The sequence below is a fragment of the Lithobates pipiens genome, unplaced genomic scaffold (assembly GCF_037356315.1).
Source record: "Lithobates pipiens isolate NorthernLeopardFrog02 unplaced genomic scaffold, aLitPip1_a1.2 Scaffold_18, whole genome shotgun sequence".
Classification (NCBI taxonomy): domain Eukaryota; kingdom Metazoa; phylum Chordata; class Amphibia; order Anura; family Ranidae; genus Lithobates; species Lithobates pipiens.
This window is the reverse complement of record NW_027507758.1, coordinates 15,527,244-15,671,422: the sequence shown is the minus strand read 5'-3', so window position 1 is coordinate 15,671,422 and position 144,179 is coordinate 15,527,244.

The window sequence follows — 144,179 nt, the reverse complement described above, 5'->3', positions numbered from 1 at the left end:
TGTCTGACTGGCCCCCTCCCCTCCACAGCCCCCCGTGGAGAACTATATAGACCATCTAGGGATCTTATTTTGTTTTCCTTTATCTTCATTTCCAATGAGGAGACTGTTGAATTCTCATTTTTTACGGTATTAATATCGATATTTCAATAATTCATATTGATGAGAAAAGTTCCAAGAAACTGTTCAGTTCTTGTATAAAAAAAATAAAAAAAAATAATTGATTTAATAATAAAAATAGCAAAATAGTGCAAGAACAATATCAACATTTAGAATGTAAAAATAACAATATGTATATTATATTCATTTAAAACCCAATGTTAATAAAAATATCCTAATCAAGAAATATTCTATTATAAAGAAATTATGATCTCAACTAAAACTTTGAAACTTTTTCATCTTAAGTAATGTAAAACCTTCCTTCTCATCTGTGATGGGGGTAGGTGAGAACTCAGCTCACTCTTAATTACTAACACATGTTGACGCTATGTAGAACTGCTTATGAAGTTTATAACAATGTATATTTTCACAAATATAAAAGTCTATATATAATATATTCACCTTATCCATACATAGAGGAGATATAAATATATATATCCAACTCAGTTATTCTGAAAAGATCTCATCCATTCATTAATTTGTTAATATTTGTTAATTGATGAATATTAGATTCTAAGAGAGACTTATGGGAACCAATAATCCACTTGACTGTTCACCCTGATTTGGAAGTTTGTTAGGACTATTATACACAAAGTTTTGGTCTTTCCTCTCCCTTCTTTTCCTGTCGCCCCGCCAATCCCAGATTTCCCCCCCTCCCCTATACTCCCCCCCTTTCTCTTCCCTTCTCTTTATGCTATGGTTCTTAACAACCCTGTCTCTAATTTCAGATGTTTATATATGTATCTCCTGAGGAAGCAGGCACTGTCTCACGAAACGCGTAGAGAAATTTATCATATGTACATTTACATCTTGGACTGTCAGTTATACCTTGATTTATGTAACTATGGAAACCCATGCATACATGTATGTACAGTAGTACCTTGGATTACGAGCATAATCTGTTCCAGAAGCATGCTTTTAATCCAAAGCACTCGTATATCAAAGCGAGTTTCCCCATAGGAATCAATGGAAATTCAGATAATTGGTTCCACAGTCACTGCTGGTGTTTGCAGTACTGCCTGAGGTGCAGGGGCACTCAGAGATGTATGGAGACACTCGGGAACGGAGTGTTTCCGAGTGTCTCAGAGTGTTTCCGAGTGTCCCTGAGTGTCTCTGAGCATCTCTGAGTGTCTCAGAGCATCACTGGCGCCTCCTGAACCTCTGGACAAATGCGGTACTGCACACCCCAGAGGCTTCAATCCTGCTCCTCTTGCGAGACAATGTTTACAAACTGAGTCAGATTTTTTTGAAAAATATAGCTCATATTGCGAAACGCTCGTATACCGCGTTACTCACAATCTGAGGTTTCACTGTACTTATGTACTTAAAAATCGCAGATCGCTGCTATTACTAGTAAAAAATAAAAATGAATCTTAAAAATTCCATAAATCTATCCCCTATTTTGTAGATGCTATAACATTTGCACAAACCAATCAATATACACTTATTGTGATTTTTTTTTTTTACCAAAAATATGTAGAAGAATACATATCGGTGTAAACTGATGAAAAATTTTTTTTTTTGTAATTTTTATTGGGGATATTTATTGTAGCAAACAGTAAAAAATATTGTTTCTTTTTTCTAAATTGTCTGTTTATTTTTTGCTTTATAGCACAAGAAATAAAAATCACAGAGGTGATAAAATACCACCAAAAGAAAGCTCTATTTGTGGGGAAAAAAATACATCAATTTTGTTTCGGTACAACGTCGCACTACCGCGCAATTGTCAGTTAGAGCAACGCAGTGTTGTATCGCAAAAATTGAGCACACCACCCCAGGGATTGGCTAGGCCCTGCTCAATATTCAGGCTGTTCATTGGAATTCTCCCTCCCTAAGCTCTAGAACATTCTTCTAGAGGCAGGGGGAAGCAATCAAACTCACAGCCTGTGAAAGCCTGGAACAGACTAGACTAAACAATCACCGCTTCTTGTGATTACAGAGCAAGCCAAAAACGAAATTTACAGCTTAACTAGGAGGGTGCACTAAACTGTGTGGGAGGAGCTTTTATTAGGGGAAGGCATGGATCTTAGTCCCTGCTTTGCAGGATCCATGCCCTCACTCCTGTCAGAATGGTGATCTGCCTTGTCGCTCTGGCTGATGATTGTGGGGTGCCGGCAGACATCGAGTCCACGGTACCCGAAGATCGGCTCCTGCTGTTGGTAATCACAGCGGGAGTGACCTGCCAGCAGCGCACATTTGCGTCCCCTACCCGGAAGTGCAGTATAACATATCAGTATCTCACAAAAATAAGTACACCCCTCACATTTTTGTAAATCTTTTCTTCTACCCTTTCATGTGACGACACTGAAGAAATGACACTTTGCTACAATGTAAAGTAGTGAGTGTACAGCTTGTATAACAGTGTACATTTGCTGCCCCCTCCAAATAACTCAACACACAGCCATTAATGTCTAAACCGCTAAGTGAAAATGTCCAAATTGGGCCCAAAGTGTCCATATTTTGTGTGGCCACCATTATTTTCCAGCACTGCCTTAACCCTTTTGGGCATGGAGTTCACCAGAGCTTCACAGGTTGCCACTGGAGTCCTCTTCCACTCCGCCATGATGACATCACGGAGCTGGTGGATGTTAGAGACCTTGCGCTCCTCCACCTTCCATTTGATGATGCCCCACAGATGCTCAATAGGGTTTAGGTCTGGAGACATGCTTGGCCAGTCCATCACCTTTTCCCTCAGCTTCTTTAGCAAGGCAGTGGTCATCTTTGAGGTGTGTTTGGGGTGGTTATCATGTTGGAATACTGCCCTGCAGCCCAGTCTCTGAAGGGAGGGGATCATGCTCAGCTTCAGTATGCCACATTACACGTTGGCATTCATGGTTTCCTCAATGATCTGTAGCTCCTCAGTGCCGGCAGCACTCATGCAGCCCCAGACCATGACACTCCCACCACCATGCTTGACTGTAGGCAAGACACACTTGTCTTTGTCCTCCTCACCTGGTTGCCCCCACACACGCTTGTCACCATCTGACACCAAATACGTTTATCTTGGTCTCATCAGACCACAGGACATGGTTTCAGTAATCCATGTCCTTAGTCTGCTTGTCTTCAGCAAACAGTTTGCGGGTTCTTGTAAATCATCAGAAGAGGCTTCCTTCTGGGATGACAGCCATGCAGATCAATTTGATGCAGTGTGCGGTGTATGGTCTGAACACTGACAGGCTGACCCCCACCCCTACAACCTCTGCAGAAATGCTGGCAGCACTCACACGTCTATTTCCCAAAGATAACCTCTTGATATGACACTGAGCACGTGACCTCAACTTCTTTGGTGGACCATGGCGAGGCCTGTTCCGAGTGGAACCTGTCCTGTTATAACGCTGTATGGTCTTGGCCACCGTACTGCAGCTCAGTTGAATGGTCTTGGCAATCTTCTTATAGCCTAGGCCAGTGATGGCGTACTTTGGCTCCCCAGAGGTTTTGGAACTACATTTCCCATGATGCTCAGCAACACTGCAGAGTGCATGAGCATCATGGGAAATGTAGTTTCAAAACATCTGGGGTGCCAAAGTTCACCATCATTGGCCTAGGCCATCTTTATGTAGAGCAACAATTCTTTTTTTTTTTTCAGATCCTCAGAGAGTTCTTTGCCATGAGGTGCCATGTTGAACTTCCAGTGACCAGTATGAGAGAGTGAGAGCAATAACACCAAATGTAACACACCTGCTCCCCATTCACACCCGAGACCTTGTAGCACTAACGAGTCACATGATACCGGGGGAGGGAAAACGACTAATTGGGCCCAATCTGGACATTTTCACTTAGGGGGTGTACTCACTTTTGTTGCCAGCGGTTTAGACAATAATGGCTGTGTGTTGAGTTATTTTGAGAGGACAGCAAATGGACACTGTTATACAAGCTGTACACTCACTACTTTACATTGTAGACAAGTGTCATTTCTTCAGTGTTGTCACATGAAAAGATAGAAGAAAAGTTTTACAAAAATGTGAGGGGTGTACTTACTTTTGTCAGGCACTGTATATAACGTGATCCTGCGCACAGCTGCCACCCTGCAGCCATAAAACGTTTGTAGGGTGGTAGTGAAGTGGTTAAACATCATTGGGGCGGAGCATGTTGTCTCTCCAATTAAAACAACTTTTTTTTTGGATTCATCTTAGAATTGATATGTAGACGTGTTTAGGTTTAGCTAAAATAGCGCACTGCGGCGAATGTCTCCTGAAAATGGTTTAGAAATAACTCAGCTGGGGAACAAAATAAAAGGAAACTTTGCGTGTGAAATGATATAATTACATACGTTTCTTTAGGTAGAAACTTCCATGAGAACACCTGGCTTGAGAAACGTGTCATTATCCTCCATCGGGAGGAAAGACGAGGCGGATGTTTTCGGGTCTATGTGCTCTATAATTAGGTAGATCAAGTAGAACATTCCCAACCGCACGCTTCCCTGGAGGTGGTTTGAAGCTGGTGGGTGCTGCAGCCATACCTCCCAACTGTCCCTGATTCCGAGGGACTGTCCCGGGATTTGGAGCAATATCCCTCTGTCCCTCATTCCTCCTCATTTGTCCCTTATTTTGGGTCTCATCCATATATTTGTATATAAAATGCACTTTTTATCTTTAAAAAAGTGTTTCCCCAGCGCTAAACCTTTCATCCAAAATCTAAATTGCTACATTTGTAAATTTCAAAAGCCAAAGGAAATAGTAAAGGAATAGTAGTGGTAAAAAAAAAAAAACGTTGTGGGTTTAACAAATTTTTTTTTATAAGTTAATTCTCCTTTAAGGGGGCATAGCAATGAGGGGCGTGTCTTATGCCTACATGCTTTTGCTAGTAGGTGTCCATCCTTCCCATCTCAAAAAGTTGAGAGGTTTGGCTGCAGGAACTTCCGGCTGGGAACCGAAGTCAGCAGGGCAGTTAATTCTCCTTTAAGGGGGTGTGGCAATGGGGGCGTGTCCTATGCCTACATGCTTTTGCTAGTAGGTGTCCATCATTCCCATCTCAAAAAGTTGAGAGGTGTGGCTGCTGGAACTTCCGGCTGGGAACTGGTGTCAGCAGGGCAGTTAATTCTCCTTTAAGGGGGTGTGGCAATGGGGGCGTGTCCTATGCCTACATGCTTTTGCTAGTAGGTGTCCATCATTCCCATCTCAAAAAGTTGGGAGGTGTGGCTGCAGGAACTTCCGGCTGGGAAGTGGTGTCAGCAGGGCAGTTAATTCTCCTTTAAGGGGGTGTGGCAATGGGGGCATGTCCTATGCCTACATGCTTTTGCTAGTAGGTGTCCATCATTCCCATCTCAAAAAGTTGAGAGGTGTGGCTGCAGGAACTTCCGGCTGGGAACTGGTGTCAGCAGGGCAGTTAATTCTCCTTTAAGGGGGCGTGGCAATGGGGGTGTGTCCTATGCCTACATGCTTTTGCTAGTAGGTGTCCATCATTCCCATCTCAAAAAGTTGGGAGGTGTGGCTGCAGGAACTTCCGGCTGGGAACTGGTGTCAGCAGGGCAGTTAATTCTCCTTTAAGGGGGTGTGGCAATGGGGGCATGTCCTATGCCTACATGCTTTTGCTAGTAGGTGTCCATCATTCCTATCTCAAAAAGTTGAGAGGTGTGGCTGCAGGAACTTCCGGCTGGGAATCCGGTGTCAGCAGGGCAGTTAATTCTCCTTTAAGGGGGCGTGGCAATGGGGGGGTGTCCTATGCCTACATGCTTTTGCTAGTAGGTGTCCATCATTCCCATCTCAAAAAGTTGAGAGGTGTGGCTGCAGGAACTTCCGTCTGGGAACTGGTCTCAGCAGGGCAGTTAATTCTCCTTTAAGGGGGCGTGGCAATGGGGGCGTGTCCTATGCCTACATGCTTTTGCTAGTAGGTGTCCATCATTCCCATCTCAAAAAGTTGGGAGGTGTGGCTGCAGGAACTTCCGGCTGGGAACCTGTGTTAGCAGGGCAGTTAATTCTCCTTTAAGGGGGTGTGGCAATGGGGGCATGTCCTATGCCTACATGCTTTTGCTAGTAGGTGTCCATCATTCCCATCTCAAAAAGTTGAGAGGTGTGGCTGCAGGAACTTCCGGCTGGGAATCCGGTGTCAGCAGGGCAGTTAATTCTCCTTTAAGGGGGCGTGGCAATGGGGGTGTGTCCTATGCCTACATGCTTTTGCTAGTAGGTGTCCATCATTCCCATCTCAAAAAGTTGGGAGGTGTGGCTGCAGGAACTTCCGGCTGGGAACCTGTGTCAGCAGGGCAGTTAATTCTCCTTTAAGGGGGTGTGGCAATGGGGGCATGTCCTATGCCTACATGCTTTTGCTAGTAGGTGTCCATCATTCCCATCTCAAAAAGTTGAGAGGTGTGGCTGCAGGAACTTCCGGCTGGGAACCAGTGTCAGCAGGGCGGTTAATTCTCCTTTAAGGGGGCGTGGCAATGGGGGCGTGTCCTATGCCTACATGCTTTTGCTAGTAGGTGTCCCTCATTCCCATCTCAAAATGTTGGGAGGTGTGGCTACAGGAAATTCCGGTTTGGACCCGGTGTCAGCAGGGCCGCTGATAAGGGGGGCAGCCCCGCCCCGCCTCCCCCCCATACAGAGGCCCAGGCTCTATATGCTCAAAAAGGGGCTCACATGGCTCTATGGTAGTACCCTAGATGAGCAGGGTGGTTTGTTTTACAAGGTTAGAGTTCACATATAGTTTAAATGAAAAACTAAAAAAAGTTTTAAATAAACAACATCAAAATTATTTAAAACATTTTTAAATCACCCCGGTTGCAAATGCAAACGCATGTGTGGGTCATGCTTTTTTTTTCGCCTTCCTCTGGATCCACTGTGGGTATAGGATTGGGTATATGGGATTGTGTGATATTTTTTATTTTATTTATTTTAAGACATGTGCAATTAGCTCTGTAATTCGTTCATTCGGATATATCCGAATTAAAGAGGGAGTCCACCCGAAAAATTTTTATTAAAAGCCAGCAGTTATAAATACTACAGCTGCTGACTTTTAATAAATGGACACTCACCTGTCCCAGGGTCCAGCGATGTCGGCAGCCGAGACCGATCGTTCGTTCGGCTCTCGGCTGCGGCCACCCCCATTCTCGGTGAAGGAATCAGGAAGTGAAGCGCTGCGGCTTCACTTCCTGGTTCCCTACTGCGCATGCGCGAGTCACGCAGCGCAATGGGAATGGTCCGCGCTGTCTCTGGGACCCGTGTGTGTCCCAGCAGACAGCGCGCCGGGACAGGAAGAGGCATAGACAGGTATCTGCACCCCCTCCCCCCTGAAAGGTGCCAAATGTGACACCGGAGGGGGGGAGGGTTCCGATGAGTAGAAGTTCCACTTTAGGGTGGAACTCCGCTTTAACAGAAACCCGTTTACATTTTTTTTTATGAATATTTGAAAATTCGTACATTCATACATTCGTAAATTTGCACATTCATACATTCAAAAATTTATAAATTCGTACATTCGTTCATTTGCACATTCGTAATATATTCGCACATTCATAAATTCGTACATTCATATATTTGCACATTCGTAAATTTGCACATTTGTAAATTCGTACATTCGTAAATTTGTAAATTCGGAAATCTGAAATAATAATTAACTAATAATAACTTAACTATTACTAACTATTAAATTATAGGTATTGGAATTTCCTTTCAAATTTGGCTGTTAGTGAACATAATAAATACAAATTTATCTGAAGTAACGAATTATCCGAAATAACGAATGGCGGAACCAAACAAATAATACGCAATGAATTAATAACAATAAATAACAATAATAATAAGAAAAACGTTTTATTATTATTGAGAAAAGAATGGCGTCAATTCAATTGCTTCTTCTTAATTCTTTATTGAGCACAAACATCAGTGCGACATCAAAACGCCTATTATTATTTGTTGTTAATTTGTTTCCGTTATATTTGTTTAGTTGCGCCATTCGTTATCTTGGATAAATTCGTATTCCTTCCGTTCACAAACAGCCAAATTTGAAAGGAAGTTACAATACTTATAAATTAATAGTTACTATTTCAGATTTTCAAATTTTCGGGTTTTCGGTTTTTTCAAATTATGGATTTCCAAATTTCCGAATTTTCTAATTTACGAATGTACGATTTTACAAATTTACGAATTACGAATGTACGAATTTACGAATGTATGTATAGCGGCCATAACCCGTTGCAGGGCGGCCTTGACTTTATGGGCTTACCGGTTACCTTCTCTCGGCCTGCTCTTCCGCATCTAGGGGTTCCCAGTGTTGATACCCAACAACTTGAACACTGACATAGATGACGTCCTCTTTAACCACTTGCTTACTGGGCACTTAAACCCCCCTCAGTCCCAGACCAATTTTCAGCTTTCAGCGCTGATGCACTTTGAATGACAATTGCGCGGTCATACAACACTGTACCCAGATGAAATTTTTATCATTTTTTTCCCACAAATAGAGCTTTCTTTTGGTGGTATTTAGTTACAGCTCGGAGTTTTATTTTTTGCTAAACAAACAAAAAAAGATGCAAAAAAAAAAAAAAAAAAAAAAATCATGTTTTAATAGTTTGTTATAAAATTTTTCTCCTTCATTGAAGTGCGCTGATTAGGCGGCACTGTTGGCTGCATTGGTGGGCACTGATGGGCTGCATTGGTGGGCACTGATGGGCTGCATTGGTGGGCACTGATGGGCTGCACCGGTGGGCACTGATAGGCATAGTTAAGGCGGCACTAATAGGCACAGATAAGGCGGCACCAATGGGCACAGATAAGGCGGCACTGATGGGCAAAGATGGGCACAGATAAGATGGCACGGATGGGTGGCACAGATAAGTGGCACGGATGGGTGGCACGGATGGGCACTGATAGGTACCACAGATAGATGGGACTGATGGGCACTGATAGGTGGCACTGATAGGTGGCTCTGATAGGTGGCACTGCTGGGCACTGATGGGCGGCACTGCTGGGCACAGATGGGCGGCACTGCTGGGCACTGATGGGCGGCACTGGGGTGCAGCACCTTTGAGGCAGATTGGGTGGCACTGTGGGTGGCACTGTGGGTGGCACTGTGGGGTGGCACTGTGGGTGGCACTGTGGGTGGCACTGTGGGTGGCACTGTGGGCACTATGGGCACTGACGGGGGGCACTGACGGGGGGCACTTACTTTTGCTTTTATTTTATTTCAGGATGGCACTGCGGGAGGCAGGTGGGCACAGGCAGGTGGCAGGTGGTCCCTTGTATTGATGGCCGTGATCGGGACTGATGTCCCGATCACGGCCGCCGGCGATCGGCTTTTTTTTTCTCTCCTCGCGCTGTCAGCGCGAGGAGGAATAATAGCCGATTACCGGCTCCGTTCTATCACATGATCAGCTGTATTGGCTCACCAATAGCACCTTGAACTGCAGGTCTAGCAAAGTCTCTATGTCCACCCAGAGAGTAGCCACTCGCAGCTGGGCACTTCAAGGCTGAACAGATCTCTAGCCAGAGATCATGGCAGTCAGCACGTTGACTCAAAACTTGAACAATCAACTGAGGGTGAACAGGAACCTTTTTCCAACCGTACCTGGAACGTTTCCGGTCTCCTCAATGGTATTGGAAAAGTGTGAATTCATCAATGTCCTTCCCAACTCAGTAACCAGGCACTTCTCAGGATGCCACTTGCCGGCCCTCCTCCGAAGAGTCCTCCCCCGGTCACTTCCACCAGCTGTGGTGTCCCTCCAAGACGAGAGCACACACGGACACCTTGAATCCTCCCTCAGTTACTGCGCCTCGGACCAGCCGGTTCCGAGACTCGGGAATGGATGGATCCCTACCCCAGACCAGGCGGGTCTATCAGGGGCCACTGACAGGAACATGTTTCGGTCCAGATCACGGGGCTACCCCGGTCCTGGAACCAGACCAGACCATACGGGTCTCATGAACAACTCCGGAACCCCGAACACGTGACCCACACCCCCTCAAGTACCCCTTCCCAGTGGGCCCCCGGCACTCCCGCTGATTGGTTCCGAGAAGGCCGATACCAAAACATCCAACCAGACTTGGTTCTAACCTGTCATGTGCACCTCACCGTCCACATGACCAGGCAGAACTTCCAAACACAGCCCGGCCAGACTGATGTTAAGGCCAACCTACATAATCAACCCTCAGAACCCCACTACTGTTCTGAGGCCAAAAACTAAATTTACATGCGTATGACATTTGATCCCAAATGTCCTCCGCTACATACGAATTTACAAATTTACGAATTTACGAATGTATGAACTGCGATCATAACGAATGACCTTGAAAAAAAAACAAAAAAAAAACGAATGAAACGAAAACTAACACATTTTTTGGCAGTGCATATGTCTACATTTTTTTTAATCTACTTATTACATTTTTTTTGGGATGGACAAAAAATTTGGGATGAACTTGTGTCTTTTGGGATGGACAAAATTTTTTTTGGGGGGATGGACTTGTGTCTTTTAGGATGGACAAAAAATTTGGGATGGACTTGTGTCTTTTGGGATGGACAAAAATTTTTTTTTTTAGGATGGACAAAAAATTTGGGATGGACTTATGTCTTTTGGGATGGACAAAAAATTTGGGATGGACTTGTGTCTTTTGGGATGGACAAAAAAAATAGTTTTTTTGGATGGACTTGTGTCTTTCGGGATGGACAAAAAATTTGGGATGGACTTGTGTCTTTTGGGACGGACAAAAAATTTGGGATGGACTTGTGTCTTTTAGGATGGACAAAAAATTTGGGATGGACTTGTGTCTTTTGGGATGGACAAAAAATTTGGGATGGACTTGTGTCTTTTGGGATGGACAAAAAAAATAGTTTTTTTGGATGGACTTGTGTCTTTCGGGATGGACAAAAAATTTGGGATGGACTTGTGTCTTTTGGGACGGACAAAAAATTTGGGATGGACTTGTGTCTTTTAGGATGGACAAAAAATTTGGGATGGACTTGTGTCTTTTGGGATGGACAAAAAATTTGGGATGGACTTGTGTCTTTTGGGATGGACAAAATTTTTTTTTTTGGGATGGACTTGTGTCTTTTAGGATGGACAAAAAATTTGGGATGGACTTGTGTCTTTTGGGATGGACAACAAATTTGGGATGGACTTGTGTCTTTTGGGATGGACAAAAAAAATTGTTTTTTTGGATGGACTTGTGTCTTTCGGGATGGACAAAAAATTTGGGATGGACTTGTGTCTTTTGGGATGGACAAAAAATTTGGGATGGACTTGTGTCTTTTGGGATGGACAAAAAAAATTGTTTTTTTGGATGGACTTGTGTCTTTTGGGATGGAAAAAAAATTTGGGATGGACTTGTGTCTTTTGGGATGGACAAAAAATTTGGGATGGACTTGTGTCTTTTGGGATGGACAAAAAAAATTGTTTTTTGGATGGACTTGTGTCTTTTGGGATGGACAAAAAATTTGGGATGGACTTGTGTCTTTTAGGATGGACAAAAAATTTGGGATAGACTTGTGTCTTTTGGGATGGCCAAACATTTTTTTTTTTGGGATGGACTTGTGTCTTTTAGGATGGACAAAAAATTTGGGATGGACTTGTGTCTTTTGGGATGGACAAAAAAATTTGGGATGGACTTGTGTCTTTTGGGGTTGACAAAAATTATTTTTTTTAGGATGGACTTGTGTCATTTGGGATGGACAAAAAATTTGGGATGGACTTGTGTCTTTTGGGATGGACAAAAAATTTGGGATGGACTTGTGTCTTTTGGGATGGACAAAAAAAATTGTTTTTTTGGATGGACTTGTGTCTTTTGGGATGGACAAAAAATTTGGGATGGACTTGTGTCTTTTGGGATGGACAAAAAAATTGGGATGGACTTGTGTCTTTTGGGATGGCCAAAAAAATTTTTTTTTGGGATGGACTTGTGTCTTTTAGGATGGACAAAAAATTTGGGATGGACTTGTGTCTTTTGGGATGGACAAAAAAATTGGGATGGACTTGTGTCTTTTGGGATGGCCAAAAAAATTTTTTTTTGGGATGGACTTGTGTCTTTTAGGATGGACAAAAAATTTGGGATGGACTTGTGTCTTTTGGGATGGCCAAAAATTTTTTTTTTGGGATGGACTTGTGTCTTTTAGGATGGACAAAAAATTTGGGATGGACTTGTGTCTTTTGGGATGGACAAAAAATTTGGGATGGACTTGTGTCTTTTGGGATTCACAAAAATTTTTTTTTTTGGGATGGACTTGTGTCTTTTGGGATGGACTTGTGTCTTTTGGGATGGACTTGTGTCTTTTTTCAACCAGACTAACTATGTAACCCCAGATATCTCCGCATGTATTAATAATAATAATAATAATTTATTAAAATTGTAGCACCAATTTTTTTGCAATTCATTCTAAACTGAAAATCTGTAAAAGGCTTTTAACACATCGCGCAATTTTGGGTATCGTAGTTTGCTGTCACTTCACAGGTGTGCGCAATTTTCAAATCTTGACATGTTTGGTATCGATCTACTCAATGCAATGTAAATGTTTATATTTTACCAAAAAAATGAGGTGCTATTTTATGTTTGTGTGCACTAAAATTCATTATCCACTTTCCGCCCATATAACTTACTTCTACGGTGGCAAGGTGGCACCGCTGCGCCAGATCACCTACCTAGTACGCGATCTGACACTTCTGGGTCTGGGGGGTGCCCATGCGTGCCGCCGGAGGCCCGCTTCCACCGCGTGATGATACACAGCGGGAGCTGATCTGTGGGTACCGTGGACTTGATGTCGGCCGGTGACCCTTTGCCCGATCGCCCAGCACAGAAGCAGAACGGCGTTCTGTCAGTAGGGAAGGCGTGCATCCCCAGTTCCTACAAAGCAGAGACATGGATCCATGCCTTCCCCTAGTAACCCCCCCCCCCCCCCACTACACTAAAACACTGGCTAGGCACACAGTTGACCTCTTTGATTGCCCCCTGATGTTAATTCCTTCCCAGCCAGTGTCATTCGTACAGTGACAGTGCATATTTTTAGCACTAATCACTGTATTAGTCCCCAAAAAAGTGTCAAAAGCGTCAGGTAGTGTCACACTGTCCACTACAATATCGCAGTCCCGTAATAAGTCGCTGATCACAACATTACTAGTAAAAAAAAAAAAACATCATTTATAGATGCTATAAATTTGGCAATCAATATACGATTATTGGGATTTTTTTTTTACCAAAAATAGAAGAATTGATGAAGAAATTCGATTTTTTTCAATTTATTCGATGTGTTTTATAGCAGAAAGTAAAAAAATATTGTTTTTTTTTTTTTTATTCAAGATCGCAAAAAAAAAAAAAAAAAAAAAAAAAAAAAAAATGCAGAGGTGATCAAATAGGAATTGATAAAGAAATTCCATTTTTTTTCTATTTTTTTTATTGGATGTGTTTTATAGCAGAAAGTTAAAAATGTTTTTTTTTATTCAAAGTCGTCTGGGCTTTTTTTTGTTTATAGCGCAAAAAAAAAAAAAACATAAAAAAAAAAAAAAAAACACAGAGGTGATCAAATACCACCCAAAGAAAGCACTATTTGTGGGGAAAAAATTACATATGTGTTATTTGGGTACAGCGTCGCACGATCGCGCAATTGCCGCTACCCGGCAATTGCGCGGTCGTGCGACGCTGTACCCAAATAACATTGCCGTATCACAAATAAATGGCCTGGCCATTGGGGGGTTTTTTCCCCAATATTTTTATTGAAATATATGAGAAAATGGTGAACAATTCACAAAGAGAAGACATATTGTCACCTAACACTAAACACTGGCTAGGCACACGGTTAACCTCTTTGATCGCCCCCCTGATGTTAACCCCTTCCCAGCCGGTGTCATTCGTACAGTGACAGTGCATACTTTTAGCACTGATCACTGTATTAGTATCACTGGTCCTCAAAAAGTGTCAGAAGCGTCAGGTAGTATCCAACTGTCCACTGCAATATCACAATCCCGTTATAAGTCGCTAATCGCGCCATTACTAGTACAAAAAAAATAAATAAAATCACATCATTTATAGATGCTATAAATTTTGCAATCAATTTACGATCATTGGGATTTTTTTTTACCAAAATAATGTAGCAAAATTAATGAAGAAATTAGATTTTTTTTCAATTGTTTTATTTGATGTGTTTTTATAGCAGAAAGTAAAAAATATTGTTTATTTTATTCAAAATTGTCCGTCTTTTTTTGTTTATAGCGCAAAAAAAAGCCCCAAAAAGACGCAGAGGTGATCAAATACCACCCAAAGAAAGCTCTATTTATGGGAGAAAAAAATTAGCAAGTGGTTATTTTGTGTGCACTAAAATTCATTTTGGTGTATTTTTTTCAAAAAATTTGCATTTTGTTTTGTTTTGTATTTGTTGTTTTTTTTTTTTGTTATGTAAGCTTGTATAATGTATTTGTAAATTGACTGATGGTATGACTATGCCATTAATGTATGCCTATTTGTCTATTAGTATAATAATTTTCTAATAAAATTAAGATTGAGAATAAAAATTTGCATTCGATGTACAGCAGCACATATATCATGTGACATAACAAACATTGCCATAGCCACAATTTTATTCTCTAGGTCCTCTGCTTTCAGAAAATATATAATGCTCGGGGGAAAAAAAATTGAAGTAATTTTCTAGTAAAAAAAAAAAAATAAATAATAAAAAAAAAAAGCTGATTTTAATATGTGTGAACAATTTATAAATGACCCCGGACAGCATGTGGTTAAAGCGATCGCATTACTACAGTAAATAATGATGTTTTGGGGCCCCCACAGGACCCTTTCATACGCCTGATCTTTTGGACGCTATTTTGAAGATCCATGGTGTGCTGGCGATATGTGCTTTGACCTATGACCTATGTTTAGATAGATGAAAGTCCACTGAGGAGCCACCTTTTTTTCTTTTTTTTTACAAATCTTTTTATTAAATTTCTTAATAACAAACAAAACAAACAACACAACAAAACATCTTAGACGTCGAACCAAAAATATAATAATACAATAATATAATAAAAAAAATATAAATAAGGAGCCACCTTTTTTTTTTCTTTTTTTTTTTTATCCAAAGGGGAAGGGAAAAAATAAAATTAAATAAATAAATTCTTTTTTTTATTAAATTTCCTAATAATAAACAAAACAAACAAAAAAAACCCATCATACACGTTGAACCAAAAATATAATAATACGATTTTAAAATCCAATATAACAATTATTAATCTAAAGGGGAAGGGGAAACAAAAAAAAAAAAATAATAAATAAGAAATAAGGAGCCACCTTTTTTTTTTTACAAATCCTTTTAGTAAATTTCTTAATAACAAACAAACAAAAAAAAAAAAAAAAACACAACAAAACATCGTACACATTAAACCAAAAATATAATAATACAATTTCAAAATCCAATATAACAATTATTATTCCAAAGGGGAAGGGAAAAAAAAATAAGGAGCCACCTTTTTTTTCTTCTTTTTTTTTTTTTTTTTTACAAATCTTTCTAGTAGATTTCTTGATAACAAACAAAACAAAAAACACAACAAAATATCATACACATTGAACCAAAAATATAATAATGCGATTTCAAAATCTAATATAACAATTATTAATCCAAAGGGGAAGGGAAAAAAATAATAAATAAATAAATTTTCTTTTTTTTTATAAAATTTCTTAATAAAAAAAAAAAAAAACACAGCAAAACATCATACACATTGAACCAAAAATATAATAATATGATTTCAAAATCCAATATAACAATTATTAATCTAAAGGGGAAGGGAAAAAATAAATAAAAATAAATAAATACATAAGAAATAAGGAGCCACCTTTTTTTTTTACAAAACTTTTTAGTAAATTTCTTAATAACAAACAAAAAAAACACAACAAAACATCGTACACATTGAACCAAAAATATAATAATACAATTTCAAAATCCAATATAACAATTATTATTCCAAAGGGGAAGGGAAAAAAAATAAAAAATAAGGAGCCATCTTTTTTTTTCTTATTTTTTTTTACAAATCTTTGTAGTAGATTTCTTAATAACAAACAAAACAAAAAACACAACAAAATATCATACACGTTGAACCAAAAATATAATAATACAATTTCAAAATCCAATATAACAATTATTATTCCAAAGGGGAAGGGAAAAAAAAATAAGGAGCCACCTTTTTTTTCTTCTTTTTTTTTTTTTTTTTTTACAAATCTTTCTAGTAGATTTCTTGATAACAAACAAAACAAAAAACACAACAAAATATCATAGACATTGAACCAAAAATATAATAATGCGATTTCAAAATCTAATATAACAATTATTAATCCAAAGGGGAAGGGAAAAAAATAATAAATAAATAAATTTTCTTTTTTTTAATAAAATTTCTTAATAAAAAAAAAAAAAAACACAGCAAAACATCATACACATTGAACCAAAAATATAATAATATGATTTCAAAATCCAATATAACAATTATTAATCTAAAGGGGAAGGGAAAAAATAAATAAAAATAAATAAATACATAAGAAATAAGGAGCCACCTTTTTTTTTTACAAAAATTTCAAAATCCAATATAACAATTATTATTCCAAAGGGGAAGGGAAAAAAAATAAAAAATAAGGAGCCACCTTTTTTTTTTCTTATTTTTGTTTTACAAATCTTTGTAGTAGATTTCTTAATAACAAACAAAACAAAAAACACAACAAAATATCATACACATTGAACCAAAAATATAATAATACCATTTCAAAATCTAATATAACAATTATTAATCCAAAGGGGAAGGAAAAAAACATAAAAATAAGGAGCCACCTTTTTTTTCTTTATTTTTTATCCAAAGGGGAAGGGAAAAAATAAAATTTAATAAATACATTTTCTTTTTTTTAATTAAATTTCCTAATAATAAACAAAACAAAAAAACAACAAAAAATCATACAAAATGAACCAAAAATATAATAATATGATTACAAAATCCAATATAACTATTATTAATCCAAAGGGGAATGAGAAAAAATAATAACTAAATAAACAAATAAATAAATACAAAAAATAAATAAAAAATAAGGAGCCACCCAAAAGGCCCATTACTGGGATGATGGAAGATGAAGCCGATTCCATTGTGTCCCACTTCCAATAAATATGAGGAGGCAGCACAATATACACTGTAACAAGCCGGTCCCGGTCAATATTTGTTTAACCGTCACATCCTTTTATCAGTTTAAATTGAAGACATACAATAGCCAGATACTCAGATATTGATTATCGCTGTGAATTATTTAGTATCTCTTTCTCTGGCCATATTAATGTTCATCTATATGCAGATAGTCCCGGTGTTTATTAAAAGGAAAATCCATTTGTTGTTCAAACCTTACCCCCCCCCCCCCCCCCCCCCACCCGAGCATATTGACTACACGGCCTCATTAACAAGCCCAGCGCCTGCCGGGAATGACGCCCTGGGTAGGATATTGGCCGGGCTTTGCTATTATCCATCGACTGGGAAGAATAACTAAACATAAAAACTCATAAATACACCAACAACCTGACTCAATAAAAAAAAAAAAAAAAAAAAAGGAAGAGTGTAACGATGTCTTGGGGGCAGATGTAAAACGTGGTAAATGGCCGATCGGCAGGCCACTCTTAAATTCCCACCGGAAGAGTTAACACATTTGCTGTCTGCCCTCGTCCAATCAAGAACCTTTGCCGGTTTTGGAGGATCTTTGATGCCCACCCCCAATTAATTTATTTTTTACAGATCACAAATCTCCAGCGGGAGTGAGAAACATTGACACTTTTCATTTCCAAAAAATGTCCACGAAAATCTAAATTTCTGTTTCTCCAACCGTTAAGAGATGGAGGAAACCAGTGTTTTTTGGGGGGTTTTTTTTGGTGGCTTTTACGGGTGCAATGAGATTTAAATGGCCTCTGAGGGCTATGGAAACCCCTTCCAACTAACCAGGACCAGCGCGTGTCCTGGTAAAACCAAAAAAATTAAGGGACGGTACAAAAATGATACAGAAATTAAGTGCAGCGCGAGTAAGCCAATCAAATTCTAAAATAAAAAATAAAAAAAGAGTCCAAATGCTTCATAAAGAGAACCACAAAGTCCAGAGAGTAGTAACGTCATCCACACGTGGAAGAAGAGAGATCCAAAAAAACAAAGTACGCCTGACAGTCCCTCCACCACCGAGTGTCCTGAGTCTTCGTCGGCGAAGTCCTATTGGACATACAATACTTCATATTCCCATCTCACACGTTTGGGTGCTGTTGAAACAACCAGCTGGATACCGGTTCAAGTCACAACGTAGATATTTGCCACCACACCAAGGATCGGCACAAAGTGGCGTCCAAGCGGTTTAATTTATTGCATGATCACAACACAAGAAGGTGCAACGTTTTCGGAGTCACGCAGGACCCCTTATCAGGCATGTGATGACGTTTGGACACCACTTTGTGCTGATCCTTGGTGTGCTGGCAAATATCTAGGTGGCGACGTCCTATTGGACATAACGCGTACAGGGAGGAGCTATGCTCGGATGATGTCACCCGTTGCCACCCTGTTAGACAGAAGTAACACCCAGCTCCGCCCTGTGTTTATGAGCTTTCTTTTATCGGTTCACACATGAGTAGGAATACTGAAGAAGAGGTTTAACCGCTACAAACCTTGAAATGCGTCGGGAATCGTCTGACCCAGTTCACTACTTGTAAGAGTCCACGGCTTACTACGCATGCACCAGTGGCTCGCTGCCGCAATAGGAAGTCTGCGCCAACTGAGCATGCGCCAAAGGCACCTCAGGGCACCAACCCGCACCTGCGCAGAAGACTTGATGGAAAAAGGCAGGAAAATACCCAGGAGGTGCACAGGAAGTGACATCAACCTGATGGAAAAAGGCAGGAAAATACCCAGGAGGTGCACCGGAAGTGACCTCAACCTGATGGAAAAAGGCGGGAAAATGCTCAGGAGGTCCGCAGGAAGTGACCTCAACCTGATGGAAAAAGGCGGGGAAAATACCCACGAGGCGCACGGGAAGTGACATCAACCTGATGGGAAGAGGCAGGAAAATACCCAGGAGGCGCACAGGAAGTGACACCAACCTGATGGAAAAAGGAGGGAAAATGCCCAGGAAGTGCACAGGAAGTGACCTCAACCTGATGGAAAAAGGCGGGAAAATGCCCAGGAGGTCTGCAGGAAGAGACCTCAACCTGATGGAAAAAGGCGGGGAAAATACCCATGAGGCGCACAAGAAGTGACATCAACCTGATGAAAAAAGTCAGGAGAATACCCAGGAGGCGCACAGGAAGTGACATAAACCTGATGGGAAAAGGCAGGAAAATGCCCAGGAGGTATACAGGAAGTGACCTCAACCTGATGGAAAAAGGCAGGAAAATAGCCAGGAGGTGCACAGGAAGTGACATCAACCTGATGGGAAAAGGCAGGACAATGCCCAGGAGTTGCACAGGAAGTGACATCAACCTGATGGAAAAAGGGGGGAAAATTCCCAGGAGGCGCACAGGAAGTGACCTCAAACTTCCCTATCTAAGCCCAACCCAGACAATGCTAAATTGTTGGATTATCTTCAGTCCCCCCTTGTTCCTGTGCTAGTGTGTGATCTGTCTGAACTTGTTGTGACCTGGAAACCTGTTTGACTACTCTTGATTGCTGCTTGCCATTGACCTCGGATTTGTACCTTAACCATTCTACTTCTTGGAACTGACCCCGGCTTGGATCTCGACCAGTCTTCTTCTGATTAACCCTTTTATGCTTTGTTGCCCAACTGGACTTGACCTCGGCTCGGATCCCGGACTAAGGCTTGCACAGTGCTCCGCACCCCTGGCACCCGTGCCACTCGGTGTCCCACCAAGTCTCTGTCTCCATCTCCAGAGGCTTTAAGGACCCGAGTTGCACGGGAGGCCTCCCCACTACTTCGGTCTCACCTCAGCTAGGTGGCCCTTGTGACATTACTGGCCAGTCTCAAGTGGTTGTCTCTATACATACACATACGTGTTTCTTCTTGATATTGTACTTTGTATTTTTGTATGACAGATATATGCATCCTATTGTGACTTCCCATAAGTCACCAATTAATTTTTAAACGTTTCTAATAAAATATATTTTCATTACATTTATTTGTCAAGGAATTTCTGCCTTTAAAAGTCCCACAGAGGAACCTGCTTGTTTTTATATTTAAGAGCGATGGGGGGGGGGGGGCACGTGAGCGATGCCAGAGCTGATGTACGTGGCCGGCGGTCGTGATGTCCGTTGGTGACCCCCGATCGCTCCTCAGAGAGCCAGGACAGGGATCTGTCAATGTAAACAGACAGATACCTCCCTAGTGAACACTTAAAGCGGAGTTCCACCCAAAAGTGGAGCTTCTGCTTTAAGCACTCCTCGCCCCCTTACATGCCACATTTGGCTTGTAATTTTTTTTGGGGGGGGTTACATGTCATGTTACAACCAAAAACATGAACGTATTTAATTTGGATTTTATATGATAGACCAACACAAAGTGTCACATAATTGTGAAGTGGAAGGAAAATGATAAATGGTTTTCAACATTTTTTTACAAATAAATATGTGAAAAGTGTGGAGTACATTTGTATGGCGCCCCCCGGAGTCAATACTTTGTAGATCCCCCCTTTCTCTGCAATTACAGCTGCAAGTCTTTTTGGGGGTGTCTCTACCAACTTTGCACATCTAGAGAGGACATTTCTGCCCATTCTTCTTTGCAAAATATCTCAAGCTCTGTCAGATTGGATGGAGAGCGTCTGTGATCAGCAATTTTCAAGTCTTGCCACAGATTCTCAATGTGATTTAGGTCTGGACTGTGACTGGGCCATTCTAACACATGAATATGCTTTGACCTAAACCATTCCATTGTAGCTCTGGCTGGATGTTTCGGGTCGTTGTCCTGCTGGAAGGTGAACCTCCCCCCCGGTCTCAAGTCTTTTGCAGACTCTAATGCCTCGTACACACGACCCCAAGCTTTTTGACAGCAAAGGTCTGACGGAACGAGTCCGTCGGACAATTTGATCGTTTGTGGGCTCCATCGGACCTTTGCTTGCCAAAAATCCCGCGGACTTTAGAAATAGAACATGTTTTAAATTTTTCCACCGGAACTCCGCCGGACCAAGAAATCCGTTCGTGTGTATGCTGGTCCGACGGACAAAAACCGACGCTAGGGCAGCTATTGGCTACTGGCTATGAACCTCCTTATTCTAGTCCGGTCGTACGTCATCACGTTCGAATCCGTCGGACTTTGGTGTGATTGTGTGTGGCCAAGTCCGTTCATTCGGAACTCCGCTGAAAGTCAGTCGGAAAGACCATCGGACCTAGTCCTTCGAAAAGTCCGCTAGTGTGTACGCGCCATAACAGGTCTAAGATTGTCCTGTATTTGTCTCCATCCATCTTCCCATCAGCTCTGACCAGCTACCTTGTCCCTGCTGAAGAAAAAACATCCCCACCACATTGATGCTGCCACCACCATGTTTCACAGTGGGGATGGTGTGTTCAGGGTGATGTGCAGTGTTAGTTTTCCACCGCACATAGCGATTTGCTTTTAGGCTGAAAAGTTAAATTTTGGTCTCATCTGACCAGATCACCTTCTTCCACATGTTTGCTGTGTCCCCCACATGGCTTCTCACAAACTGCAAACAGGACTTCTTATGACTTTCCCTCACCAATGTCTTTCTTCTTGTCACTCTTCCATAAAGGGCAGATTTGTGGAGAGACGACTAATAGTTGTCCTGTGGACAGATTTTCCCCCCTGAGCTGTGGAACTTTGCAGCTCCTCCAGAGTTACCATGGACCTCTGTTGTTTGTTCACTAAGGTTCTCTAACAAACCTCTGAGGGCTTCACAGAACAGCTGTATTGATACTGAGATTACATTACACACAGATGGACTCTATTTTTTTTTTTACTTCTGAAGGCAATTGGTTCCACTAGATTTTAGTAAAGGGGGCTGAATACAAATGCACTCCTCCAGATATTTATTTATAAAAAATGTTGAAAACCATTTATCATTTTCCTTCCACTTCACAATTACGTGTAACCTTTGTGTCTATCACATAATATCCCAATAAAATACATTTACGTTTCTTGGTCGTAGCATGACAAAATGTGGAAACTATCAAGGGGTATGAATACTTATTCAAGGCACTGTATGAGTATGGAGCCTTATAAACATTGTCCAGGAGATAGAGAGATTACAAAGCAACGTTCTTTATAAACATTGTTCAGATAGGAGATAGAGAGATACAAAGTAACATTGTTTATAAACATTGATCAGACGGGAGATAGAGAGATACAAAGTAACATTGTTTATAAACATTGATCAGACGGGAGATAGAGAGATACAAAGTAATGTTGTTTATAAACATCGATCAGACGGGAGATAGAGAGATACAAAGTAACATTGTTTATAAACATCGATCAGACGGGAGATAGAGAGATACAAAGTAACATTGTTTATAAACATCGATCAGACGGGAGATAGAGAGATACAAAGTAACGTTGTTTATAAACATTGATCAGATGGGAGATAGCGAGATACAAAGTAACGTTCTTTATAAACATTGTTCAGATAGGAGATAGAGAGATACAAAGTAACGTTGTTTATAAACATCGACCAGACGGGAGATAGAGAGACACAAAGTAACATTGTTTATAAACATCGATCAGACGGGAGATAGAGAGATACAAAGTAACGTTGTTTATAAACATCGATCAGACGGGAGATAGAGAGATACAAAGTAACATTGTTTATAAACATTGATCAGACGGGAGATGGAGAGATACAAAGTAACATTGTTTATAAACATTGATCAGATGGGAGATAGAGAGATACAAAGTAACATTGTTTATAAACATTGATCAGACGGGAGATAGAGAGATGCAAAGTAACATTGTTTGTAAACATTGATCAGACGGGAGATAGAGAGATACAAAGTAACATTGTTTATAAACATTGATCAGACGGGAGATAGAGAGATACAAAGTAACATTGTTTATAAACATCGATCAGACGGGAGATAGAGAGATACAAAGTAACATTGTTTATAAACATTGATCAGACGGGAGATAGAGAGATACAAAGTAACATTGTTTATAAACATCGATCAGACGGGAGATAGAGAGATACAAAGTAACATTGTTTATAAACATTGATCAGATGGGAAATAGAGAGATACAGAATAACATTGTTACTTTTGTATCCACTCTGTTTCGTTCATTGGCAGGTCAAATAGATGAGCTTCAATCTGCATACATTGTAATTTAGCAACTTGACAAGAATAAAAAAAATAATAATAATAAAAATATTTGTTCCTTTCCTTTCCCCTTAAACAATATTATTCCAACTTTTTTTTTTTATTATTATTTTTTTTTTTTTCATTTTGTTCATAATTTTTGTCATATAAAAAAAAAAATATATATATATATATATATTTTGTTTATTTGTAAATAACTTTGCAACGCTTTGCACCACAATCATAATTTTAGTGTCATTTTAAACGGGACAGTTGATACAATGTATATGTTGTATCTACAGCACCAGTATTGTTATAAAATAATACTCAAGTCATCACAGTACAAAAAAAAATATATATATTTTTTTGTCCAAGGATTGCAGAAAAAAAAATGTAATATCTTTTGCAAAACAATACCACAACAAAAGAATGAATACATTTAATTGTATCATCACACAGAGTGGTAACTGTGGATACAAGTTAATAAAGACTGTGCCACATCCTGGATAATCGTTAGAGAAAGAAGAATAGGGAACTTTAGACTTTTTAGGCACCGTTAAAAGGAATCTATGGTTTAATCAAAAAGGTTTTTATTACAAAAAAAAAACACAAAAACTATTTATTACAAATAATTAAAATTCACCACAAATATTAATAAAAATATAATTTATTAAATTTATTAATATTTGTGGTGAATTTTAATTATTTGTAATAAATTGTTTTTGTGTTTTTTTTTTTTTGTAATAAAAACATTTTTGCTAAAAATTTGTTTTGACTGTGCCTAAAAAGTCCAAAGTCCCCTATTCTTCTTTCTCTAAATACCATTAAAAGAAAGCATTGATTAAGCTCCTTGAGGGCAGGGACCAATGTGAATGTACAATGTATATGTAAAGCGCTGCGTAAATTGACAGCGCTATATAAGTACCTGAAATAAATAAAATAAATAAATTGCTTGCACACAAAGACAGAGGTACTTATTTTTATTTTTTTTAATTTAACCGCTCGCCGTCCGCCGCACACAGATGTACGTCGGCAGAATGTCACAGGCCGGCAAACGGGTGTACCTGTATGTCCCTTTGAATTTTCCCCCGCGGGTCCAGGGAACTCGATGTTCGCCGGCGGCCTGCGATTGCGTGGCGGAGGCATTTCCTAAATTCTGCCTAGTGTCATGACAGCTCCCTGTCATCGGGAGCAGTGATCTCTGTCATGTGACTGGAAGCCCACCCCCCCCCCCCCACAGTTAGAATCACTCCCTAGAACACACTTAACTCCTTGATCACCCCCTAGTGTTTAATTCCTTCCCTGCCAGTGGCATTTACACAGTAATCAGTGCATTTTTATAGCACCGATCGCTGTATAAATGACAATGGTTACAAAATAGTGTCAAAACTGTCCTTAATCGCCCCCTAGTGTTTAATCCCTTCCCTGCCAGTGACATTTGCACAGTAATCAGTACATTTTTATAACACCGATCGCTGTATAAATGACAATGGTTACAAAATAGTGTCAAAACTGTCCTTGATCACCCCCTAGTGTTTAATCCCTTCCCTGCCAGTGGCATTTACACAGTAATCAGTGCATTTTTATAGCACCGATCGCTGTATAAATGACAATGGTTACAAAATAGTGTCAAAACTGTCCTTAATCGCCCCCTAGTGTTTAATTCCTTCCCTGCCAGTGACATTTACACAGTAATCAGTGCATTTTTATAGCACCGATCGCTGTATAAATGACAATGGTTACAAAATAGTGTCAAAACTGTCCTTGATCGCCCCCCTAGTGTTTAATTCCTTCCCTGCCAGTGACATTTACACAGTAATCAGTGCATTTTTATAGCACCGATCGCTGTATAAATGACAATGGTTACAAAATAGTGTCAAAACTGTCCTTGATCGCCCCCCTAGTGTTTAATCCCTTCCCTGCCAGTGGCACTTACACAGTAATCAGTGCATTTTTATAGCACTGATCGCTGTATAAATGACAATGGTTACAAAATAGTGTCAAAACTGTCCTTGATCGCCCCCTAGTGTTTAATCCCTTCCCTGCCAGTGACATTTGCACAGTAATCAGTGCATTTTTATAGCACTGATCGCTGTATGAATGACAATGGTTACAAAATAGTGTCAAAACTGTCCTTGATCGCCCCCTAGTGTTTAATCCCTTCCCTGCCAGTGACATTTACACAGTAATCAGTGCATTTTTATAGCACTGATCGCTGTATAAATGACAATGGTTACAAAATAGTGTCAAAACTGTCCTTGATCGCTCCCTAGTGTTTAATCCCTTCCCTGCCAGTGACATTTACACGGTAATCAGTGCATTTTTATAGCACTGATCGCTGTATAAATGACAATGGTTACAAAATAGTGTCAAAACTGTCCTTGATCGCCCCCTAGTGTTTAATCCCTTCCCTGCCAGTGACATTTACACAGTAATCAGTGCATTTTTATAGCACTGATCGCTGTATAAATGACAATGGTTACAAAATAGTGTCAAAACTGTCCTTGATCGCCCCCCTAGTGTTTAATCCCTTCCCTGCCAGTGACATTTACACGGTAATCAGTGCATTTTTATAGCACTGATCGCTGTATAAATGACAATGGTTACAAAATAGTGTCAAAACTGTCCTTGATCGCCCCCTAGTGTTTAATCCCTTCCCTGCCAGTGACATTTACACGGTAATCAGTGCATTTTTATAGCACTGATCGCTGTATAAATGACAATGGTTACAAAATAGTGTCAAAACTGTCCTTGATCGCCCCCTAGTGTTTAATCCCTTCCCTGCCAATTACATTTACACAGTAATCAGTGCATTTTTATAGCACTGATCGCTGTATAAATGACAATGGTTACAAAATAGTGTCAAAACTGTCCTTGATCGCCCCCTAGTGTTTAATCCCTTCCCTGCCAGTGACATTTACACAGTAATCAGTGCATTTTTATAGCACTGATCGCTGTATAAATGACAATGGTTACAAAATAGTGTCAAAACTGTCCTTGATCGCCCCCCTAGTGTTTAATCCCTTCCCTGCCAGTGACATTTACATGGTAATCAGTGCATTTTTATAGCACTGATCGCTGTTATAAATGACAATGGTTACAAAATAGTGTCAAAACTGTCCTTGATCGCCCCCTAGTGTTTAATCCCTTCCCTGCCAGTGACATTTACACGGTAATCAGTGCATTTTTATAGCACTGATCGCTGTATAAATGACAATGGTTACAAAATAGTGTCAAAACTGTCCTTGATCGCCCCCCTAGTGTTTAATCCCTTCCCTGCCAGTGACAATTACACAGTAATCAGTGCATTTTTATAGCACTGATCGCTGTATAAATGACAATGGTTACAAAATAGTGTCAAAACTGTCCTTGATCGCTCCCCTAGTGTTTAATCCCTTCCCTGCCAGTGACACTTACACAGTAATCAGTGCATTTTTATAGCACTGATCGCTGTATAAATGACAATGGTTACAAAATAGTGTCAAAACTGTCCTTGATCACCCCCTAGTGTTTAATTCCTTCCCTGCCAGTGACATTTACACAGTAATCAGTGCATTTTTATAGCACCGATCGCTGTATAAATGACAATGGTTACAAAATAGTGTCAAAACTGTCCTTGATCGCCCCCCTAGTGTTTAATCCCTTCCCTGCCAGTGGCACTTACACAGTAATCAGTGCATTTTTATAGCACTGATCGCTGTATAAATGACAATGGTTACAAAATAGTGTCAAAACTGTCCTTGATCGCCCCCTAGTGTTTAATCCCTTCCCTGCCAGTGACATTTGCACAGTAATCAGTGCATTTTTATAGCACTGATCGCTGTATGAATGACAATGGTTACAAAATAGTGTCAAAACTGTCCTTGATCGCCCCCTAGTGTTTAATCCCTTCCCTGCCAGTGACATTTACACAGTAATCAGTGCATTTTTATAGCACTGATCGCTGTATGAATGACAATGGTTACAAAATAGTGTCAAAACTGTCCTTGATCGCCCCCTAGTGTTTAATCCCTTCCCTGCCAGTGACATTTACACAGTAATCAGTGCATTTTTATAGCACTGATCGCTGTATAAATGACAATGGTTACAAAATAGTGTCAAAACTGTCCTTGATCGCCCCCTAGTGTTTAATCCCTTCCCTGCCAGTGACATTTACACAGTAATCAGTGCATTTTTATAGCACTGATCGCTGTATAAATGACAATGGTTACAAAATAGTGTCAAAACTGTCCTTGATCGCCCCCCTAGTGTTTAATCCCTTCCCTGCCAGTGACATTTACACGGTAATCAGTGCATTTTTATAGCACTGATCGCTGTATAAATGACAATGGTTACAAAATAGTGTCAAAACTGTCCTTGATCGCCCCCTAGTGTTTAATCCCTTCCCTGCCAGTGACATTTACACGGTAATCAGTGCATTTTTATAGCACTGATCGCTGTATAAATGACAATGGTTACAAAATAGTGTCAAAACTGTCCTTGATCGCCCCCTAGTGTTTAATCCCTTCCCTGCCAATTACATTTACACAGTAATCAGTGCATTTTTATAGCACTGATCGCTGTATAAATGACAATGGTTACAAAATAGTGTCAAAACTGTCCTTGATCGCCCCCTAGTGTTTAATCCCTTCCCTGCCAGTGACATTTACACAGTAATCAGTGCATTTTTATAGCACTGATCGCTGTATAAATGACAATGGTTACAAAATAGTGTCAAAACTGTCCTTGATCGCCCCCCTAGTGTTTAATCCCTTCCCTGCCAGTGACATTTACATGGTAATCAGTGCATTTTTATAGCACTGATCGCTGTTATAAATGACAATGGTTACAAAATAGTGTCAAAACTGTCCTTGATCGCCCCCTAGTGTTTAATCCCTTCCCTGCCAGTGACATTTACACGGTAATCAGTGCATTTTTATAGCACTGATCGCTGTATAAATGACAATGGTTACAAAATAGTGTCAAAACTGTCCTTGATCGCCCCCCTAGTGTTTAATCCCTTCCCTGCCAGTGACAATTACACAGTAATCAGTGCATTTTTATAGCACTGATCGCTGTATAAATGACAATGGTTACAAAATAGTGTCAAAACTGTCCTTGATCGCTCCCCTAGTGTTTAATCCCTTCCCTGCCAGTGACACTTACACAGTAATCAGTGCATTTTTATAGCACTGATCGCTGTATAAATGACAATGGTTACAAAATAGTGTCAAAACTGTCCTTGATCGCCCCCTAGTGTTTAATCCCTTCCCTGCCAGTGGACATTTACACAGTAATCAGTGCATTTTTATAGCACTGATCGCTGTATAAATGACAATGGTTACAAAATAGTGTCAAAACTGTCCTTGATCGCCACCCTAGTGTTTAATCCCTTCCCTGCCAGTGACATTTACATGGTAATCAGTGCATTTTTATAGCACTGATCGCTGTATAAATGACAATGGTTACAAAATAGTGTCAAAACTGTCCTTGATCGCTCCCCTAGTGTTTAATCCCTTCCCTGCCAGTGACACTTACACAGTAATCAGTGCATTTTTATAGCACTGATCGCTGTATAAATGACAATGGTTACAAAATAGTGTCAAAACTGTCCTTGATCGCCCCCTAGTGTTTAATCCCTTCCCTGCCAGTGGACATTTACACAGTAATCAGTGCATTTTTATAGCACTGATCGCTGTATAAATGACAATGGTTACAAAATAGTGTCAAAACTGTCCTTGATCGCCACCCTAGTGTTTAATCCCTTCCCTGCCAGTGACATTTACACGGCAATCAGTGCATTTTTATAGCACTGATCGCTGTATAAATGACAATGGTTACAAAATAGTGTCAAAACTGTCCGATGTGTCCGCCATAAAAATCGCAGATCGCCGCCATTACTAAAAAGATTTATAATAAAAATGCCAGAAATCTATCCCCTGTTTTGTAGACGCTATAACTTTTTTGCGCAAACCAATCAATATACGCTTATTGCGATTTTTTTTTTTTTTTACCAAAAATATGTAGAAGAATACGTATCGGCCTAAACTGAGAAATAATTTAGTTTTTTCTATATATTTTTGTGGGATATTTATTATAGCAAAAAAAGTTTAAAAAAATTGCTTTTTTTTTTGAGAATTGCTTTCTCTTGTTTTTGTTTATAGCGCAAAAAATTAAAAATCAGCAGAGGTGATCAGATACCGCCAAAAGAAAACTCTATTTGTGGGGGGGGGAAAAAAGACGTCGATTTTGTACAGTGTCGCGTGACCGCGCAAATTGTCAGCTAAAGCGACGCAGTGCCGTATCGCAAAAAATGGCCTGGTAAGGAAAGGGGGGGGTAAATCCTTCCGGGGCTGAAGTGGTTAAGTAATTACATAATTATTACTGAAAAAAAAACAGGTCCATAAAAATTGTGGGGGGGGGGGGTCATGAATATTCAGTTGCGTTCCTGAAGCCGCTCAGATGCTCGGCGCTGTACATGCATATTGTGTTTGGCATTAGGCCTTTTTTCTTTTTAAACAGTCAGTACGGTAATGCTCGTTAAGCTAACGATTCTTAGAAGGCTTCCGTGAATCAAGCAGGTGGCTTATTAGCCCGGGCACGGCGCTCTGCCCGTCCTCTCCTGTACTTCGCCACCGCCATCTCCTCATCCATCAGCGGCCTATGAGCGGGGTCAGTCCCATTACCACGGAGCAATAAATAAGATTATAATTGGCAGGATAGGATGTTACATTGTAACAAGCTGATGATATCTCCAGCGATGACTTTAATTTGAGATTTTTATGGGGTACGGCTAAGGTCATGTTAATAGGAATCGGCTGTATAGAAGCGATAAATCACCGGGGGGGGGGGGGGGGGGGCTGACAGAGCCAATGGATCCTCGCCTTGGGGGGAGGGGCGGCTGCTCAGGGGGAGAAATTCTTATTCCGAGCTACCGAAATATTCGCCACTGCTGAGCTCTCCCTGTGAAAATGCTGGTTGTCTGGCAGTCATGATTATCCAATGGCTTCCGCGCCTTCTGAGTCACTGGATCAGGAGCGTAGCAAGTCAGAAATTCAAAAAATACTGAAGGGATGGGGGGGGGGGTGTAGACTGCTAAGAGTGGTGATTTAGGGGGAGGGATTTGGGGAGAATTTGTGCTGGGGGGGGGGGGAGTAGCGGCCACTCCCCCCCATCCACGTGAGCCAGCCCCCTAATCTACATGTAGGGCGCCAGACACATGGATTCCAATGGGTTTTTTTTCTTTTTCGAGGCTCTAATAGGCTTCAAAAAAGGGTGGGCTTGGAGTGCAGAGCACTGATCGCTGCTGTCCGTCTCCCGTGTGTGTGTGTGGGGGGGGGGGGCTGTTTTGCTGCCCCAAAATTATGAGCACCAGCTGCCACTGGAGGTGGAAGTCATTTAGGTGGTAGAGGATTTGTCTTAGGAAAGGGAGAATTTTTTTTTGGGAGGGGGGTGGTATCATTTGAGCTATAGGGGGGTATATAGGGGGGAGGGGGGGATTTGAGCAGGGGGCTGATTTGTACTGGGAGGAGGGAGAATTTATGCTTAGGGGGGTAAGCATGCAGATTAATGCTCAGTGTTTTTGTTGGGGGATGCTCATACTTGGGGGGGGGGAGGGGGGGCAGTTTGGCATGTGTGCCTCTGGCTCTAGATGACCTTGCCCCTGCACTGCCAAGCAGCCAGATTCAGCAGTGCATCTGGGGTAACCGCAGCCTCTTGTCACATGACCTGGCGTTGGGGGTCCTCCTAGTATTTATAATGAGAGCAAATTCAGAGAGTGAAGTTACTGATACTCATAGAAATGTGGCAGCCAGGAAAGGCGTGTACAGAATATGGATGCCGAGATGGAAATCAAAGCCTTCTGTGTCCCACTATGAAACATTTTTCTTATTGGAGCGGAGTTTTCCTTTAATGTCTTGTAGATGCCTGAAGACGAGTCCGCGATTCTGAGAAAACAAAGATGCATTAAATGCGTCGCACATACTTCTTGCCATGTCTAGCCTAATAACGTGGGATGGAGAGCCTCCCCTACTGCCCGGTGAAGCGTCCTCCTTTTGTCTCTCTACAAGGTCACGGCTCTTCTTCCACACTCTCTGCTGCCATCGCGGCTTCATTTAATATAATGGAGAACAATGGGGGGGTCTCCAGGGTGCTGGCAGGTGCCGTGTAAAAATGTGGACATGGAGCTCTGAGGACGGGGCAGTACCGGGTCAGGGCAGGAGATGGATGGCCTTGTGAGTTCTGTCTACGAGGCGGCCTGCAGCAGATGACACCAAGACAATGACGCCATTTTATTTATAGCTTAATATAGAGACGCCAAACTTCGCTCTAGTTCTCCAAAAGACTTACAAGCCCACAATGTATATATATATATATATATATATATATACATACATATTACTGTGCAAAAGTTTTAGGCAGGTGTGAAGAAATGCTGTAAAGTAAGAATGCTTTCAAAAATATATACACTATATTGCCAAAAGTATTGAGACGCCTGCCTTTACACGCACATGAACTTTAATGGCATCCCAGTCTTAGCACGTAGGGTTCAATATTGAGTTGGCCCCGCCCTTTGCAGCTATAACAGCTTCACCTCTTCTGGGAATGGCCGTCCACAAGGTTTAGGAGATGTGACTATGGGAATGTTTGACCATTCTTCCAGAAGAGCATTTGTGAGGTCAGGCACTGACCTTTTGGATGAGAAGCCCTGGCTCGCAGTCTCTGCTCTAATTCTTCCCAAAAGTGTTCTACCGGGTTGAGGTCAGGCCAGTCAAGTCCCTACACCCCAAACTCACTCATCTATGTCTTTATGGACCTTGCTTTGTGCACTGGTCAAAATCATTTGGTGGAGGGGGGATTATGGTGTGGGGGGTTGCTTTACGTGGGTTGGGCTTGGCCCCTTAGTTCCAGTGAAGGGAACTCTTAAGGCGTCAGCATACCAAGACATTTTGGACAATTTCATGCTCCCAACTTTGTGGGCACAGTTTGGGATTGGCCCCTTCCTGTTCCAACTTGACTGCCCACCAGTGCACAAAGCAAGGTCCATTAAAGAGGAAGTAAACCCTGATGAGTTTACTTCCTCTTTTTTTCCCTGCAAAGGTAAAGCATAATGGACTACTATGCATCGCATACTACCCCATTATGTGTCACTTACCTCACACAGGAGCCAGCGAAGTCACCACTGTCCCCTGTAGTCCGCCGCATCCATCTTGCTGGTGGCGTCTCGCAGCTCCGCCGCTGTCGTTCGGCGAAGCCGCGATGACGTCACTCCCGCGCATGCGCACGGGAGTCGACAAATGCGGCAGCTCCATTCTTGGAACTGCCGCGCTCAGTGCGCCTGCGCACCGCTGTCTACGGCGCATACGCCGTAGACAGCGGTGCCCGTTTTCGGGCAAATATCTCCTAAACCATATAGGTTTAGGAGATATTGCTTGGACCTACAGGTAAGCCTTAATCTAGGCTTACCTGTAGGTCAAAGTGGTTTGTAAGGGTTTACAACCACTTTAAGACATGGATGAGCCTTCTCCTCCAACATCAATGCCTGACCTCACAAATGAGCTTCTGAAAGAATGGTCAAACATTCCCATAGACACATCTCCTAAACCTTGTGGACGGCCTTCCCAGAAGACTTGAAGCTGTTATAGCTGCAAAGGGTGAGAAAACTCAACTTGACTGGCCTGCACCTCAACCCAATAGAACACCTTTGGGATGAATTAGAGTGGAGAATGCGAGCCAGGCCTTCTCGTCCAACATCAGCGCCTGACCTCACCAAACGCACTTTTGGAAGATTGGTCAAACATTCCCATAGACACACTCCTAAACCTTGTGGACAGCCTTCCCAGAAGAGTTGAAGCTGTTATCCAGGTACACCCTTCTACTGTCTGGAGAGGTCTGGCAGAAACCAGTGGGTCCCAGGTACACCCTTCTACTGTCAGAAGAAGTCTGGCCAGAAGTGGTCTTAATGGAGGAATTGCGGCCAAAAAGCCGTACCTTGGACTTGGAAACAAGGCTAAGCAAATCAACTATACAAGAAAACATTGGAACGGGGATGCAAAGAAATGGCAACAGGTGCTCTGGAATGATGAGTCAAAATGTGAAATATTTAGTTGTAGCAGGAAGCAGTTTGTTGGTAAAGGGCTGCAGAGCGATAAAATAATGAGTGTCTGCAGCCAACTGTAAAGCATGGTGGAGGTTCCATGCAAGTTTGGGGCTGCATTTCTGCAAATGGAGTTGGAGAATTGTTCAGGATCAATGGTGTTCTCTATGCTGAGAAATACAGGCAGATATATTTCCATCATGCCATATCGTCAGGGAGGCGTGTGATTGGCCCCAAATTTATTCTGCAGCAGGACAATCACCCCGAACATACATCCAATGTTATTAAAGTGGCATTAAAGGTTCATTTAAAAAAACAAGCATGTCATATGTACCGACTGTGTGCAGTGGTTTTGCACAGGGCTGCCCCAATCCTCCTCTTTTCGGGTCCTCCCACCGGCGTTCCTGGCTCCTCCTCTTCAGCCAGTGCCCCTTAAAACAATCTACTTGCTATAGGGACACTGCTGCTGGCTTGCTCCTAAACCCCACTCTATGCATCCATAAGATACACAGAGCAGCAGCTTGGACCTGCCCCCTGCTCTCCTCATTGGCTCACTGGCGGTAATTGACAGTAGCAGGAGCAAATTGCTCTCCCTGTTGTCTCAGCCAATAAGGAATGAGAGGACCAGGAGATGCTCAGCTCCTGTGCACATCGCTGGATCGAGAGGGAGCTCGGGTGAGTAAATGGAGGGGATGGGGCACTTCACACAGAAGGTTTATCTTCATGCATAGAATGCATAGAATGGGGGATTATAGGCGGGGGGTTTGTTTGCCGCCCCCCCCCCCAAATATTTAGCACCAGCCACCACTGACACAGAGTGGTAAAAGTGCCTGACAACTCTTACGCTGGAAGATGCTAAGGAGTTGACCGTGCGTCAGGGAACGCAGGGATGGCTGGCTGGATGCACGCTTGCAGATGATGGGAGCAGGAGTCCGGCACAGATCAGCAGGCTCAGGTACAAGAAGGAAGTCCATAAGCAGGGTCAGCAACTAGCAGGCAGATCAGGTACAGACATCAGGCAGAAGAGTAGTCAGAAGTCAGGCCAGGGTTGGTAACAGCAAGTCAGATGAGCCGAAGGATCAGAAGCAAGCCAGGGGTCGGTGCAGACAACATTCAGGCAGAGTCAGGAGCAGATCAGGTTGGCAGTAAAGGGTCAATACAGGAATGGGTAGTAGAGGCACATGAAATGTAGTAGGCCAAACCCATGTAACCAGTGCAGCTTAAATAGCGCATGTGCACCCGCTCGTGCACGTACACCCACTCGTGCATATTGGCCACAAATAGAATTCTTCAGAGTAATGAGCCTGTGCACATGTATACGCACATGTATACGCCTTTCCTGAAAGTTATGCAAATATCAAAATGCCTTAATGGGTGGGTGTCAGTCTGGAGGAGTGGGCGCTCCTTGACAGGCTGTATAAAGACCGCCCTATGCAATGTCCACATGTGATAATGAGCCTCCATGACTACAAGAATTTAAATCCCTCACCACTGGTTTAGCAGTGGGCTGGCTCTTGGGAGGAGTCATGCAAATATTAAAAATCCTTGATGGTAGGTGTCAGTCTGGAGAAGGTGGGTGTTCCTAAGCAGGCTGTATGTGCATGCAGACCATTCTAGGTACAGTGCATCTGCATATGATTAATAGAACTGAAATCCAGGGACAGTCAGACTGGGGAAGCAAGGCCTAGATCAGAGGTCTCTAAATCTTCTAAACAAAGGGCCAGTTTACTGCCCTTCAGGCTTCATGGGGGCCGGGCTGTGGGAGTAGAAAATGCCCTGGTGTCAATGGGAGTAAACAATGCCTCATACTTGGCATCAGTGGGAAGGATAGTGCCCCACCAATGGTGTCAGTGGGAGGAATGGTGCCCCGTTGATAGTGTCAGTGGGAGGAATGGTGCCCCATCCATGATGTCAGTGGGAGGATTGGTGCCCCATCAATGGTGTCAGTGGGAGGAATAGTGCCCCATCAATGGTGTCAGTGGGAGGAATAGTGCCTCATCAATGGTGTCAGTGGGAGGAATGGTGTCCCATGGATGGTGTCAGTGGGAGAAATGGTGTCCCATGGATGGTGTCAGTGGGAGGAATGGTGCCTTATTGATGGTGTCACTCGGAGGAATAGAGCCCTATGGATGGTGTCAGTGGGAGGAATGGCACTTCAACAATGATGTCAGTGAGAGGAATAGTCCCTCATCCATGGTGTCAGTGGGAGGAATAGTGCCTCGTCAATGGTGTAAGTGGGAGGAATGGTGCCTCATCCATGGTGTTAGTGGGAAAAATAGTGCTCCGTCGTTGGTGTCCGATGAAGGAATAATGCCCCAAGGGTAGGATAAAGGCAAGCAAAAGCCACATCTGGCCCTCAGGTCACAGTTTGAAGATCACTGGACTAAATGATGAGGCTGCAGCTTCTAATACCACCTGGTAGACATGGTGCACTTTCCCTGATATTCAGGGAAATCCATCCATCACATAGGAATCTTCCATTGCTGATTGATGATGTGATCTCTGCCGGCATTTGATAAATGTCTCATACAAATGGAAATTTGCTTTGTAAGGCGTATGCCAGGACTTAAATGTATGCAACCAGCCTTGGCACCGAACACTTCACTGAGTGATATTAAACTTCAGTCAGAGAGCTCCTTATGTCCTAAATTCAGGATGACGTCCAGTTTATATTCGAGTCAAGCAAATTTTGAGAGTGTATTGAGAGCCACACGGACACTGATGTAATGAGTTGTGATGGGAAAGGCCGGGAGATTGGCGAGATAATGGATTCTTGTTACATTGTAACAACACAGGACAGTTCTGGGTGGAGAGGAGGGACACAAGCACAAAGCTTATTCTGAATACACATGATTTTCTATGTAAAACAGACTTATTCTGCATACCAGGGATATTATTTTCTTTACATGGGAAGATATATTTCCATTAGGATACAAATCAGAGATATTGAGTCACACTGTTTAATGTTTTAGGGGTTGAAAATGTATTCACCAAGATCTGAGCCACATAAAATAAATGGTTACTTGAAGGAACCCTTAAAATAATATTCTGATTTTATGGTACCTCAGCAAAAAAAAAAAAAATATATATATATATATATATATATAAAACAGAAAACCGATGTGATTAGTAAATTGTAGGTATAATAAAACATAAAATAATAAAGAATGTGGGAGAAATGAATGGCCAATGTAAGAATTCCCTAATCACATTGGTGAATAGTGCTATTGGAGCCCCATACTTTGGCAGTTAGTGGGAGAAGGGCTCCCATGTATTCGTGGTCAGTGGGACAAGGGCCTCCAAATATTAGTGGTCAGTGAAATAAAGGCCCCCATATATTGGTGGTCAGTGGGATAAGGACCCCCATATATTGTCCGTCAATGAAATAAGGCTCTCGTGCATTGGTGCTCTCTGGGATAGGAGCCCCAATATATTGGTGACCAGAGGGAGAAGGTCTCCCATATATTGGTGGTCAGTGAGATAAGGGTCCCAAAATATTGATGGTCAGTGAGAGAAGAGCCCCCAAATATTGGTTGGTCAGTGAAAGAAGGGCACTCATACATTGGTGGTCAGTGAGAGACGAGTCCCCATTCATTAGTGCAAAGTGGGAGAAGGTCTTACATATATTGGTGGTCAGTGAGATAAAGGCCTCTATACATTGGTGGTCAGTGAGATAAAGGCCTCCATACATTGGTGCTCACTGCGAGAAGGTCTCGCATATATTTATGGTCAGTGAGATAAGGGCCCCAAAATATTGGTGGTCAGTGAGATAAGGTCACCAGAATATTGGTGGTCAATTAAAGAAGAGCCCCCAAATATCGGTTGGTTATTGAAAGAGAAGCTTTCATATGTTGATGGTCAGAGAGAGAAGGGCCCCCATATATTCGTGGTCAGTTAGAGAAAGGCTCTCATACATTGGTGGTCAGCAAGAGAAGGGCCCCCAGATATTGGTTAGTCAGTGAGAGAAGGGCTCCCATATGTTGGTGATCAGTGAGAGAAGGGTCCCATGCACTAGTGCTCAGTGGGAGATGGTCTTCCATATATTGGTGGTCAGTGAGATAAGGGCTCCCATATTCTGGTGGTGAGTTGGATAAGGACCCCATATATTGTTGGTCAGAGAAATAAGGGCTCTCATTCATTGGTGCTTACTGGAATAAGAGCCGCCATATATTGGTGACCAGAGGGAGAAGGGCTCCCATATATTGGTGGCCAGTGAAATAAGGGCCCTCTAACATTAGTGGCCAGTTGGATAAGGGCCTCCATATATTGCTGCTCACTGGGAGAGGAACTCTAATATATTGGGGGTCAGTGAAATAAGTGCCTCCATACCTTGGTGCTCACTGGAAGAAGGGCTTGCATATATTGGTGGTCAGTGGGATAAGGGCTCCCATTTATTGGTGATCAGTGAGATAAGGGCCCTTTAACATTGGTGAAGAGTGGGAAATAGGCAACCATACATAGGATGTTGGTAAAAGTGCCCCTTTAATTTGGTGGTCAGTGAGAGATGAGCTTCCATATGTTGGTTGTCACTGGGATAAGGACCCCCAAATATTAGTGGTCAGTGAGATAAGGGCCCCACATTTTGGTGGTCAGTGGGATAAGGACACCCATATATATGGGGAGTTGGCGAGATAAGGGACCCCAAATATTGGTGATCAGTGAGAAAATGGCCCACATATATCGGTGATCAGTGAGAGAAGGGCCCCCCATATATTGGTGGTCAGTGAGAGAAGGGCCCCCATATATTCGTGGATAGTGAGAGAAGGGCCCCCATATATTAGTGGATAGTGAGAGAGGCCCTCAAACATAAGTGCTTAGTGGGGGAAGGTCTTCCATATATTGGTGATCAAGTGGGATGAGGATCCCAATACATTGGTAGTCAGTAAGACAAGGGCTCTCATAAATTGGTGTTCAGTGGGAGAAGGGCTGCCATATATTGGTGCTCAGGTTGATAAAGCCTCCCATATATTTGTGGTCAATGAGATAAGGGGCTACCATACACTGGTTGTCTGTAGAAGTGCCTCTTAGTGGTCAATGATAAAAGGGCTCTCATACGTTGGTGCTCAGTGGAAGAAGGGCCATAGAGTATATTGATGGTTTGTGGGATTAAAATCTTTCTACAAAGCTATTTTATAAACCAATGCAATGTGGATTTTGATGGTTTTATGGAGAGTAAATTGGATGTATTGTCTTAAAGGTGTCATTAAATTCTGCAGGAAAAAAATGAAAGATTATGAACGTTTCCTGGCCTCTTCTTCGGCCGACGGTCACAATAGAAAGCAGCGGCTGAAATGTTGATTTCTTCCTGTCTGGGGAAAACTCTTCTGCCCTCCGAACGAAAGCTCTTGATTTTCGCACAAGTTCTCCAAATGACTCAATCACATGGCTGTGTTTCACCTGCGCTCTGAGCAATCAGCGGATGCTCTGTCCTGAACCCGTTAATTAAGGCGCTCGGTGAGTCACGCTCGTCACAAGTGTCACCTCGGTACATCTTCATGAAGCTGCTCGCCAACAAAGTCTAAACTTGCTGGTAATTGTCACAGAATGAGGTGGTGAGGCTGTAATTGCAGCTGCCGCCTTTTAGAAGGAAAGAAAGAGAAACAATGTAAATAGCACAACTTCTGGAAATTCTACAGCTTGATTGGGGTAGAATAGATGTACTCAGTCTACCTCCAATTCCATGTTAAATGGAGCCTTTTATTACAAAATTTTAAAGGGTGCAAAAAAAAAATTTCCATTACAAAACAATACAGCTATAAACAGGCCCGGACTGGCCATAGAGCACACTGGGCATTTGCCCCGTGCGGCCCGGGGCTGCCCTGCCCCATGTCCTTGCAGAAGCAGCCCATTGATGACCGGGCCGTATGGCAGAAGGTGGGCCGCGGCCGTGGTCCGGACGGGTCCGATGCGGGCCGCAGCCCCCTTCCGCTGTGCAACCACGCCTGTGTCTCCTCTCCCGGTGCCTTGGATTCAGGCAAAACAAGCCGATTGCCGTGCTGCACCCGAAGAGCTAACTAAACTCAGTTAACTCCTTACATGCCGAATGGTCAGCCGGGACACAAGCGTGACACAAGCAGGAGCTTGGGCACCTTGACAGCAGAGCGAGGACACAGTCACGACTCATGTGATGAGTTATCATAAACAGTGGGAATACATGGGGGATACAGGATTTTTACAGCGGCTATGACATGAAGATCAGGTGAGGGAGGTGCGAGGGGGTTGAGGATCTGTCAGTTGGGGTTGGGGGTCAGCAGTTGGGTGGTAAAGGTCTGTGAGCACGGGGGTGGGGGGAGGGGGACTGTTAGTGGTGAGAGGGGGCAGTAGTTGGGGTGGGGAGGAAAGTGCAGCAGGTGGGGAGTCTGTCAGTGGGGAGTGGGGATCTTTTTGGGGGGTGGAAGTTGATGGTGTTTGCATTGCAGTGCGGGGAACAGGTTTCGTGGGGGTTCCATCTCTGCCCCCAACCCCCCCCCCCCCTCCCAGTCCCCGGAGGAATTTGCTGCTCAGTCTAGAATGTCCAAGCTTGTTTTTTTGTCCCAGTCCAGGCCTGGCTATAAACCAGATTTAGGTTGCAGGCCTTTGAAGGCACTAGGAACAATCCCAATCTCTGTGAAACCAATTACATATTGTCAGGACAGCGACTATGTAGACCCTCCAACTACACTATAAGAGGTAACCATAGCTCCAGGACAGATCCCTCTTGGAACATGTAGAGCTGGGAGCTTGACATGTGAAGTAGGAACCACGCAGAATCACACTAGAACAGACTGAGAAAAATAACTGGATCAGGACTCACCAAATGTGAGGATGGTCCTAAAAGAGAGCAAGTGACCTTGGATCCCCCAGGGTGCAGAGTCTAAGAGCCAACTGGTATTCCCTAGGGACATTGTCATGGGAGTTTTGAGTTTTGCTGCATGTAACCCCCAGGTTCACCCTACTCAACATTACGAAGCACAAGCCATGAAGTAGGTCTGGAGCAGATAGGTGTACTGTGTGAACAGTTCCGATGTGAGAGCAGTAGACAGGATACAGGCCAGAGAAGGCTGTGAAAATGGATACTTAAAAAACAAACTCGAAAGATCAGGGCAAGATGCAGACACGGATAATCAGGGATTAAGACCAGTGGTCAGGGCAGTCTTGCGAACAGATAACCAAGAAACAAAGCCAAAGGTTTGGTCAGGCTGCAGGGATAAATGACCAGGAAACAGGAAACAAAGCCAGGGCCAGGTCAGGCTGTGGACACAGATAACCAAGAAACAAGGCCAAAGGTCAGGGCAGGCTGCGGACACAGATAACTAGGAAACAACCCAGAAGTCATGACAGGCCCCAAACTGCTCACTGGCTGCTGGGACTTTCATAAAACCAGACTGCATACGAGCATAAAGTGTCCTGTGGACACAGCGGAATAGAGTGATTATTACTGGGCAGCTGGGATTTGCACAGGTACCATGTGATCGTTGTGACCAATTACAGTGATCACATGTTCACAATTAGACAATTGTCATGAATGGCTTTCATTCATGATTCATTATTTACTATTGTGATGCTGTGATTGGTCACAGTGATTACATGGTGTACAGGGCCAATCACAGCAGCTCTGTACCATGTGATAGCTGTGGCCAATCACAGCAGCTCTGTACCATGTGATAGCTGTGGCCAATCACAGCAGCTCTGTACCATGTGATAGCTGTGGCCAATCACAGCATCGCAATAGTAAACACGAGTCATGAATGAAAGCCATTTGTGACAGTTCAAATGCACCAGTCATAGTGTCCCTGATCCCCGTCACACCAGTTACAGTATCTCTGATCACCATCATGCCAGTTACAGTGTCCCTGATAATCACCACAGTCACAGTGTCACTATAAGGTCTTGTTCACATAAGCAATGCACTTTGAAGAACCATCCATGTTCAGATCCCTTTTCAGAGAGGATTTGATAGGCAGTTAAAAGGCATTGCCTTCTCACCATCTGCTTTAACCCCTTGGACTCTGTACAAGCAACTCCATTCACTTGAATGGGTCACAATTAGCTGGAAGAATATGGGTATAATTCCTGGCACAGCTGTAAAGCAAAGCATTGCAGCCACGGCATGTGCGCACCCCCGGCCTCCATGTCAGGAACTGAAACAGATGAAGACAGAAAATGCAGTAAAAATCACACCTTTTAATAAAATCGTAGAAATGGTACAACTGGTAAACGTAGTCAAGATATAGCCAGGGTTCAGTAGCCAAATCGAATTGTCAGAACAAGCCAAAAATCAAGAAGCCAGAGATCAGTGTAGTCAGAGGCAGCAGACAGGATCAGGAACCAGAAGGGACATGAGTCAAGCTAGTTTTCGACAGGAACACAGCAGAGAGTCTCTAGATATGTTGACCAAGGCAATTGATTAAATGAACCAGGCAGTTTAAATAGTCAGAAGGGGCTGACTGTGGGCTTGACTGACGAGCAGGAGATGAACAACAGGTGAGCCACTGTGGAACGATGAGTTCTGGCAAATAACCGACAGCTGAGCAACCTGAGCGCAGAGAAGGAAGGGCTGAGAGCCCAGCCCTGACACTCTGCAGCTAAAGGAGATAGTGGTTGAGGGGTGGTAAAAACAAAGTTTAACCATGGGGTTTTACCACTTCCAATCTCACATGTGCATAAGCCCTAATAGTGCAACCAGTCACAATTCTCCAATAATCGCCACACCAGCCACAGTGTTGTTAGACCAGTGTGACTAGAATCAATGTTCCTGACTGCCACTGCACCAGACCAGTGCCACTAATAGCAGTTTCTCTGACCTGTCCCAGTGTCACCGGACCAGTGTATGTCGGTAATAATGTTCCTTTTAACTGCCACACCAGTGCAGTGTTGCCTCTGCCTGTTTTGGGTTGTATTTCTAGGTATGACCATGCCGTGTTAGAGAAATATCTTATTACATTTTGTGTATAAAAAATCAATTTTCATTTTCATTCTGCGTTTTCCAAAAACGTGTGACAAAACAATGAAGTCTTTAAAAGACTCATCGTACCTCTTAGAAAATACCTTAGGGTGTTTGGTTTCCAAAATGTGGTAATTTTGAGGGTGTTTCCACTGTTCTGGTGCCTCAGGTCCTGCAAACATGTGATAGGTAGTCAAGAAATTAGATGCACAATTTTTGCCCCTAGAAAGCCTGAAGGCGCTCCTTGGATTTTGTGCCCCTCTGTGCAGCTAGGCTGTGAAAAAGTCTCACACGTGTGGTATTCTCATCCTCATAGGAAGAGTAGCAAAATGTGTTTTGGGGCGTAATTATAAGTATGCCTATGCTTTGTGTTGGAAATATCCTATTAATTGACAACTTTGCGTAAAAAAAAAAAAAAAAAAATGTTTTATTTGCTGCATTATCCAAAAACTTGTGGCAAAAAAAAGACATTTTCAAAAGACTCATTATGCCTCTTAGAATATACCTTGGAGTGTTTGCTTTCCAAAATTTTGTTATTTGTGGATTTTTCCACTGTCCTGGTGATCCAGGATAGTGTGATAGTAGTAGTCAGGAAGTTAGATGTGTAATTTATGCTCCTTGAAAGACAAAAGGTGCTCCTTGGATTTTGGGCCCCTCTATGCATCTAGACCAGCCTTTCTCAACCTTTTCAACACAGAGGAACCCTTGAAATATCTTTCCAGTCACAGGGAACCCCTGTTAAAAATGACTATATCTACAACTCATGATATACAGTATTAGTATGATGGTCAGTGGGAAGAATGCTCCTTACACTTGTTGTCATTGGAAATAATTACCCCCTTACAGATAGCTAAAAAGATTAGAGGTGTCAGTGGGTACATATCTGTGAGGCAGAAGTTGCTCATTGCTCAAGGAACCCCTAGCAACCTCTGGAGGAACCCTGGTTGAGAAACCCTGATCTAGACTGTGAAAAAGACTCACACATGAGACTCAGAAGTCATAGCAGAATATGTTCTGGGGGGTAATTATAAGTATGCCTACATCACGTGTGAGAATTAACTTGTTAAAATGACAAAAAAAAACACATTATATTACATTTCTTCATTTGCAAATATTTGTGACAAAAAATTGCAAAAAACTCGCCATGCCCCTTACTAAATACCTTGGATTGTCTACGTTCCAAAAAATGGGTTATCTTGGGGGATATTTGTACTGTCCTGGAATTTTTGGGCCCCAATAATGAGACTGGCCGTCAGTAAATCTGGATTGATCAGTTTTCATATACTATATATATATATATATACCATGGCTTGTAGACTCTATAAAGCCACGTACACACGTAGCCGTCTGTCCGACGTACTTAGTCTGGCTCTGTCTCATCAACCGAAGACCCCGCCCCTTGTCCCTATATAAGTCGCCGCGTGCCCGGTCCCCGTCATTGTGAGCGGAGGACTCGGCGAGGCAACATCTGAAGAAGAAGAAGAAGAAGAGAAGGACAGAAGAACGGAAGGCGGCGGCGGCGGCAGCGGCGGCGGCGGCAGAAGAACCGAAGAGGGGGACAAGACCCCCGAAGTCGGAAGAAGAGGCCGGCGGCGAGGAAGAAAGCCGGGCTCCTCCGCTAGTAAAAGAGCTACAAGAAGATAGCGGAGGAGTCCGGCGAGAAGACCCCCGAAGACGGAAGACCCCCGGAGCTGTGCAATAAACTATTTTAACCCTTGTGTGTTGTGTTTTTTTTGTACTTTATTTTACAGGTGAAAGGGTAGGGGTACATTGTACCCCATACTCATTCACATAGAGTGGGGGGCCGGTATCCGGGGGCCCCCTTATTAAAGGGGGCCCCCGGATTCCGATAAGCCCCCCGCCCGCAGACCCCGACAACCAACGGCCAGGGTTGTCGGGAAGAGGCCCTTGTCCTCATCAACATGGGGACAAGGTGCTTTGGGGTGGGGGGGCCGCGCCGCCCCCCCCTTCCCCAAGGCACCCCCCATGTTGAGGGCACGCGGCCTGGTATGGCTCAGGAGGGGGGGGGGCGCTCACTCGCCCCCCCTTTCCTGGCCGGCCGGGTAGCGTGCTCGGACAAGGGTCTGATGTGGACCTGGGGGGACCCCCACGCCGATTTTTTTCGGCGTTGGGGTTCCCCTTTAAGTCCATACCAGGCGGCGGGGCCAGCGACGTATCCTTCGCGGGCCCCGCCTACCTGGAGACCCGCTCGAAATGAGCAGACTTTTCTCCGGGCGGGAAAAGTCCGTTCATTTCAAAAGTACGGCGGACTGGCATAAACACGGCCGGATTGTCCGCCGAAATGCGAGTCCGGCGGGAAGATTGGAGTGTAAAACTACTTTCTAAGTCCGCCGTACTTTCGGGTCAAAAAAGTATGCCGGAGGCTACACACGGGGGGATTGTCCGGCGGACTTGAGTTTGCCGGACTTTTCCACCCGCTTGTTTGATCGTGTGTACGCGGCATAACCGTCACACAGACTAAATAATGGATTTTTTTTGTTTTGTTTTTTACCAAAAAAACACAGCAGAATACATTTTGGCCTAAATGTATTTAGAAATCATATTTATTTGCAAAATTTTATAACATAAACAAAGATTCGGAACTTTACTCAAATATATATAGTAAACATTTTTTAAAACTCAGTAAATTAATTACCACCAAAAGAAAGCTTTAAATGGTAAAATATCATTTTGGTACAGTGTTACATTAAGGAATAATTGTTTTTCAAAGTGTGGGAGCGCTGAAAGCTGAAAATTGGCCTGGGCAGGAAGGGGGGGGGGGGAGTGTTCGGTATTGAGGAGGTAAAAAAAATGCTAAAAATGTTCATATATATATATATATATATATATATATATATATATATATATATATATATCAATTTATTTCTCACATTGCATCAAGAATGAAAAATTCAAAACAAATTAAATGATATCATTATGTAGTATAATTATGTGGGAGGAAGGGGAGTGAGTAACATGTTCCCCATACCTGGAACAGCCGTATATTTTTATTTACAGACTAGTGGAGGAGTGAAGGAAAGATAATTATGTGCTGCTGATAGGGCCATTATAATGAAGCCGCTTTAACCACTTCAGCCCCCGGAAGAATTTACCCCCTTCCTGACCACAGCACTTTTTGCGATTCGGCACTGCGTGGCTTTAACTGACAATATCGCGGTTGTGCGACGTGGCTCCCAAACAAAATTGACGTCCTTTTTCTTTTGGTGGTATTTGATCACCTCTGTGATTTTTCGTTTTGGCGCTATAAACAAAAAAAGACCGACAATTTTGAAAAAAAAAATATATTTTTTACCTTTTGCTCTAATGAATATCCCCAAAAAATATAAAAAAAAAAACAAATTTCTTTCTCAGTTTAGGCGGATACGTATTCTTCTATATATTTTTGGTAAAAAAGAATCGCAATAAGCGTATATTGATTGGTTTGCACAAAAGTTATAGCGTCTACAAAATAGGGGATAGATTTATGGCATTTTTTTTATTTTTTATTTTTATTAGTAATGGCGGCGATCTGCGATTTTTATTGTGACTGCGACTTTGCGATGGACACTTTTGACACTATTTTGGGACCAGTGACATTTATACAGCGATCAGTGCTATAAAAATGCACTGATTACTTTGTAAATGTCACTAGCAGGGAACAAGTTAAACACTAGGGTGGCGATCAAGGGGTTAAGTGTGTCCTAGGGAGTGATTCTAACTGTAGGGGGGATGGGCTCACTAGAGCATAACAGAGATCACTCCTCCCGATGCCAGGGAGCAGTGATCCCTGTCATGTCACTAAGCAGAACAGGGAAATGCCTTGTTTACATAGTCATCTCCCCGTTCTGCCACTCCGTGTCACGATCGAGGGCCCCTGGCGGACATCGAGTCTGCGGGACCTGAGGGCACGCTCATGGAGTACACGGCGGCACACGCCCACAATGCCGCGTCCTAAAGGGGACGTACATGTACGCCCATGGTGCCGACGTACATCATCATGCACTGGTCAGCAAGCGGTTAAAGAGGAAGTAAACCCTGATGGGTTTACTTCCTCTTTTTTTCCCTGCAAAGGTAAAGCATAATGGACTACTATGCATCGCATCGCATCGCATAGTACAACATAGTGCATCGCATAGTAGCTCATTATGTGTCACTTACCTGACACAGGAGCCAGCGAAGTCACCGCTGATCCCTGTAGTCCGCCGCATCCATCTTGCTGGTGGCGTCTCGCAGCTCCGACCAATGACATGCGCACAGGAGTCGCGTCTCGCAGCTCCGCCGCTGCCATTCGGCGAAGCCGCGATGACGTCACTCCCGCGCATGCGCACGGGAGTCGACAAATTAGGCAAATCCATTCTTGGACTTGCCGCATTTAGTGCGCCTGCGCGCCGCTGTCTACGGCGCATGCGCCGTAGACAGCGGTGCCCATTTTCGGGCAAATATCTCCTAAACCATATAGGTTTAGGAGATATTGCTTGGACCTACAGGTAAGCCTTAATCTAGGCTTACCTGTAGGTCAAAGTGGTTTGAAGGGGTTTACTTCCTCTTTAAAGCGGAGGTTCACACAAAAATTTTACCTCCGCTTTTCGTAACCCTCCCCCCCTCCGGTCTCACATTTGGCACCTTTCAGGGGGTACAGATACCTGTCTAAGACAGGTATTTGCACCCACTTCCGGGCATAGACTCCCACAGGAGTCTACGCCTCTTCCCCCCGCCCCCCCCCCCCCCGCGCTGTCTGCAGGGTCCCAGGAGATAGCGGGGACCAGTTAAGATGTGCAGTGCGACTCGCGCATGCGCAGTAGGGAACCGGGAAGTGAAGCTGCAACGCTTCACTTCCTGATTCCCTCACCGAGAATGGCGGCGGCAGCTGCCGAGAGCCGAGCGATTGATCGGCTTTGGCTGCCAACATCGCTGGACCCTGGGACAGGTAAGTGTCCATTTATTAAAAGTCAGCAGCTGCAGTATTTTTTTTTTTAGGTGGCCCCCCTCTTTAAGCTGTGTGTTATGTAGATCCTTCTATACCCATTCTTTATTCCTCTGCACCAGTGGTGGCTGTCCATACGGGGCGCAGGGGTGCCGCTCCCCTAATCTACATGCAGGGCGCCGGATGCATGGATTCAAACGTTTTTTTTTGTTTTGTTTTTTTAGAAGCATATGATTAGAGCCAGAGGCTTCAAAAAAGGGTGTGCTTGGGGCGCAGAGCACTGTGCCCCAAGCCCTCCTAGCTGTGTGACAACAGCAAATTCATATTCGCTATTGTCTTCCTGATTCTCCTCCCGGCCATTCAGGGAGCGGGTCCTGAGACCCGTCACCCGATTTGCCGAGCTGAGAAGCAATCATATTGGCCACCGAGGAGGAGGAGGGAGGAGATGTAGAGGAAGCCACCGTGAAGCCCAGAAGGAGGACATGCAGGGTGAAGCTGCCAGGGGCGGACTGACCATTCGGGCACTGCCCGAGGGCCCCATGCCACTAGGGGGCCCCATCAGGGTTGCCAGCCTCAATAAAACCAGGGACAGTGGCGATGGGTGGATTGTTGGCCCTCCCCTTAAAGTATACCGCCAGCGGCCACTGCTCTGCACACCAGATTAAATATCTCCTCATTGAGGACATCTGCCTTGAGATTTTTCCTACCTGAGCACCTCACCCATTTTCACAGCACTCATTCTGCAAGTCTGATTTTAACCTTCAGGTGATTAATTTGTCTACCCTAAAAAAAAATGTCTTGATGACTTGAAGGAATGCAAAAAAACAAAACTAAAAGGGGGTTTTCATCACTTTCCCCTAGAGCCGCACTTTGAATTGCATTTCTAAGTTCTGGATCGGAATATATTATTATAAGGGGACGATGAAGACCCATGACCGCGACAGTGATTAATTGAGTTTATTTCTCCTTTTTTCCTGACTTATGCTAAATTGGCCTGGCAAACATTTTCCGTTAAGTGCAGCAATTTCGGCGGATCGGGTGTTGTGCTCTTGAAGGGGACGGCTCGGGAGGGATCGGCTTTCTGCTGGCACGGAATAAGATGACCACAAAATGTGCTATTAATCAATGTAGAGTACTCTCCGAGCGTGACCTGATCTCAAAGTCCTTGCCCCAGGCAAACTCTATACTCCCTCCGGCGCCCCAATAAATATTGTCTTACCTGATATGCTTGTGTCTGCAGGAGCAACGGACAAAAAAAAAAGGATCTTCTGGGAAGGAGAAAGCAAGGGTGTGGGCTGAAAGGCGATCGCAGGGTCCTTCGACGGGGAGAGGTTATTAGGACTGCGGTGAGGTTGGAGAAAGACAATACATACCCAGAGAGAACATGGCGGCCCTCCTGGGAATCTGGAAGAAGCTTCTGAATCACCGAAATGATCTCGTGTTTTTTCTCTCGCTCGTCCTTGGCCTGCCTTATCATGTCCTCTGTTGCATCATCAGTGTTTGCTATGGAGAGATTTTCTAAAGGACTTTTGCTATGTTGTTGGCAGGGCAGGACTTACCATTGGGCTTGACTGGGCTCAAGCCCATGGGCCCCGCCCAATAGGGGGCCCCGCCGAGATACATAGACGAGTGTACTCGGCTCAGCTCCGCTCACAGTCATGCCCAGTCCCACCTATGATGGACATAACACAGGGACTGGGTGTGACTGTGAGCCGAGTACACTACTCTCGGCTCCGCTCGGGACTGCGAGAGGACCCGAGAGCCTCCGAGAGGACCCGAGAGCCGCCGAGAGGACCCGAGAGCCGCCGAGATGACCCAAGAGCCGCCGAGATACACAGGACTCTGTATCTCGGCGGCACAATTTTTAAACTTCAAGACTGCAATGACAAGGCTGCAAATGGCACTGGGGCAAGGCTGTAAATGACAAGGCTACACTGACAAAGCTGTAAATGACACTGCCAGGCTGCATTGATGGGCATTTAAATGTAAGTTCTTTTTCCTTAAAGTTCCCTCCTAAACTTGGGGCGCGTGTTATACGCCGATAAATACGGTAATGTATAGAAGGTAGGGCCCGAAAGTGACTCAAGCCCAGGGGCCCCCACCACCCTAAGTCCTGCCCTGGTTGTTGGTGATCGACAGTTGTGTCTTACTAGAGGCGATTCAGTTCGCATTGTGCGCTATATAAGTATTTCATTCATTCATTCATTCATACTAGGGGTCTCCACCATAGGGGGAACAGGTGAGTCCAATCTAGAGGTACACTGTATTACCAAAAGTTTTGGGACGCCTGCCTTTACACGCACACGAACTGCTATCCATCCCAGTCTTAGTCCGTAGGGTTCAATATTGACTTGATGCACCCATTGCAGCTATACCAGTTTCACCTCTTCTGGGAAGGCCGTCCACAAGGCTTAGGAGATGTGTCTATGGGAATGTTTGACCATTCTTCCAGAAGAGCGTTTGTGAGGTCAGGCACTGATATTGGATGAGAAGGTCTGGCTCGCAGTCTCCGCTCTAAATGATCCCAAAGGTGTTCTATGGGGTTGAGGTCAGGACTCTGTACTTTTCTTTGTGCACTGGTCCAAATCAGTTGGTGGAGGGGGGATTATGGTGTGGGGGTTGGTTGTTTTTCAGGGATTGAGATTGAGATTGGTCCCTTAGTTCTAGTGAATGGAACTCTTAAGGAATCAGCATGTCAAGACATTTTGGACAATTTCAAGCTCCCATCTTTGTGGGAACTGTTTGGGGATGGCCCTTTCTGTTCCAAGGTACATAAAGAAATGGATGGGTGAGTTTGGGGTGGCCGACCTTGACTGGCCTGCACAGAGTGCTGACCTCAACCGGATAGAACACCTTTGGGATTATTTAGAGTGCAGACTGCAAGCCAGACCTTCTCATCCAACATCAGTGCCTGACCTCACAAATGCGCTTCTGGAAGAATGATGAAACATTTCCATAGACACATCTCCTAAACCTTGTAGACGGCCTTCCCAGAAGAGTTGAAGCTGTTATAGCTGTAAAGGGTGGGCCAACTCAATATTGAACCCTAAAGACTAAAACTGGGATGCCATTAAAGTTCATGTGTGAGTAAAGGAAGGAGTCCCAATACTTTTGTTAATATAGTGTATATCATTTTAAATCCATAGACGTTGTGCAAATCTGCATCAAGCAATATAAAATTCCATAAACACAGCCCCACCAAACAAATGGAAGGTATTAGGGAATTTTGGTGTTGGCCGTGCAGCAGGGCCGTCTTTTCGCAAGGGCATAACAAACAAAGATGTCACCGCTCCAAGTCAAAACCACTGACAGGCTGCTAGCTCTCCAAATGGGGTTCCAGGTGCAGGCTGATTGCATAAGCCAAATGTGTAGAAACAGAACAAAACTCTGGATAGCCGCACTCCGGATTGTGTAAAAATTAGATGCCTTTATTTCTTCAAAATGCAAGTGCAAAACTTCATTGAACAAAACGTCACAGCAAAAAGGGAACAAAAAAGGATTTTTGAATAAAATAGCTAACGCGTTTCACGCTACAAACAGCGCTTACTCATAGCTAGCTTATGTTCTGAATAACAAACAAATATATACTGTTCATGAATAAGCACACCACAGTGAAATCAGAGGTAAAACCATGACAGCTGATAAGGCTATCATCATAGATTCTCCACACATGGATTCCACACCCAGTTGTTGGTTGGTGAAAATAACTGGGAAAGGAAAAAAGGGGAAAGAAAGGTGAACATGTCTGTGTGTTGAAACGTGATTAGATGAAAAGTATAAATATGTAAAAAATATATATATATACATATAGAGGTGAAAATAACAAAGTGTGAAAATAAAAAGAAAAATGTATATATGTATATAGGCGTGTATAAATGTGTGTATATAAATATATTGGTGTAAAGGTGATAATAATACATATAATTGTGCACTAGTGCAGAGTAGCCTTTTAATGCATAGATAAAGAATATGAATAAATGTCATAAGATTCAAAGTAAAACAGTATTGAATGTTTATATGTATGTAAATAAACTCAAATATTTAGAGAATGAACTGAATTAAACCAATTTAAACAATAGTCAAGGACAACACAAGTAAACACAAAATGCAATTTGTAAATGAAGGTGTTTATTATTAAAGGTGAAAAAAAATCCAAACCATCATGGCCCTGTGTGAAAAAGTGATTGCCCCCTAAACCTAATAACTGGTTGGGCCACCCTTAGCAGCAACAACTGCAACCATGCGTTTGCGATAACGTGCAATGAGGCTTTTACAGCGTCCTGGAGGAATTTTGGCCCACTCATCTTTGCAGAATTGTCCTAATTCAGTTACATTAGAGGGTTTTCGAGCATGAACGGCCTTTTTAAGGTCATACCACAACATCTCAATAGGATTCAGGTCAGGACTTTGGCTAGGCCACTCCAAAGTCTTCATTTTGTTTTTCTTCAGCCATTCGGTGGTGGACTTGCTGGTGTGTTTAGGATCATTGTCCTGCTGCAGAACCCAAGTTGGTTTCAGCTTGAGTACACGAACAGATGGTCGGACATTCTCCTTCAGGATCTCTTGGTAGACAGCAGAATTCATAGTTCCTTTTATCACGGCAAGTCTTCCATGTCCTGAAGCAGCAAAACAGCCCCAGACCATCACACTACCACCACCATATTTTACTGTTGGTATAATGTTCTTTTTATGAAATGCAGTGTTCCTTCTACGCCAGATATACTTGGACACACACCTTCCAAAGAGTTCCACTTTTGTCTCATCGGTCCACAGAATGTTGTCCCAAAAGTCTTGGGGATCATCAAGATGTGTTGTGGAGAAATTGAGACGAGCTTTGATGTTCTTTTTGCTCAGCAGTGGTTTTCTCCTTGGAACTCTGCCATGCAGGCCATTTTTGCCCAGTCTTTTCCTGATGGTGGAGGCATGAACGCTGACCTTAACTGAGGCAAGTGAGGCCTGCAGTTCCTTGGACGTTGTTGTGGGGTCTTTTGTGACCTCTTGGATGAGTCGTCGCTGCGCTCTTGGGGTAATTTTGGGCGGCCGGCCACTCCTGGGAAGGTTCACCACTGTTCCATGTCTTCGCCATTTGTGGATAATGGCTCTCACTGTGGTTCGCTGGATTCCCAAAGCTTTGGAAATGGCTTTATAACCCTTTCCAGACTGATAGATCTCAATTACTTTCTTTCTCAATTGTTCCTGAATTTCTTTGGGTCTTGGCATGATGTGTAGCTTTTACGGATCTTCTGGTGGACCTTACTGTGTCAAGCAGCTCCTATTTAAGTGATGCCTTGATTGTGAACAGGTGTGGCAATAATCAGGCCTGGGTGTGGCTAGAGAAATTGAACTCAGGTGTGGACAACCACAGTTATAGTATGTTTTAACAAGGGGGGCAATCACTTTTTCACACAGGGCCATGATGGTTTGGATTTTTTTTCACCTTTAATAATAAACACCTTCATTTACAAATTGCATTTTGTGTTTACTTGTGTTGTCCTTGACTATTGTTTAAATTGGTTTGATGTTCTGAAACACTTAAGTGTGACAAACATGCAAAGGAACAGGAAATGAGGAAGGGGGCAAACACTTTTTCACACCACTGTAGGTGACCTCAATCTATTTGGTCCTGCAATGAAAAGTTGTTGACCATGATAGAAACTTTAGAAAGCTGAAAAGTGGATGTAGCGTTACATGTTGGTGTTGAGTTATTCACTTTACAGTCAACAAAGAGGACAAGGGGGCACTCTTTACGTCTAGATGAAAAGAGATTTCATCTCCAAATACGGCAAGGTTTCTTCACAGTAAGCCCTTGTACACACGGTCAGAGAATCCGTCGGAATGTGTCCTATCGGACCGTGTTGTCGGATAATCTGACTGTGTGTGGTATGCATCGGACTGTTTCCGTCGGAATATCCGTCGGACCAAATTTTTAAACTTGCTGGAAATATTTTCCGACAAACTGGTCCGATAGGACATACTCCGATCATGTGTAGAGAATTTCGATCGGACAAAGTGCCACACATGCTCAGATCAAATTCCTACATCAAAGCTATTGGCTACTAGCCTGAATGTAGTCCCGTCGTAACCAAATTACGTCATCACGTTCTGAAAGATCGGATTTTTTGACAACTTTGTCCGACCGTGTGTATGCAACAGTTTCGGACAAGATCCGACGGACAAAATCCGACGGACAAAATCCGACGGATTTGGTTGTCGAAATGTCCGACCGTGTGTACAGGGGCTAAGAGCTGTGAAAATGTAGAATAGACTCCCTGCAGAGGTGGTTCTGGCCAGCTCAGTGGATTGCTTTAAGAAAGTCCTGGATTATTTCCTAAGTGTACATAATATAACTGGCTACTAAGATTTATTGGTAAAGTTGATCCGGGGAAAATCCGATTGCCTCTCGGGGGGATCAGGAAGGAGTTTTTTCCCCTGCTTTAGCAAATTGGATCATGCTCTGCTGGGGTTTTTCTCTGGATCAACTGTGGGTATAGAATTGGGTATATGGGCTGGTATGATATTTATTATATATATATATTTTTTTGTGGTTGAACTGGATGGACTTGTGTCTTTTTTCAACCTGACTAAGTATGTAACTATGTTACATGGTCACATAGTTACACAGTCAGTCAGGTTGAAAAAAGACACATCTAGTTTAATCAGTATGTTGGCAGTTGGTGAGCTGCCACGCATGTGGCCATAGCGAGCAGCTGAGCCAACCCCCAATGTAAACTGAACATCAGGGCAATAAAATACCTCCCCCCGATGTGTGGCAGGCAGGCGGAGACCAACCCCCTTTCCACTCTGCGTGGCTTCACTCCCTCGTTCCTAGGAGCTCCAGACGCTGGCCTACTTACTCAGCCCCAACAGCCAAGGGACATCAGTAGAACTCTCTCTTTAGAGCAGCATGGTGACCGAATAAAAGCACCACAAGGCTGGATGTTGTTAACGCTCTTTACTTAAAAGCCTCAATTGATTACATGGCTCCAATGGATCGCAGACCCCTAACACATTTCCAGCAACAATACAGACTCTTGGTCCCAGGTCCTGGTGGGGACTGCTCATGTCCCTGCCGAAAGGCACTCGCTTCCTGTAGGCCTGCTATTCTTCCTGGGCTAAGGAGGGGAGTTAGCGAGAGGTAGACAAACTCCTAAAGTCTTTCTCTGGGCCTGAACTGACCCGCTCTACCTGTCTCTCCTCCTCTCTTGGGGCTAGGATGGTGAGCCCAGGGGCATCCTTCCCTTCCCCCCGGGGTGGGGGAGGGGGAGGGCAGGAGCACAGCAGCTGGATGTTGCCTCTTCTCCTTCTTCTCCATTCTAAACCACCTCCCTTTTGGGCCCCGCCTAGACTCCAAGCCTTCTCCCAAGATGAGGAGGCACCTTAAACTGGACCTGCCCTACCACCCGCCTATGAGCGCCATGCCAAAAAGTTAGGCTATATTTCGTTGTTGGCGACCACTGTACTCAGTGAAGCAATGAACTGTTTTTGTTTTGTTTTTTTACTTGGTCAAGGTTTCCCTAAGATCAGTGGTTGCCCCTGTCTACTTCTGGAGGAAGCTTCCAGAAAATAGAATAGGAGGGCCAACCACTGATTTATGAATACTTGTCAGAGATCCAAATATGTGATCACACCCAAAGATCTATGCGTGCATGGGAATGGTCCACAGACCTGTGCACTGGATCAGGGCTATGCGCACATCCATGTGTTAGCGATGAAGCGTGCGTGCGTACTCATTAGCGCACATGCTGGCATTGACTCTGGCACCCATTGGCCTCTTTAAAGCACTGCCAAGCTCAAGATAACTGCTGACTCAGACTGACCAACTTCTTTGACCCGTGGCCAGAAACTGCTTGCCTCTATACTCAACCCGGTTTGCCTTCTGACTGATCTTGAACTCAGGGCTGTTGTTAGAAATCATTGGGTCTCTAGGGCACTCATGGAAAATACTCATGGGTGTGACTGCCCTGTGTATTAGCGCATGCGTACCTCTGTCCCGGATGGTGCCCTAACACTGGAGATGCATTACATAAGACTACTAGAAATCACTGTTATACCAGGATAATTGGTGCAATACAGATCAGTGCCTGCATCGGCCCCACAAAATTGGTAAAGGGCCCTAGAAGAAACAAGCATTTAACCTGGAGAGTCCAGGAGGGGTTGTGTGGGGGCAGCAGGGGTGCATGAAATTGTAGAGATACCCGGAGTTCCCTTTTCCCTTCTTATCATTTCTAGAAGGGCACACTATTGCTCAGTCGGGCAGGACATGCTCCGCAGTTTCGATTTTTTTGGAAATCCGCAACCTCTTAATGGCCCGTCCAGAAAGTTTATAAAGCCGTAGATCCTGACTGAACCAAATCCAACATCTTCATAACCTCCTTTATTCCCAATACAAAAAGCTCAAGATGAATAATGGATTTAATTACGCCAAATGGCTGGGAATTCAGAGAGGCTTTTCTACGACGTGCTGACAGGTCCTGCCACGTATTGATCCCAGCAAAGTGTCAGGTGCTGAAATAACGCCACGTCTCCAGAGTTCAACCGGGACCATTAAGCTTTGATGATCTGAAATTGGACACTGTCCAGAACTTTCTATTCTCAAGAAGTGGAAAAGATCAACAAAGTTCCGATCTCTTACCAAGAGGATGTCAGGTGAAGTGACTTCGGGCTGTAAAGGCCTAAAGGTGACTTCCGGGCCTTTCCTTCAGTCTTGCACAGGGCCGTCTTTAACCACTTTCAGTCCGGACCAATTTGCTGGTCAAAGACCAGACCACTTTTTGCGATTCGGCACTGCGTCGCTTTAACTGACAATTGCGCGGTCGTGCGACGTGGCTCCCAAACAAGATTAACGTCCTTTTTTTTCCCACAAATAGAGCTTTCTTTTGGTGGTAGTTGATCACCCCTGCGGTTTTTATTTTTTGCGCTATAAACAAAAATAGAGCGATAATTTTGAAAAAAACGCATAATTTTTTACTTTTTGTAATAATAAATATCCCCCAAAAATATATAAAAAAACATTTTTTTCCCTCAGTTTAGGCTGATACGTCTTCTTCTACATATTTTTGGTAAAAAAAATCGCAATAAGCGATTATTGATTGGTTTGCGCAAAAGTTATAGCGTTTACAAAATAGGGATAGTTTTATAGCATTTTTATTAATAATTTTTTTTTTTTTTTTTTTACTAGTAATGGCGGCGATCTGCGATTTTTATTGTGACTGCGACATTGTGGGGGACCCATCGGACATTTTTGACACATTTTTGGGACCATTGTCCTTTATACAGTAATCACTGCTATATAAATGCACTGATTCCTGTGTAAATGACACTGGCAGTGAAGGGGTTAACCAGTGGGTGGCAGTGTAGGGGTTAAGTGTTCCTAGGGGTGTGTTACTAACTGTGGGGGGGTTGGGCTTTCATTTAGTTTACACTGATCTCTGCTCCAATCACATGGAGCAGAGATCAGCGTCACTAGTTGCTAGGCAGAATGGAAAAATGTTGTTTATACAGCATTTCCTCCATTCGGCCGCTCCGTGAGACGATCGCGGGGATGCCCGCGGCGATCGAGTCCGCGGGTCCCGCGACCGGACTCACGGGGGTCCCGACCAGCGCGGGAGCGCGCCGCCGGCGGCGCGCTCCCGATGGCACGGGGGCAACGAATATTGGATGTACATGTACGCCAATATGCCTGCCCGTGCCATTCTGTCGACGTACATCGTCGTGCGCTGGTCGGGAAGTGGTTAAGGCAGGGCAAAAGGGGCAGCTGCCCTGGGCCCTGTTATTGTTGTGGGGCCCAAAGCAGCTGGCTTACACTTGCCAACTATCCCAGTTTACTTTCCCTTGTCCCTTGAAGTTTTAGTCCCTTGCTGTGTCCTGCAGACCCTGTGTTTACATGTAAATAACCGGCATTGATATGTAAATAGCAGCAGCATTCATATATAAATAGCTGCACCCTGCAGCATAGATATGTAAGTAAAAGCGGCATTCATATGTATATAATGCCCCCTGCAGTGAGGAGATGATGTGCTGCAACCAATCAGTGAGCAGTATTACTGTACAGTAATCTCTAGCAACCAATTAACAAGCAGAAATCATGTGCTGTAACATCTAGCAACTAATCAGTGAGCCGTAATGTGTGGTGTAACCTCTAGCAACCAGTCAGTGAGCGGTAATGATACACTGTAACCTCTGGCAACCAATCACAATCGCTGTCTGATCTGATACAGTAAACTGATTTTAAGTCTAGCTGCTATTTATTGTATGTCTCAGAGCAGGTGGAGAGTGAAATAGTATGGGGGGCCCAAGAAAACATTTGCTCAGGGTCCAATCAATATTAAAGACGGCCCTGGTTGTACCGGCTCTTCTCCTAGACTGAAATGGCTTCCTCTGATTTCACTACACACTGTGAGCTTCTCATAATGTGCGCTGGAAGTTGCAGCAAGTCAGACAGAGCCTGCATCATTTCCTGGCTGGTGGACGTCCAGCATCATCTAGCGTTATCTTTCCCTGGCCCACCCCTTTCATTCATTGGATTTCAGTTCTTTGAATCACTGAGGCTCATGTAGACATTACCATGCAAATACAGCCAGCCTAGGAACACCCACTCCTCCAGACTGACATTCACCCATCCAGTATAGCGCACCCCCATCAAATGTAGCGCACCCACTAAGCAGCCGCAAGTAGAAAGGGGTTTCCCCACCTTGCACAGTCAGGCAGTCAGAAGAACAGTCCAATGCTTTGTTTTATGTTTTATTGAGGGGAATAAACTTGGATAGGGATATTATGGGATGCCCACTTGATCAAAGCATTGCAGAACTACAACTGCCAGGACCAGCTGGCACACTGCCGGGTGATCTGACAAAAAGACTCATTCAAGTCAATAGCCCTTTACAGGCAGGGACCACAGGCTACTTGCTTGTGTAGCAAAGTCCTAGTGCCCAGCTGTCCTCCTCCTGTGGCTATTGATCTCTGGCAGCAACTGCCCTTTTCTCCAGCCTTCTTGGCTAAGAAGCCACAGAAAAAGCCCTTTACAGGCAGGGACCGTGGGCCCCTTGTTCGTATAGCAAAGTCTTAGTGCCCAGCTGTCCTCCTCCTGTGGCTACTGATCTCTGGCAGAAACTGTCCTTTTCTCCAGCCTTCTTGGCTAAGATGCCACAGCAAAAGCCCTTTACAGGCAGGGACCGCGGGCCCCTTGTTTGTGTAGCAAAGTCCTAGTGTCCAGCTGTCTTCCTCCTGTGGCTACTAATCACTGGCAGCAGCTGTCCTTTTCTCAAACCTTCTTGGCTAAGACTCCACGGCAAAAGCCCTTTACAGGCAGGGACTGCAGACCCCTTGTTTGTGTGGTAAAGTCCAAGTGCCCAGCTATCCTCCAGTGGCCACTGATCCCTGACAACAGCTGCCCTTTTCTCCAGTCTCCAGGCTGACTCTGCATCCATCACAGACTGCTTGCATCCAGTCCTCTCAGGCTGCCCCTCAGCCTTCTCCCAAATGTCTCACTCACCAGCCCACCTGGCTGTCTTTCTCCCTGGAGATTTTCCCGGCAGTGTTCTCCTGCTGTCCTTCTCCTGCTCCCGTGCCTCTGGTGATGAAGAGGATCCCTTCCGCATCCGAGCCCAGGCCTGAGTTTTACCTCTCCCACCCCCAGACTAGGGGACACCCTCAAAGGCCACTTTGACTGCCTAACACTCCACCTCCAGCTTCCACCCAAACTCCACTGCCACAGCTGGGATGACTCTGAGTATTTGGGAGAACCTGCCCCCTGCCAACCCTTCTGTTGGGGATTGGTCAGGGCCCTCATGGATACTCCAGGTAGCTCCTCCTCACCTCCACTCCCATTCTTCTAGAATCTTCTCCAAGTTTCTAGAAGTAGGGGGAGGTTTCAGAAGTGCAGCCTGGGAGTCATACCAGCCTCCCTGAGTCACTCACCCGACCCAGATAGCAAACACAGGCTTGGGCGCCAGCCAAGCCAGACAATTTTCCTACGCTAACAATACCTATTCTACCAACTGCTTGCATCAGGATTAAGGGCTCTTGAGAGGCGTACAGAGGCAGGGTGCTGTGATATTTTCAGGAAGCTATGTACAGGCCCCTCCCACCAGCCGCAATCGGCCTGCATTGCTTAGAAAAGTACAGAGACCCAGTGATGACAACACTGGGGGTTGATTTACTAAAAACATATAGACTATGCACTTTCCAAGAGCAGTTGCTCCAGAGCTTAGTAAATGAACAGAAGCTCTGCTGACTTCCATCATCCAATCATGTGCAAACAAAAATGCTGTTTTTTTTTTTTGTTTTGTTTTTCCTTGCATGTGATTGGGTATACTTTGCAATGCTTTACCTTGTTTACTAAAATAGTTATTATTACTAAAATAATCAACCCCATTTGATACAAAATAAGGAATGGAAATAAAACAATAAAACATACAATTATGTAGTTAACCTGTTCCCGACCAGCCGCCGAAGTTGCACTGCGGCAGAATCGCGCGGGCAGGCGAATCGCCAATATCTTATGTCGCTTCCTTATGTAAAAATGTCCAGACCTGGAATTCTTCTTTTACTGTAGATATTATTTTATGAACACTCTTACAATCATTAGTAAGACCTCATCTGGAATATGCAGTTCAGTTTTTGGCACCAGTTCTCAAAAAGGATATCGGGGAACTGGAAAAAGTGCAGAGAAGAGCAACCAAACTGATAAGAGGCATGGAGGAGCTCAGCTATGAGAAAAGATTAGAGGAACTGAATTTATTCTCTCCAAGGGGGGGATATGATCACCCTGTATAAATACATAAGGGGGCATAAGATCACTATGTAGAAATATATAAGAGGGATATGATCACCATGTATAAATATATAAGGAGGGATATGATCACCATGTATAACTATATAAGGGGGGGATATGATCACCATGTATAAATATATAAGGGGGGATATGATCACCATGTATAAATATATAAGGGGGATATGATCACCATGTATAAATATATAAGAGGGATACGATCATCATGTATAAATATATACAGGGGGATATGATCACCATGTATAAATATATAAGTATAAATATATAAGGGGGGATATGATCACCATGTATAAATATATAAGGGGGGGATATGATCACCATGTATAAATGTATAAGGGGGGATACAATCATCATGTCTAAATATGTAAGGGGGGATATGATCACCATGTAGAATATATATAAGGGGGGGATATGATCACCATGTATAAATATATAAGGGGGGATATGATCACCATGTATAAATATATAAGGGGGGATACAATCATCATGTATATATATGTAAGGGGGATATGATCACCATGTATAAATATATAAGGGGGGATATGATCACCATGTATAACTATATAAGGGGGATATGATCACCATGTATAAATATATAAGGGGGGATATGATCACCATGTATAAATATATAAGGGGGGATATGATCACCATGTATAAATATATAAAGGGGGATATGATCACCATATATAAATACATAAGGGGGATACAATCACCATGTATAAATATATAAGGGGGATACAATCATCATGTATAAATATATAAGGAGGGATACAATCATCATGTATAAGTACATAAGGGGGGATACAATCACCATGTATAAATAAATAAGGGGGGATACAATCACCATGTATAAATACATAAGGGGGGTAAAATCACCATGTATAAATACATAAGGGAGATACAATCACCATGTATAAATATACAAGGGGGATATGATCACCATGTATAAATATATAAGGGGGGGATATGATCACCATGTAGAAATATATAAGGGGGGGATATGATCACCATGTATAAATATGTAAGGGGGGATATGATCGCCATGTATAAATATATAAGGGGGATATGATCGCCATGTATAAATATGTAAGGGGGGATATGATCGCCATGTATAAATATATAAGGGGGGGGGGGAATATGATCACCATGTATAAATATATAAGGGGGGGATATGATCGCCATGTATAAATATGTAAGGGGGGATATGATCGCCATGTATAAATATGTAAGGGGGGATATGATCGCCATGTATAAATATATAAGGGGGGGGGGTATGATCACCATGTATAAATATATAAGGGGGATATGATCGCCATGTATAAATATATAAGGAGGGATATGATCAACATGTATAAATATATAAGGGGGATATAATCACCATGTAGAAATACATAAGGGAGGATACAATTACCATGTATAAAAAATATAAGGGGGGATACAATCACCATGTATAAATATATAAGGGGGGATACGATCACCATGTATAAATACATAAGGGGGGATACAATCACCATGTATAAATATATAAGGGGGGATATGATCACCATGTATAAATACATAAGGGGGTACAATGACCATGTATAAATATATAAGGGGGGATACAATTACCATGTATAAATATATAAGGGGGGGGGGGGTATGATCACCATGTATAAATATATAAGGGGGGATATAATCACCATGTATAAATATATAAGGGGGGGATACGATCACCATGTATAAATATATAAGGGGGGATATAATCACCATGCATAAATATATAAGGGGGATATAATCACCATGTATAAATAATTAAGTGGTTCATATAGTGAAGTTATTCACTTTAAGGTCATCACAGAGGACAAGGGGGCACTCTATACTTCTAGAGGAAAAGAGATTTCATCTCAAAATACAGAAAGGCTTCTTCACAGTAAGAGCTGTGAAAATGTGGAATAGACTCCCTCCCTAGCCAGCTCAGTAGATTGCTTTAAAAAAAAAGGCCTGGATTCTTTCCTAAATGTACATAATATAACTGGGTACTGATATTTATAGGGAAAGTTGGTCCGGGGAGTATCTGATTGCCTCTCTGGGGATCAGAAAGGAGTTTTTTCCCCTTGGATCATGCTTTTCTGTTTTTTTTTTTTAGTAAACTCTGGGTATAGGCTTGTGTATATTTCCCTTTTATTGGTTCAACTAGATGGACTTTTTTTCAACCAGACTAACTATGTAACACTGTTGAAGCAACAAGAACCAAACATCGCCTTCTCCTAAAAATAACTAAAGTGACTTTATTTTCTCATGTGAGGATAAAGCTGACATTTCAAAGCTTGCACAGTTTCTTTATCAAGTTGAGAAAAAAAAAAGTTCAAGGCAACAGTAGATCTCTTCTATGTGAGTAACAAACACTGAAAGAGAAAAGTGATAAGTTATATTTATTGTCAACTTGGCTGTTTTTTTTTAAAAGTCATTTATGCTTCAATTACAGTGCCTTGAAAAAGTATTCATACCCCTTGAAATGTTCCACATTTTGTCATGCTACAACCAAAAACGTAAATGCATTTTATTGGGATTTTATGTGATAGACCAACACAAAGTGGCACATAATTGTGAAGTGGAAGGAAAATGATAAATAGTTTTAAACATTTTGTACAAATAAATATGTGAAAAGTGTGTGTGTGGGGGTGGGGGCATTTCTATTCAGCCCCCTTTACTCTGATACCCCTAACTAAAATCTAGTGGAACCAATTGCCTTCAGAAGTCACCTAATTAGTAAATAGAATCCACCTGTGTGTAACTGAATCTCAATATAAATACAGATGTTCTGTGAAGCCCTCATAGGTTTGTTAGAGAAGCTCCATGAACAAACAGCATCATGAAGGCCAAGGAACACACCAGACACCAGAAAAAAATCTCCCAAGCTTTGAACATCTCACTGAGCTCTGTTCAATCCATCATCGGAAAATGGAAAGAGTATGGGTACAACTGCAAACCTACCAAGACATGGCCGTCCACCTAAACTGACCAGGCCGGGCAAGGAGAGCATTCATCAGAGAAGCAGCTCAGGTGGGAGAATCTGGATGTAGCAAACCTGGTTTTTAGGCAGTGTTGCTATTAAATGTATCTGCCAAGTGATAGTTGCCTTGGCTAATTGTCAGTAGGTCAATTGATTTCACCCTAACTCTGAAATTGCTGCACTTCTCTCTTCTGTTCCTAGGTGGCCGGGTACCTGGTGACATTAGACAAGACAAGGGCATTACAAGGACAGGCTAGGAATGAATGAATGAGTGTCTCAAACAATGAGCAGGGATTATCTTGATCCCTTGGCCTGCTGGGAGAGCCCATTTATTTATATTTATATATTTATTTCGGTGGAGTCAGGTAATCGGTGTTCTGTGCCACCTGGACGGCTCTCTGGGTGGACGTGTGTTCTAATGCCCCAGGCTGCTAGGCCATAAGCCTTGGGACTATCCCGGGGACATCTGGCTGCAATGCTATCTGAGGGCCTATTCAGAAGCAAGAGAGCAGCGTAGGGTTGGAACTGTTGCCAACCAGTAATCATCCTTCTCCTTTATGCCACGTATCCTTGGGTCTTTTCACAGGCTTTGAAGCATGAGGTTGCCCATGCGCCTCAAATTTGCTGAGGCTTGAGAAGCAGACTCCTCGAGGTCTCTTAGGATGACAGCAACTGGAACTTCCTCCCCCAGCCACGTACTACTACTCCCAAGGGTCCTGGGGTTGGAAAGCCATCGCTTACAGATTGACGCATGTCTTCCTCTTCTTCGAAGCCTATAAACATTCCAGAATCCTCCTCCTCATCCTCCTCTCCTCTCTCTTCCTGTGTGTTCTGTGACATAGGAATGACGGTGTCTGGATAAAGTGGGCCTTGAGAGGAAAGGAAGTCCTCTTCCTCCTCCTGCTGCTCTGCATCCAGTGCCCTGTCCATAATGCCAGGCAGAGTCTGCTCCAGGGATTGTGTCACTGATGCATGCACTGTCACTGCTCACCATCCTTGTGGCCTCCTCAAATGGTGACAATACAGAGCATGCAACCTTAATGATCAGCCATTGGCATGGGGAAAAAAAAGTTGAGGCGCCCTGAGCCTGTCGTTGTGCCGTACTGGCACAGGTACTCGTTGACGGCCCTCTGCTGCATGTATAGCCGCTGCAGCATTCCCAAAATTGAGTTACACCTTGTGGGCATGTCACAAATCAGGCGGTTTATGGGCAGGTGGAATTCCCACTGAATTTCAGCCACCCGAGCACTGGCTATGTACGACCGCCTGAAATGGCTACAGACTCTTCTGGCCTGCTTTAGTACATCTTGCAACCCTGGGTATGTACTTAGGAAACGCTGCACCACCAAACTGAGGACATGTCCCAGGCATGGTACATGTGTCAATTTTCCCAGGAGGTTTGAGCCACTACCATTCCTGGCTCCAGCTGGTGTGGTGTGAACCACCTCTGTGCCTGTCCCTGCAGAGCTGCAAGGATCTCTTCTCCGATGAGGTTCCTGTCCCCTAAACACACCAGCTGGAGCACTGCATGGCACCTTTTAGCCTAACTCTGGGAATAGCCCTTTGAACGCTTAGGGGTTACCTGATGTTCATAGGACAATTCTGCAGAGGAGGGCATAGAGGTGGCAGAGGAGGAGGAGATGGAGTAGGAGGAGGGGGTAGAGCTCACAGGTCTGGCATCATCACCACCAGCTGTATGGAGACGTGGGGGCACAACAAGCTGCAGCACCGAGCCCTGTCCTGCATCCTTTCGAGTTGAAAGCAGCATTACCCACTGTGCTGTGAACGAAATATATCATTGCTGCCCATGCTTGCTGGACCACGTGTCAGCAGTAAGGTGGATTTTATGGCTGTCTGTCTTGCCCTACGATGCCAAAACATTCCCTTCCACGTGAGGGTAGAGAGATGGAACGGCCTTACATGAAAAGTAGTAGTGACTGGGAACCTGCCATTGTGGTACAGCACATTGTGCAAATTCACAGAAGGGGGCAGAATCCACCAGGCTGAATGGCAGAAGTTGGAGAGCCAACAGCTTTGACAAGCTTGCATTTAGACGCTAGGCCTGTGGGTGGCAGGGACTGTATTTTTTTTTTCCGCTGCAGCAGATGGGGCAGAGAAATTTGCCGGCTACAGTCTACAGCCAGGGGAGGGCTGGGCCAGGGGGCAGGGATGCAATTGCCCCCTGGGCTGCTCTAATATGCGGTGGCAAAGGCTGCTGTGTCGTCAGCTCAAAACCGCAACATGCACAGTTCTTGAGCTGGCCAAGTCCAGTACTGTGAGCCAGCGATGTCTTCATGTCAGGGCTGACAGTCTGTGTTACACAGCACAGCCCCGCCCAGCCCCTCCCTACTCCACACCATTGGCTGGCAGAGGCTAGACCTGCTCTCTGCTCAATCTGGCTGGAATCCAGTGAGGCTCCTGGGAGGCTGGGACCATCCAAGTAAGTGAGCTCCTCCTCTCTCCTCCTCTCTGCAGCCAAAGAGTTTTTTTCTAGCAGCCTGTGCCAGTACCTTGCCCTCCTAGGGCTAGGTGGTATGATGTGGGCTCTCACTGACATGCTGCAGTGCTGATGTACTGGCAGTCATCCTGCATGTTGCCCCTGGGACATAGAGGATGCACATTTTTACTGCATGTTCTGAAAGTGCACAAAACGTCCTGCATGCTGCATGTTTGGTGCACTTTCAGAACATGCAGCAACAATGAGTAACCTAAAAGAAGTCTGAGGGGGTGTGACATCCGCCAGTACACCCGCACTGCAGCCAAACCGCAGCACACCAGTGTGAGCCTAAATGCTCGTATTCACTTGCAGCAGCCACTGCCACTCCTCTGAAAAGTGATCCATGCTCAGGTCACTTTTCAGAGGCATTTGACAGGCAGTGAATAGTTGATATCACATTTCATCCCTGCCTGCTTTAACCCCCCTAAATGCCAATCCCTGCAGGTAATGACACAGTTCACTTTGAACTCCACCTTATTTCCATTACTCTCTGTAGGTATTAGATGTGGTCTCACCTTTTTGTTTGCACATCTAATACCAAAGGGTACTTTCACACTGGGGCGATGTGGGCGGTAGTGGTACAGCACTGCTCGTTTTAGTGGCGCTTTATCATTGTTTTAGTGGCGCTAGCGGGGCACTTTTAACCCCCACTAGTGGCCAAAGAAAGTGTTTAAAAAGGGCCGTGTTGCATTCATTTCAATAGGCTGGGCACCTCTCCCAAACCGCCCCAATAATGCTGCTTGCTGGACTTTTCAGAATGTCCTTCAAGCGCACCGCGCCAGTGGGAAACCTGGGTTGGCATAAGAAGTGCTTTACAGGTGCTATTTTTTTAGCACTAAAACGCCTGTACAGCGCCTTCAGTGTTAAAGGACCCTAAAGAGAGTTCTGGAAATAAGGTGGAGTTCAAAGTGAATTTCTACACCTAAGTGGAGCCCCCCTTTCAGAAGATTTGAGGATATTATTAAACCCAGAGACTGGTGGACTTAGGCCACAATAGACAGATTGAAATTCTGCCGGTTCAGCAGACATTTCAACCTATCTCTGTGCAGACTGGTTGTACAGAATTTGACTCCATCAACTGACAGTACAACCAGCGTGTCTTTATGTTTTTTAGCGATCAGTGCTGGCTGCTATAGCTGCCAGCAGTGATCACTGTATTCTGATGGCTTGGAAACTTTCACCTCAGAGCACACACCGACACACGGCTCTTACGGAAGCTTGGTAATTCAAGTTCTGGGCTTCCCTAACATTACAGCCCTGTGGGGCTGTGACCAAGTCTGGGCAAGAGCTGGGATATGACATTACTTACCTCATATCCCTGCCACTCCTAAACCTGCTCCACTGCAGCACCAGGCCCACAATGCCCTTAATCTGGCCGGTGCTCCAGCATGTGTCTGCATGTGCATTTCTTACTATCTGCAATTGAGACAGGAGGAACCTGCACCCTGGTGAATCTGGTGTTCATGCCGGGGAGACAGCAGGACTTGTGTGTTTAGCCTGCTGCGCTCACTGTGACTCTCAGCTACTCTGCTTGCTTGGCTTGCCCAGTGGTGTGGTGCTCACTCACCAGAGAAGCTCCGGACTCCACAGGTAGTGCTTAGTGTGGTGGCAGTGACAGCACAGTCTTTAGTCTTCATCTTCCTGCAGTCTCATTGGTCTGTGTACTGGGTGTGGGGAAGGGGCAAGCTCTTTTTCTCAGTCTCTCTGGGGGCAATCATGCAGTCTCTTTTTGAGAGACTGCTCCATTCTCTGAGAGACTGCTCCACTTCACACTTCCTGTACAGAGACTGACTGCTTCACAGTGCCTGCACAGAAAGTGACTGCTCTCTCTGTGCAGGCAGTGTGAAGCGGGGTCTCTCTCTGTGGAGGCAGTGTGAAGCGGGGTCTGTGGAGGCAGTGTGAAGCGGGGTCTGTGGAGGCAGTGTGAAGTGGGGTCTCTCTCTGGAGGCAGTGTGAAGCGGGGTCTCTGTGCAGGCAGTGTGAAGCGGTCTCTCTCTGTGGAGGCAGTGTGAAGCAGGGTCTCTGTGCAGGCAGTGTGAAGCGGTCTCTCTCTGTGGAGGCAGTGTGAAGCGGTCTCTCTCTGTGCAGGCAGTGTGAAGCGGTCTCTCTCTGTGCAGGCAGTGTGAAGCAGGGTCTCTGTGCAGGCAGTGTGAAGCGGTCTCTCTCTGTGGAGGCAGTGTGAAGCGGTCTCTCTCTGTGCAGGCAGTGTGAAGCGGTCTCTCTCTGTGGAGGCAGTGTGAAGCGGTCTCTCTCTGTGCAGGCAGTGTGAAGCGGTCTCTCTCTGTGCAGGCAGTGTGAAGCGGTCTCTCTCTGTGCAGGCAGTGTGAAGCGGGGTCTCTGTGCAGGCAGTGTGAAGCGGTCTCTCTCTGTGGAGGCAGTGTGAAGCGGGGTCTCTGTGCAGGCAGTGTGAAGCGGTCTCTCTCTGTGGAGGCAGTGTGAAGCGGTCTCTCTCTGTGCAGGCAGTGTGAAGCGGTCTCTCTCTGTGGAGGCAGTGTGAAGCGGGGTCTCTGTGCAGGCAGTGTGAAGCAATCTCTCTCTGTGGAGGCAGTGTGAAGCGGGGTCTCTCTCTGTGGAGGCAGTGTGAAGCAGTCTCTCTCTCTGTGCAGGCATTGTCAAGCAGTCACTCTCTCTTTGGGGCAATGTGGAGCAGCCTCCCTCTCTCTCTCTACGGGGAATGTGGTGTAGATGGGTGGTGAGTTGATTCAGTGATTCAATGGGCCACTTGACTGACTTGCCCCCCAGGCCTAAGGCTGCCAGCCCTCCCCTGTTTACAGCTGATGGTGTGTTGCTGGCAGATGTGCTGCTAGGACCTGGGACACCCTGTGTTATACCATCATTCCTGTCAGTGGAGGCTGCTGAGAGGTAATGCCTCAGTATCACAGGGACAGACTAAGGTGGGTAAGGAGAAAGAGGAGGAGGGACCGATTTGTGCCCCTTTTTTGTGGCTTTTAGGTGCTCTTACCAAAGGGCTGAGTGGTTGGACGTTAAATGCCTTGTTAAGCATGTGGTACCCAAATGGTTGTTTTTTTTTTTGCCACGTTTGATGTGCCTGAGACACAGTTTACAGATAGCAACAGTGCGATCTGCTGCAGATGTGCTGAAAAAGGCCCAGACAGCTGAGCTTTGGGGAGTGGGCCGGGAGATAACAGCTGCAGAATGTGATGGAATGGGGTGGCTGCTCTCTACTCTTACTTGATGTCGGAACTCCTTTGGGTTGTGCCGCCTCACCTTCAGTTACCTTCTCTGCTCTATCTGGTACCCAAGTCACATCAGTGACCTCATCGTCATCATCTCCATCTCCATCTCCTCCATCTTCATCATTACCACTGGAGACAACTTGGAAATACATGAATGAACATGAATGCCAATTTGTCTACCAGTGTTCCTCCCTCTCTCTAGGCTCATGTTTCTTTCATCCTCAACATCAGAACCAACATCTGAATCCAGTAATGGCCGGGCATCATCAAGGACCAAGTGGCTGATGCTGTGGTTCAAATAACTCAGCTGACTCCTCATTGGCCGATGTTGGGGGCTATGGCGGGAATATATGTGGACAAGGAGGCAGGTTTATCCACTTTGGCAACTGCAGGGGACTGCACACCTGTCTCTGCTTGCGTGACAGAGGAGGAGGAGGATGAGGAAGGTTTAGTAAGCCAGTCCACCACCTACTCTGCACGCTGTGACTGGATAGCATGGGCAAACTCACTAAACAGATCAAATGATGCCCTGCCTGAGGACTGACCACCACGCCCACCTTTTGCCTGTAGACAAATTTGTTGCTGGCCCCCTTACAGTACCAAGGGAACGTCTGCCTCTCCTTGTTGTCCTCCCAGACATTATTGGGAGGGAGGGGGCGGTGCTTATAAGCAAATGTAAAGAAGAAGTTGAAATCTGTAGATGCACTTTAATCAATGTAAAGAGGTGTTTGGTGCACTTTAATTTGAGTACTTACACTACACAGACACACTCCACGGATACACTATAATATACTCATAGGTGTGCGCAGCCTATTGTATTAGGGTGTGCACCTCAAAGCTCCAGCACATATGCCTTTGTGACATATTCCTCTTCCCCACTCATCATTCTAAAATAATGGGGGGGGGGGAGCAGGTGAGCACATGGGGACCTGGGCAGCAGAAAGAAAAGGAACTGAGATAAGAGGGGTGGCATACATTGGTACCAATCCCCTGTATTTTCTTCCCATGGCAGCTGAAGAGGAGGAGAAGCCTACTTTCAGCTGCTGCAGAAGAAAATACAGATCGGTCCATTAATTTTCAATCCAGCCGCCTATCCTATCTGGGTTCTAGGGGTCGGCAAGTAAGCATCGTGGCTTACCTGTCACCTGCCCACAATTGATGGGTTGCCAACTCCAGGATTAGGGTGTGCCCAGGCACACCTGGCACACCCCTTGCACACGCCTATGAATATACTGCAATATAATGTGTCAAACGTACAGTGACACACAAAGCTATATGGCATTAAACTGGCAGTAACGCACACAGAACTATATGGCGTTAAACTGGCAGTAACACACACAAAACTATATGGCGTTAAACTGGCAGCCAAGTACACAAAACTATATGGAGTTAAACTGGCAGTAATGCACACAGAATTATATGGCGTTAAACTGGCAGTAACATACACAAAACGATATGGCATTAAACTGGCAGTAGTGTACACAGAAGTAAATGGCGTTAAACTGGCAGTAACACACACAGAACTATATGGTGTTAAACTGGCAGTAACACACACAAAATCATATGGCGTTAAACTGCCAGTAATGTACACAGAACTATATGGCGTTAAACTGGCAGTAACACACACAAAACGACACATCGTTAACTGGCAGCAACGTACACAAAACTATATGGCGTTAAACTGGCAGTAATGTACACAAAAGTAAATAGCGTTAAACTGGCAGTAACGCACACAGAAATATATGGTGCTAAACTGGCAGTAACACATACAGAACTATATGGCATTAAACTGACAGTAACGCACACAGAACTATATGGCATTAAACTGTCAGTAACACACAGAGAACTATATGGCATTAAACTGGCAGTAACGCACACAGAACTATATGGCATTAAACTGGCAGTAACCACACTAAACGATATGGCCTTAAACTGGCAGTAACGCACACAGAAGTTAATGGCCTTAAACTGCTAGTATAGTGGGAGGGAAGACAGAACAAGCAGCCTAAATATTTATGGGACACCAACCAATCCCTGGAGGGGTGCCCAGTAGGTGGTGAGATTGTTCATAAATAGCCTAAGGACTGAATAGCAAGTGCAGCATTTTCCGGGGTCCTGTCCTGCAGCAGGCAACCCCTGTGCGAGGGCTCTGCCACCTCTAGCAGGATCCTAGAGAAAGCTTTAACCACTTTCAGACCGGACCATTTTGCTGGTAAATGACCAGAGGTCTTTTTACACTTTGGCACTGCGCTGCTTTAACTGGTAATTGCGCGGTCATGCAATGTTGTACCCAAACAAAATTTGCGTCCTTTTCTTCCCACAAATAGAGCTTTCTTTTGATGGTATTTGATTGCCTCTGCGATTTTTATTTTTTGCGATATAAACGTAAAAAGACCGCAAATTTTGAAAAAAAATGATATTTTCTACTTTTTGTTATTAGAAAAATCCAATAAACTCAATTTTAGTCATACATTTAGGCCAAAATGTATTCAGCCACATGTCTTTGGTAAAAAAAAAGTCAATAATTGTATATTTATTGGTTTGCGCAAAAGTTGTCACATCTACAAACTAAGGTACGTTTTCTGGAATTTACGCAGCTTTTAGTTTACGACTGCCTATCTCATTTCTTGAGGTGCTAAAATGGCAGGGCAGTACAAAACCCCCCCAAATGACCCCATTTTGGAAAGTAGACCCCCTAAGGAAATTGATAAGAGGCATGTTGAGCCCATTGAATATTTTATTTTTTTGCCTCAAGCGATTGAATAATGACAAAAAAAAAAATTTTTTTTTTTTTTTTACACAAAGTTGTCACTAAATGATATATTGCTCACACATGCTATGGGCGTATGTGAAATGACACCCCAAAATAAATTCTGCTGCTTCTCCTGAGTATGGGGATACCACATATGTGGGACTTTTTGGGAGCCTAGCCGCGTACGGGGCCCCGAAAACCAAGCACCGCCTTCAGGCTTTCTAAGGGCGTAAATTTTTGAGTTCACTTCTCACTACCTATTACAGTTTTGAAGGCCATAAAATGCCAAGATGGCACAAAACCCCCACAAATGACCCCATTTTAGAAAGTAGACACCCCAAGCTATTTGCTGAGAGGCATGTTGAGTTCATGGAATATTTTATATTTTGCCACAAGTTGCGGGAAAATTACAAACTTTTTTTTTTTTTTTTTTTTTTTAACAAAGTTGTCACTAAATGATATATTGCTCATGCATGCCATGGGCATATGTGAAATGACACCCCAAAATAAATTCTGCTGCTTCTCCTGAGTACGGGGATACCACATATGTGGGACTTTTTGGGAGCCTAGCCGCGTACGGGGCCCCGAAAACCAAGCACCGCCTTCAGGCTTTCTAAGGGCGTAATTTTTTGATTTCACTCCTCACTACCTATTACAGTTTTGAAGGCCATAAAATGCCAAGATGGCACAAAACCCCCACAAATGACCCCATTTTAGAAAGTAGACACCCCAAGCTATTTGCTGAGAGGCATGTTGAGTCCATGGAATATTTTATATTTTGCCACAAGTTGCGGGAAAATTACAAACTTTTTTTTTTTTTTTTTTTTTTTCACAAAGTTGTCACTAAATGATATATTGCTCACGCATGCCATGGGCATATGTGAAATGACACCCCAAAATAAATTCTGCTGCTTCTCCTGAGTATGGGGATACCACATATGTGGGACTTTTTGGGAGCCTAGCCGCGTACGGGGCCCCAAAAACCAAGCACCGCCTTCAGGCTTTCTAAGGGCGTTACAGTTTTGAAGGCCATAAAATGCCAAGATGGCACAAACCCCCCCCAAATGACCCCATTTTGGAAAGTAGACACCCCTAAATTTAGGGGTACACTAGTGAGACTAGGTAATAAATGGCGGGTGCCCTGAAACTATAAAAAAATAACTAACCAACCAGCGTCACCTGTAACAGTTATATGGTGATCACTGGTGAAAGGGTTAACTAGGGGGCAATTAGGGGGCTTTATGCGGTAGTATATGGGGGTCCCTGGCGCTATAAAAAGCTGCAGCGAACCTAAATACCTACCTGCCTAACTAGCGTCACCTGTGACACTAATACAGCGATCAGAAAAACGATCGCTTATTAGGCTGGGTTCACAGTGGAGCGATGCGGGAACGCCACGAATGCGCGGCGGGTTCCCGCATCGCATGCCTCCCGGCGGCAGTTCACACTGCCCTATGCGAACTGCTGGGAGTGTCAGTGAAATGTTACTGACACCCCCAGATCAGTTCGCATATCGCAGTGCGATCTGCAAACTCGGATCGCATGGTGTGAACACCCATGCGATCCGATTCTGCTGCGGGCCAAAAAAAGGGTCCCGTGCGAATTTGCGGCGGGTGCGGCGAATGGCTGAACTCGAATCGCACAGAGATCGGATGTGATTTGCACTGCAGTGCGGTGCGAATCACATCCGTTCTCATAAACCGCTGCAATGTGAACCCAGCCTTAGTGACACTGGCGACGGGGGGTGATCACGGGGTTAAACCTTTATTGGGGGGGTTAGGGGGGTACCTTAGAACTAAAGGGGGCTAACCCTAACTGCCCTAACAGTTATTAGTCACAAATGACACCCGCCGGGTGATCAGGGGGTTAAACCTTTATTAGGTAATAAATGGCGGGTGCCCTGAAACTATAAAAAAATAACTAACCAACCAGCGTCACCTGTAACAGTTATATGGTGATCACTGGTGAAAGGGTTAACTAGGGGGCAATCAGGGGGCTTTATGCGGTAGTATATGGGGGTCCCTGGCGCTATAAAAAGCTGCGGCGAACCTAAATACCTACCTGCCTAACTAGCGTCACCTGTGACACTAATACGGCGATCAGAAAAATGATCGCTTATTAGGCTGGGTTCACACTGGAGCGATGCGGAAACGCCGCGAATCCGCGGCGGGTTCCCGCATCGCATGCCTCCCGGCGGCAGTTCACACTGCCCTATGCGAACTGCTGGGAGTGTCAGTGAAATGTTACTGACACCCCCAGATCAGTTCGCATATCGCAGTGCGATCTGCAAACTCGGACAGGAATCGGATCGCATGGTGTGAACACCCATGCGATCCGATTCTGCTGCGGGCCAAAAAAAGGGTCCCGTGCGAATTTGCGGCGGGTGCGGCGGGTGTGGCGGGTGCGGCGAATGGCTGAACTCGAATCGCACAGAGATCGGATGTGATTTGCACTGCAGTGCGGTGCGAATCACATTCGTTCTCATAAACCGCTGCAATGTGAACCCAGCCTTAGTGACACTGGCGACGGGGGGTGATCACGGGGTTAAACCTTTATTGGGGGGGTTAGGGGGGTACATTAGAACTAAAGGGGGCTAACTCTAACTGCCCTAACAGTTATTACAGTCACAAATGACACCAATGCAAAAAAAAAAAAAAAAAAAAAAAAAATGACATTGGTGTCACTGTGACTGGGGGGCAGGGGTAATTGGGGGGGTGATCGGGGGGTAAAGGGGGGGTGTGAGTGTGCCTGGCATGTTCTACTGTGTGTGTGAGTGTTGGTGCAACTTACTGATCCGCTCTCCTCCGTGTCGGAACGAAAAATACCGACACGGAGGAGAGAATACATCACTTCCTCTCCTGTGTTTACATTACAGGAGAGGAAGTGATGTCACCGGGGATTTCTATTCGTCGGGAGCGATCGCGAGGGGGTGGCCATGAATGAATGGCCGTCCCCTCGTCCGGGATCGCTCCCGTACGAATACCGACCGCCGCAGGCACCGGGCGGGGGCCCGATCGGGCCCCCGACCCGCGGGAGGCAAGGGACGTACATGTATGTCCTTATGCCTGCCCGTGCCATTGTACCGACGTACATCGGCGTGCGGCGGTCGGCAACTGGTTAAGGGAGACATCGAAGTCCAAGTTAGGCTTAGCTAGGAGGCCTATTTGCACATCTCTGTCCAGGGATCAAGTTGGGTCTGGAGGTGCTCACTGGAGAGAGCCAGGAGGAATTGGGTGAGAAAGAGTCCAGCTGTCCTATAGTGGTATGAGTCTACATCTCCCTCATTAGGAAGAGTCCGGTGGATATCGACAGGAGGCAACCGATGATCCTGTGGCTATGCAAGCGGATGACCCCAACACTGAAGGAAAGTGACTATGTGAAGCTTTTAAGGGGGTGCAGTGCTCCAGGAGACGTTGTGTGGTGCATTCAGCAGTTTGTACAGCGCAGCCAGAAATTAAGGAGACTTCAAGTTGTACAGTTCTGCAGTTTATCGGGTTATCCCCTGCTCCCCTACTCCCATCCAAGTTCAAAAGCATTGTGCCTGGCTGTGTGTGCTCTGAGGGGGAAATAGAACCAAATTCACCAGCGGCTCTTTGCGGGTGTGCTACAATAGTACGTTTTGAAGACTTACAGCTACCAGTATACCATCCCAAACCCACCTCTTCACCAGTAAACTCCCCAGGGGGAAAGCCAGTTAGTAAAACCAGTCCAGCCTACATGTTCAATGAGGACAGAAGATGCAGAATGAGCATCCAAAAATATTCTACAGTGTAATGTATGAGCTAACTGGCAAAGTTATTAACAAGCTCGTGGTAGATGGGAGCCAACTACTGTTCCAGGAACATTGATTTATCTTTAATATTATAGTCTTCTCTCTTCACTTGGCTTGATCAGTTTGTTGGTATACATCAATAGCTGGCATGCATATTGTACATGGTATTTGCATTTTACAGTCAAGAAATAGAAGATCTTCTGTTAGCATTGCTGGCCTCTATCAACGTCTCTGCAGTTTGTTGTTCAAAGAAGAACAAGGAATTGTTGGTGGTAGGTGACCTCGATCTATTTGGTCATGCAATGAAAAGTTGTTGACCATTGGTGAAAACTTTAGAAAACTGAAAAGTAGATGTAGCACTACACAGTTACATAGTTACATAGTTAGGTTGAAAAAAGACGTCCATCTAGTTCAATCAGCGTGTTGCCAGGTGACGAGCTGCCTCGCATGTGGCTATAGCGAGCAACTGAGCCAACCCCCAATGTAAATGGAACTTCAGGGCAATAAAAGACTTCTGCCTATGACTCTCCCCGATGTGTGGGAGGTGGGTGGAGACCAACCCCTTTTCCACTCTCCTGGCTGCATGCCTTCACTCCCTTGTTCCTAGGAGCTCCGGATGCTGGCCTACTTACTCAGGCCCAACAGCCAAGGGACACCAGTAGAACTCTCTCTTCAGAACAGCATGATGACCGAATAAAGGCACCACAAAGCTGGATGTGGTTAACGTTCTTTACTTGAAAGCCTTAATTGACAACATGGCTCAAATGAGCTTGCAGACCCTTAACACATTTCCAACAGCAATATAGACTCTTGGATCCAGGCCCTGGCGGTGACTGCTCATGTCCCTGCAGAAAGACACTCACTCCCTGTAGGCCTGCTATTCTCCCTGGGCTAAGGAGGTGAGGGACCAAGAGGTAGACAAACTCCTAAAGTCCTTCTCTGGGCCTGAACTGACCCACTGTAGCTGTCTCTCCTCCTGTCTTGGAACTAGGATGGTGAGCCCAGGGGCACCCTGCCCTTCCCCCGGGGTTGGGGGGGGGAGAGAGCAGGAGCACAGCGGCTGGATTTTGCCTCTTCTCCTTCTGCTCCATTCGAAACCACCTCCCTTTCGGACCCCGCCTAGACTCCAAGCCTTCTCCCAGGATGAGGAGGCACCTTAAACTGGACCTGCCCTACCACCTACCTACAAGTGCCATGCCAAAAAGTTAGGCTATATTTAGTTTTTGGCTCCACTTTACTCAGAAGTGATAATCTGTTTGTTTGTTTTTTGGCCTGGTCGGTGTTTTCCTAAGATCAGTGGTTGATTGCTCCTGTCTCTTTCTGAAGGAAGCTTCTAAAAAATAGAATAGGAGGGTCAACCACTGATTTATGAATACTTATCAGACCCCAGCCAATCCCTGGGGTGAGTTACCCAGAAGGGGGCTGAAAAAGGTTATAAATAAATTAAGGGCTTAACTGTGTGCCTAACAGTGTGAAATGTGTAATATGTGCTGCTTGGGACAAACAGATCTATACTCAGACAAAAAATGTAATGGAAAACAAAACAAAAAGACTTGATGGCCTACTTGGTCTTTTTCAGCTGTCAATTTTCTATGTTTCTACGTTTCTTTTACTCAAAAATATCTGTATTTTTTTCCTCCCTCCTTATCAGGGAGAATAAAAAGCTAGACATGTGCAATTTGTTTCATTCCAAATTAGTCTTTTTAACAAGTGAATGACTGTTTAATCTTGTGGTATGGGCTCCAGGCTGAAGAATGTTCCAGAACAGGGGTGTCTAACTGCTATATAATTGTTATTCTACTAATAATTATAACTATATGTCCAGAGCCCCACACCCTTACATTAGATCTGAAGACCCCCATCATTAGAAGTCAAGTGCCATCCACCCACCCAGGGACAACTTATATAGGAGGATTTGTCTCAGCTTTGTATGTAATGCCTATGGTGCCCACGTGTCCCGGATTGCCCAGGATTGTCCCGCATTTTACATTTGTGTCCCGTGTCCCGGGCACCTTCATTCCAGGACAATACAGTGTCCCGGAATGAAATGAGGACACATTGCCACCCTAATAGAAGATTGCTAAACTGGTTGCTAGGGCCACCCCGCCTGGTGTCTAGCAACCAGTGATGTCACATTCGCAGAGTCTCAGAGCAAGGCGGAGGGGAGCAAGGCCTTTACCCAGTGCTGCCCTTAAAAGGTGAGCAAATGGAACCTGATTGGAGCGGGTCAGATGACAAGTCGAGGGCACTGGGGCAGGGGACAGTACAGTAATTAATGAGGCTGACAAAGTGGAGCCCTGCCCTGGGGGGGGGCAATAAAAAATGAGGCTGACAAGTGTGGGGGCAATAAAAAAAATGAGGCTGACAAGTGGGGGCAATGAAAAATGAAGCTGACAAGTGGGGGCAATAAAATGAGGCTGACAAGTAGAAGCAATAAAATGAGGCTGACAAGTGGGGGCAATAAAATGAGGCTGACAAGTGGGGGCAATAAAAAATGAAGCTGACAAGTGAGGGCAATAAAATGAGTCTGACAAGTGGGGGCAATACAAAATATATATGTAGAGAATGTATACCACCTGTCTAAACTGGTGACCACTATTTGCTTTTGTTTTTCCAAAAATTGGCAAAATAAAGTATCAAAAATCAGTTTTTTTTTGGCTGGCGCGAGGGCGTGCGCGCTTGGCGTCCCTGAATGGCAATTTGGAAATGTGGTCACCCTAGTAATGCCACGTACACACAATCAGACTAACTGTCCGAACGAGCGTACCTGCCCACACACGGTACTTTTGCAGCAGACTAGGTCCGGCGTACCTAGTCCGCCGGACTATCCGCCGTACTTTTGAAATGAACGGACTTGCCCACACACACGGAGGAAAGCCCGCTCACTTTTAGCGTGGCTCCAGGTAGCCAGGACTAGCAAAGGAAGCGTCGCTGGACCCGTCACCCGGTATGGAGTTAAAGGGGAAGACCTACGCCGAAAAAACGGCGTGGGGGTCCCCCCCTAGGTCCATATCAAACCCTTATCCGAGCACACTACCCGGCCGGTCAGGAAAGGGGGTGGGGACGAGTGAGCGCCCCCCTCCTGAGCCGTACCAGGCCGCGTGCCCTCAACATGGGGGGGTGCTTTGGGGAAGGTTGGGCCGCGCGGCCCCCCCACCCCATGTTGATGAGGACAAGGGCCTCTTCCCGACAACCCTGGCTGTTGGTTGTCGGGGTCTGCAGGCGGGGGGCTTATCGGAATCCGGGAGCCCCCTTTAATAAGAGGGCCCCCGGATCCTGGCCCCCCACCCTATGTGAATGAGTATGGGGTACAATGTACCCATACCCATTCACCTGTGAAAAAAAATGTAAAAAAAACACAACACACAAGGGTTAAAAATTATTTATTGCACAGCTTCGGGGGTCTTCTCGCTGGACTCCTCCGCTATCTTCTGTTAGCTCTTTTACTAGCGGAGGAGCCTGGCTTTCTTCACCGCCGCCGCCCGGGGTCTTCTTCCGACTTCGGGGGTCTTGTCCCCCTCTTCGGTTCTTCTTGCCAAGCCTCCACGCCTTCTTCTAGCTCTTTTACAAGCGGTGGCCGGTCTTCTATCACCGCTGTCTTTGTCGCCGTCTTCTTTTCTTCTCTTCTTGAGCTGTTGAGCTTCTTGAGTCCGGCGAGAAGGCCCCCGGAGCTGTGCAATAAATAATTTTTAACCCTTGTGTGTTGTGTTTTTTTTTTACATTTTTTTTCACAAGTGAATGGGTAGGGGTACATTGTACCCCATACTCATTCACATAGGGTGGGAGGCTCCCGGATTCCTTATTAAAGGGGGCTCCCGGATTCCGATAAGCCCCCCGCCCGCAGACTCCAACAACCAACGGCCAGGGTTGTCGGGAAGAGGCCCTTGTCCTCGTCAACATGGGGACAAGGTGCTTTGGGGTGGGGGGGCCGCGCGGCCCCCCCTTCCCCAAAGCACACCCCCATGTTGAGGGCACGTGGCCTGGTACGGCTCAGGAGGGGGGCGCTCACTCGTCCCCACCCCCTTTCCTGACCGGCCGGATAGTGTGCTCGGATAAGGGTTTGATATGGACCTAGGGGGGGACCCCCACGTCGGCGTAGGGCTTCCCCTTTAACTCCATACCAGGTGACGGGGCCAGCGACGCTTCCTTCGCTAGTCCCGGCTACCTGGAGCCGCGCTCAATATGAGCGGACTTTTCTCTGTGTGGGAAAAGTCAGTTCATTTCAAAAGTACGGCGGACTAGCACACACACAGCCGTATTTTCTGCCGGACTGCGAGTCCAGCGGACATATTTTGGTGCAAAACTACTTTCTTGGTCCGCCGGACTTTAGGGTAAAAAAAGTCTGCCGGAGCCCACACACGGGGAGATTGTGCGGCGGACTTTTCCACTGGATTGTTTGATCGTGTGTACGCGGCATAAGGGTTTACAACCACTTTAATTTTGCAACACCCTATGTGTTTTTGGGGGGACTCAATATTCCCTTTCATCAGGGACAAATCATGCATGCAGGCATCTGGACCGTAGGTGTGCACACAGGGGGTGCCAGGTGTGCCTTCTGGGCACACCCTAATCATCCTGTGTGGTGCAAATTCCCCCTGTTTAGATCCCTAATATTTCACCTGCCACCGTCCACTGCCCTACTGACATCAATCTCTGCTCTAGTGACACCGTCCAATGTCCCTACTGACACCATCCACTGCTTTACTGACACCATCCATTGCTCTACTGACACCATCTACTGCCCTACTGACACCATCTACTGCTCTACTGACACCATCCACTGCTCTGCTGACACCATCCACTGCCCTACTGACACCTTCCACTGCCCTACTGACACCGTCCACTGTTCTTCTAACACTGTCCACTGTCCTACTGACATTGTCCACTGCTCTACTAACACCAATCTCTGCCCTACTGACACCGTCCACTAATTTTCACTGCCTTACTGACATCATCCACTGCTCTACTGATACCCTCCACTGCCCTACTGACACCATTTACTGTTCTACTGACATTGTTCTCTACCCTACTGACACCAATCTCTGCCCTACTGACACTGTCCACTGCTCTACTGACACCATCCACTGCTCTACTAACACCGTCCATTGCTCTACTGACACCAGGCGGTGGTCTCAGCGGGGGGCATCGATAGTTTAAAAAAACGTTTAGATAAGATCCTGTATGTTTACCACAACATACAGAGATATTTAATGTAATGCTGACATATAATTACACACATAGGTTGGACTTGATGGACTTGTGTCTTTTTTCAACCTCACCTACTATGTAACTATGTAACCATCCACTGCCCTACTGACACCACCCACTGTGCTACTGATACCATCCACTGCTCTTCTAACACTGTCCACTGCCCTACTGACACCATCAACTGCTCTATTAACACCATCCACTGCTCTTCTAACACTGTCCACTGCCCTACTGACACTGTCCACTGCCCTACTGACACCGCCCACTGCCCTACTGACACCGTCCACTGCCCTACTGACACCGTCCACTACCCTACTGACACCGTCCACTGCCCTACTGACACCGTCCACTGCTCTACTGACACCGTCCACTGCTCTACTGACACCATCCACTGCCCTACTGACACCGTCCACTGCTCTACTGACACCATCCACTGCTCTACTGACACCGTCCACTGCTCTACTGACACCATCCACTGCCCTACTGACACCATCCACTGCTCTACTGACACCGCACCATCCACTGCTCTACTAGCAACTTCCACTACTCTAGTATTGAGCAGTGGAAGTTGCTAGTTTATACAGCAGCACTGAAAGAGTTAATATCAGTGACCCTTTAACTGAGACCTCTCTGACACATTTATGGCTTGAAATCTGACCATTTGAACATCATAAATGCAATATTAGATGTTTTACAAGCAGAATCTGATCCGAAGGTCTGATAAACAATTCTGCCTTGTGACGCAGATATGGAAAATTGATACAAAGGTAAATGTGCACGCCGTGTGACCGCCACGCTGACCTTTGCCTATTCCTCTTCAATTATGCTCCTCGAGGTTCCTTCCCTTCCAGGAAAAAAAATGACATTCTGATGGGCTTAATAGCGCATTAAAGGGACAAAACGCTGAGTAGCTCTGAACACAATGCAGACTCTGTAGAAATTAACTCCAGGGAGATAATCAATGTCAGATTTGGCTAATTGGCGAGCGAATGAAGTGGCAGCGGCCAGGCCTCATGGGAATCTTCTGTGCGCTTGTGTGATCCGTCATGTATCAGGTTATGTGTCAGCACGTTCGTAACATAGACTGTCGCCTGTCTGCAGACAAAAAGTGGGGTCACGCGGTTGCCACGGGTCTGAATTTCTCCTGATTTTCAGGAACAGTGTTAGAAAGAGATAAAGCTTGATAAAACTTGGATCAGGCAGATCTGTAGATTGGTCTTAGCTGCTTTTCCAAGGAAAATAATGTGTTCCTCCCCTGTTCCCCATACTATGGTTAACTTAGGTAAAGCACATACCAGGAACAATTAGGTCCCTTTCTGAGTGCTACTCTGCCATGCATGCCTTGCAAAATCCCCAGCTTTGCCGAATGTAAGAGACCAAACCGTTGTTAAGCGTAATGCATGATCAAAGAGAGAAGGAGGTAGGACTGTGCTAAGCCCCATGGATTTTTGGAAGTTAACAACAACAAAGAAGAGAGGGTGCACCAACCTAGCGCATTACCATAACACAACTTTATTGAATCTATATTATAAGTAATATACTCCCAAACACATGATATGCATAAGCGTATCAGGAAATTCAATTGGCCTACCTCCAGGTCCACAACTGATGACGTGGGAAGACCTCATAGCGTTGAAAATGGCGTGCGGGCTTTGAGGGTCTAATCTTCTTCCTAAGCTCTGAGAAAGATGGCTAGACCCTCGAAACTCATAAGTTGTTTTCAAAGCTGTGAGTACTTCCCACGTCATCAGTTGAGCGTTGTGGACCTGACACAAGCCTATCAAGAAATTCAAATGGGACTGCCTCCAGGTCCACAACACTCAACTGATGATGTGGGAAGACCTCATAGCGTCCACAACAGCTAAGCTTTTTAAGGGTCTAGCCTTCTTCCTCAGAGCTAAGGAAGAGGGCTAGACACTCTAAACACATAAGCTGTTTTGGAGGGTCTAGTCTTCTTTCTCAGAGCTGAGGAAGAGGGATAGCCCCTAAACATGTAAGCTGTTTTCAACGCTATAAGGACTTTCCACATCATCAGTTGAGCATTGTGGACCTGACACAAGCCTGTCAAGTTAATTCAAATAGAACCGCCTCCAAGTCCACAACACTCATGACGTGGGATAACCTCAAAGCATCCAAAAGGGTTAAGCATTTTCAAATGTCTAGTCTTCTTCCTCAGAGCTGAGGAAGAGGGCTAGACCATCGAAACACATAAGCCATTTTTTACGCTATGAGGTCTTCGCACATCATCAGTTGAGCATTGTGGACCTGGAGGCAGTCCCATTTCAATTTATTGATAGGCTGTAAGGTCTACAATGCTCAACTGATGATGTGGGAAGACCACACAATTTTGAAAACAGCTTACGTGTTTTGGAGGTCTAGCCCTCTTCCTCAGAGCTGAGGAAGAGGGCTAGACCCTCGAAACACGTAAGCAATTTTCAATGCTATGTGTTCTTCCCACATCATCAGTTGAGTGTGGTGGACCTGGAGGCTGTCCCATATACATTTCTTGATACCCTTGTGCATGTCATGTGTTTGTGGGTAAATTACTTATACTACAGATCCAATAACGTTGTCTCATGGTAATGTGCTAAATCGGTGCACCCTCTCTTTGTTGTTGTTTTCTAGTTTATGAAAGGATACCCATAGTCCAGAGGGGGCAGCAAGAACATTTTTGCGCTATAACTATAAGCCAGCTAAGGGGAAAGTCCATCAGGCTATTAAGCATTCTCAATGAGCATACTCATACTCAAGTGCAGGAGGTTTTTTCTTTTTTTTTTGGAAGTTCACTGGGCAGACTGGGGCAGCACTGAAAAATGGTGTCTTGTTAAACAACTTAAAGTATAAGTAACACTGATTATTTTATTTTTAGGTTATCTGTACATGCAGTCGCCTTTCAAATGGCCTACGGCCATCTTATGCCACAGTGGCATGGTGAAATCATCATTACCTGTGTTCTGCAAACAACAATTAACATACTTCATGGCTGCTGAACTACCAAGACCAGGTTGACTGCTTTGCCTTATGGTTGACTACTGAATTTGTTAATTTCTTCATCATAAAGAAAATAGGGTACACCTAGGTCCACCCAGACAAAACACCCAGTGGACCCAGCTTCTCATGATCAGTCAAAGCTCACCAACAAATACCAGGTTACGGGCTCTCCTGAAACCCCCAATGCAGGGGAGGAAGGAGCCTAAAGGCCCCACATTTTCTCCCCAGACTTCAGGGTAGGCCTGTAGGGGTGTCTTGTGATGAACAGGGGATGTCACCTCCACATGTTCCCTATCAAGTCATTGGGTGCCAAGTGTGGGTCACACAAAAAGGGCTACCCCCGGGGTAGGGTCTTCTGGACTATGCCAGGCAATTAAAAGGATCATCTGTTGTAACACTAGGTTTACACACTGCCCAAGAGCGTATCCATCATTGCTGGGACCTGAAAAGAGCTGTGGTCATGTGACAGTCAAACATTAAAACAGTTCTCTAACTCAAAGATAAGCCACTTGTGTGCAGTGTTATGCGGAGTCCTTTCAGAGAATGTGGCCCCATATGCTACACACTTACAGGTGTATGTAATGCATTGGGAGAGACATGCAGAACCTATGCCCACTCCAGCGGACAGCGTACTCTGCTGCCTCACTCCCAGTATTAGCATGGGGTCCCGTCAAGCACATTAAGCAGACCTCATGTGTGCTCTCACTTAACTCTTGCTTCTCCATACCCAGTGATCAGGCTGTAACTGCTATTCCGCTCCTGGTGACTGGTGGAGACATTCAGCTAGGGAGAGGGCCATAACACCAAGCCCCCTCACTACCGGAGAACTTGTCACCTAACCAGCTACAATGCCAATAACTAGTTGCAGTTAAACTTTTGTTGTTGAGATGTTAATAGAACCTTTGGTGTGTTGTGACAGGCTGTTGTAGACTCAGACCCTTGTGTGTGTGCGCCAGGAACCCATGTGTACACCTTGAATGACCAGGCTGGTTGCAGTTAACAACTTTTACTAGAAGTGTGGCGTAATAAACACAACATGGCAGAACGTTCCGTTCCGTATCTAATGCTAATAGTGGCTGCCAAAGAGTACCCGTATGAGTCAAGTCCTTGAGGGTGAAGTCTATAGCTGGTATGAATTGGTGGGGGGAGTTCAAAACTTGAGGGAATTCCAAAAAGCTGGTGCTCCACAGCAGAACTCTCAGTGTGTCCTATACAATCTGTCCTTTTGTTTGCTGACCTGATGCCCCTGATATCTGAACCTCTGCCCTTTTCATATCACAGGACAGGAGGCTGGACCTCAAAAGCCAGTGAGCAGTAGAACATTACACATTTAATGTTTTCTTCCCCCCAACCTGGGCAATCACACTGGTCTAGCTAGCATTACCACAGAAGGCAACCTGCCTACAGGTCCAAAGACCCATACCCTAAAATAAAGTGTAAAAACACGCACGTAAGTGCAAAGAAAAAAAAGAGAAGATGCAAAGAAATGTCCTCCATAGAGGAAAAACATGAGAAGAGTGGAAAACTGGAACAGTAACAGGGGCAGGAGGGGGGAAGCCTCAGTACCAGGGCCGGGTTAAGAACATCATGGGCTTGGTTCTGAGGATTTTGGTGGGGCTTTTTATAAAAAATAAATAAATAAGAATGCAAACAATTTTTTGTTATAGCAAATAAATTAAATAGAGAGAGGGCGGACGAGAGAGAGGAAGGGGATGAGAGAGGGGTGAGGAGTAAGGGAGGGAGGATGAGAGAGAGAAAAAGGGGATGAGAGAGAGAAAGACATGTACGGAGCTGTATTAAAAAGGAAGCGCAGGACATACATGACAGGGTGCAAGGAAATTACTGGGTTAAAGAAAAAAGCAGCGTGGGGGTGGTGTAGGATGCAGGCGTACTTACCCCATTGGTAGATGGTCACAAGGGGGGGAGGAGTGTGGGTCCTTCGTCCATGTGCCAGGGTGGGGCAAGTCAGCAGTTGGGGGTCAGCAAGCGAGGAGAGACGTTGTGTCCTGTGAGCAGATAGGGAGGGGTTAGTTAGGATGAGCGGGTTGCAAGAGCTTTGGGCGCAGTTTAGGGAAGCAGCGGAGGTTCATGGCACGGAGTGGCTTCAGGGCCAGATTGCTGCCACGCTGCAGGGGGTAGGACAGGGTCCTTCCACAGCCGGGCCTGTCCAGTTGCGTGCTCGGAGGTCTAGACCCCCGGAGCGCCTGAGCCCAGACAATACCCCCAGGACTCGACGCCGTTATGGGAGCCTCAGCTGGGACCCTTCAGCCCCCCCCGCCGAGCGGACACTCCGGCCAGCCAGCAGGGGGCCTGGAAGGAATCCCCGTCCACGGCAAAGTCCAAGGGGGGGGGGGGAGGTTCGGGGGGGCGGCGGGCCCCCACCCCCTCCTGCCACCTCCGTGGCTCAGATTCATTCGGCTGCTGCCTCCGGCGATGTTCCGGTCGGGGGGGCAGTCCGCCGTGGGAGACACAGACGAGCGGGCCCTGGTGCGGGTGTTGAGGCAGCTGGGGGCTTACCTCGTGGAGTCGCCATCTTGGCTGCAGGCAGTGTGCAGGATCGCGCCAGTGCCTCGCGTCGGTCGGGAGGCCCCGCCTCCAGGCTCAGTGTGGGTCCTGGGAGGGCTGGCCGTGGGAATGCCTGTGCGGTGGACGGAAGTGCGGCGCGGCTTGATGACGTCACCGTTTCGGTGCCACTTTTAAATCCTGGACAGAGCAATATGAGGAATTCCAGCTTTTCTCCTATGCCCAGCGCTGCAGTGCCCAGGGGAAGAGGAGGACCTGAAGGACTTCGGCAGTCTCATCTATCGGTGGACCGGGCTGGCAGCAGCAGTGAGGAGGGAGAGCTGTCTGAAGATCCCCAGGAGGCTGCAGGAGTTTCCGGTGGGGCGGCTGGAGGTTCTAATCGCCTGGGACAGCCTGGTGAGTGCTCACTCTCTGCATTGTCTGGTGGGGTTGGGGTGGGTTGTCCGGGGGGGAGTGGGGGCATGTTGGGGGGAGGGGGGGCCTCAGGGGGGGAGCGGGGCAGTGGTGGGGGGGAGGGGGGTGGGGGAGGGCAGTGCTCGGGCCGGGCAGGGGATGGGGGAGGGGTCGCAGGGGTTGTGGGAGTCCCTCAGGGAGCTGCTGCGGCGCTTGGACGGGGGGGAGGTGAGACCCCCGACTCCGGTGACGCCGTGGGTTCTCCCGCCTGCGGAGGTGGGGGGGGCCCGTCTGGTGGGGGAGGGACAGCGCAGAAGGTGTCGGTGACGACGGAGACGCAGACGGAAAAGGACGCCGGGGGTACTAAGCCTGGATCGGAGGCGGGGGACAAGGATTTGGACAAGGTGCGTTTAGCGGATGCAGCGCGCTGTGAGGTATACGTGTGTTTTGAGGGCCCGTTGGGGGCCCACTTGAAGAAGGAGGTGCGGGAAAAGATTTGGAAGGACGAGTTTGTGGAGATTTTTTCCCTGCTCCCCTTGGAAAAATTTAATTTAGATCGGGTGAAGCCGGATGAGAGTAAAAAGGATGAAGAGGAGAAGAGGAGGTATAGGTTAATCCCGCGCACATTTGCAAACTGGTTGCAGGCGTTTGCGATTTTTGCAAGTGTGATCGGGGAAAAGGCCCCGGAAAATTGCTCCGCGCTGTTTTGCTATCTGGAGGCAATCAGTGAGGCTCATAGGGTTTATGGGGGTTTGGCATGGCTTCGGTATGACGAACAGTTTCGTCAGCGGAAGGCAGTTCGCCCCTCCATCAGATGGGATCACAAAGACAATAGTCTTTGGATGAAGTTGATGACATCTTCGAGGGGGTCGGGACAGTTTTTTCCAGGGGGGGGCGGCGGCGCTTCCTCCGCGGAATCGCCGACCCCTAAAAAGAAAGGGGTCTGCTGGCAGTTCAATGAAGGAACTTGCCATTTCGGCTCAGCGTGCAGATACAAGCACGAGTGCTCAGGCTGCAGCGGGAGCCACCCCTTCCTGCGTTGCTTTAAGCAGGGCAAGGGTCGGCCAGGGGACAACGCTGGAAAAAGGGATGACGCCGGTGAGTCTGGTAAGGATGCTTCCTTTTCTAAGTAGGTATCCGGACAGGGCGGCAGCGCGTTTTTTGGAGGTCGGCTTTAGGGAGGGGTTTAGGATTCCGAGTATGGTGCGGGAAGTGCCACCGATCTCGGATAACTTGAGGTCGGCCCGTCTCCATCAGGAGGTGGTGTCGGCCAAATTGGCCAAGGAAGTGGCGTTGGGGCGGATGGCGGGCCCGTTCGTGGATCCGCCGCTGCCAGGTTTGGTTGTTTCCCCGTTGGGTGTTGTTCCAAAAAAGGAACCGGGCCAGTACAGGATGATTCATCATCTGTCCTACCCTAAGGGCGGCTCGGTTAATGATGGTATTGATCCGCAGGCATGTGCGGTTACCTATACATCATTTGATGCGGCAGTAGCGTGGGTTAGAAGATATGGTAGGGGATCTCTTATGGCGAAAACCGATGTGGAATCGGCTTTTCGGTTGTTGCCGGTACACCCCGAGAGCATGTGTTTGTTGGGTTGTTGCTGGCAGGGGGAGTACTTCGTGGACAGGTGCCTCCCGATGGGGTGTTCCATTTCTTGTGCATATTTTGAACAGTTCAGCTCATTTTTTGAATGGGCAGTTAGGGAGGTTGCGGGGGTGAGTTCTATTATCCACTATTTGGATGATTTTTTATGCATAGGCCCCCCGGATTCTCGTTGTTGCGGCATTTTGCTCGGGACAGTTCAACATTTAGCGAACAGATTTGGGATCCCCCTGGCGGCGGATAAGACCGAAGGCCCAAAATCGGACTTGGTTTTCCTGGGCATCACGATTGATTCGATGGCCATGGAGTGTAGATTGCCGGAGGACAAACTCGTGGCGTTGCGGCAGGAGGTGTGTGTGGCCAGCGGCAAGCGCAAGCTTCGCTTGAAGGAAGTGCAGTCCTTGCTTGGCAAATTGAATTTTGCTTGCAGGATTATCCCTATGGGGCGTATTTTCTGTAGACGATTGGCGGCTGCCACTGCGGGGGTGCGCATGCCGAATCATTTTGTGAGGTTGACGAGGGAGTTACAGGATGACTTGAAGATTTGGGATTCCTTTCTGGCGGAATTCAATGGGCGGGCCATTTGGCAGGTTGGGCCGGTCGGCAATGCTGATCTGGTCCTGTTCACGGACGCGGCGGTTCGGGTGGATATGGCGCTTACTGTCAGGGTAGATGGAGCGCGGGTCCATGGCCGGAGAGTTGGAGGGAAGCGGGTTTTCTCAAAAACTTAGTCTTGCTGGAGTTGTTCCCCATCGTTTTGGCTGTGGAGTTGTGGGGGGAGGTCTTTGAGAACAGGAAGGTGCGATTCAATTGCGACAACATGGGGGTGGTTATGGCCATTAATAACATCTCGGCCTCTTCCCCCCCGGTGATAAGGTTGTTGCGACACTTGGTGCTTTGCTGTTTGCGCATAAATGCGTTTATATATGCTGTGCATATCCCTGGGGTCGACAATGGCTTAGCGGATGCTTTGTCTCGTTTCCAGTGGGACACGTTTCGCAAATTGGCACCGGAGGCACTTCAGGAAGGGGAACTGTGCCCGCAGGAGCTGTGGACGGTTGCATTGGAGTCGCCGCAGGATTAATCAGACAGTCTCTCAGCGCAGGAACGTGGAAGGCTTATCAGAAAGTTTGGCAGGAGTGGTTGGTCCTGGTGAATGAGGTAGGAGGTATGGGGGGCCCGGAGGGGATGGAGATGCTGGTGTTGATCTTTGTATGTGCTAATCATGCAAGGGGAGTGTCCGGGGCAGCCATCGGACGGAAGATGGCTGCGTTGGCCTTCTGGTTTCAGATGGAAGGTAGGGTAGATGTCACAAAGGCATTTTTGGTTCGCAGGGCTCTGCGGGGTTACAGAAGGGGTTCCCACACACGCGACTCCAGGCGCCCTGTTTCTTTTGCGGTGCTGGGGTCAGTTCTGTCAGTGTTGGGTTAGGTGTGTTCCACGGGTTACGAGGTAGTGCTGTTTAAGGCGGCGTTTGTGCTGGCGTTCTTTGGGGCTTTTCGGATTGGGGAGCTAGTCTCGCCGTCCAGGAGGGTGGCTGGTGGACTGCGGTGGAGTGATGTCCAATGCTCGGGAGGCAAGGTGAGGATCTGGATTAGGAAGTCGAAGATGGATCAGGAAGGTAGGGGGGCTTGGGTGGAGTTGTTTCCAGGGGTGGGGGAGCAGCTTTGTCCAGTTATGGCTCTGCAGAGGTTTCTGGCACTCCGCCCGCCGGGGGAGGGAGCGTTGCTGGTACATCAGGATGGATCTTGCCTGTCCAGGTTCCAATTTTCTGCGGTTTTTCGGAAGTGTCTGGAGGCGGCTGGTCTTCCTTCGGGTGAGTATGCTTCCCACTCGTTTAGGATAGGGGCGGCTACTGAGGCAGCTAGATGGGGACTTCCGTCGGAAGTCATTCAGAGGATTGGTCGGTGGGAATCGGCTAGGTACCGGTTATATGTTAGGCCACAACTGTTGTGCTGATTTGTTTTGTTGAATTTGTATGTTACTGATGTTGATGGGTTTGAATGTTTTCCTTTCTTTTCAGATCCCCCAAGATGTCTCGTTTGGATAATGGGACATTCTTTTGTTTTTTGGGGGGCCAGGAGGGCGGATGTCAGGCCTGAAGGTAGACAACTCAGGGTGACCAGGGAGGAAGGCACGGTCAGGTGGATTGGGATCCCGGGGATGATGTGGCATAGGGTGGTCCCTGAGGTACATCGCTTTGCTGCTTTGGATAGGTCCCCGGATATTTTGGTGCTCCATGTTGGGGGCAATGATCTGGGGATCCGACCTATGCGACAAGTGATCAAGGATATCCAGTGGGATTTCTTGAGGCTCCGTACCGCTTTCCCGGACATGACGGTGGTGTGGTCGGATATAGTGGCCCGCATGTCGTGGAGAGGGGCTCGATCCTGGGAAAAACTGAACAAAACCAGGATTAAGGTCAACAAGGAGGTGGGAAGGTTTGTGGCCCGGAATGGAGGGGTGGTCATTCGTCATTGGGAGCTGGAGGTGGACACCTGGAGGTATTTGAGGGGCGACGGGGTTCATTTGAATCCGGTGGGCATTGATCTGTGGGCCTTAGGGCTGGAAGATGGAGTACACCGGGCTTTGTTGGCGTGGCGGCGGTTACAAGTGTAAGGTTTCACACTTGTTCCGCGGTGGCGTTGGGTCCTTGCCGACTGCTATATATATATATATATGAAAATATATATATAGAAATGCATGGGTCATTTGAAAAAGGTTGGGACCCATGCCAGAGATGGAGTCATTGTGTTTGGGCTGGTGTCAGTCCAGATTAATGGCTAACATATGTTGGGGGTCTGTGGTCAGTTAGTGAGTCCTCGAAGGAAAGTTTGGCGGCTGGGGACAGATGCTGACGAAGAGGGGATCACAGGCTCAAATAATAAGGGGGTCGTCAGGGACCAGCCAAAAAAGCACTTAGGGTCTTTTGGGTAACTGGAAGTTGTTTACAAGTTTTTGTATTATTAAAATATTTAAAATAAAGTTTAGTTTTTTATTGTTATTTAAATAAAGGCCGTTGAGGCCATTTTCATCCAAGCAGGTGTCCGGGTATTTATTTTAAGGTTAACAGTTAAAGTTTACATCTATTGTTGGGGAAGTAAGTTATCTGGCTACCCTAGTCAAGGATGCGCACGAGCATGCGTGGTAGATAAAGCAACGCAGCCCGGCCAAGGCAAGTGATCGAAAGCACAGAACCCGGAAGGAAGACCGGGTGAAGATGGAAGTGCCTGGGACCCGCCAGATTGATCACAGAGCTGTCGGGCTCAGTCTGACAGATAAGCAGGGCCGGACTTACCATTGGGCTTGACTGGGCTCAAGCCCATGGGTCCCGCTCAATAGGGGGCCCCATGGGCCCCACCGAGATACATAGCCGAGTGTACTCGGCTCGGCTCGGCTCACAGTCACGCCCAGTCCTGCCCTATGATGGACATAAGACAGGAACTGGGCATGACTGTGAGCCAAGCCGAGTACACTTGGATACTCTCAGCTCCGCTCAGCACTGCCAGAGGACCCGAGAGCCGCCGAGAGGACCTGAGAGCCTCTGAGATACACAGGGCTCTGTAACTTGGCGACGCAATTTTTAAACTTCAAGACTGCAATGACAAGGCTGCAAATGACACTGGGGCAAGGCTACAACTGACAAAGCTGCAATGACACTGGATAAGGCTGCAGATGGACACTGACAAGGCTGCATTGATGGGCATTTAAATGTAAGTTTTTTTCCTTAAACTTCCCTCCTAAAAGTTTTTTTCCTTAAAATTCCCTCCTAAACTTGGGGTGCGTGTTATACGCCGTTGCGTGTTATACACCGATAAATATGGTCATGTATAGAAGGTAGGGCCCGAAAGTGACTCAAGCCCAGGGGCCCCCACCACCCTAAGTCCTGTCCTACAGATAAGTGTATCCTAATGTGCTAATATGCTGGGCATACTTGTACATTATGGCATAACCTACCTCAGGGCCCCTAAAAAGTAGTAATGTTAGCGAAGTTTACTACCGCTTTAATATCACAGGATCCCAGGAGCCTCTCATGGGGTCCCCTACTGACCCGGAAGCCATTGGGCAGTGCCCAAATGCATAGTTGCCAACATGTCAAAAATATTTTCAGGGACACTTTTTTTTACCTGTGGTATATTTAGAGTAGCTGACATCCCATGTGTTCTTCTATACATCACAGCAGTAATCACAAAATGAAATGAGTGCTAATAATGGGCATAACAAATATGAGGACTGGGAAGATTTCCTGTAGTTGAACTAGAGCTGGTAATATTGAGGATATTGAATATAATTTTAAAGAAGTTTTGTGAGTAAGAGGTACAGGGGCGGATCCAGAGTCTATTCTCGGGAGGGGCACTGCTATAAAATATGTTTTTTTGGGGGCAATTTATATGGGAAATGGCTGGTATTTGCGCTTCAATCATTACGGCACCATGGTTGTTATGGTGTCAGGATGATTGAAGCGCATTATTTCTATTAATACATTGTAATATAAAATTAAATGGTTCAACTCACCATAATGCAGAATCAGTGGGAACCCTGATTATGTCACTTGCCATGTCGCCTGCCACCAAATGTGGATTGTCACTTGCCACGTCACTTGTCACCAAATGCGGATTGTTACTTGCCACGTCACCTGCCACACATTGCGGATTGTCACTTGCCACGTAGCCTGCCACACATTGCAGATTGTCACTTGCCACGTTGCCTGCCACACATTGCAGATTGTCACTTGCCACGTCGCCTGCCACCAGATGCAGATTGCCACATAGCCTGCCACACATTGCGGATTGCCACTTGCCACGTCACCTGCCACACATTGCGGATTGTCACTTGCCACGTTGCCTGCCACACATTGCGGATTGCCACTTGCCACGTCACCTGCCACACATTGCGGATTGTCACTTGCCACGTAGCCTGCCACACATTGCAGATTGTCACTTGCCACGTCACCTGCCACACATTGCGGATTGTCACTTGCCACGTCGCCTGCCACCAGATGCAGATTGCCACGTAGCCTGCCACACATTGCGGATTGCCACTTGCCACGTCACCTGCCACACATTGCGGATTGTCACTTGCCACGTTGCCTGCCACACATTGCTGATTGCCACTTGCCACGTCACCTGCCACACATTGCGGATTGTCACTTGCCACGTTGCCTTCCACACATTGCGGATTGCCACTTGCCACATAGCCTGCCACACATTGCGGATTGCCACTTGCCACGTCACCTGCCACACATTGCGGATTGTCACTTGCCACGTTGCCTGCCACACATTGCGGATTGCCACTTGCCACGTAGCCTGCCACACATTGCGGATAGCCACTTGCCACGTCACCTGCCACACATTGCGGATTGTCACTTGCCACGTTGCCTGCCACACATTGCGGATTGCCACTTGCCACGTAGCCTGCCACACATTGCGGATTGCCACTTGCCACGTCACCTGCCACACATTGCAGATTGTCACTTGCCACGTTGCCTGCCACACATTGCGGATTTCCACTTGCCACGTCACCTGCCACACATTGTGGATTGCCACTTGCCACACATTGCGGATTGCCACTTGCCACGTAGCCTGCCACACATTGCGGATTGTCACCTACTGTGTCACTTTTCTGCAATCTCTCTGCTGCACACAGCTTCCTACACAGTGAGGGCGGAACTGGAGGGATGCAGGGCAGTGAGAGATGATGTCATCTCCCTGCTCCCCTGCCTGCTGGCTTCCTGATTGGCCAGCAGCCCTCCTAAGCCACCCAGCTGTCCCCCCCTCACCGTCCACTCAGCGTGGGTACCCGCGGAACCGGCCGCGATTGGACCCGCGGAACCAGCCGCGATTGGACCCGCGGAACCGGCCCGCTGGTACCCGCGGAACCGGCCGCGATTGGACCCGCGGAACCGGCCCGCTGGTACCCGCGGAACCGGCCCGCGGGTACCCGCGGAACCGGCCGCGATTGGACCCGCGGAACCAGCCTGCCGGTATTCTCGGGGGGGGCAATTGACTCGTTGCCCCCCCCCCCTGGATCCGCCCCTGAAGAGGTATAGTGGAGGAGTATGGATGGTATAAAAGTGGGAAGTATGTGCAGGTGAGGTAGAGGAATGTGGAGGGTATAACAGTGGACAGTATGCACAGCAGAGGAGTGTGGAGGGTATGGCAATGAGCAGTATGTACAGGGGAGGAGTGTGGAGGGTATTACAGTGGGCAGTATTCACAGCAAAGGAGTTACTGAGGGTTGACAGTGGGCAGTATGTACAGGAGAGAAGTGTGGAGGGTATGGCAGTGGGCACTACATACAGGAGAGGAGTGTGCAGGGTATGACAGTGGGCAGTATGCACAGCAGAGGAGTGTGGAGGGTATGGCAGTGGGCAGTATGTACAGGAGAGGAGTGTGGAGGGTATGGCAGTGGGCAGTATGTACAGGAGAGGAGTTTGGAGGGTATGACAGTGGGCAGTATGTACAGGAGAGGAGTGTGGGGGAGTATGACAGTGGGCAGTATGTACAGGAGAGGAGTGTGGAGGATATGACAGTGGGCAGTATTCACAGCAGAGGAGTCATTGAGGGTTGACAGTGGGCTCTATGTACAGGAGAGGAGTGTGGAGGGTAGGATAGTGGGCAGTATGTACAGGAGAGGAGTGTGGAAGGTATGACAGTGAGCAGTATGTACAGGAAAGAAGTGTGGGGGGGTATGACAGTGGGCAGTAGGTACAGGAGAGGAGTGTGGAGGGTATGACAGTGGGCACTATGTACAGGAGATGAGTGTGCAGGGTATGACAGTGGGCAGTATGCACAGCAGAGGAGTGTGTACGGTATGGCAGTGGGCAGTATGTACAGGGGAGAAGTGTGGAGGGTATGGCAGTGGGCACTACGTACAGGAGATGAGTGTGCAGGGTATGACAGTGGGCAGTATGCACAGCAGAGGAGTGTGGAGGGTATGGCAGTGGGCAGTATGTACAGGAGGGGAGTGTGGAGGGTATGACAGTGAGCAGTATTCACAGCAGAGGAGTCATTAAGGGTTGACAGTGGGCTCTATGTACAGGGGAGGAGCGTGGAGGGTAGGACAGTGGGCAGTATGTACAGGAGACTAGTGTGGAAGGTATGACAGTGAGCAGTATGTACAGGAGAGAAGTGTGTGGGGGGGGGGGGTATGACAGTGGGTAGTAGGTACAGGAGAGGAGTGTGGAGGGTATGACAGTGGGCGGTATGTACAGGAGAGGAGTGCGGAGGGTATGACAGTGGGCGGTATGTACAGGAGAGCAGTGTGGAGGGTATGACAGTGGGCGGTATGTACAGGAGAGGAGTGTGGAGGGTATGACAGTGGGCAGTATGTACAGGAGAGGAGTGTGGAGGGTATGACAGTATGTACAGGAGAGGAGTGTGAAGGGTATGACAGTGGGCACTATGTACAGGTGAGGAGGATGAAGGAATCTGGGAAGGAAAAATGTAAAGGTTTGTGGAAGGATGTTTAGGGACTGCGTAGTGGTTAAGCGGGCCATACATGGATTGAAATTAAGCCAATTTAGCAGAGACCAGCCAGAGTCGATCTATGTATGGGCTAGCTGGTTGTACACAAGTCAATCTATTAATCGGCTTGAGTACAACCAGCCTGTCAGGTTTTTCCCAAAATAATCAGTGCTGCCAGCTATAGTTAGCAACACTGATGATTGTATTGTGTGGGTAGGGAAAGCTCCCCACTGGTAGAACACAATAACACTGCGGGAGTGATTCCCCCATCCAAAGGTCAGCAGGTCAGAGGGTGTGTGGGGGACATGCTGGGGAGAGAGGTCTGTGATCAGGGGGGTGTGAAGTGGTTATGGAGGGCTATCAATCAGCGGGTGGGGGGGGAGTAACTGGGAGTGATATCTTTTGGAGTCGAGTATGTCATCTGCAAGTTGGGAAATGGTCACTTGTGATATAAGTTGAAGGGAGGGAGCTAACATGGGAAGTGGCTGGGGAGTGACCGGGTTGGTGGGGAGTGTCCTGGTTGGTGGGGAGAGTGAAATGGATGATGTGTTTCAAGTTTCTTTTACATTTGCGGTAATGCTTACTGCCCTCTGAAAAGTGATCTGTGGTGTATTGCTTTTCAACAAGTGATTTAGCAGCAGTTGACAGGCGCTCATGAGGTGCTACTGCCGCCTCCTTGTTTTTTTTACATTGCTGAATGGTAGTTTTACATTGTTGGACTATGCTGTCACTGAGAGCGAGTTTGGCCTGCAGTTGCAGAGTGACCCCATTGAAATAAATAGGCGAGTCTGACAGGCAGTGCTGCCAGTCATACTCTGCAGGCTCCAATCTGTCCATTGAGCTCAGTGCCTCTGATAAGAAGTGAGGAGATGCTCTGTGATCTCATCCTCTCAGTCTGCTCTAAACAGAGTGTTCCAGCTTGTATTTAAACTGGGTGCTCCGTATGTAGCTTCTGACAGGCTGGACAAGGAGTCCCATATCTTCGGAACCATAGATGATAGGAGCCCAGTGGTGGGGTAGGTCTCTGTGACCCCTGGACGCTGAGCCACGACCCTGAAAGTCCATCAGGGGTGCCGTACAATCACTGTGAGTGAGGGTCACTTTGATTTATGGCACCTGCCTCTACGGCTGAGCCTTTTGGATAGGACCAGGGGAAATTTTTTATTCCTGGCCGAAGGGCCTGGCCATTGTATTGCACAATGTTCACTCTTTCACTTCTCCCCACTTTCCTACTTATTTTACCCCGTGTTTGTCACTTTTTTGTATATTTTTGTTTGATGTTACACGTTTTGTCACTGTGTGATTAGTAGGGTGTGGGTCCTCGGGCCTACCTTGTAAGTCTTGGGAGGAGGTGGACATGGCCTTTTGGCTTAGTTCACCCTCTCTCCTGGGGTCTCCCTTCAGGGGAGTCCCACCGATTACTTGGGTGGGTCTGTTTCGGCAGACCTTCCAGAGAAAGAAGGTTCGTCTGGTCTCGGTCAGATGGACCCAAGTGAAGAACCTCAGTCCCCGTCTGGAGCCTAACGCCCTGGGGGACCAGGGTAAGGTCCTTCCACCCGTTACACGTTTTGTGTCATTCTTTATGTGTGTGCATTTTATTTTTTATTTTTTTTGGTACCGGGTGGAGTTTTTGGGTGTGTTTCAGGCTTTTCAAGAAAAAAAAATACATCTTCACCACTTCTAGATGTCTAAATGCATTGAGTTGCTGCATAAAGGCAGGAACCTTCCATGAGCAGAATCTCAACTTTTCTAAAGGAGATTATTGTATTCTCTGTGTATATAGGATTTCTCTCTCTTTTGTGTTCCTTTCTTTTGTGATGGTTTTGGCACATCTTGAGTCCCTATTATCCATTATAATGATTTTGTAAATATTCATCAGGTTCCCCTATTTCCTTCCAAGCTTGTTTCCTGAACTTTTGGGGACCAGCCATAATCCTATCACTGACATAATGAGAAAGAAAATTACATGAGGACCGAGGCTGAATATATTAGAATGCCATAAAAATAATAATGTAATGAGCCCAAACAAATCCACGAATTAACATATCAGCATTGAAAATTTTGGCAAGCATTGGTGCTACTGTGATTGACTGCCTGCGTCCTGGAAAACTGTTACAATGTCTTCTTGTCTTCACCGGTCCTCGCGTTTTCACTCAGCAAATCTGTTAACTTTTGCCTCATTGTTACATTGTTTTCTTGTTTTTGTTGGTTCTCACAATCGCAACCTTTTCCTTCAGCCTGCGACTTTAGAAGGAAGCCCCGTGAATGTTACGTCAGTCAAAGTCGGCTAATTGGTAGTTTGTTCTTTTTAAAGTTCTCATGGCTTGCCTGGAGAGCGCTCTGTTCTGCACTGCGAGCTTCTGTTGTTTGTTGTTTTCAGCGTTTGACCCGTGCGTTTGTTGCTTTGATCTGTTGACAGTTTTTGTAAAGTTCAGCTATAATAATCCTTCTGATTAAGGCTTGGAGACAACCGAGCGCCGGAAGACGTATACCGGCCTCAAGAACATGGGAGATTGTCATGGGTGGAGGCCATAGTTAGGAGAATCCAACCCTCGCTGATCCAGTCAGTAAAAGCTGCAGAGATCTGATTTCTGATTGGTGCTAAAGCTTACTAAGCATTGTTGCTTTTTACATTGTCATGTTGCTTACCTTTATGTGCATATAATACGTTCAGTTCCTTTTATGATGTAACTGAATAACGATTTAATCACTGCAGTACTGGACACTTTTCACATTTTCATCTTTCATCGAGAATCGCTGTAGGTGTACGTTGGCCGCTTTAAGAGCTCTAGGGGGCGCCCCCCGTGGCGCAACGCCAATGTACATGTCCGCCAGTGACCCACGATCGCTCCTCAGAAAGCCAGATTGGGGATCTGTGTCAGGAACCATGAAACAGACAGAGACAGAAGTACAATTAAATCACACTTGTTTATTAATAAAAATAAAAAGGTAAATAGGAAAAAGCGTAGTCAAGCAGCATAGCCAGAGTCCAGTAGCCAGATTGGGTAGTCAGCCAGTCCAAAGTTCATAAACCAGATTGGGTAATCAGCCAGTGCAGAAGTCAGGGATCCAAGGAGAGCAACTGCAAGCAGGATAGAAGCCAGGAGGGATGTCAGCGAGCCAGTCTTGAAACAAACAGCAGGAGATGGTTCCTTGTGATGTGACCAACGCGAAGGCGAACGGAAAGAGTGAGCTGGAAGGCTTTAAATAGGCAGGCCAGACGAGCATCATCGGGAACAGCTGGTAACTGTGGAAAGAGAAGAGAGCTGGCAATTAGCCGACAGCTGAGCCAGCCCAGAGGAGGAAGGCAGACTACGAGGGACCCCCTAGCAACAGGTTTTTAGAGGTGAGTACATTTTTTTTTTCCAATTATTTTTATTTTTTATTTTTTTAAGAATTTTAAACACTTTTTTATTTTTTGGTGGCAACACCACATTAAGTGGTTAATCACCACTGTGGTTTTAATTTTTTTGCTATATAAACAAGAAAATACAGAAGACTTTTAAAAAAAAATTATACTTTTTTCTGTTATAAATTTTACAAATAAATAATAGTTTTTCGTAAATGTAGCCCACAAATTATGTGATATACAGTGGGGATTTTTTTTTTTTCGATCTCCTGCAGATTATGTAAGTTTGTCCACTTACAAAGAAATGAAGGGTCTGTCATTTTTATCACAGGTGTATTTTAAATGATAGAACCAGAATATCAACCAAAAATCCTGAAAAAAAAACACATGATACAAATGTTATAAATGTTATAAATTGAGTTGTAGTTCAGTGAGTAAAATAAGTATTTTTTGGAGGAAGAAAAGTGCTGACTATGACTCTAAGAACACTATGACCCTACAGTCTAGCACGGAGGTGGAAACATGATGCTTTGGGGCTGTTTCTCTGCTAAAGGTACAGGCCGGCTTTGTCGCATTGAGGGGCCAATGGATTGTAAGATCTTGGATGAGAACCTTCTTCCCTCAGCCAGAACACTGAATATCTGTTGTGGATGGGTCTTCCAGCATGACAATACCGACAAGGCAACAAAGGAGTGGCTCAAGGAGAAGTGCAATAAGGTCATAGAGTGGCCTAGCCAGTTTCCAGACCTTAATCCTATAGAAAATTTACGGAGGGAGCTGAAACTTTGAGTTGCCAAGTGACAGCCAAGAAACCTTAAGGATTTAGAGAAGATCTGTAAAGAAGAGTGGACCAAAATCCCTCCTGAGATGTGGGCAACCCTGGTCACCAACTACTAGAAACGTCTTACCTCTGTGCTCACCAACAAGGGTTTCTCCACCAACTACTAATGCCGGGTACACACGACCGGACTTTCTGCCAGACTAGGTCCGATGGTCTTCCCGAAAAACCATTGGATTAGCCCACACACGATCGGATTGTCCAACAGACTGATTCCATCGGACCTAGTCTGCCGGAAAGTCCGGTCGTGTGTATGCGGCATAAGTCATGTTTTGCTTGGGGATCAAATACTTATTTCACTCACTGAACTGAGTGGGGGGTTCTGTACTTAAGGGGGGTCTATAATGAGGGAGGGGGGGTCAGTACTGAAGGGGGTCCATAATGAGGGAGGGGGGTTTATACTTAGTCAGACGGGCCTATACTGATGGAGAAGGGGTCTGTATTTAGTTGAGGGGGTATATACTGAGGGGGGGGGGGAAGTCTGTACTGAGGAAGGGGAATCTTCACAGTGACTTCCCCTGTGTCTTCTTCTCCTCAGCAGCCAATTGGATCACTTCTACTCTCAGTCACTCAGGTCTCAGCTTCTGAGAGGAGAATCAGGAAGACAATAGCGAATATTACTTTGCTATTGTCACACAACTGGGTGGGGCTCAGAGCCCACCCTTTTTTGAAGCCAAATAGAGCTCCAGGCTCTAATCATGTGCTTCTAAAAATAAACTAAAATAATTTGAATCTATGCGTCCGGTGCCCAGCATGTAGATTAGGAGCCGAGTGCATGGATTAGGGGGCAGCGCCTCTGCACCCCATATGGATGGGCTGCCACTGGTTGAGAATGACCTCCACTCTGAAGCCTCCTGGGATAAGCATGTCACATATCTCAGGATGGTTCAGGTTCCTTACAAGGTGGACCCAACGACACATGCATGGGGGAGGGAGGGGACTCCTGAACTGGAAAGAGACACACAGCCCCTGATGACATCAGCAATGGCAAAGGCAGCGCAGATCACAGTAAGGGGGAAGTCTTCTTTTAGGCAAACTCATGCCCAGAGTAGGTTAATTCAACTATTTACATGTCCTTGAAAGGCACTAAAAACACTATAAAACATGCGATTGCTGACAATGATCCGAGGTGATGCCTGAAGGGTGTGTTCCTTCCCTCCAATCAGCTTTCAGAGCTCTCCTCACTGAGCTCTGAAGTGTGTAATTTCAGCTCCCTGCCCCCTGCTTTCTGGAAGCTCAGACAAGATGTATGAATTCTGAACTTTAAATGGATGTAGAAGAGAAGACTGTAGATATACACTCACCGGCCACTTAGGTACCCATGTTCAATTGCTTGGTATCACAAATTACTAATCAGCCAATCACATGGCAGCACCTTTAGGCATCTAGAAGTTCAGACCGAGCATTTGAATGGGGATTTAAGTGACTTTGAACATGGCATGGTTGGTCTGAGTATTTCAAAAACTGCTGATCTACTGGGATTTTCATGCACAACCATCTCTTAGGTTTACAGAGACTGGTGGGGAAAAGAGAAACTATCCAGTGAGCGGAAATTGTGTGGAGGAAAACGCCTTGTTGATGTCAGAGGACAGAGGAGAATGGGCAGACTGATTTCAGATGATAGAAAGGCAACAGTTAGCCCTTGTACACACGATCGGAGATTCCGTCAGAATGTGTCCAATCAGAGCGTTTTGTCGGATATTCCAACTGTGTGTGGTATGCATCAGACTGTTTCCGTTGGAATATCCGTCGGACCAAATTTTCCAACTTGCCGGAAATATTTTCCTACAAAATTCTCCGATCAGACATACTCCGATCATGTGTAGAGAATTCCGATCGGACAAAGTGCCACGCATGCTCAGATCAAATTCCTACATCAAAGCTATTGGCTACTAGCCTGAACGTAGTCCCGTCATAACAAAATAACGTCATCACGTTCTGAATGATCGGATTTTCCGACAACTTCGTCCGACCGTGTGTATGCAACAGTTTTGGACAAAATCCATCGGACAAAATCCGACGGACAAAATCCGACGGATTTGGTTGTCGGAATCTCCGACCGTGTGTACAAGGGCTAAGTCAATTAACGAGAAAACCATCTCTGAATGCACAGCACATCAAACCGTCAAGCAGATGGTCTACAGTAGCAGAAGTTCACACCAAGTGCCGCTCCTGTCAGCTAAGAACAGGAAACTGAGGCTACAATTGGCACAGCATCACCAAAATCAGACAGTAGAAGATTGGAAAAACTTTGCCTGGTCTGATGAGTCTGGAGTTCAGCTGCGACATTCAGATGGTGGGGTCAGAATTTGGCGCATGGATCCATCCTGCCTTGTATCATTGGTTCAGGCTGGTGGTGGGGGTGTAACGGTGTGGGGGATATTTTCTTGGCACACTCTGGGCCCCTTAGTACCAATTGGGCATTTTTTAAACTATTCATTGAGTTCCTTGCTTCCCGACTTGTCTTCTGCATGTGTTTTCCTGTTCCCAACACAGCTTCATTTTGGATCCTGCTCTGTAGTATTACTCAACCCGTTTCTGACCTTGACTTCATTGCAGACCTTGATCTGGCTTCTAATTTTGTACTACATTGTCTGCTCGTTGATGACCCTGGTGCTTGATACGTGACTTTGCTACTACGTTTGATTCTGCTCCACGCCACTGCTAATTGCCTGCTGTGCACCATGTCAAGAGCCAGACCAGACCTGCTACTTACTCTGGCCTCCAGGACAATACCGCTCTGCACCTTCCACTGCTGATACCCATCTCCCAATGCCAGTTAAACCTCGGTTAATTGGCATCAACCGAGGATCCCATACCATGATGGTTGCCCACTTATGCCATCTTGTTCTTACTTTTTAATGCCTCCAAAGATCCCCAACCGCTACCACTTACCCCCAAACACATCATATAATATATAGTCTGCTAAAAACCTCTAAAGCTGAGCAAGGGATTTCACAGGGGACCTGGTATGGGAGACTCATAGAGGAATTGTCTTTCTGGTATTAGAGGGAGGCATCCAAGTGACTGTTGCTGCTGATATCCCCATCATATCAATTGTAGTGCTTGCCTGGCCTGGGACATTGTGGAAGGTGTCCCGATGCTGTTCAATTTCTGGGCTTTTGCTGGAAGAACTGCCCTGTGTTTTCCTGTCCCCAACCCAGCTTCATTTTGGATCCTGCTCTGTAGTATTACTCAACCAGTTTCTGACCTTGACTTCATTGCAGACCTTGATCTGGCTTCTGATTTGGTACTACATTGTCTGCTCGTTGATGACCCTGGCGCTTGATCCGTGACTTTGCTACTATGTTTGATTCTGCTCCACGCCAATGCTAATTGCCTGCTGTGCACCATGTCAAGAGCCAGACCAGACCTGCTACTTACTCTGGCCTCCAGGACAATACCGCTCTGCACCTTCCACCGCTGATACCCATCTCCCAATGCCAGTTAAACTTCGATTAATTGGCACCAACCGAGGATCCCATACCATGATGGTTGCCCACTTATGCCATCTTGTTCTTACTTTTTAATGCCTCCAAAGATCCCCTACCGCTACCACTTACCCCCAAACATATCATATAATATATAGTCTGCTAAAAACCTCTAAAGCTAAGCAAGGGATTTCACAGGGGACCTGGTATGGGAGACTCATAGAGGAATTGTCTTTCTGGTATTAGAGTACACTGTGATTACAGACCCGAATGGAGGATCCTAGTGACTGTTGCTGCTGATATACCCATCATATCAATTCTAGTGCTTGCCTGGCCTGGGACATTGTGGAAGGTGTCCCGATGCTGTTCAATTTCTGGGCTTTTGCTGGAAGAACTACCCTGTGTTTTCCTGTTCCCAACCCAGCTTCATTTTGGATCTTGCTCTGTAGTATTACTCAACCAGTTTCTGACCTTGACTTCATTGCAGACCTTGATCTGGCTTCTGATTTGGTACTACATTACTCAGGAACAAGTCTCAAGGATAAGTCTCTGCCACCGACGTTGTTGTAGAACATACAAGGATAAGTCTCTGCCACCGACGTTGTTGTAGAACACGTAGGAAAACTAAACTTGTAGAACACTTGTGTGATACCTGGATCTTTCAGCCAGCTTGGCGATATCCATGAGACCGGATTCTCTTGGGTACTTAAGCCCTTCCAGGCTCTTGCTAAGAAACCAACCCGTACATGGTCTTCTTCTGAAGAGTCCTCCCCTGGAATGCTACGAAGTCACTGGATCTCTCCCAAATCGGAGACCGCACCCAAACACCTCAGAATCCTTCTTTAGTTTCCTTGCCTCGGGCTAGGCAGCCCCGAGACAACAAGATCGGATGGATCTGCACCCCAGGCCATAGCCTTCCTGGGGGCTGGTCAGGAGGACCAGGACCATGAAGTCAGTTCATCCTTCTGGACCGGAACCCCGAACCACGTGACATCCACATCTTAAATACCCTCTCCCAGAAAGCAAAGCAAGAGCGCCACTCCCACTAGGTGGGCTCCGAGAGAGCGTACCTTAAGCACCCAACCAGACCATAGTTCCATGCCTGCCAGAAGAGACAGTGCCCCCTGTGGCTAGGCTGAACATCTCATAGTCCAGTCAGACTAATGCTGAAGTCCAAATTTAGACAAAACCAAACTGTAGTTCAGGTGTAACCTTAAATTTGAAAAACACATAGTGCGTGCTCTTCAGGAGCCGGCGCTACACTTAAAAGCCTCCCCTTTCGAAAAGAGGTCAGGTCTTCTACTTTCTGATCTTTCCCTTTATTATGTAACATTTCTCTTCTGAATAAACTTTGAAAACTCTTCGCCGTGAGCAAAGGTTGTTGATTTTTTTCCTTATCGGTGCTTTTCTCCAATTAGTCAAATAAACTGTCTCCAGAAATGTTCTTAAAACTTATTTTAAAATTCAGCTTGTGAAGAAATCGAGCAGAACCGGCTAATGCTTTCAACCTAATTGTGTGTAAACCCATCAAAGTTCAAGCTGCTCTTGTGCTGGAGACACGGGGGGTGCCGAGGACAAATCCCGCGCCGTTTGCCGGCTAAAAGACGGCTCTGATAGTAATAGGCCTCCATGACATTTAGAGAAGTGTGCTCTTTGCTAAATTGCAGATTCCTCGGACAAACAGGCCAGTAAGTCGGGCCCCCACCCCTCTAAGTGCTCGGGAAAGCTTAAGCTATTTTACAGTTTGGCTGGCTCTCCGTGGCGGCTTGTTGAAGGCCAGATAAGCGGCTATTCCATGCAGAGATCAGGCCGTGTGCAGTCACAAAGGCTTTGAAACTGCTGGGGGGGTTTGCAGAGTTCAGTCTGAATGAGAGCTATCACTGACAGCTTTGTATTACAGATGAATTTAACTCTTAAAGGCTATAAGACGATAAAATATGAAATATACCATGTGATTTTAAGTATATGGGGCGGCCTTACTTAACCTTTTTACCATAAAGGAACCTCCTGAAATAGTCTTCAAGTCTCAGGGAACCTACACCAAAGTTATTAGACCCACAGCTCATGGTACATTAGCAAGAATGTTACTGTAGGTTGTAAAGGCACACAGGCACAATAACTACTTCCATCTTTCAACCCCACCACTATAGACGAAGTTGCTAAACTGCTTGCTAATGTCCACCTTACCACCTGCCCTCTGGATCCTGTTCCCTCACAAATGCTACGTTCACCCTCTGGCTCTATTCTACACTCTCTAACCCACATCTTCAATCTCTCCCTCTCTTCTGGCATCTTCCCCATCTCTCTAAGCCCTTGTACACACGGTCGGACATTCCGACAACCAAATCCGTCGGATTTTGTCCGACGGAGTTTGTCCGAAACTGTTGCATACACACGGTCGGACAAAGTTGTCGGAAAATCCGATCGTTCAGAACGTGATGACGTTATTTCATTACGACGGGACTACGTTCAGGCTAGTAGCCAATAGCTTTGGTGTAGGAATTTGATCTGAGCATGCGTGGCACTTTGTCCGATCGGAATTCTCTACACATGATCGGAGTATGTCGTTGGAAAACTTGGTCCGTCGGATACTCCGATGGAAACAGTCTGATGGAGACCACACACAGTCGGAATATCCGACAAAACGGTCCGATCGGAACACATTCTGTCAGAGTCTCCCACCGTGTGTACAAGGGCTAAAGCATGCACTTGTCAGGGCCATACTTAAAAAGCCCCCACTGGACCCATTCAATCTTAACAACCTACGCCCCATCTCCTTGCCCCCCTTCTTATCCAAACTCCTCAAATGTCTGGTCTACAACCGACTGAGCGTCCACCTCGCTGATAATAGCCTTCTTGATCCCCTTTAGTCTGGATTTCGTCCTCAACACTCCACAGAAACTGCTCTCCTAAAACTAAGATACAATCTACTAACGGTCAAAACCAATCAACACTATTCTATACTCCTACTCCTGGACCTCTCTGCTGCCTTTGATACAGTTGACCACCCCCTCCTCCTCAAAAAGCTCCATGCCTTTGGTCTCCGTGACTACTCTTCGCTGGTTCTCTTCCTACTTATCCAACCGCACCTTTACCATTCCTTACAACTCTACTTCCTCCTCTCCTCTTCCTTTCTCAGTTGGGGTCCCCCAAGGTTCTGTTGTTGGACCTCTCCTATTTTCAATCTACACCCAGGGCTGGACTGGGACAAAAATTTGGCCCTGGACTTCATCCAGACCAGCCCACTTGAATTTTTCAAACAAGCACAAAAACAGTATATAAAACTATACGCAATTGTGGAAAAAAAACATAAGTAGCATAACATAAGGAGTCCTCACTAACCTCTTTTATTATTTCACTTATTCTCCTCTGTATTTTTCTCATCTTTCTCACATCACTGCGTGAAGTTGAGGGCGAGCCGCGCAGCCATTACTTTGTCATTGAAACCGGCCCACTGAGCCATCGGCCCACCGGGAAACTCCCTGTAGTCCCAATGGCCAGTACATGCCTGTCTACACCTCCTCCCTGGGTCAGCCTCCCATGGCTTCCAATACCACCTCTATGCTGACGACACCCAAATCTATTTCTCTACCCCTCAGCTCACTCCCTCTGTCTCCTCACGTATCACTAATTTACCATCAGATATCTCAGTCTGAATGTCACACTACTTCCTCAAACTCAATCTATCCAAAACCGAACTTGTAATTTTTTCTCCTCCATATGCCCCTTCCCCTGATCTCTCTGTCAAAATCGATGGCACAACTATAAGCCCATCCCCACATGCCAAGGTTCTAGGTGTAGTCCTGGACTCTCCTTTAAGTATAATGTCCTCAACCTCCAACATCTCCAAAATACGCCCCTTTCTAACTAATGACACAACAACAAAGCTCTTAATTCACTCGCAGGTCATCTCTCGCCTCGACTACTGCAACTCCCTTCTCATTGGCTTACCTCTACATAGTCTATCACCTCTTCAATCCATCATGAATGCTGCTGCCAGACTCATCCACCTTACCAATCGCTCTGTCTCTGCCACCCCTCTCTCTCAATCCCTCCACTGGCTTCTGCTCGGCCAAATAATTAAATTCAAAATACTAACAACTACATACAAAGCCATCCACAATTTAGCCCCCAGCTACATCACTAGCCTAGTCTCTTAATACCAACCTATTCGCTCTCTTTGCTCCTCTCAAAACCTCCCACTCTCTAACTCCCTCATCACCTCCTCCCATGCTCCCCTCTAGGACTTTTCCAAAGCCTCTCCAATCCTATGGAGTGGCCTACCCCAATCTGTCCGCCATCTCCTACTCTATTAGCTCTTATGCCCCATACACACGGTTGGAAATTCAGACGGAAAAAGTCAGATCGCATTATGTTTTTGGAAAATCCAATTGTGTGTGGGCTCTACCTGACTTTTTCTGTCAAAATTTCAGACGGAAAAAGTTTGAGAGCTCGATCCAAAATTTTCCGACAACAAAATCCGATCTGACTTTTTCCGATCGTGTGTAGAGAATTCCGAAAGTGCCACGCATGCTCAGAAATAAAGTGGAGACGAAAGCTATTGGCTACTGGCTTCAATGTAGTCCCGTCGTATGTTTTGTACATCACCTCGTTCTGAACGATCGGATTTTCCAACTACTTTGTACGACAGTGTATGCAAGACACATTTCAGCCAAAATCCTTTAGAAAAAATCGGACGGATTTTGTTGTCGGAATGTCCGACCGTGTGTGTATGGGGCATTAGACGATCCCTGAAAACCCTTCCCTTCAGAGAAGCCTACCCTACCCACACCCAACAACAGTTTTTTTCCTTTTCTCCATCAGCTCATCCCCCACAGTTATTATCTTTTCTTTCCACTTGACCCTCCCTTCTAGATTGTAAGCGCTAACGAGCCGGGTCCTCTGATCCCTCCTGTATTGATTTGTATTGTAAGTGTACTGTCTGCCCTCATGTTGTAAAGCGCTGCACAAACTGTTGGCGCTATATAAATCCTGTATAATAATAATAATAAAGAGTTTTATATAAAAGAGTTATGTATAGTGTTACTCCCATAGGAGCCACTGGTAATAACTGGTTCTTCTGAAATAGTACAAAGGCTTCTCATCCTCCACAAGCACCAGTCCATGCACACTGGCTTCAATGAATCAATCTAGAGCGGGTTGCTAGAGGTGGCTAGAGGTTGCTAAGAAGGTTGCTAGAGGTTCTTTGAGCAATGAGTGATTTCTGCCTCTCGGATAAGTTACCACTGACACCATTGATCTTTTTAGCTATTTGTAAGGGGGGGTAACTCTTCCCAATGACCACAAGTCCGTAAGCCCTTGTACAGACGGTCGGACATTCTGACAACAAAATCCGTCGGATTTTGTCCGAAACTTGTGTTGCATACACACGGTCGGACAAAGTTGTCAGAAAATCAGATCGTAACGCGATGATGTTATTTCGTTACGACGGGACTACGTTCAGGCTAGTAGCCAATAGCTTTGGTCTAGGAATTTGATCTGAGCATGCGTGGCACTTTGTCCGATCGGAATTCTCTACACACAATCGGACAAAGTCCGATCGGATCATGTTGTCGGTCGGATATTCCGACAGAAACAGTCTGATGGAGCCCACACACATTCGGATTATCCGACAACACGGTCCGATCGGACATTTTCCGTCAGAATGTCCGACCGTGTGTACAAGTCCTATGAAGCATTCTTCCCACTGACCATCACACTTATGTATCATGGGTTCTAGATATAGCAATTTTTAGCAGAGGGTTCTTTCAAGGGTTCCTCTGTGTTGAAAAGGTTGAGAAAGGCTGGTCTAAGGGATGTCTTTTTGATATTTTTTTGCTTGAAGAACTTTACCTGTAGAGGGCTTAGGGCAGTGATGGCGAACCTTGGCACCCCAGATGTTTTGGAACTACATTTCCCATCATGCTCAACTACACTGCAGAGTACAAGAGCATCATGGGAAATGTAGTTCCAAAACATCTGGAGTGCCGAGGTTCACCATCACTGGCTTAGGGCATCAGATACTCGAGCATTTTCTCAGTTGAATGGGTGCTCACAAAATAAAATCTAATTTGGAGCAAACACAAGAAACAAAAGCAATTCTCCTGCTTACATTTGGATGCTTATACATACAAGACCTTTGTAGTGCAAACATACAAACAATATATTGTCAAAAGTATTGGCCATCCCAGTTTTAGTCTGTAGGGTTCAATATTGAGTTGGCCCACCCTTTGCAGCTATAACAGCTTCAACTCTTCTGGGAAGGCCGTCCACAAGGTTTAGAAGTGTGTCTATGGGAATGTTTGACCATTCTTCCAGAAACCCCTAGAAAACAACCCCACACCATTGATGCCATTAAAGTTCATGTGCGTGTAAAGGCAGGCGTCCCAATACTTTTAACAATATAGTGTATGCGTAATAAATAGGCCTCTTGGGATAAACTGAGGGAAACTTTGCTCAGATGACGAAGTCTAGTTTGGAGTGAACACCAACAAAACAAGCAATTCTCCTGCTCACCTTTGGGTTTTCTTAAATACAGGGGCTTTGAAGCTCAAACATACAAGCAGAGTAACTATGAGTAATAAATAGTCCCCTTGGGATAAACTGAGCAAAACTTTATTCAAATGATAAAATCTTGTGTGGAGTAAATTAAAGTTACACGAGCAATCCTCCAGCTCACCTTTGGGTGCTCATACCGAGTCTAGTTTGGAGAGAACACAAGCAACACATGCAATTCTCCTGTTTACATTCAATGCTCATACACACAAGACCTTTGCAGCTCAAACATACAAGCATAGGACAAAAATGTAATACTATATTGTAACTATGAGTAATAAATAGTGCCCTTGGGATAAAGGGAAACTGTTCAGATTACAAAGTCTAGTTTGGAGTGAGCACAAGCAACAAAAGCAAAGTCTGGAGTGAAAAAAATAAAATAAAAATTAGCGTAGGGCAGACTTGACCAGGTTAAAGTGTAATAAGTAAACCCTCCTATCGTTTTCAGCCAAGGAAGCAGCCATCTTGGCCTCTGTTTAATCTACAACTGCCATGATGCTGCACATGTGATCAGTTATGACACCAGCCATTGGATGGTTTGAGAGTTTGGTTGAGAGCACAGCCAATGGGAGTGTTACATTTCCGTCACGTGCCGTAAATGAAACTGTTTTATGGATGGGTTTACTTCCGCTTTAAGAGGGGAGACAAGTGAAGGAAGGGTTAATAGGTAGAGGTTTGTAGCAAGATAATAGGGGGGGCTCACCTGATTGGAGGTAGTGATGGTTGGGTGGGGTCTGTGCAGTTAGGAATGGTGCTTCCGGTCCTGGCGTCTAGTGGGAGATTGACGGATGCAGGAGACCACCCACCCACCCTCTCTGTTCTCGTCCAGTTTTTCATTGCTATGATTTGTTCTTTTAATGGGTGTCATGGCAGCTGGGCATTTTTGTTGGTCTTTGCTTGCTGGGGGGAGGCGGGGGAATGTAGGACAAGTGAATGGTTTAGGACCCATCAGTGGTTATGTGTCCCTATGTTGCATTCCAGTTAATGATGGTTTAACTGGAATATGGAAATGGTTGCACTGCAGGGAGTGTGTCGAGCTGGTGTGTTTGTGGCTGGAGGCCTATTAGGATAAAGGTCCCACAGCAGTGGCGGCCCATCCATAGGGGGCACATGGGTGCAGCCCCCCCCCCACCCAACAGTCACAATTTTTTTTTTTTTTTTTTTTTAAAAGACTTCTTTAAAAAAAAAAAAATTGAAAAAAATGTTCTTTAAGTGCACTGTGTTCAAGCGCCGGACACAGTGCACTATGGGAAGCACCACGTCAATGTAATCACGAGATTGCAGGCGAGGCACTTAATTTGCAGGCTTTTGACCTGCTTTGCAGCGCAATCCAAAGCACCTAACAGCTTCTGCCCGTAGTACTACTACGGGCGGGAGCTTTGTTGTTCAAGTTAAGAGGTTACTTCCGGTTTCCTTGATCCAGAGGGAAACCGGAAGTGACGTTGGCAGCTCTGTGGAACGAGCTGCCTGTAAGGTAAGTAAGTAAGGCTGCATATGATGGGGCACATTGAGGCTGCATTTGATGGGGCACAGTGAGGCTGCATTTGATGGGGCACAGTGAGGCTGCATTTGATGGGGCACAGTAGCTGTATTTGATGGGGCACAGTGGCAGCATTTGATGACACAGTGACAGCATTTGATATGGCACAGTGGCTATGTTTGATGGGCACAGTGGCAGCAATTGATGGGCACAGTGGCAGTAATTGATGGGCACAGTGGCTGCGTTTGATGGCACAGGGGCTGCTTTTGATGGTACAGTGGCGGAAATTGATGGGCACAGTGGCTGCGTTTGATGGCACAGGGGCTGCTTTTGATGGTACAGTGGCGGCAATTGATGGGCACAATGGCTGCGTTTGATGGGCACGGTGGCAGTAATTGATGGGCACAGTGGCTGCTTTTGATGGTACAGTGGCGGCAATTGATGGGCACAGTGGCTGCGTTTGATGGGCACAGTGGCTGCGTTTGGTGGCAGGGTAGCTGCAATTAATGTTACAGTGAGGCTGAAATTGATGGGGGTTTTTTCAGAATTTTTCAGTTTGTTTGCGCCCCCACAAAAAAAAATGTTGTGCACCAGCAGCCACTGTCTTGCAGTGTATAATGGATCATAATCTTGGGGTGCCTCAAAGACAAACAGGCTTGGTGACTGATGTTTCTGTTTTAAGGAATGTTTTTCTCCTATGTTAATTTAAGTTTAAATTGTTAATAAAAAGGCTGCTATGGGGCCATTTTTACTCCATTCGCTGTGTGGTCTCAGATATTGGGTTAGGTATGTAAAGTGGTTGAGGGGTGAATTGAGTTTTGGCCATTCAGCCAGTGTTAAGGTTGGTGGAGACATCTATTAAACACTGGTCAAGCAATTCTGCTCACCTTTGGGTGCTCATACAAAGCGTAGTTTGGTCTGAACACAATCAACACAAGCAATTCTGCTACTAGCTGCTTGATTGCATTTACAAGCAGTGGTAGGGGATGTCCCCCCACCTCCAACCACCTTCCACTGCTCTCTCGGGCTCTCCTGTCCCACCAGGAGACCCAAGCGTTCAGCTAGCACGTCCGCCCGGCTGGCCAGACAGCAAATAGAAGCCGGGAACGCATGCGTTGGTCCTGCACTCAAGCAAACATGTGAGGTACGAATGTCAGATCATGGGCAGTAATTCTGTATATGCCACTTGGACAAATCATGTCTTAGGGTCTGATGAGGAAGCCACAGCTGTTCACTTTGAATGGCTGCAGCTTCCCGATCAGACCCTGAGACAAGTGTGCTCATACAGATTGCATAGGGCAGAGGTGTAACTAGAACCCTCAGGGCCCCTGATCCAGGCCCTTTGCTCCCATTGCAGGACCCTTTATTGTGGTCCCACAGCAGGACCCTTTCACGTGTTCTGCAGCGGGACCCCTTCCTGCATGGTTGCCTACCTTTCCAAAACAAGTCAGGTACACTTTTTTTTTTTATGTGTTCAGCCAGCCATTGTAGGGGGAGAATGTATCTTAACCAGTTCCCGACCAGCCGCCGCAGTTATACTGTGGCAGGTTGGCTTCCCTGCGTGAATCGCCGTACATGTACAGCAGTCCATGCACTAGCTCCTCCGTGCACTAGCTCGCCCACAGGTCCGGCAGACTCAATCTCCGCTGGCCACCCACGATCACGGTACAGAGAGGCAGATCGGGGATCTGCCAGTGTAAACAAGGCGGATCCCCTTTCTGACAGGGGTGGAGAGAGATCAACTGTTCCTAGTGATCATGAACAGCGATCTCTCTCTTCTCTCAGTCAGTCCATCCTCCATGCAGTTAGAAACACCTCCCTAGGAATCACTTAAAGCGGAGGTCCACCCTAAAGTGGAGCTTCCACTCATTGGAACCCTCCCCCCCTCCGGCGCCACAATTGGCACCTTTCAGGGGGGAGGGGGGAGCAGGTATCTGTACAGTACAGGTACAGTATCTGCACCCACTTCTGGCATAGATATCTGCAGAATCTTCGCCCCTTTCCAAAGGTCCCCAGCTGTCTGCTAGGAAACACACGGATCCCAGAGACAGCAGGGACCATCCTTAGAGCGCAGCGTGACTCGCACATGCGCAGTAGGGAACCGGGAAATTAAGCCACAAGGCTCCACTTCCTGATTCCCATAGCCAAGATGGCGGTGGCAGCACCCGAGAGATGATCGAGAGATCGGCTTCGGGGTGCCGATATCGCGGGCGTGCTGGGTGGGTAAGTGTCATTATTTTAAAAGTCAGCAGCTGCAGTATTTGGCTTTAAAAAAAAAAAAAAACGGCGGACTCCCGCTTTAAGCCTTTGATCTCCCCCTAGAGTTAACCCCTTCCCTGGACAACTCCTCCCCAGCTGGGCTGACCCTGGGTATTTCAAGGAGGCCTTCCCCCTGCCAAGTTGGGGTATAGTCAGGGCTCCCTGGGACACAACAAACAGCTCCTCCCCTCTTCCCCTCCTATTCTTCTAGAATCCTCTAGAAGAAAGAGGGAGGTAACCGTGGAGTGATGCTCTCTGGGAGTCACAGCTGCTGCTCTGAGCTACTCCCAGCCCACACAGATGAAAATAATCAGGCCTAGCGTCCAGCTAGGCCTGCCTAAATTTACCGGAACTTACAAAAAATAGATGTGGATGCTGTGGATGATCCGATCGGGTCTACCTGAATAACGGACAAGAGGACCTGATCAGTCCACCAGAGTGAAAGGGGCCTAACACACTTTTGCTCTGTACCCTCCAACCCCCAGCACATCTCTGTTTGTACCCCCCCCCCCCCACACACACACACTTTCACCCCATGGCCACTCATTTGAATGTTGATGACAGTCTGTGGGCCTGCAGCATCTCCCCCTGCACCTCAGATTATTTCTGTTGCAATCTACTATGCAGTGGTGGCGATCGGCAGCTCTGTGGTACCCGCGGGATCTCCCTGGGGCTTGTTGTTTACTTCCCGAGTGTATACAGTGGAGAGGGCAGGGGCCTCTCACCCGAGCATGTATCAGCTTCACTCTTCAGTGTACAAGCGAGTCGCTCTGCTTGTACACTCTTGCCGATATATGCCAGAGTCAAGGCTCCTCCCCTCTTCCCTGTATACAGTCGGGAAGTAAACTACTAGCCCCAGAGAGATCCCGCGGCCCATGGGCACCACAGAGCTGCCGATCGCCCCCCCTCTAAACTGACAGCCAGAGGTGCAGGGGGAGATGCCGGGTCTTGCCCCCCCCCCACAGCAGCAGAATGCGCCTCCCCCCTGCAGTGCCTGGATGTGGTGCAACCCACACACCCGTCCAGGATCGGCCCTGCATACGGTGGGCCACACGGGTCCCCTGCAGCAGGGGGCCGGGTTGCTGTCGCGACTCCTACGACTCCTATAGCTAGGCAAACTGAACAAAAAGTTCCAGATGGACCAAAGAGAACCCACTCTAGGTGTCTGTTTCCTAATGAACTCTCCCCTCTCCCGGCAAGGGTGCGGCTCGATATGCAACCATATACAAACTGAACAAAAAGATCCGGATGGCCGCACTCCAGTGAAACCAATTTCTTTATAGTTATGATAAATCCGTACAGCAAGGATAAAACTACTGACGCGTTTCACACCGTTATAGCAGGTGCTTAAATACGCTATGAATAAGCACCTGCGGTGTGAAACGCGTCAGTGGTTTTATCCTTGCTGTGTGGATTTATCATAAGAATAAAGAAATCGTTTTCACCGGAGTGCGGCCATCCAGACCTTTTTGTTCAGTTTGCATATGGTTGCATATCGAGCCTCACCCATGCCTGGAGAGGGAACAGATCATTAGGAAACAGACACCTGGAGTGGGTTCTCTTTGTTCCTATAGCTAGGCCCCTGGCATAGTGCACAGTCTGTTTGCCTTTAGAAAATCAATCCCACAGTCTAATACGGAGCAAACATGAGCAACGCAACACCTTTGGGTGCTCATAAAGGGCCCTGCAAATAACGCCGAACACTCATAGACACAGATGCACACCAATGAGGAACATAGTATTGGCTTCACAACACTATTAATCCTTAACAATCTCCTGGAAGTGTTTTATATTTTTCTTTTCAAACCTCTTTATTTGAAATGATTTGAAATAACTCAGCGCTCGGTATATATGCCGTCTAAATCCATTACCAAGCTCATTTGTATGAGACGTCTCTCCCCCGACCCCCCCCCCCCCCCCCCTCGCCGGCACTCAATACCGCAACGTTCAAAAAAAGTCTCAAACTATTCTTCTGGAAGGAAAAAAATAAAAATAGGTAAAAACTTACCAGTTGCTGAAGAAAGTTCTGACCACAGATAATGCGGCAAAGTGAGCCCATCAATAAAATATGTCACTGTGTGAATAGAGACGGGCCGATTTATATTCTCTGAGAGTCGGGACACCGATGGCCAATATTGGAAGAAAAAGGAATAACATTTCAGAACTTGTCCATCTTCCCAGGAACTCAGCCATAGAAAATGTATTATGTATCCAATTGGTGAGTTCTCTTCCACTTGTTCTAGAAGGCTGCAGAACACCGCCCGCTATGAATTCATACCTACCCAACTTTCCGCAATGGGAAAGAAAAGTATATTACCGCCAAGAGTTCACCCAATGCAGGGTTTTGATTAGAGATGTGCACAATGGAAAAATGTGTTTAGTAAGTGCCATTAAAGAGGAAGTAAACCCTGATGAGTTTACTTCCTCTTTCATTCCCTGCAAAGGTAAAGCATAATGGACTACTATACATCGCATACTACCCCATTATGTGTCACTTACCTGACACAGGAGCCAGCGAAGTCACCGCTGTCCCCTGTAGTTCTGAGCGTCCATCTTCTTGGTGGGTCTCGCTGCTCTGGCGCTGTGATTCACCGGAGCAGCGATGACGTCACTCCCGCGCATGCGTACGGGAGCCGACACTCGCGACATATCGCCGCGATCTGCGGCTTGCCCAGTGCGCCTGCGCGGGAGTGATGTCATTGCGGCTTCGTCGAATCGCAGCGCCAGAGCAGTGAGACCCACCATGAAGATGGACGCTCGGAACTACAGGGGACATCACCGTAGACAGCGGTGGCTGTCTTCAGGTAAATATCTCCTAAACCGTGTAGGTTTAGGAGATATTTCTTGGACCTACAGGTAAGCCTTAATCTAGGCTTACCTGTAAGGCCGCGTACACACGCGCGGACTGTTCGCTCAACTTTGTCCGCTGAACAGTGTTTCGGCTGACAGTCCGCTCGTGTGTGGGCTTTCAGCGGACAGTTTCAGCGGACAGTCTGCTGAACAAAGTTTTTCGGAAATTCCGAAAAACTGTCCGCTGAAACTTTGTTTCAGCGAACAGTCCCCTCGTGTGTAGGCTTGTTCGTCAAACTAAGTTCCGCGCATGCTCAGAAAGGATTTACACGCCGAAGTTTGCATTGCAGTGTATAGGACGTCGTTTTCTAGTCCCGTCGTACGTGCCGTTCACGTCATCGCGCACGGTTTCAGCGGACTGTTCGTTCGTCGTGTGTGGCCAAGTCCGTCCATGCTAATTTTGAGCGGACTGTTCGCTGAAACTGTTTGACGGACAAAGTTGAGCGAACAGTCCCCGCGTGTGTACGCGGCCTTAGTCAAAGTGGTTTGTAAGGGTTTACAACCACTTTAACCACTTAAGGACTGGAAGGATTTGCCCCCCTTAAAGTGGAGGGCCACTCTAAAATAAAAAATAGCATTAATATTCTTAAAAAAAAACAAAACAAACACATTTGAATTTTATTTTTTTAATGTAGCACTAACCCCCCGAAGAAACTGCTGGTTTTGTTTGGGCTTACCATTACCTCACCTGCTTGCCTCTCTGTCTTAGGGGTCCCGTTGGAAAGTAGCCCAAATGATGATGAATCCGACACTAATGCCGCGTACACACGATCAAATTGTCTGGCGTACTTAGTCTGCCGAAACGCATTTCACCGGACAATCCGATCGTGTGTGGGCTTCAGCGGACTTTCTCAGCGTAAAGTCCGGCGGACTTAGAAAGTATTTTTGCAGTCCAATCTTTCGGACTTGGGTTTCAGCGGACAATACGTTCATCAGTATGCTATTCCGGCGGACTAACCCCTTGTACACACGGCCGGAGAATCTGTCGGAATGAGTCTTATCGGACCGTGTCGTCAGATAATCCGACTGTGTGTGGTATGCATCGGACTGATTCCGTCCGAATCTCCATCCGACCCAATTTTCCAACATGTTGGAAATATTTCCCGACCAACTGGGCCGGTCGGACATACTCCGATCATGTGTAGAGAATTTTGATTGGACCAAGTGCCACGCATGCTCAGATCAAATTCCTACATCAAAGCTATTGGCTACTAGCCTGAATGTAGTCCCATCGTAACGAAATTACGTCATCACGTTCTGAAAGATCAGATTTTTCGCCAACTTGGCCCAACCGTGTGTATGCAACAGTTTCGGACACAATCCGTCCGACTAATTCCAACAGATTTGGTTGGCAAAATCTCCGACCGTGTGTACATGGGCTAAGAATGATGCATGCTCAGAAGCAAGGATGAAAAGGAAGCTATTGGCTACTGGCTATTGAACTTCCTTTTTCTAGTCCCGTCCTACGTGCTGAACGTCATCGCGCAAGCGAACATCGGACTTTCTGTGTGTCCGTGTGTGGTCAAGTCCGTTCGGTAGAAAGTCCGCCGGACTATCCGCTGGATTGTTTGCCGGACTAAGTACGCCGGACAATTCGCTCGTGTGTACGCGGCATTAGTCCTTTTTTTCAATTTATTCAGGAATAACACAAAAAAGTCCTTCAATAGAGGGTTAGAAGATAAAGGGGGAGTTCAGGCACCTAGTAATTTCGTGGTTAGAGGTATTGGTCAGATCCAGAGGACTAACAGCTCCACAAACTGGATCCAATAATCACCGGATAGGCCTCTCTCACTTGACCTAGCAGCCGATAAGATGCTCAACAAAGTCTCTGCCACAGACTTGTCAATTGAACTTAGAAATCTTGAGAGTTTTAGAAGAACAACCATACAGTACCAGATTCTTTCAGCCGACCCAGCGATACTGTACGGGTATTGATCCGGGTTGCGTCCTCCAACTGAGTTTCCAGGCTCCTCCAGAGACACCAGCCTTGAGCTCGGTCTTCCACTGGAAAAGTCCTCCCCTGGATCCTCCAGTTTTCTTGGCTTCTCCCCACAGGCGAGACAGCACAGGACCACCCCTGGATCAGTAGGCCCCAAGACATTTCCGGGCCTACACTCTCAGTTGCAGAGCCTCGGGCCAGCAGGATCATGCAACACAGACCCCAGGCCAGGGGGGCCATGAGGCCGGGATATCGGACCCCGGAAAAAGAACCCTCAAAAATGGTGTTGGTACCTTAAATAGCCTCTCCCAGAATGCACAGCAGGAAACCCACTACCACTGAGCTATTTCCGAGCAAGAGGTGGTATTCAATGAATCCAGCCTGCTGCATTTCCACACCCACCGGCTGTGACAGCGACACCTACGGTCAGGTGGGAACCAGTGCAACCCAGCTGGACTGGTACAGAAACCAGAACTTTTAGAGAGAATTAGTCTGAGCCAAACTACAGATTCAGACAACTAAATTTGAAAAAAATAATAGTGTCTGCCCATCAGGAGCAGGGCGCTACATTAACTTACCAGAAACCCCTGTTGCTAGGCAGTCTTCCTAATCTGCCTCTTCCTCTTCCGCAGTGCTTCCTCCTCTTCGGCGAGTGGCCCCGTTGCCTTCTGGGACATGTGGGTGTTCCAGAAAACAATGGGGCCATTCACAAAACGCATGCGCAGTAGGAAACCATCGGTAAGATAGTGGCGCCGGCACCCAATCCGATGAGTGGATCGGCCTCCGGGGGGTCCGACATTGTGGGCTCGCTGGACAGGTAAGTGTCCTTATTAAAAGTCAGCAGCTACAGTGTTTGTAGCTGCTGACTTTAAAAAAAAAAACGTGGCTGGAACGCCTCTTTAATGACCAGGCCATTTTTTGCGATAGGGCATTGCGTCGCTTTAACTGACAACTGCGCGGACGTGCGACGCCATACTAAAATTTATGTGATTTTTTTCCCACAAATGGAGCTTTCTTTTGATGGTATTTGATCACCTCTGCGTTTTTTATTTTTTGTGCTATAAACAAAAAAAGAGCGACAATTCTGAAAAAAAAAATATATTTTTTCTTTTTGCTATAATAAATATCCCCCAAAAAATTCTTTCTCAGTTTAGGCCAATATGTATTCTTCTACATAGTTTTGGTAAAAAAATCGCAATAAGCGTATATTGATTGGTTTGTGCAAAAGTTAATGCATCTACAAAATAGGGGATAGATTTATGGCATTTTTTATTATTATTAATTTTTTTTCACTAGTAATAGCATCAATCTGCGATTTTTAGCGGGACTGCTACATTGCGGCGGACACTTTTTTGGGGCCATTGACAATTATTCAGTGATCAGAGCTAAAAGTAGTCACTGATTACTGTATAAATGTCACTGGCAGGGAAGGAGGTAACACTAGGGGTCAATCAAGGGGTTAAATGTGTTCCCTGGGAGGTGTTTCTAACTGTATGGGGGCTGGGCTGACTAAAGGAAGAGAGCAATCGCTGTTCCTAATCACTAGGAACAGCAGATCTCACTCTACTCCCCTGACAGAATGGTGATCTGTTTGTTTACACTGACAGATCCCTGTTCTGCCTGTCTCTGGAGTGATCGAGGGTGGTCGGCAGGCATCAAGCATGCCAGACCCGCTGGTTGGCTTCCCCTGCTAGTGAATTGGCGCGCACACCCACAGATTGATGTGTATGCACCTGATGTACAATGTTGGAGATTCGCACAAGGGACCCAATTTGCCACAGTACATCTGCGGAGGCTGGTCCGTAACTAGTTAAACCCACATCATAAAAAACGATCAATAAATGGTGTATTACATGCTGTTTATACTCACTGAGTCACTATGAGATTCCTTTTCCTGGTTGATCCTGCTGATCTCTATCTCCCCCTTCTGTCCGTGGCCTTACTGCAGCTGAGGATTTTGCAGAGCAGTGGTGGCAGCTCTGCACATGCTCAGTTTTCAGTGAGTTTCTATGCTGAGCATTTCCTCCCTATCGCATCAGAGCAGCCCATGTGACTACACATGTGGGCGTATACACCAGAGACGTAACTAGGATCTTCAGGGGCCCGGTGCAAGAAACCATGAAGGGCCCCCACAAGGGGCATTGCTAGGTCTACATAAGATCTCAGGCTAGAGCCTATATCATCAAAGTAAAAAAAGTCATATGCTTGGGCAGGTATACACATGTATATAATATAGATGTGTATGTGTGTGTGTGTATATATATATATAAGTGGTGTGAAAAAGTGTTTGCCCCCTTCCTCATTTCCTGTTCCTTTGCATGTTTGTCACACTTAAGTGTTTCGGAACATCAAACCAATTTAAACAATAGTCAAGGACAACACAAGTAAACACAAAATGCAATTTGTAAATGAAGGTGTTTATTATTAAAGGTGAAAAAAAATCCAAACCATCATGGCCCTGTGTGAAAAAGTGATTGCCCCCCTTGTTAAAACATACTATAACTGTGGTTGTCCACACCTGAGTTCAATTTCTCTAGCCACACCCAGGCCTGATTATTGCCACACCTGTTCACAATCAAGGCATCACTTAAATAGGAGCTGCTTGACACAGTAAGGTCCACCAGAAGATCCTTAAAAGCTACACATCATGCCGAGACCCAAAGAAATTCAGGAACAATTGAGAAAGAAAGTAATTGAGATCTATCAGTCTGGAAAGGGTTATAAAGCCATTTCCAAAGCTTTGGGAATCCAGCGAACCACAGTGAGAGCCATTATCCACAAATGGCGAAGACATGGAACAGTGGTGAACCTTCCCAGGAGTGGCCGGCCGCCCAAAATTACCCCAAGAGCGCAGTGACGACTCATCCAAGAGGTCACAAAAGACCCCACAACAACGTCCAAGGAACTGCAGGCCTCACTTGCCTCAGTTAAGGTCAGCGTTCATGCCTCCACCATCAGGAAAAGACTGGGCAAAAATGGCCTGCATGGCAGAGTTCCAAGGAGAAAACCACTGCTGAGCAAAAAGAACATCAAAGCTCGTCTCAATTTCTCCACAACACATCTTGATGATCCCCAAGACTTTTGGGACAACATTCTGTGGACCGATGAGACAAAAGTGGAACTCTTTGGAAGGTGTGTGTCCAAGTATATCTGGCGTAGAAGGAACACTGCATTTCATAAAAAGAACATTATACCAACAGTAAAATATGGTGGTGGTAGTGTGATGGTCTGGGGCTGTTTTGCTGCTTCAGGACCTGGAAGACTTGCCGTGATAAAAGGAACTATGAATTCTGCTGTCTACCAAGAGATCCTGAAGGAGAATGTCCGACCATCTGTTCGTGTACTCAAGCTGAAACGAACTTGGGTTCTGCAGCAGGACAATGATCCTAAACACACCAGCAAGTCCACCACCGAATGGCTGAAGAAAAACAAAATGAAGACTTTGGAGTGGCCTAGCCAAAGTCCTGACCTGAATCCTATTGAGATGTTGTGGTATGACCTTAAAAAGGCCGTTCATGCTCGAAAACCCTCTAATGTAACTGAATTAGGACAATTCTGCAAAGATGAGTGGGCCAAAATTCCTCCAGGACGCTGTAAAAGTCTCATTGCACGTTATCGCAAACGCTTGGTTGCAGTTGTTGCTGCTAAGGGTGGCCCAACCAGTTATTAGGTTTAGGGGGCAATCACTTTTTCACACAGGGCCATGATGGTTTGGATTTTTTTTCACCTTTAATAATAAACACCTTCATTTACAAATTGCATTTTGTGTTTACTTGTGTTGTCCTTGACTATTGTTTAAATTGGTTTGATGTTCCGAAACACTTAAGTGTGACAAACATGCAAAGGAACAGGAAATGAGGAAGGGGGCAAACACTTTTTCACACCACTGTATATATATATATATATATATATATATATATATATATATATATATATATATATATAATATCGGATCCCCCTAACATCAGGGTCCCCAGAGAGACCCCTAACATCAGGATCCTCAGAGAGCCTCCCTTACATCGGGTCCCCAGAGAGCCCCTTCCTTACATCAGAGCCCCCCCCTTACATCAGGGTCCCCAGAAAGCCCCTTCCTTACACCAGGGTCCCCAGAGAGCCCCTTCCTTATATCAGGGTCCCCAGAGAGCCCCCCTTACATCAGGGTCCCAAGAGAGCCCCCTTACATCAGGGTCCTCAGAGAACCTCCTTACATCAGGGTCCCCAAAGAGCCCCCTTACATTAGGGTACCCAGAGAGCCCCTTACTTACATCAGTGATCCCAGAGAGCCCCTTTCTTACATCGGGGTCCCCAGAGAGCTTCCCCCAAAGAGCTTCCCCCTTACCTCAGGGTCCCCAGAGAGCCCCCCTTACATCAGGGTCCCCAGAGGGCCCCTCCTTACATCTGGGTCCTCAGAGAGCCCTTCCTTACATCAGGGTCCCCAGAGACCCCCCTTACTTTAGGGTTCCCAGAGAGCCCCCCCTTACATCAGGGTCCCCAGATGCCCCCCCTTACTTCAGGTTCCCCAGAGTGCCTCCCCTTACATCAAGGTTCCCAGACAGTCACCCCCCCTCCAGAGGTTCCTCTGTACCTGGCTGGTCTCTGCTGTGCACCTTGGACCCCCAGCACAGCTCTGGAGGGAGGTGGCGATCGGCAGCGCTATAATGTCCACAGGCGGCAGGAACTCCCTGGGGCTAGTAATTCTCTCTCCCACTGTATCCACTGGAGAGGGGAGGGGCCTCTGACCCAAATCATCAGGAGTGTATATGCAAGGCGACTCACTGAAGCGTGAAGCCCGAGTCAGAGGCCCCTCCCCTCTCCACTGTATACATTCAGTTGCCGATTCCTGCCTCAGCCTAAACGGACAGCCAGGGGTGCTGGGGGAGATGCCTGGTCTTTGGGCCCCCCCACAGTGGCAGAATGACAGGGCCCAGTCGATCCCTATAGTTCCGCCACTGGTATACACAGTGGTAAATGACAGACCACTCCCTCCCCCCCTCCTCCATGCCCACTAACCAGCTAAACACAATGGGGGTGGAATATTACGTGTAGATTGATGGAGACTTCACCTCCCTCCTATTTTAAGACACAGTCTGGAAGCCTGTGACTGGCAGAAATCCGCCCACGCCATGTTACAGCCAAAAAATATAATAAAGATTTGATTTCAAATATATAAGTGTATGACAATTTAAAGCAGTTTATTGATATTAATTATTTATTTTTACTCTGTATTCCAAAGGTTTATTTTATTTTATTTTAAACATGTGAACTGCAGCAGGGGACTAGAAGCTCCTGCGACTCATCACCATCACGTGCACGATGCAGTGGTAGACAGGATCCCAAACTACAGAGTGTTAGATGTGCCTCTGTTCACTGGTGGCCACCACCAGGGGTGGACTGACAACTCATGGGGCCGCCGGGCAATAGGAGATCATGAGGCCCCCAGGCAATCAGAGATTATGGGGCCACACAGTATACACAAACACACACACACAGTATAAAATCACACAGTATACACAGACATGTTTCTATTGGCTGAGAAGATACTGGAGAGGTGGGGCAGCTATAATCTCTGGATTTTTAGACCAAAAGGATGTCGGTAAGGGACATTTCAGAGACAAATGTAAAAAGAACACAAATTTTTACATACTGTTCCTGGTTTTACTGAGGCTGGCAACCCTGATGGGGCCCCCTAGTGGCATGGGGCCCTCGGGCAGTGCCCGAGTGGCCCATTGGTCAGTCCGCCCCTGGCCACCACTAGACCTGTCCTTAATCCCTCTCTATCTAGACACTACAGACCCAACTATATTGGGTGATCTCAGTGTATGCTGAGCTGACCCCCACTTGTGAGGCTCCCACCCACCCCTCCTGTATTTCACTTGGAGGGTGTTTTTGCATACTGGAGGCTTATCAACTGATAAGGAACCAATCAGAGATCTCACCTTGTGCCTGGGAGCTGATACTTCTGCGATGTGTGCCTGGAATGTAGGGTCTCCATGATGGTACATATCACCCTCATGTTGGCTGTCCCGTCCACTGCAGGTGTGTGACTGTGTTGAGGATATTACTAAGCTGTGTTCTATATCAGCACTATATTAATACATGAAATTAATTTAAAAAAAAAAACATTTTATGATGTGAAGGTCGGCCTGTCTGTGTAAACTTTCCTATGAATCTGTTTAATTCTCAGTGCTGAAGGATTCACTCTGCAATATACATCAATTAGAAGGAGCTGCGGAGAGACAAGGACAGAACATATATCAGACATCGGACCCTTCGCATGAAATGGTACATCGCCTGAATCATGTTTCACTGATGATACAAATCCGGTTACATCTATAACACATTAGTCCCATTTCAAGGTCAGCTGCATTAATGTGATACTTGGAGAAGATGTTAATTAATCTCACACATTAACACAGAGAGGGAATGTCAGCCGATAACTCCCAGACATTTCTTACAAGGGGGAGAACCGGTGTTGAACGTTCAAAGTCTTTGATGGTTCGCACCTGCTGAGACTCAATAAAAGAGATTCTTGTGAAATGGACAATTTTCATACTTCAACCACTTATCGAGCAGAAGCAGAAGGATGAGGAGATCGGGAGAAGAGAAGGATAAGGAGATCATGAGAAGAGTAGAAGGATGAGGAGATCGGGAGAAGAGAAGGATGAGGAGATCAGAAGAGGAGAAGGATGAGGAGATCAGAAGAAAAGGAGAAGGATGAGGAGATCAGAAGAAGAGGAGAAAGATGAGGAGATCAGAAGAAAAGGAGAAGGATGAGGAGATCAGAAGAAGAGGAGAAAGATGAGGAGATCAGAAGAAGAGGAGAAAGATGAGGAGATCAGAAGAAGAGGACATGGATAAAGAGATCAGAAGAAGAGGAGAAGGATAAGGAGATAAGAAGAGAAGGATGAGGAGATCAGAATAAGAGGAGAAGAATGAGTAGATCAGAAGGAAAGAAGATGGATAAGGAGATCAGAATAAAAGGAGAAGGAGAAGGAAATAATAAGAAGAGAAGGATGAGAAGTTCATAGGAAAAGGAGAAGGATGAGGAGATCGGAAGAAAAGGAGAAGATGAGGAGATCAGAAGAAGAGGAGATGGATAAGGAGATCAGAAAAAGAGGAGAAGGAGATACGAAGAGAAGGAAGAGGAAATTAGAAGAAGAGGAGAATGGTGAGTAGATCAGAAGAAAAGGAAAAGGATAAAGAGATCATAAGAAGAAGAGAAGGATGAGGAGATTAGAAGTTGAAGAGAAGGATGAGGACATCATAAGAAGAGGAGAAGGATGAGGAGATCATAAGAAGAGGAAAAGGATGAGGAGAGCATAAGAAGTGGAGAATGATGAGGAGATCATAGGCAGAGGAGAAAGATAAAGAGATCAGAAGAAGAGAAGGATGCGGAGATCAGAAGATGAGGAGAAGGATGAGATCATAGGAAGAGGAGAAGGATGAGTAGATCATAGGAAGAGGATAAGGATGAGGAGATCATAGGAAGAGGAGAAGGATGAGGAGATCATAGGAAGAGGAGAAGGATGAGGGAAATCAGAAGAAAAGGATAAGGTGATCAGAAGAAAAGGAGAAGGATGAGGAGATCAGAAATCAGAAGAAGAGGCGAATGATAAGGAGATCAGAAGAAGAGGAGAAGGATAAAGAGATCAGAAGAAGAACAGGATGAGAATATCAGAAGAAAAGGAGAAGGATGAGGAGATCATGAGAAGAGAGGGATAAAGGAATTGAACGAAGAAGTGAACGATGAGGAGATCAGAAGATGACAATGATGAGGAAATCAGAAGAAGAAGAGAAGGATGAGGAGATCAAAAGAAGAGGAGAAGGATAAAAAGGTCAAAAGAAGAAGAGAATGATGAGGGGAAGGATGATGAGATCATAAGAAGAGGAGAAGGATGAGGAGATCATAAAAAGAGGAGAAGGATGAGGAGATCATAAAAAGAGGAGAAGGATGAGGAAATCATAAGAAGAAAAAAGGATGAGGATATCATAGGCAGAGGAGAAAGATAAAGTAATCAGAAGAAGAAGAAGAGAAGGATGAGGAGATCAGAAGATGATGAGAAGGATTAGGAGATCATAAGAAGAGGAGAAGGATGAGAAGATCAGAAGAAGAGGAGAAGGATGAGGAGATCATAGGAAGAGGAGAAAGATAAAGAGATCAGAGGAAGAGAAGGATGAGGAGAGCAGAAGAAGAGGAGAAGGATGTGGAGATCAGAAGAAGAGGAGAAGGATGTGGAGATCAGAAGAAGAGGAGAAGGATGAGGAGATCAGAAGAAGAGGAGAAGGATAAAGATATCAGAAGAAGAGGAGATGGATGAGGAGAGGAGAAGAAGAGAAGGATGAGGAGATCAGAAGAAGAGGAGAAGGATGAGGAGATCAGAAGACGAGGAGGAGGAAAAGATATAAGAAGAAGAGGAGATGGATGAGGAGATCAGAAGAAGAGGAGAAAATGAGGAGATCAGAAGAAGAGCAGGTTGAGGAGATCAGAAGAAGTGAGGAAGGATGAGAAGATTAGGGCCAGAGAGGCAGTCGAGATGTTCTCAGTGCAGGATGGTTTATTTTTTTATATCAACTTCACAGGCAATATAAAAGTAGCGCCATTCTTTGGATGGCAACAAAGTAACAATATGCAAAGGCACCTAAATCTATATACATAAAAGATGCGGTTTGTATTGGAAGTAAAAAATATAATTTAATGGGTCAACTGAGGCACCTTTTCCTTGCACAGCTCAGCTTACAGTGCCGGTGTTCTGCCAAACACTGTCCCCCCATCGGATAGTGTCCGCCTCGTACTGCGCCGGCGCAGCGCTTGCGCAGTATGGAGGACAAGGAGACTCCGAAAGTCTCAGAAGATGAACAGCGCCTGGGCACTTGCTAGTACCTTCTGCCCTGAGTCGAGGTTCAAGCCCCGCCACCATCCAAGTGGACATATGGTAGCACTTAGTAACAGAGCCCCTCGCCACACTTCGGGCACGGCCTCGCTTCGCTCTGCAATTTTTTATTCTAACTCTATGTCCACTTGGATGGTGGGGCTTCAACCTGGACTCAATGCGCAGGCGCCGTTCATCTTCGGAGACCTTCGGCATCTCCTTGCCCTCCGTACTGTGCAAGCGCAGTACAGGGCGGACACTATCCGACGGGGGACAGTATTCGACACGACACCAAGCCAATATCTAAATGCTGGAATGAGTGGCTCCTAGGCATGCTAAAGAGTGATGGCATTCCCTGCCAGCCAATGAAGAGGCCAGAAGACTGACACTCAGAAGATGTCAGCATCTCACTCCAGAAGGTAGACAGTAAGCACAGATGATGCCTAAACAAAGTTGGCACCATCCTTCTGGAGAGAAAAGCACATGGAAGCATTGTCATGGGGAGTTCTGTGAGAGGTGATACCCACCTGGAAGTGTTACACTGGCACATTAAATAAAAAACGTATCTGGTTCTCAGTTCCCTTTAGTATAACGGATCAGAAGATGGCGCTGGATTCAGGAGGGCCCTCAATGTGCAGCACCATTTCCCGGATTCTTCTTTGGCGGCTGGTAAGGGAGACTCATGAAATTATCTCTCACCGTGTTCACCTGACAGCTTTCCAGCAGATCTCATTGCCTGGAAATTAAGCGTTGAAAGACTCAACGCAGAAAAAAAAAACAGTTTGACTCGTCCGCCGCGCCAACGCCGACCTTATCTCAAAGGGCTGAATTTCATGAAATGTGTGTGAGCACCTGATAATTATCTCCTGAGATTTATTATTCGGCATCAATTTTTCGTCAAGTGCCGGGTTTTCATCTTCTACAATGTTTGATGAATACGCATCCCATTATCCGCCGCCGGACGCGCACTCGCCGCAATTACTAATAATTGACTCTCTGACAGACGGTTTAAAGCCATTAAACAAACAGGCCCGGCGGATTGGCGATACAAATACCGGCGCTGCGCACCTGATGGGATTTCTGCACAGCTGGTGCGGCTGCCCAGCAATGGGGGTCAGAGGGCAACAATTCTAAATAAATATTATGGACTGGATGAGAAGTCTGCCTTGTTTCTACAAATCTAGATATGAGTATCGAGTCGGGGAAACGCCTGAAGCAGACAGCGCCGAGTCTCACAATTCGCAGACTAAATTATCATCATGTGACGACCTCCGTACATTTGCACATACACTGTATTGTCAAAAGTATTGGGACGCCTTACATGCATTTAATGATATCCCAGTCTTATGCCCTGTACATACGGTCGGACTTTCCGACGGAAAATGTGCGATCGGACTGTGTTGTCGGAAATTTCCGATCGTGTGTGGGCTCCCTCTGACTTTTTCCATCGGAATTTCCGACACCCAAAGTTTGAGATCTGGATCTAAAATTTTCCGAAAGTATAATCCGATCGTTTAAATTCCGATCGTGTGTAGACAATTCCGACGCACAAAGTGCCACGCATGCTCAGAATAAATTACGAGACGAAAGGTATTGGCTACTGGCCTCTTTATAGTCCCGTCGTACGTGTTGTACGTCACCGTGTTCAGAACGATCGGATATTCCGACAACTTTGTGCGACCGCGTGTATGCAAGACAAGTTTGCGCCAAAATCCATCAGAAAAAATCAGACGGATTTTGTCGTCAGAATGTCAGACCGTGTGTACAGGCCATAAGTCTTTAGGGTTCAATACTGAGTTGGCCCACCCTTTGCAGCTATAACAGCTTCAACTCTTCTGGGAAGGCCGTCCACAAGGTTTAGGAGATGTGTCTATGGGAATGTTTGACCATTCTTCCAGAAGCGCATTTGTGAGACCAGGCACTGATGTTGGACGAGAAGGCCTGGCTCCCAGTCTCCACTCTAATTCACCCCAAAGGTATTCTATTGGGTTGAGGTCAGGACTCTTTGCAGGCCAGTCAAGTTCCTCCTCCTGCTTTTTGCACTGGTGTGCAGTTATGTTGGAACAGGAAGGGGCCATCCCCAAAATGTTCCCACAAATTTGGGAGCATGAAATTGTCCAAAATGTCTTGGTATGCTGATGCCTTAAGAGTTCCCTTCACTGGAACTAAGGGGCCAAGCCCAACCCCTGAAAAACAACCCCACACCATAATCCCTCCAAATGATTTGGACCAGTGCACAAAGCAAGGTCCATAAAGACATGGATGAGCGAGTTTGGGGTAGAGGAACTTAACTGGCCTTCACAGAGTCCTGACCTCAACCCAATAGAACACCTTTGGGATGAATTAGAGTGGAGACTGTGAGCCAGGCCATCTTGTCCAACATCAGCACCTGGCCTCACAAATGCTCTTCTGGAAGAATGGTCAAACATTCCCATAGACACATCTCCTAAACCTTGTGGACGGCCTTCCCAGAAGAGGTGAAGCTGTTATAGTTGCAAGGGTGGGCCAACTCAATATTGAACCGTATGCACTAAGACGCCATTAAAGTTCATGCGTGTGTAAAGGCATGTGTCCCAATACTTTTGAGAATATAGTGTACATTCATCAAAAGGATTGTTGTGGTAAGGGAGTGCAAGGAAAGCAAAAGGGATGGGGTGCAGGAGATGCAGAGGGTATGAGTTGCAAGGGATGCAAAGGGTAGGCGGTGCAGTTTATGCAGAGGGTCGAAGGGTACAGGTGTAGATGTTGAAGGGTGCAGGAGACACAGAGGGTGCAGTCGATTCAAAGGGAGCAGAGGATGCTGAGGTAAGGGGGAGCAAGAGATACAGAGGGTAGAGGGTGCAGAGGATTTAGAACATAGGGGTTGAAGAGGGTAGAGGGAGAACGAAATGCAGAGGGTAGGGGGTAGTGCGAGTAGTTGATGCAGTGTGTAGAGGGTGCAGGGGAAGTAAATGGTGAGAGATGCAGGAGCTGCATAGGGTAGGAGTTGTAGGGAATGCAGAGGTAAGGGGGAGGAAAGGATGCAGATAGAAGCGGGAGAAGAGGATGCAAGGGATGTAGAAGTTACAATTGATTCAAGGGGTAGCTGGAGAAGGAAATACAGAGGGTAGAGGGTGTAGGGGATTCAGAGGGTAAGGGGAGCAGGAAATAATGAGGGTAGGGGCAGTAGGGGATGCAGAGGGTATGGGGAGCAGGGGGTGCAGAGGGTTCAGGGGACAGAGGTAGAATTGAATGTAGAGGGTTCAGGGGACAGATGTAGAATGGGATGTAGAGGGTTCAGGGGATAGAGGTAAAATGGCATGTAGAGGGTAGAAGAAGCAGAAGATAGGGGGGAGGATCAGAGAGTGCAGGGGATGCAGAGGTTAGAGGATTCAGGGGATAGATGTATGATGGGATGTAGAGGGTTCAGGGGACAGAGGTAGAATGGGATGCAGAGGGTAGAGGAAGCAGAAGATAGGGGGAGTAGCAGTGGGTAGAGGGTGCAGGGGATGCAGAGGGTGGAGGGTTCAGGGGGTAGAGGTAGAATGGGATGCAAGGAGTGGAGGAAGCAGAAGATACAGAGGGTGCAGAGGATGCAGAGGGTAGAGGATTCAGGGGATAGAGGTAGAATGGGATGCAGAGGGTAGAGGAAGCAGAAGATAGGGGGTAGGAGCTGACGGTAAAGGGTACAGGGGATGCAGAGGGTGCAGGGGGTAGTAGGGGATTCAGAGGGTAGAGGATTCAGGGGATAGAGGTAGAATGGGATGCACAGGGTAGAGGATTCAGGGGATAGAGGTAGAATGAGATGCAGAGGGTAGAGGGTTCATGGGGATAGAGGTAGAATGGGATGCAGAGGGTAGAGGAAACAGAATATGGGGGAGGAGCAGAGGGTTCAGGGGGTAGTAGGGGATGGAGAGGGTAGAGAATTCAGGGGATAGAGGTATGATGGATGTAGAGGGTAGAGGAAGCAGAAGATAGGGGGAGGAGCAGAGGGTGCAGGGGATGCAGAGGGTAGAGAGTTCAGGGGGTAGAGGTAGAATGGAATGGTAGTAGGGGATGCAGACGATAAGGGAATTAGTGGATGCAGAGGGTGCAGAAGATGCAGAGGGTTCAGGGGATAGAGGTATAATGGGGTGCAGAGGGTAGAGGGTGCAGGGGATGCAGAGGGTAGAGGGTGCAGGGGGTGCAGAGGGTGCAGTGGGTAGTAGGGGATGCAGAAGATAAGGGAATTAGTGGATTTGTAACTACAAATATGTATAATGAGTAAATAGAGCTTCCCCTGTCCTGTATGCCGGGTGTAATTCTCAGTATAATGCCCTATGGGTCCTTTATCAAATTTGGGTTTATTAATAACAGAGGAAGCAATGAATACAGGCATGCTGGAAGTTGTAGTTCTCCGTCTCTCCTTTCGATATAGAACATTCCAGTAAAGATTCTGTTTATTCCGGCAGAGATTGGTTATTCTGGGATGTTCACGGTAAATGTGGATAATGAACGTAGAGGAAATCCTTAGCGGGAGGAATGGGAGCGCTGGATGGGAAGAACTCTTGCTGGGAATATTTCAGATGATAAGGATGGAGGGGGGGAGGGGGGGCTCCCTCCATGCCATGTCCAGTGCTGATGATTAGATCCCCTCTATAAACCTATCATGTGTATTACAAGGATGAGATCAATAACTCACATGGCTCAGAGATGAGAGGGAGCCAACATTAAACACTTCCACCCTGCGCTCCTATGTACAGAGAATAGATACCAACAACCTTCAATAAGATACATTGTTATTCCGGGGAACTCCGCATCCTCCACCATTCTCACCCCCCACCACTCATCTCTGTCTATAGCAAATGATCAGAGAGCGGGAAGATTTTTCCTGCTGCTTTTCTTTAACCTTATAGTTAAAAATGTATTTACTGTATATGTCCCCCCCCCCCCCCCCCATTAATAATATGAGAATGCTATTTAAAAAACAAAAAAAAAACAACCTTTCCATTTTCATTACATACCTTATTTTAGACTCAGTGATGTCATCACCGGGTCTCTGAGTTTCTCTATGCAATGCGGGCAGATCATGGCTGGTGGGAGGGGCACCCTGCCGGCCTCTCCCCCCCCCCCCCCCCCACATAGCTTCCTAAAAAATATCACCCTACCTCAGCCCTGATGAAGGATCTATCAAGAATTGACAGTCAATGTGTATGGAGGGTTATACACAGATAAGGTGGAAGTTGGGGGTGGGTATAGAGTCAATATGGGGCAGGAAAAGTAGAGCAGAGTAGGGACTGGCCCGAGAGGGATTGGGTTAGGGGTTAGTGTTAGTTTTGAAAGTTAGTGACTGGTGAAAAAGTAAAAAAATAAAAATAAAATAAAATGAAAAAAAGAGAGGGAGGGGGAGGGGGTATAGTGCCAATATGGAATAGGCACAGTAGAGCAGAGTAGGGACTGGCCAGAGACAGATTGGGTTAGGAGTAAGTTCTGAAAGTTAGTGACTGATGAAAAAGTAGATGTAGCGGTACCCCTCCCGTAGGAGTTGCTGGTAGTTGTGGTCCATCTGTCACCTTGCCCAGCCAGGCACACAATTTTCAAGCATCCAGAGACATAAAACAGTCCTTGCACTTGTTTTTTGTATTTTTATTGAGGAGATTCAACTTGGACAAGGATAGAGAATTGATGAGGTTGCCCGGATGATTACGAACAATTCAGGAACTTGAGGCTATATACAGGGGTCAAGTCCTGGGGAAAAAAGTGTGGGAACTCCCACCCAAGATCCACTCCCCCACCAAAAAAAAAAAAAAAAAAGATACGCTCATATGCATATATATATTTCACATAACATACAGTGACTGCAAATGCGACATGCTACAAGAGATGACCAGACTGCGAATGTGACTACAGGAGATGACCAGACTGCGAATGTGACTACAGGAGATGACCAGACTGCGAATGCGACTACAGGAGATGACCAGACTGCGAATGCGACTACAGGAGATGACCAGACTGCGAATGCGACATAGTACAGGAGATGACCAGACTGCGAATGCGACATAGTACAGGAGATGACCAGACTGCGAATGCGACATAGTACAGGAGATGACTAGACTGCGAATGTGACTACAGGAGATGACCAGACTGCGAATGCGACTACAGGAGATGACCAGACTGCGAATGCGACTACAGGAGATGACCAGACTGTGAATGCGACTACAGGAGATGACCAGACTGCGAATGCGACTACAGGAGATGACCAGACTGCGAATGCGACATAGTACAGGAGATGACCAGACCGGGAATGAGACTACAGGAGATGACCAGACCGCGAATGCGACTACAGGAGATGATCAGACTGCAAATGCGACTACAGGAGATGATCAGACTGCGAATGCGACTACAGGAGATGACCAGACTGCAAATGCGACTACAGGAGATGACCAGACTGCGAATGCGACTACAGGAGATGACCAGACTGCGAATGCGACTACAGGAGATGACCAGACTGTGAATGCGACATACTACAGGAGATGATCAGACTGCGAATGCGACATAGTACGGAAGATGACCAAGTAGCTAGTTTTAAAATTTAAACCTGTCCTCAACCCCTTTATGGCACCTCCTTTACATTCCTGTCCTCACCCCCTTTGTAGAACCCCCCTTCACATTCCTGCCCTGCCTCCCTTTTATATCACCTCTCCTCATTCCTTTCAGTTTCTGATACTTTCCCCCTCCCTCCTTCATAACAGTGCCCTCTTCCCTGTCTTACCTTACACAGGACACAGCAGATGACATCGGAAGTGCAGCAAAGGGATGGACAGAGGGCGGGACCTGCCCCAGTTAACTGATTGGTTGATAGAATGCAGAGCAGTTCTATTAACCAATCAGTTAACTGAGCCAGCCCCTGCCCTCCGTGCATCACTGTGCTACTCTTCCAAAGTCAGCTCTGTGAAGACAACGCAGCTAGCAGACTGTGTTAGAGCCTCGGGCGGCTCTGGTCCTGCAAAGGGAACGGCGTTCCTGCTGTGAAAAAAGTGCGGGGACGCCGTTCCCACGCGTTCCCGCAGGACTCGAGCCCTGGCTATATACATCTTCAGTATATACACCTCCTCTCTTCTCTTCAGCACAACACTTGCTTGCAGACTGTCTCTCCTTAACACCTCCAGCACATCACTTGCTTGCTCTTCCAGGACCTGCTAGCACTGATTTACAGGCCTGACACTGGCTCATCCAGGCCTAAAGTGAATGTCCTTTGCAGGCAGGGACCGCAGGCCCCTATGGTGTAGCGAAAATGTAGGAAGTCCCAGTGCTAGCTGTCCACGTGGCTACTGAGCCCAGTATCACATCTTCAGGCCCTGCCAACCCTCCTGGTTGCAGCTTCTTCTCGCCACTGCCCGTGCCACCACAGTCCACGCCACTAGCTCTGCACCCATTCCAGACTGCAATCTCCCAGTCCTCTCAGACGTGCCTCCCCAGTCCTCTCCTGAATGTGTATCACTCACCAGATCTCTGAGGTGGGGCCTGCTGTTCCTCCCTGGAGACAAAGCCCTGTAGTCCTCTCTCCTGCTGATCTCTCTTGCTTCTCCTGTGCCTCTTGTCCAGGACACCTCCATGTGTTCTTAGAAGGTCCCCTCCGCAGCCGAGCCCAGGCCCAAGGTCACCCCCCCCCCCCAGACTGGGGAACTCCCTCAAAGACCACAAAAGCCTAGCACTCCATCTCCAGCTTCCTCCTGAACAACTGGGCTGACCCTGCGTATTTAAGGAGGCCAATCCAGGTTGGGGATTAGTCAGGGCCAGTGACGGCTGGTGCTCAACATTTTTGGGGGGGGCACAAACAAACTGAAAAATTCAGAAAAATACTGAAAAAAACATCAATTGCAGAATCACCATGTCATCAAATGCAGCCACTGTGCCCATCAAATGCAGCCACTGTGCCCATCAATTGCAGCAACGTGGCATGAAATTCAGACACTGTGCCCATCAAATGCAGCCACTGTGCCCATCAAATGCAGCCATTGTGCCCATCAATTGCAGCAACGTGGCATCAAATGCAGCCACTGTGCCCATCAATTGCAGCAACGTGGCATCAAATGCAGCCACTGTGCCCATCAATTGCAGCCACTGTGCACAAAAATCTGTCCGGGTGTAGAGCCATGTGTGAAGGGTTCATTTGGGATTTTCAGGGTTAACGCATAGCCACACCCCGCTGATCACCTGATGTGTTCTATATGTAGCACCTTCTAGTGTATAACTAGTATCTGTAGATTTATTTGGTTTGACTCAGGTAACTGTGTGAGTCTGTAATTAGTTTGGGTTACTGCAGGTCAGGCTGGATGGCTCTACAGGCCAGGGCTCTGGTTCCTCCCCCTTGATCTAGAAGCTTGGAGAAGCTTCTGGAAGTTAGTGGGCAGAGATCAGGAGGTCCTGATCTGCATACATGAGGGAATCTGGCTCATTCCCAGACAGAGGGACTGGCAGGGTGGCTGGATCAGCCCTTAAATATGGAGGAGCCATGCCAGCAGGGGAGTCGGGTGGAAGATGGAGTGCTGAGGTTGCTGCTATGTGGCCTGGAAGGGGCTGGGTGATTATAGGGTGTCAAGAAAATATTATGGGACATCAAGGAAGAATTATGGGATGTTAGGGGTGATTATGGGGTGTTAATGAAATATTATGGGGTGTCTGGGAATTATTATTGAATTTTAGAGGGTGATTATAGGGTGTCAATTAAATATTTTGGGACATCAAGGAAATATTATGGGATGTCAGGGGGTGATTAGGGGTGTTAAGGAAATATTATCGGGTGTCTGGGAATTTTTATGGAATTTTAGTCTATAGGGGTGATTATAAGGTTTCAATGAAATATTATGGGGTAGACATGTACAATTTGTTTCATTCCGAATTTGTTTTTTAACAATTTGAAAATCCGAAAACCTGAACATTCGAAAATCTGAAATAATAACCGACTAATAATAACTTAAATATTACTAACTATTAAATTGTAGGTATTGGAATTTCCTTTTAAATTTGTCTATTAGTGAACGTAACGAATGGAACGTATATAAAATTAATAATAATATATAACAATAATAATAACAGCTTTTTTTTATTATTATTATTATTATTATTATTTATTAATTTGTCCCATTCCTTTTGTTTATATGCAGCATTTCGCATAATTCGTAACTTCAGATAAATTTGTATTCGCTACTATCACTAACAGCCAAGTTTGGAAGGAAATTCCAATACCTATAATTTAATAGTTAGTTATTATTAGTAAGTTATTTATTCTTTTCGAAATTTTTCGGATTTTCTTTCTTATTTTCAGATTTATGAATTTCCAAATTTTCGAATTTATGAATTTCTAAATTTTAGATTTTACGAATTTACAAATTTTCTAATGTATTAGTTAGTTAGTTATTCTTTTCCAATTTTCGGATTTTCTTTCTTATTTTCAGATTTACGAATTTACAAATTTTCGAATTTATGAATTTACAAATTTTTGGTTTTACCAATTTTCAAATTTATGAATTTACGAATTGTGATCATAACTTATGACACAAAAAAAAAAAAAAAAAAAAAAAAAAAAACAAAACAAATGAAATGAAAATGAACAAATTTTTCAGCAGTACACATGTCTATTATGGGGCATCAAGGAAATATTATGGGATGTCAGGGCTTGACTATGGGGTGTTAAGGAAATATTATCAGGTGTCTGGGAATTATTATGGAATTTTTGAGGGTGATTATAGGGTGTCAAGGAAATATTATGGGGCTTTTTATTATTATTATTATTATTTATTAATTTGTCCCATTCCATTTGTTTAGATGCAGCATTCGTTATTTCGCATAATTCGTAACTTCAGATTAATTTAATTAATTAATTTTGTATTCGTTACTATCACTAACAGCCAAGTTTGGAAGGAAATTCCAATACCTATAATTTAATAGTTAGTTATTATTAGTTAGTTAGTTATTCTTTTCTAATTTTCTTTCTTATTTTCAGATTTACGAATTGACAAATTTTCTAATTTATGAATTTCCAAATTTTCGAATTTACGAATTTACAAATTTTCTAATTTATTAGTTAGTTAGTTATTCTTTTCCAATTTTCGGATTTTCTTTCTTATTTTCAGATTTACAAATTTACAAATTTTCTAATTTATGAATTTACAAATTTTCGATTTTACGAATTTACAAATTTTCTAATTTATTAGTTAGTTAGTTATTCTTTTCCAATTTTCGGATTTTCTTTCTTATTTTCACATTTACGAATTTACAAATTTTCGAATTTATGAATTTACAAATTTTCGATTTTACGAATTTATGAATTTTCAAATTTATGAATTTACGAATTGCGATCATAACTAATGTAGTTTACTTAATACAGTGCCCATGTTCGAAACAGTATATTGGGAGGACCAAGCGGCAATTACACGTCAGGCTTGAAGAGCACATAGCCAATATTAAGAAGGGATTCCCAAAACATAGTCTATCGAAACATTTTGCCCTAAAGCATAATAAGAACCCTCAGGGCACCATCTTTATGGATATCGACAGATTTCAGGGGCACTGGAGAGGCAGCAATATGGTTCGTGAAATTTCACGTCTCGAAACGAAATGGATCTATCAGGTTCAGTGCTATGCCCCATTCGGCATGAATGTCGAATGGGATGTAAATGCATTTATCAGTAACAGCTAAAGTTGTTTGAATTTTTTTGTGTGTGTGTTTTAATTTGTGACTTATGTACATGGATACCACTCCTTTACTCCTGTACGATGTTTATGGTTCCTTTCCCATATAGCTATACTAGATCCTTGGGTGGATAGGTGTATAATGCGATATACTTTTTGACTCTGCAGGGTTAATTTTAATTGATTTCTCTTTTTGGGGATATTATATTCTTTTTATGGTCCCCATCAAAAGGGATATATTATGGGTATATTTTTAGTGACATAATATATTAGTTTATATCTCTTCTCTGTTGTTTTAATTTAATTGAATTATTTATTTAAAACTTTTTTTTGCTGTTCCATATTTTTTAAACAAAATAAAAATTTCTTTTTTTTGTTTGGTTCACACTGCTGCTTTGGTTAGCAGTTCTCCATTTCTGTGTGGCCATTGGATGCTGCATTTCTGCCCTGTTTTTGGTCATGATAAGGGGGGTGTGGGTGTTTCCATTCAGATTTGTGCGTTTGCTTCTGTGTGGCCGGTTGCATTGGGCATGTTCGTTGTAGACTGCTTGTTTACAGGCGGTTTTACTCTTGCTGAGCACATAGACACTGAGGGAATTGTTCCCTCGCTGCTGAGTGCTCTGCGCAGGACCGGAAGTTTGCCATCCATGCGGTGGCTCTGTGAGGTGGAACGCATCTATACACCGGAAGTGGTGCGCCGTGTGACGCACTTCACTTCCGGGTATACTGAGTGACTTGACGAGGTTACTTCAGGGGCTGGATGCCCTGAGGCACTCGTTGGGTGGATCAATATAATCTGTTTGGGTTTTCTCTTATGCAGGACACAATTTTCCTATTTCTTTTTTCGTTTTCATTTGGGGTTTTTTCTTTCCGCTGGAGCGCATCTTTAGACCGGAAGTCCGGTGTTTTGACACGCACGGCGCACCGGAAGTGGTCACCTTGTTTACCTTCCCCCTGTTTGAATGCAATTGAATGTGCTGGGAACATGGTGGGGCGGCGGTGATTTCTAATGGGTTGCACATTGCAGCCACAGACTGACACCTGAATCAAGGTAGGCCACTAATTGTTTGATAGTTATCTGTATTTATAGCTCTCCTTCTTCTGTCACGGTCATGCCCCTGAGGGCGCACGTTGGTGGCGAAACGTCGGGCGTTTTTTGGGACCTGGTGACATCAGAAGGAGCACAGGAGTGGTCTTCATTCGTTCTTTCCATCTGTAGCCGATTGTCATTTGATGCCTGTATATCTCATCTTAAATGTGAGTTCAACTACGGTTTTAGAGAATAAAAAGATTATTGGTTTATCAGTAAACCTGCGCAATGAGGCCACTTTGTTTTATGTTTTCTACGGTTTTTGGGAGGATTGTTGGTCTGGAGATTTAAGCAGTTCCTGGGAAGTGAAGTGCCTACTAAACAGAAATAGGAAATCTCTTTTCCCATTGGACGACTCCCATTGAGATGATTGCGCTTCTGTAGACGAAGGGAAATCAGCATAGAAAACTGCCTCCCACTTGGTGATTTACTACATGCGTTTTTATCTGTACATCTATGGTAAGAGTCAGTGTTTTTGGGTGTTGGTGACGGTTCCCCTCCTCCTCTGCATATGAAATGGATTATGACTATTCCTTCTTCTGCCTTTGGATGTGATCACCATATCTGAGGATATCGTATTTTGAAGCCATTCACTATATTTTTGTTTATTAACTTTTTTATATATTATGTTTGTTTTGAATAGAGCGCTATATCATTGTCCATAGATCATAACTAATGACCCGAAAAACAAAAACAAAAAACAAATGAAGTGAAAATGAACACATTTTTCAACAGTACACATGTCTATTATGGGGCATCAAGGAAATATTATGGGATGTCAGGGCTTGACTATGGGGTGTTAAGGAAATATTATGGAGCTTTTTGTTATTATTATTATTATTATTATTATTATTATTAATAATTAATTTGTCCCATTCCATTTGTTTAGATGAAGCATTCGTTATTTTGCATAATTCGTAACTTCGGATAAATTTGTATTCGTTACTATCACTAACAGCCAAGTTTGGAAGGAAATTCCAATACCTATAATTTAATAGTTAGTTATTATTAGTTAGTTAGTTATTCTTTTCGAATTTTCTTTCTTATTTTCAGATTTACGAATTGACAAATTTTTGAATTTATGAATTTCCAAATTTTTGATTTTACGAATTTACAAATTTTCTAATTTATTAGTTAGTTAGTTATTCTTTTCCAATTTTCAGATTTTCTTTCTTATTTTCAGATTTACGAATTTACAAATCTTCGAATTTATGAATTTACAAATTTTCGATTTTACGAATGTACAAATTTTCTAATTTATTAGTTAGTTATTCTTTTCCAATTTTTTTTTTTTTTTTTCTTATTTTCAGATTTACGAATTGACAAATTTTCTAATTTATGAATTTCCAAATTTTCGATTTTACGAATTTACAAATTTTCGAATTTATTAGTTAGTTAGTTATTCTTTTCCAATTTTCGGATTTTCTTTCTTATTTTCAGATTTACGAATTTACAAATTTTCTAATTTATGAATTTACAAATTTTCGATTTTACGAATTTACAAATTTTCTCATTTATGAATTTACGAATTGCGATCATAACTAATGACCCGAAAAAACAAAAACAAAAAAAAACAAATTAAATGAAAATGAACACATTTTTCAGCAGTACACATGTCTATTATGTGCATCAAGGAAATATTACAGGTTGTCAGGGGGCGATCATGGGGAGTTAATGAAATATTATGGGGTGTCTGGGAATTATTCTGGGATATCTGGCGGGTGACACTACTACAATGATCTCCAAATTGCTTCCAGGTCCTGTGCTGAGTGGCTGCCCCGCATCTTACTGAGGACAGGAAATTGACCCCTGGGCCAGGGCACCATTCGGAGAATGCTTTGCATTTTCTCAATGATTGCAAATCATTCTTTGATTGGACAAGGTAGAGACAACAAAAAGAATAAAGGCTGCAAACGAACAAACGTTTTTAGCATTGTATTTTTTGGGTTGGTACCACCTAGGGTTGGCATCTTTTCTTCAAGCCAAACCTGAATACTTTAGCCACACAAGGTAAAATTTTATTTTTAAGAGGGAACACTGTGGACTCTGGGGTAAAGGGGAACTCTGTAAGGGGGTTTCTGCTCACCAAACCTTCCACTCACATCAGAGTTCCCAGCATTCCCCCTTAAATTTGGGTTCCCAAAGCCCCCCTTACATCAGAGTCCACAGAGCACCCCTTACACCTTACCTTAGTGTACTCACTCACTTGAAGGCAGGACAGAGAAGGAAGGGAGGGTGGAGACTTCAGTCACAGACATTGGAAGGTGAGCTCACACACCCAAGGATGGAGGCTCAGGCATTGAACCCTTTTATCTACAAATGCTGGGGATTAGAGTGTGGTTGGGCAGACAGAGGTGTAGGTGTGGGAGGAGGAGGAGGAGCAGATCAAGCCCTTTCTCCTCTCCTGTCTGTGTATGGGGGTTGGGCCGTGTGCATACCTATACAATCAGTGGTTGTGATACTTGGTTACTTGGGGAGCCACAGTCCATTGTGAATATTGTGTCCGGGTCTCAGGTGGCCTGAAACCTGGACACGCGATTCAAAACCCAAGCTGTCCAGGTGAATCCCGGACAGGTGTCAACCCTAGTACCACCCCTTGACCTCTTCCTTCTCACCCTCCCCCCATCCCTGTTGTAGGTGGGGGTCAGTCTTTAGGCACCTTGATAAAAGGAGGTGGAGGGATTGGGCATACCAGTTTTGCTCTGATGAAGGGGGAACTTCCCCTGAAAAGCATCAGCCTGGTATTATCATCAGGGCCGTCTTTAATATTGATTGGAAACTGGGCAAAACTTTTCTTGAGGCCCCCCTCCCCCCCCCCATGCACTTTTGCTCTCCACCTGCTCTGAGACATACAATAAATAGCAGCTAGACTCAAAATAAGTTAACTGAATCAGATCAGGCAGCTATTGCGATTGGTTGCCAGAGGTTACAGTGTATCATTACCGCTCACTGACTCACTTACAGCACACATTATGGCTCACTGATTAGTTGCTAAAGGTTACAGCACATGATTTCTGCTTGTTGATTGGTTGCTAGAGATTACTGTGGATATGACCTCAGGGGGCATGGTATACATATCAATGCCGCTGGCTGCCCCTATTTGCGTATGAATGCCGGTACTTTACAAGTAAACACAGGGTCTGAAGGTGGGTCATCTTTACACAACAATAGGGCAGAGCTGGGCAGCATTAGTAGCAGCACTTCACACTGAGATATTGGGACACAGCACAGGACTAAAACCTCAAGGGACGAGTGAATTTAAACCAGGATAGTTAGCAAGTATGAAGCAGCTGCTTTGGGCCCCACAACAATGACAGGGCCCAGGGCAGCTGCCCCTTTTGCCCTGCCTTAAAAACGGCCCTGATTATCATCCTTTTGAACCTGAGGAGTTCTATGATGGGCTTGCTTCTGGTTCTTGGGTTTGATACAATGCTATGATTCACACTGGTTTGGTGAGTATATCTTTTATCCTCTAATTAAGTGCTTGGGATAATGCACTAGGCATTTGCAACCTTTGTTCTTGTTGTTGTTTATGTAGTACAAGGTTCTCCAGTCTTGATAAGGGCTACAACATCTGGATCTTCCAGCCCATGTTGTACAGTGGTCATCATCATCAGAAGAAACCACCAAGGTGCCTTGACCAGGTTTTGTGGCTTACGCATGCATTTGCAAATGGGTGCAGACTAAACCCCTGCTTTTAACGCATACTGTTAGCCCTTGTACACGCGGTCGGAGATTCAGACGGAATGTGTACGATCGGACCCTTTTTGTCGAATATTCCGCCTGTGTGCGGTCTACATCGGACTGTTTCCGACGGAGTATCCGACGGACCAAGTTTTCCAACTCGTTGGTAACATTTTCCAACAAAATGCTCCGATCATGTGTAGAGAATTCCGATCGGACAAAGTGCCACGCATGCTCAGATCAGATTCCTACACCAAAGCTATTGGCTACTAACGTGAACGTAGTCCCATCGTAACGAAATAACGTCATCACGTCGGATTTTCCGACAACTTTGTCCGACCGTGTGTATGCAACAGTTTCGGACAAAATCCGACGGATTTGGTTGTCGGAATCTCCGACCGCGTGTACAAGGGCTAAGACAGGTTATTTGTTTGTCTGCGGGCTGGTCGGTAAGTTAAGCTTGGTTTTTTCCCTTGGATTTATCCTTGGCCTTGTTTGTACCACCTGCAACCTACACGAAAGAAGAATGTGAGATACACATTGGTGACTGAGTTAAGGATGCCACAAAATGAACTGTACAAAACAATAAAAGCCGTGAAATAATAAAGAGCTGGATGATACATTTCAAGGCAAGGCCAATTATGGTTCTTTAAATTGCAGGCTAAGATATTGTCCTTTCTGATACAATAGATATAGAAGACAATAAATATCTACATCATATAGACAAACAGTTCAATGTTTCATGAGCGGTGGTGAGAACAAAGTTATGGCATGCATAGCTTGCTCTATACAGGGACAACCATAAGAGCGAGGTGTAAGCCTGAAATTCAGATTATGCATTCATATCTAAACACCAGGATAAGAAAATATTGTCTAAATGGAACCTTGGATTACGAGCTTAATCCGCTCCAGGAGAATGCTTGTAATCCAAAGCACTCGCATATCAAAGCGAGTTTCCCCATAGAAGTCAATGGAAACTAAAATAATTTGTTCCGCATTGACTCCTATTGCATGCAATACCGCATGTGGCCAGAGGTGGGGGGCGTGCCGGAGAGCCTTCGGAAATACTCGGGGGCAGCTCGTCTGAACTCGGAAACCCTTGGAAAGAGTATTTCTGAGCGTTAACGAGTATTTCTGAGTGATTCCGAGCATTTCCGAACGGCTCTGAACCGTTTCGAGTGTCACCGGCACCCCCGCACCTCTGGCCAAATGCGGTATTGCACACCACATTAGCTTGAATTCTGAGACAACACTCGCAAACCGAGTCAGGATTAAAAAAAAAAAAAAAAAAGTTGCTCGTCTTTCAAAACGCTCGTTAACTGCGTTACTCGTACTGTTCTAGAATCTCGGTGGGCTTTGTGTATTTCTTCCAGATCTTTGCAGTAATCCAACGTGGGACTTCCCGTAATAAAGACCGCCCACTGCTGCCCTCTCTCCCCGTACAGGGTGACTGGTCTTGTTCCCGCCTCCCTCCTGTCCTCTTTTTTGTAGAGGGTGGAGCCTGTTGGGCATGCCAGGACAAGTGCTCTCCTGCTTAGCGTGGTCAGTTTTTTAATAGGAAACCAGAGGGACTGGCAGGAACACCAGGAATTTCACACAAAGGAAGGAATACCAAGAGAACAGAACACTTTCTCATATCAGTACATGGTACAGCAGCCACATATCAGGAATATGAAGTGTTGGGGTAACAAATGCTTAAAGTACTTGAACTGCTTGTATTTGAAAATTAAATTGACTGATTTACTAATAAATACAGCGTTGCATTAAAGT